Genomic DNA, 144,179 nt, shown 5'->3' with positions numbered 1-144,179 from the left:
GTTCAGGTATGAGTCGCAGTGTGCTGGCACTGAATCAGAGCAAACAGTGGATCTGACATGAGGCCAAGAGAGGGTTCTGACTCACTCGGTCTGAGGCACCTGCTCTGTGGGTGTGTTTGTGTGTGTTCATGTGTTTGCTTGTGGGTTTGTGTGTTGGTGCAAAGAAAAATGACTTGACTCTATTCTGAGAGGATGCCATGGTGATTAGTGTGCTCAACAAATGGTGCATCGCTTCGGGGACATACAAAAACAATTTTTAGCAACAATTTAGTGTGCATTCTAAGACATAAACACATATTCGTGCATTTGATTGTCCTGATTACAAAGATTATTTGAATACATTTTACATGAAAATACACTATTTCGGCCTTTCTACTTCAAAATGTCAAGTTTAATTCAGCGTTACTTGCTGTTTCTTTGTAATTATTTGTGAAATTTGCAATTTCTGAGTGTAAAATCTACACTATTTTTTCAATGCAGGCAAAAAAAAAATACAATAAAAATAAATGTAGGCTATGTTTCTTGTTTAATTTACCCAATTAAAATCTGAACTTATTTATTTATTTAATTCGAGTCTAATTCTTTGGGGACTTCAGTTAGATTGCGTTCTCGATTCAAACCCACGTGATCTCATTCCTAAATGACAACGATTCAAATGCGTCTATGATTAAACCGTTGACAAAATCATAGCGGAACATTCAAATTTGTTTTGGCAGCTGCCGCTGAGCCAGAGGGAGCAGTTATCGTGTATAGGTATGAAACAGCTTCACAAACCGTCTTTTTAACCACACACTATCGTTATTTCTGTGTTACAAATATTAAAATAATCATGGAAGTAAGTTACTGAGATAAAGTCCCCGTTTACACTAGTGCCTTTTAGTTTGAAAACGCGGGGGTTGCGTTTCAGTAAACTGACCATAACGGAGACTTTTGAAAACCATGGCATGGCTGCCTGCGTTCGTTCTGCGTATCCTTGACGACCGTGTAAACAATAACATGGAGACTGAACTGCAATCTTTGCTGGCTTTGTTGTAATTTTTAGCAGCCATAGAGTACCTCAGGGATGACGTGTTTTTGTAGGCCAGCCCGGAAGTTAGCGGCGCACGGGTTCCCTCGATCGAAAGCCTATGCATTTTTCCCATAGACTTTTGGAAAATCGCAAAAAATAAGCTCTGTGTTTAACAAAGGGTTATGACACTTACACGTTTTGTCTATCAAGATAATCTTTACAAGTTAACACAACATTTATACATTTTGAAGCCTAAATAAAGTCGTCAGATATAAAAAGCTAACAGTGGGCTATAAACGGACTACAGCACACCATGGTCGCGGATCAACCTCACCATCACCAAGCTTCCTCAATATTTATTTAGAAAACAACTTTATTTAAAAACATGCTCGCTGATTATGATCTGCGCCGTGTATGAATACTTATTCACTTTTTCATGAGAAATGCTGTCCAAATGTCCTGTTTGTCATGATGACGTCTAAAGTCCCCGCCAAAGGAAGTAGTCTCTTTTAGCAATTTGTTAGCAACCGCCGTTTTTAAGACACAATAAAGGTTTTAAAAAATCACAAGCGGGTTATAACTGGTGTGTTTTATGTCATAGATCAAAACGTGAAAATATTTAGAGGCTTTGTTAACCACAGACCTTATTTCAGGCGATTTAGCAAAAACCCATTCAAAAAACCCATTGACTTCGGGGCGATGGAACCGGAAGTCCTAAAATGCTAACTCGCTTCTGGGTTTTGCCTACAAAAACACGTCATCCCTGAGGTACTCTATTGTGCAGTTAAACTCTGCTTTTTTAAATAGAGTGGTGTAGGCATAGACATAATAAATACATAGATGCCCTATTGGCCGCTTTGGACTGTTGCTGCGATACGTCAACGAGTCCGCCATATTGTGCGGGGCAAGACTCCTCAAACAAATGCAAGTAAACGGGGAGCTGCGGCTTTTCTGGACAAAAAGCGCAATAAAGTTTACATTTCTCAACCGATTCCAATGGTTTATGATCTGCGGAGTACGAAAAAGGTTTTGTCTCCAATTACTCAGGCTTTTTCCCTCGTGCCTTTAGTTTTTTCCTCTTGAATCACAATTTCAATTGAATATGAAGATAATTTGCATCTCAAAACCTTATTAATCGTTTAATTATCTATAGGCATAAGCATTTCACAGATTTAATGTCAGTACACCATAGTTAATGTACTAAATGAATTTATGTCGATTCAAATGGATTGCAACAAGATTAAAAGCATTGGACTTAAAAGATTTCTTATCCTGTGGATCCCTCTAGTGGACAACATTAAAAGCACAGCTTGTACTAATTATTATAAGACAATCCTTAATAGATCCAGTAAAACATTTGAGATACAGCGGTAGAACATTTTTTAGGACAATTACAGTACAATATAAATTGTATGTGGTTTTATTCTATAGTATATTATTATTATTAGCCTATATTATTATTATTATAAATAGCCTAAAAATACAATTGAGTATAAAAACAGTAAAATATAGTAGTAATATAATAACTATGAATAAAACAGCAGATAGTAGATCATAAATTGTAAAATAATACAGTCAATAAAATAAAAATAGCTAATAAAATAGTGAATAGTACAATCATATAATAATATAAGTCATATAATAATATCATAATAATAGGCAGACAGGGTCTCTTAGAAAAGCACAGAACAGTCCGCTGACTGTCTTCAGCCTTCCTTGAGGTTTGTGTTGTCCTGGTTCCACTGGCTAAACTGGGAAAAAAATATTAAAGAGCCACGATTAGATCAATCAAAGCACCTGCTCTTCGGAGATGAGTCGGTTTAGGTCGAATTCTGACAGCCTGAGCTGTCCTGTCAAAGTCCTCTGGCTTCATTGCACGGAAGACTCACTTGCGATTTTGATTAGTTAATGATATAAACTATAATATAATCTCAGACTTCATAAGAATCATGTAAACTTTATATTGTTTCTTATAAAGTCGCAGTTTTTTTATATAACTAGCATTGTCGATTGCTTTTAATAGTCTGACTTTGGTGGTCAACTAGCTGTCAAAACAATGTTATAATGACCAAATACAACCAGAAACAACTGTTCAGACTTGCGTGTGAAAGGTAATTCCCCGATATGTGGTTTGGATTGTGCGATGATTTGTAAAACCTCAAAATAGTCAGGCACCTTTTCTTCAGTCCACTTATGAGTTACAGCTTGTTGCCCCGCACAATATGGCGGCGCCACTGACGTGCGATCCAGCAGCCAATAGGGCGTCTATGTATTTATTATGTCTATGGGTGCAGGTGTGACATCACTTTGTAGGCCAAAATGCAGAAGTGAGTCTGAAATAAGGTCTGTGGTGAATGCAAGCTCAAGACAGTTTAACAATTTATTCTACGACATAAAATATATCAGTATTAACTAGAGGTGCACCGATACTAAATTTCTCTGCCGATACCGATAGCCAATTATTCAGAATGATATCGGCCGATGCCGATACTGATACCGATAGTAACAATTTTTTTCTCCCAAATAATGTTGCAAACTATACAGGGAACCCTCTCATTTGGTACACTACAATATTAGAGGTTACAATTAACAACAGAACTTTTATATTCAGCTGCTGTTTATTTTCAGATATAATAATTACACTCAAATAAAAACTGAAATGTTTGTATAAAACTTTTTTTATTACATAAGGTAGTTTTCATAAACACTTGTTGTCTTCATGGCAAATTTACACAAACATGATTAACAGTAAATAAGCTCCTCTCTAGTGTTTTTTTTTATATATATATAGTTAGCTAAAGAACTTTAAACATTGGAAAACATGCCTGAGGTAAATTTGACATGATGTGACATATTGTTAACAAGCTGTTTTATTGACGTCTTTCCGCGGTTGAAGTACAAATAAAGTGATTACATGAGACGTGATACAATCTGGTAAGTTGTACTAGGTTATATCTTTCAACATACCTCTGATGATCATGCATGTTTTTCGAGACATAACTTGTATTGAAGAGGAAGAAAAGACTCGCGCTGCCGAGCTGCCGCCTGAACTGAGGCATTACAGCGATCTGACACGTCGCATTTAAGAGCGTCAAAACACCATTTATTGTTTGAATTTCATGATAAAATGGACAGAATTTTAAAACTGAAACTTTTATTCTAATCAGAAGTAACAAAGCACAAAGCTTTTTGCGATTATTGGATGGGAGGCGCTACAAAATTGATGTAGCAAAAAATAAAGATAAAAACGCAGACCTGGCAACCCTGGCTTGAAATACGGGTGATTCATAGGGTCAAGAAGAGCGTGCTTTAGCATCACTATTTTTTAACTGTTAATGCCTTAAAATTCAACACAAAAGCTGGTTTGCCAACCGCCAAGGAGAAGGAGAAGAAGAAGAAGAAATTCAACACAAGAGTGATTTTCTTCACACACAGTATATATGAGTTGCAGTCTGAACACGTTTTTTGCACCCTTTTGATTGACAGGATATAATCGGTTTTGATCATCGGCTGTTTTTAAACAAACGGCCGATGGCCGATAGTGATAATAATAGCTTTTATCGGCCGATACCGATTGTTGGCCGATACATCGGTGCATCTTTAGTTTATGACCTACCCGTGATTTTTTTTAAGCTGTTATGTGTCTTGAAAAAGGCGGTTGCTAACAAGTGGCTAAATGGGACTACACAGGCAGTCGGGGACATTAAACGCTGAAAAGGTAAGCTCAGTCTGCTTTTACAGCCTTATTATGCTCATAATTGTACTCTTATAAACTATTCTAACTCAAATGTTCTGGGAAAATGTTTTTAGATAAAAACCGAAAGAGTTGTCGGAAGCTTAGTGATGGTGACGTGACGAGCGACCGTGGTGTAGTTCGTTCATAGCCTACCTTTAGCTATTTACTTCTGGCGACTGCATTTAGGCTTCAAACTTCATAAAAGTTATGTTCATGTGTGAAAATTATCTTGATGGACAAAACGTGTAAGTTTCATAAACCTTTGATCACAGAGGTTGTTTTTTGCGATAATCCAAAAGCCTATGGAAAATCCCATTGGGTTTTTGTCGAGGGAACCAGTGTGATGCTAACTGCCGATTGGCCTACAAAGTGACGTCATACCTGCACCTACATGCGCAAGAGGCAACTGTTTACACTTGTACGCGCATGCCCAGTGTCCATGAACGGTCATGTGACATGCATTTTCGGTCGTGTAGTGTAGACAGAGATTGTTTTATTGAATTTATTGAAAGGATAGCCCCTTGAGATGAGACATCTCATTTTCGAGGGGGTCCCAAAACACATGCCAAACACAATACAAAATACAACACATTTGAAACCAACAACAACAACAGTGACAAAAAAGTCACTTAAACAGACAAGCAGCTCACTCCCCTAATCTTCCACGTACAGTCTACAACTGTAATAAACAAACAGGAGCATGTAACATACATTTTACTGCAAAGATGAAAATCAAAATGTACTTGCACCATGAAAGACAACAACAAAATAAATAAGTAAATAAACGAAGTGAACAAAATAATTGATAAACATTGGTATAGGAGCCTTAATTAAAAACATAAACAAGTTGTTTTCAAATAAGAAAAAAGATTAGCCCTGAAAAGATAAAGAGATGTGATTGATCTAAGAGAAGAAGGGAGATTGTTCCAGTCAGATGGAGCCTTATATTGAAATGACCTGCGGCCAACTTCTAGGGACAAAATAAAATGAATGCTGCGTATGACGCAGGGAATAGGAGGATGTAAATGGAACCAAAAACTGTTTTAAATAGAAGGGACAATTAAAATGAACGCATTTAAAAAGAAACTGGAACCAGTGATATTGCCTTCGAGATTTTGGGTGGAGCCAATCAAGAGTTTCATACAGTGTACAATGATTGGTTCTATAAGGACATCTCAAAACAAACCTACATAAAGAATTATGAACAATATTTAGAGGTTTTAAATTGGTGTCTGAAGTATTTTGGTAAATAATATCCGCATAATCAATAGTGGGAAGAAATTAATGGGAAATTATTTTTTTTCTGACTTGAAATGAAAAGCAATTGATTGAGCAATAAAGAGAACTTAAACAACCATACGATTTTTTAATAATAAAATCAATATGAGGCTTAAAAGACAGTTTGGGGTTGACCCCAAAGACCAAGATATTTGAATAGATCAACTTTAGATAAGGGTTTAGATAAAGGTTTCTGAAACGCCAGTGTAGACGAGGATCGTTTTCATTTTAAAACACTGTTTTAAAATAAAAACGCACTAGTGTAAATGGGGCCAAAAGTTTATATTTTGATGTCTATGGTATATAGTGTAACTTGGCTCTTTAAAAAACGATTGTATTGATTACATTACGCCACTAGGTGGCAACAAGTGAATGTTAAAAATGTATTTGTCGTTGAATTGTTTGAAAACACTGATTCATCCAATAATGAAACAAGAAGTATTTATGAGTGCGTCATTGAATCATTTATTCAAACCGATTTTTTTTTTTGTTTAAATAATTCATTCATATTAAGCATTTTTAAATAGACTGCAGTAATTAATATTTTTTATTAAATTTTTCTCAAATTACATGTTATTTTGTTTAGTTGTCTGTTCAGAATCATGGGAGATTCGTGATCTCTATTTGAAAAAAAAAAAAAAAACGCAATTCTCAATCCAGAATCGTGCAGCTCTACTACATGGTGGTTTTATGCTATTTTATGTCACTTCCAACATGCGGAACCACTGTCCACAACTCAATCAAGTTAAGCCAACTTGTTAACCCATGTCAAACCAAATTGACTTCAGTTCCAAATAGATTTTTACACTTTTGGAAGAAAATGTGAGTAGTGTTCATCCATGAGTGTTGTGGATGGTTGCCAGGGCGTTGCTATGCAGTTGCTAAAATATTCTTATTGATTTTTGCTGCATACTATGCCGTTGCTAGGGTGTTGTGGGTGGTTCCTAGGGTGTCGCTAAGTAGCTAGTAAGATGTTCAGAGTGGCATTTACCACATTGCTATGCAGTTGCTATGGCATGTTCTTGATTACTGTCCCAAATCAAAAGAGCCCACATTCAAGATATAGAGATTCATTGTAATTCTATTGGATTTTTCTTCATACTAACTTTATTATATGCCAGGCCAAAATTGTACATCTGATTGTGTAAAAAGTTTGTCAACCAGCCACACGATTTGAGGTATCATAAATGTCTCTCTTAGGGTAAAAAACGTCTAATACTTAGGGTTAGGGGTTTGTTAATTTCCCTAACCCTAAGTATGAGCAATAGAAGTGATGCTCGCCTTAGCAAACACCACTGATTATAAAAAATTATTTTCAAGGGTTTCTGAGGGAAAATACAGGTGGCAACAAGATTTTCCAGTGACATTTCTGGTCAGCTTAACCAAAGCAAGAAAAGCCTTGGCTCTTTGCACCCGCGGCCTGTAGCAATGAATCCATCTCAGAGATTTTGTGCCGGGTTAACCGGTTGATGTGCAAATAATCTGCTTTTCCAGGAGCCGAAGTGGAAAAAGCACAAACAAACAGAAGACTTCATAAATACATCTGAGTCATTTCCTAACATTTAGCTGGCCTGGACTTCATATACAGACATAGGGCCTCTATTCTGTCTCGTTTTCCAAAAAACTGACCCTCTCCCGCACACACACACACACACACACACAATAAAATCTAATAATGTAATAGAATAATGTGTTCTTTAAAGGAGCGTAAGAATTAGACCCATCATTTCTGGGTTTGTCGGTCACTCTGGAAAAGTCATTTCTGTGTGTTTCTTTCCTCTTTCAGCAACATGTGGATGCGTGGCTTTTTGATGTGTTTTGAGCTACTCCACAGACGCTCCGTTTCCAAGTGTGCTGGACGTCATCGTACGGACGCTTCACAGAAAGGCGTAGTGAACCTTCTCTCAAATTAGCGTGCCGCTGTGGGATAACAAAGGCCTTCCGATCCGCCACAGACCCTGTCCGAACTTCAGCGTCCCTCTGGCACGGGGCCAACAGTCATATTCCAGCTCGGTCGGGTTCCCCTCATCAAAGGTACACGCTGCATAGTTTCCAAACGCCGACCGCCAGAAATCTGGAAATCGGATTCTGATGTTGCATGAATCTGGTCAGAGGAACTACAGATACTTTCGGTGTGGTTTGCACTAAGTGAGACGAATCAAATTACTGTTCCTTGCCAAACTGAATCCCTCCCAACCAGTGCCCAGACTGATGCTCGCAAAGCCATATGTTTGTATTTCCCAACCTTTTTTGATGCTTTAAAAGGAAAATTGGCCGAACGAACTGTTCGAACTGTTGAAGATGCACCTTAGTTATTCACTAAGGTGCATCTTCAATATATCATTGTAAAGTTTCACTGAAACCGAGTTCATACTGCAATTTTTAAGGCAGATTTTCATTTTAGACATGAATGAATTATTAAGGCCCTGTTTACACCTGGTATTAGGATGCGTTTTAGTCAATCGGATCACAAGTAGACGACACATTTCGTGTTTACACCTGGTGTTTTAATTTAACTTCAACCTCTTTTGCCCTGATTTCTTCAAGGGGTGGATAAATGTGTGGGCTTTTTCAGATCTTTCGATCTAATGGATGAAATAAGCTCATACAATTTACATATGAACGTGTTCAGAGACGACGGAAAAGCACATTTTGTTTCTGCTCTGAGAGCCACAAGACCACGCCAGTGAGTTCATGTTAGAAATCAGGAATGGTGAGAGAACATTGTGCTTGATAGGTTTTTTGTCTTTAAACCAAACTTGGGTCTTCAGCCGAAGCCAAAATTTAAATCCCGTCTGGTTAGCATTCTTCCCATAATGCATTATGTCAGAAGACAGAGAGTAGGTGGCATTCGACCACATAAACGTGTAGACTACAAAAGCAATCTGGTCAAATGCATTTTTTGGTCGAAAAAGGACAAGCTCAAAATGTTTTAGACGTGTATTTAGCGTCATCCGCTTGTGATCCAATAGACCAAAACGCATCTTAATATCAGGCGTAAACAGGTCCTAAAAATATTGGAGCATAACTTCAGTATTATGCTAGTAGTGTTCTGTAAAACAACTTCAATGCGAATGGCGATCATCCAGTGACCAGGGTCATATCTTTGAAACAAAACAAATAAAAAAATGTATGCAATGGTTTATAAATATATAATTAGTTTCATTGCATGTTAGATTCTTAAGATATATATCTTATATCGATCTGTAAACAAAGCTGAATTTTCAGCATCAGTGTCTTCAGTGTCACATGATCCTTCGGAAATCATTCTAATAACATCCAAATGTAAAACTTTCAAAATAGTAATGTGTCTAAACTTTTGACCGATAAAGCGGACATGAAATAAATGACTGCATAGTAGGAATGACCCAGCCGAGGTACGTCCATGTGAAAGCGTAGCATAGTATGCCACTGATATAGTTGTTTGGCAAATCCAACGACTGAAATGTTTTATGGCTCTCTGGAGTGACCCTGACCCTGCTATAGTATTCCCCTGATCTCTTGGGTAGTAAGGAGTCAAAGGGTCGGACCTTGTAGGCTGACAGAACAGGAGGGACGTGGAGAAATGCATGTTAAATGTGAAACATGGCAGGGAAGTTGTATTGCCATACAACTCAATTAAAGCTTTATGGACTCTTTAAAGACAAACCATTAAATCTAACACTCCCTGAGAATGTTACCCCGCTCTGGATGGAGGAAGTCAGCTTTTACAGTTGCATGAAATGTAATTTTCATTAAAAGCATTCATTCTGGGTTTTTTTAAAAAGGAAAACAGTTCCTTCTGGGGCTGAATGAATATCTGGTGAATAGAAACCACAAAGGCTGTTGAGTTTTTCCATACCAGCGCTGCGGTTTGGTCTATACAATGACAAACTAACGTAGCAAGAAATAGAACACTTTTGGGTAAACTTCAGATTGGAAGAAAAGTAGCCAAACACACATAGTTAGGCTAAAATCAAAGCTGCTCAGCCCTCAGTGGGCTTTAGGGTCATTGTGATTTATTATTTACAAAACAGATTTCAATGTTTCTGCGTGAATATTTGAGTTTAGATGAGATGTGAATCATGTCTAGAGTACCAGTGCAGTAGTTTCCTAGAATCACACATAATTACATCTTATCTTCTCATGTCTTCCACACTGATCCAAATCCAATGGATGCGATTGGTAAATCTATTTAAAACTAAGATACTTCCTTTGTTGATATACTTTTGAGTGTCCACACTTGACAGAGACAAAAATGCTACTAATACGTCCGTGAACACTTGAAATACAACATGTTTAAGATGCATTTTCTTTTCTGTTTCTTTTGAGATTATGCAGTGCCTTCCCAGAGTTTAGAAACACTCTAATCAGTTTTGAACAATATCAGAATGCTTCTTTTGGCATAAATGCATTAAAGTAACTTGCAATTATAATTAAAGACCAATGCTGCGTCCCAATTCGCATACTATCTGTCCTAAATAGGCTAGTATTCGAAAATAGAATTAGTGCGTCCCAAATCGTAGTTGAAATTAGTATTCCAAAGATACCCGGATGGTCTACTTTTTCCGGTTAGAATCCGAATTGCAAATCCGTGCAGACTCTAAAGGCTAATATTGCCCCCAACTGTTGTGGACGAGGATTTGATTAGAACTACAAACCCAATAAAAAAAACGGGTGTGCGAGACCGATGGTTAAGATACAGGGGTTTGAGTGATTAATAATCAGTTTCTAACCTGACTAATCAAAATGTTATCCACATTATATTTAATCTGCAACTTTTATAACGATGTGTTTGGTCATTAACTTTTAAATGCATCATTATGTAAACATGAAGAGAGTTCTCCACATGAAAGACTGGAGGATTTTAACTGTGACAAGATGATTGACAGAGCAGTTTAAACAGTTACAGGTTGCGGTTGCACGTAACTAAGCGACAGAGCGTCCGTTAAAGATGCAATTATGACAATGTAGTATGTCCCCAAGCTTGCATACTCTTCTGCTACACACTCAAAAGTATGTACTTTTTCTTCACAAAAACAGTACATACTTTTAGGGCATAGTATAAGTAGGTGAATTGGGACACAGCACAACATTCTTTTAGATGACATCATAATGGTGAATTATACACATCGCAGCAGCAGTGATTCCTGATTAGTGGATTAAACTCGGCTCAGGTTTCTTTTTGAAGATTATCAGGTCAACACACCATTATAGCTAGATTGAATGCTGTTTTAAGTTTAGTACACAACAAACCAATTAAAACACAATTTAGAGATGTTTTAGTAGATGCATTTTTTCTGTTTTTAATTCATTATTTTTTCATAGTTTGTGTTGTGCCTTTATCAATGGAAATTCACCCCTACATTATAAGTATTTATGCTGATATTGTCCAAAACCCAACTTTGCCTATGGTATTTTCAAGATTTTGGAGGGCTTGGATTCTGACTTGTCTCTGATTCTTACTCAAACCAGATTGTCACCTTTTGAACTGTTTGCATAATGAAATAATGAAAATGTCCACTCTCTAAAAAATTCTGTGTTAAAAACAACCCAAGTTGGGTTGAAAATGGACAAACCCAGCAATTGGGTTGTTTTAAACCAGCGGTTGGGCTAAATATTTGCCCAACCTGCTGGGTAGTTTTATTTAACTCAACTATTGTTTTAAAATTACTGTATTTCTTGCTTAAAATGAACCCAAAGTATGTTGGAAATTAATACTTATTAATAAATGTTCATTTTTTTAACATATTAAGTTTAATGAATAACAATTAAACAATAAAAGCAATAAATTGCTTAATAATAAATGTTCACCTTTTGATTATTACTGTTGCCTCTAGTAATTATGTGTCTGATTTATAATTTTGCAACCTATTTTGAGTTCATTTTAAGCCAGACATACAGTCATTTTTAAACAATAGTTGGGTTAAATAAAACTGCCCAGCACGTTGGGCAAACATTTAACCCAATCACTGGGTTTGTCCATTTTCAACCCAACTTGGATTGTTTTTAACCCAGCATTTTTTAGGGTGCAGTATTGCATAAAGTAACCAAACTTTTATAGGTCTATGCAACAGCATATTGTTATATCATGACTTTTAAAGAGAACTTCATCCATGGTTTATTTTTTGGTTTCAAATAATGTATTCCCAGATGCACACTGAATGAAGATCATATATTTTTTTCATGATAAATACACATCATTTACAAATAAAGTGGTTATGCAATAAATACATCATAAAAATCTGAGCATTATACTTCATGTGCAATTGCACTCATTTTGAAATGTACATGGGACAGAAAAAAACATCTTCAAAGCCACTGGAAAAAGCAAGCACTCTCATTAAAATATTTATTTTCCCATTTTTTTCAGTCAACATAAATATATTCATATATATTTCTTTTCTTCCTCCAAAATAGCTCTTTGAATGTTCTTTTGTATAAATAAAAGTCTTCATTGGGGAGATGTAGTTCTCATCGGCACCCACAGCCCTCCACCACCATGTCCTGATAGTTTTTAAGAATGACTTTCTCGTACTCGTCCAGGTACAGCAGCGATATGGGGCTGAGCTCTGTCGGGACGCAGCAGGCTCGGGGAATGTTGGAATTGACCTGAGTTCACCAGCGTTTGGACGATGGCGTGATTGGTGGAGTTCAGGTGGTCCGACAGAGGGAAGGGACACTCGCCGTGGCAGTAGAAAGCGTGGTAGCCGGGCGGCGCCACGATCCACTCATTCCAGCCAACATCGCTGAAGTCCACGTAGAGAGCGTGCCGCCTACAGTTTGTGCGCCGGTGCTGCTTTCTGTGCTGCTTCGGCCCTCGCCGTGCCTGCCGCTTCTCTCGGTTCGAATGCAGGACAGCCGAGCCTTGACCGTCGTGGCTGTAGGTCACCAGAAGCGGTCGGGCCTGCGCCCACGAGTCCTCGTCTGTGTGAAGGGAGCGGCTGACCCTCACGTGCCTCCTCCGGTTCCTCTCGGCCTCCTCGGATCCTTCCGGCTCCTCAGGATGGAGCACTTCCACCAAGAGCCCGTGGTTGTGCTGGGATTCACGGGCCCAGCGAGCCACGGCCGAGCCCACGTCAAAGCTTTCCCAGCGCGTGTGAGAGTCCTGCACCAATCGGGTGTCGAGAAGTCTGGTAAGAGGCTCTTTGGAGGGGGCCAGCGCTGGCCTGAACACCTCGTAAATGTTAATTCGGTGGAAGCCACCTGCACCGGCGTCACTGAGAACCTGGTCCCTGAAAACACGCAGCTCCGCGGCCGTGATCAGCTCCTCGACGGGAACAGAGGTAAGGTTGAAGAAAAACTGCTGTGTTGTTTTTCCTTTCAGGCTGGACAGTGCCTCAAAAGACTCTGGAACGACAGAAGAAAGAGTCCATTAAGAATCATGTCAACAAAAGAATACTGTTCGATTCTGTCAGGAGATGTGAACTGTACACTTCTTCAGGCTGAAACCTGACATTTCTGCTTTGACTTTGGATTTTCCACTCAGCATTTTCTTGTCTGGCTTGAGCGAGAGATTATACGGTAGAACCAGGTGTTAAAATGAAAGGCTAGCTGCGAGCGTGGGGCTGTTTGTGTGGCTGTAGAGTGACAACATTCTCTTGTTTCCAAGTCTTTATTGAATAAAGGTTGCAATCAGCAAAGGAACAGCTACTCCTACGACTCAATGCCCTAAAATAAAACGCTCTTAGACCAAAGAGCTCGCTTAATCTCTTTTGAAAAGAAACGTTTTGGAAATTCCATTCCCAATAATCCAACCTATCTGCTTCATAATCACAAAGAGCCTACAGAAGATAAGCACGCTTTATTTGATGTGGGAAAGCCCAGCTCTTTCTTTCCCTCATTCTGTCTGTCTTTCTTCACCTTTTCCTTTTTCTCCCAGTCAATCCGTCTTGAGGGGGAGTGACTGCGAACATGTCGGGGCTTGTCGAAAGCAGTTAGCCACAGTTATGAGCGTATTGACATTCCTAATTTCTGTTTGTATGTTATGCCAAAACAGCAAGTCGTACATTTATGACGGCTACCTTCAAAACTGACTGCGTATCACGGCTAAGAATCTCTCAAAAGAACTGACGTCAAATAAAAGTTATTTCAGCAGCTCCGTATAATTACATAATTTTGCCTCAAAAACTTTTTGAGGGATGTAATAAAGTTCCTGTTAGATCCTCAACCACTGAGTTCACCAAATTTAGACAATGAGAAAAGCCTGAGGCTTAGGAGGTGCTCAATTACTACAGAGTGCACAAGAAAAGTCTCATTTGGAATAAACAGGGAAAACACTTAATGCAAACGCTTAAATTGTTTGTTTCAATGTGAGCACACAAACAGCATCCTTGTTTGCAGTGTGTCAGCTCAACCACTGGATGTCATCCATCCGAATCTGTGCCATTTTACAGGGCCGCCTAAAAAGCCTGTAATGACTCTCGTATGGATCCCTCCCCCTCTCTTTACCACAGTACAGCGAGTTTTTCCTCTGTTGCCATGAAACTTAAGTGAAATGTTTCTAAATTGTGTGCTATAGTTTATGTTGACCTCTAAACAGACTCCAGAAAGAAGCCTTTCATGAACAAGGCCAGTGACATTCACAGGCTCAAATCTTCCAGAGCAAGAGAGGGCATGTTTCTCGATTGTTTAAATCAGATAACACGCCAAAAGAGACTTAATTGACATGCCACCTGATCACACTCGGGTTGATTTCATTATAAAAAAAACAGATTCTGTTTCTAGTGAATTTAAATCTGACCATTCAACAAGGCCACCCACAATCCTCCGACTGGCTCAAGCAGTTAGGCTAGAATTACTCGGGCATGTGATAAAGAGTTGAGCAAAGCTAAACACACACGCACACAATATCTCTATGAAAGGTGGTGCAAAAACAAGCCCCCCCTCCCTGCCCCCCATTGATGGCTCGAAAACATCAATGTCAGAACTTGATGGAGAACAGCAAAACTAACAGCCTCTGCACAAATACCATCCTGGATTTCCTCATAAGGCTTGTTACTGTAATCTGTGGATTCTTGGAAAATAACTAGTGCATGAACTCCACACCTTGTCTGGAAAACTACTCTAAGTGCACTCAAACACCTATCAATTATTTGCAGTAAAGTCACCATTAGGATGCAATTTTTTGCTTCTTTAATAATAGTGAGAGCTGTTTGTGGAATGTCAATAGTTTCCAAATGGTTGCATCACATCATTCCTTAGAATTTTAGAATGTTCTGGGAATAAACAAAGCCTCAAACTGAAAATTTGAATTTTCGCATTTTAATTTCTGTAAAAAAAAAAAAAAAAAAAAGAATTGTTGGTTTAACTTAAAAAAGAAAGTTACCTGGTTGACTTAAAACTTTGAGTTCACTGAAATTAAAAATTTGAGTTAATACAACTGAAGGCGATTGGTATAATCAACAGAAACTCAAAATATTATGTTATCTGAACCACATTAACCATTTAAGTTGATTTGACAGAAGAAAAAATGTTGTGATAACAAATCATGAAACTTATTTTTTACAGTGAAGTAGACTGCACAAAAAAATTAGGCCTCACCTTCGTGATGAAAACTTCGTATTGTGTTTGCTCTGCTGGCTGCCCGTTCCACGTGCTTTCCCATAGTGCTCCTCGGGCGCCGGATGTTCGTGTCATCGTTTTCAGAGTGCATATAATACAAGTCCAGCATATACTGAGGGACCACCGCTGATTTGCTTGGCGTGGGTCTTCGCTTCAGTCCGAACATGTTGAGCAGCCGTAGCTCGAACTCGTTCAGGAAGTTTATATCTGAGCGCTCCGGTGTGTGTCTCCCCGAATCGCTGTATTTCCGTCGGTCGATCTCGGGAATGAGTCCAGCGGCACCTCCCAGCAACACCTGACCGAGCAACAGCACCGTGAGAGCGCGGACCACAGCGACCATGATCAGTCAGTTCCTGTGAAGAGGGAATACAAATTAGTCCTATCAAATTGATAAACGAGTTTATTTTTATTGCATCTTAGGCAAAGAACATTCTTCTTACCATCAACCATTTTCATGGTTAAAATTTTTTTTTTTACAGCATTATGTCATTCCACAAAGAACTTTTAGAAATTGCACTGCAAACAACACACAGATCTCAAGAAACCTGTACAGTAAAAAAATGATTCAATACGAGAAGATGAACCTCAAGTCCTTCAAAGAACCATTAAATAGCTTTATTTTTAAGAGTATACAGTACATTCCTGATAACTACAGCCCCCCTGGAGCAATCTGGTGTTAAGTGGCTTGCTCAATGGCACAATAGCTCATAGATCACCCATAGATGGGTTCAAACCTTCAATCACTCATAGAAGTTTAAGGCTTGTTTGGTTATTATGGAATACCTGTTCCTTTAAGTCCTAAAAACACTTTTGACTACCAGCCCAGAGCTTCAACCACATATGCATGGAAAAGATCCCTGGCCACATTCAACCTGCGGCTGCTTCAAACCACAGACATATCTAGATCTTTTGGAGATGTCTGTGAGGCGATGAACATGCACACACACAAAAAGATTAAGAATAATATGCCTGCCGCAGGCTATAATAAGAGATTGATCTACAGTGAAAGCATGAGACTCCAAAGAGGATGTCAGACAAATGGGATGAAACAGGAAAGAGTGAATCAAAAGAAATCGAAAGAAGGGAGACATGAAGACAGCAGACATGGAGTCTGCAATTAAAGGGAGATAAGAGAGCAGTGTCTGGGTGGGGGTCTGCCTTTAGATCATGAAAGGAAAGTCTTCAAAAGGACTGAATGTCTAGCAAAAGACAAGGCAAAAGCGAGGCAGAGTTGTGAGGCTACAGGTGGTAGATCTTACGCAAAAACAACTCAAGCAACAAAGACGACAAAGAGATCTGATGATAAGGAACCAGAGAAGTGTTTTCTTTTCATTTGCGCATAACTCCTGACCTTGCAGACTACGTGTATGCACTTATATAAGGTGATATACGATGCATTAAGTTATAGAAATGTCAGCATTGGTTTTAAAACACTCGCGCTGTTTGCAAAACCTAATATCAAATAAATAATTTGTAGCGTTACCGAAGGAGGAAGCGCTGTGGCCGGTCTGCGTTCCCGTCGTCTGTTAAGTTCCTCATGAATTCGTGTTTTAATCCACAAGCGATTTTTTTTATCCCACGACAGAGAGTCGCCGCAGCTCAGGTCGCCTCTTCTTGTTCATACTTGTGCAACACTTCAAACTAGACTGTACTAAACTCTAACGAAGAGCGCAAACGCTTAGGTCAAAGAAAGCAGCAATCCCAAAAGTGACAGCCCGAGATCGCAGATTCCTGAATTTGTCATTTTTTGTTTAAAACAAAAAAAAAAAACTGATCAGCAGAAGTTTTTGAAGACAGCTTGGAGACTCATCTCTGCGTGCACCACGCGCCTCGTCTGTGCCATTGATTGGAGCGCTTCGCTCACTGAGCGCGAGGCTTTTTGTTGTCTGGTGATGTCACACAATGACTGTCATCATTCAAGTCCATTGAAACGCGGCGCGTTCTCTCCATTCAAACGTTTGAACATGCCCACATTGTGCGTGTTGATGGATAGAATTTGTCTTCCCACATATTCTGTGTGTTCTACACCGTAAACATGTTAGTAATTTTAACGGGAAAACAATGTAAATATTATACAGTTAAAACGCGTTGCCTAATTACAAAGTTATACTAAATACAGTAAAAAATAATATTAGATTTTGAAATGGGGGTTTTCCAACTTTAAACGCTCCAAATTATGATGAACCTTTATTATAATATAAAAGCATCTGCATTTGTATGTATGAATAGCCGTTTACAATGTGATGTAAACATGCTGTAAAAAAATCGACATTTAAGTTTGTCATTGCAATATTAAACCAAAAGAAATTCTTGGAAAATATTTGTTGTTTCAAGCTGACAGTGTTTGTGAATATTCTTTTAGATGTATAAACCTGACGAGAGACATTTTTATATAATGTTTTAATATGTATTTCTATTTCATATATTCACACTAGTTTTTTCCACTGCAGCTTTACAGAAAATATTGCCTGAGGGAGGTAGTGGCCCTTTATGGCCCCCTGGGAGTCCCCGGTCCCCAGTTTATTTTTAAACCCCAATGTTAAAGGTAAATAGTCTAAAACTATATATTACTTAATATTTTACAGACATTTTGATTAATCAAACTTTATGATGTCAAAACACTCCCACCTTTCCCTAATAAAGTATAAAGGCAACTGTGTTTTCATTTATAAAAATCCATTTATAATGTGTGAATATAGAAAAAATAGTAAACGTGATGTAAAAAATAAATAAATAATTGACATTTATTTTGATATTGCAATATAAAACCATTCTTAAAATATTTATTTTGTTTGTAATTGGCAGTTTTGACAAATACTTTTATTTATGAGATACATAAACCTGAAGAGAAACTTTTCATATATAATTTCTATATCACTACTTTACATATTTCTACACTTTTTCCAAAGCAGCTATATAGGAAAGTGCCTAAAGGCGACAGTGGCCACTCGCTAGAAAAATACAAGATAGCACCCCTCTACGACCCCCTGGGAGTCCCTGTCCCCCAGTATTAACACCCCACCCCTGCGTTATTAGAAAATAGGTGTAATTGTACTGTAAAATTGTGTAAAAGTATAAATCACTTTATATTTTAGATCTATCTGTCTATCTATCTGCCTGTCTGTCTGTATGTGCATAAGCCTACACGAAATAAAACTTCTTAAATCACAAACAGTTCACACCACCAAGGTGGGAATTACAGTTAGGAGCAGACAAGGTTCTGGAGAAGTGTTTCTTCTCTATTTAAATAACAATGAACTGTGTGTATCGATTGGTGAGGGGTTAAAAGGTTTCTATAACGCAACAGTGTGTTTGTTTTGCATAAATAAGGTGTACTTTTTCTCTTTAATCCACAGGTAATATACTTTATTATAAAAAAAAGTTAATGCCTTTTGAAGCATGACATGACATTAACCCTCAGCCATGCCAGGAAGATTCCTTTGGCCATTCATGAAGAAGGTAAATCCCTGGTTATCATTGATCAAGATGTGTTAATGGCTGGATTAAATCTTGTTTTACAACTGGATTATACTCATTAACAAGAGTTTGCAAATGCAGTGCCCTTTGCTCTTTCAGACCAAGGGGGTTTAAAAGTGACCTCGCCTGGCACTCCTCTCCTGAATGGGGAGAGCAGCAGCCATGAAGCAGCCCAAACATTTTTATTTTTAATCTAGATTTTATTTATGCTATGTTTATATACCTTAATTGGCTATAAAATATTGTTTTGTGCTCCATAGAGAAGGACAGGTGACTCTATTGAGGGGCATAAACTTGCCATGGAGGTCAGATGTCACAGCTGAGGAAAGTCAGACTGAAACCATTACTATTAGACAAATCCATGGACGTCTGCTTAGTCAACAGCACGTATGTAGAAGAAATCCGCATATGAAAACCCCTCATTGGTTCCAGGTATTCATTTCAATTATGTGTTGATGGCAAGTTTGTTTTGACAAAAGCAACTGGGCCATTGAGATGGGAGAGACAGCAGTAGATTAAACCCCATTGAGATCAAAAGATATCTTTGTGTGCTTCCAAGACAATAACATCTTATGAGGGATAATCCCTGGATCATCCACTTAGCAATTAAAATACACTGATGCATTCCATTCCTTAGGTGATACTGGTCTCTACCAGTCCCGGCCAGTAAAAGTGAGTTTGGTGCACAAATCAGATGATCACTTAAAAGATTACAGATAGCTTTGGGAGCGCTCGTTTAATAAGGAATATGTAGCCTGTTAAAGTTACAATAAAAATCCTTTACACGCTTTTATTCTCATTTGCCGCTCCCCTAACATTCGCCTTGTTGACAAAACAGTTGGTCATGAACATAGTGCTCTAAGCTCAGCATTGGCCAAAGGTGCTTTAGATTCAGGGATAACACTTCACAATGCATGTTAAGTAGCCTTAATTGCTCAAAACAAGAGGACCGCGGAGAGTGAAAAGAATGTTTATCTTTGCCTTATTGTCTACCGGTGAGGGCGAGCAGATTGTGTCCACAGGGTCTGCTGGAGTTTGTGTGCTTCAATTTTATCCCAATGCCCCATTAAAAAAAAACCTAAATTCATTATCTAATGAATTGATGGCTGATCTAATTATTCTCTGATTGGATGAAATGTTATCTTTTAAATTCCATCTCATTATTTGCTCAAAGTTATCTGTTTAGTTCTCCAAATGGTAGATCGCTGCAGCCTGTGGGTAAAAATTCCGGTCTGATGCTTGCTTTCCTGGGAATGACATCATGGAGGCTCTCATTTAAATGGCAAATGAAGAATTGACCTGTATGAAATATTCGGCTTTCAGGGGCTTTATACTGCTTGCGGAATCTTTGATCCGTATGGAAGAGCAACAACCTCTGACTTTTCTTGCATCAAACTTTCCTATGAACTGAAAATTGTTGCATTTGTCTGGAAAGTCAATTTATTGACCTTTACATTCATGCATTTAGCAGACGGTTTAGCTTAAGCGAAGAAGAACAAATGCAATTTCATCAAAAAACCAACCATTCATTGTTCAGACAATGAATTGTTCAATTCCGTCATATTGATGCTGAAGCAACAATGAAAGCCACCATAAAGCTGTATTTGAGAAAAAAATACGAATGGCTATAATATTAGACTATCTGTATACTAAGAATATATTCTTAATAATCAGTATTTAATAGACGTTTTATTTACTAAATTGATTAAATGTTATATTTAAAGATGATGTGTGTAATTTTTAAGCCACTAAGGGATCGGCAAATAAAATTATGGTTTCCAAACAGGTTTCCCTAACATCCTTTGTCTTCAATTAGTCGGAAAACTGATAGCCCCGCCCCAAGTTCACACCATTGGTTGAGCCTATAAATGCCTTACTTATTTTTGTCTACTTAAAGGGATAGTTCATCCAAAAACTGAAATTTCTGTCATTAATTACTCACCCTCATGTCGTTCCAAACCCGCAAGACCTTTGTTCATATTCAGAACACAAATTAAGATATTTTTAAAGGGTTAGTTCACCCAAAAATTAAAATTATGTCATTAATTACTCACCCTCATGTCGTTCTACACCCGTAAGACCTTCGACTGTTCGGAGCGCCAAAGTCATGTGATTTCAGTAAATGAGGCTTCGTTAAGTCATAAGTGTTTTGCAATTTCAATAATTCACCTGATTTCAGCAGTTTGATATGTGATCCGAACCACTGATTTGAAACAAATGATTCGTAAAGCTTCGAAGCTTCATGAAGCAGTGTTTTGAAATCGCCCATCACTAGATATTGTTGAAAAGTCATTTTGTTTTTTTGGCGCACAAAATGTATTCTTGTCGCTTTATAATATTAAGGTTAACCACTGTAGTCACATGAACTCTTTAGTACCTTTTTGGACATCTCAAAGTGTTAATTATCTTGCTGGCAATAGAGGCCTCACTGAGCCATCAGATTTTATCAAAAATATCTTAATTTGTGTTCTGAAGATGAACGAAGGTCTTACGGGTGTGGAATGACATGAGGGTGAGTAATTAAGCTAGAGGTAGTTTAACTTAAAAATTACACACATCAACTTTTTTTTGCTTGTTTAGCATTACAAATATGCATGTGGAACATCAGCTCTTACGCTTTTTATTTACTGTCTGTTGTTGGTCACCTTAGTTCTGACCCTAAAGAAAGCCCAGACAATTTAAGCTTGGCAACCCCAAACTCAGAACAACAGTCAAAGAATTTTGGTTTCCTAACCATCACAGCTCTTTCAATATACACAAAGCTGCATGCAGAACGAAATATGAGAATTCCACCCACAAATCCTCTTGACTCCATCCCAAACCTCCGTGAGTGTAGAACATGGGGTTTTGTCAGTCATCTGTCTGCATGGATGAATCAAGCAGCATGTTATTGAGCGCTCCGGCTAACCGATGAAGAGCAGCCGTCATTAAGGAGCATCAAAGTGCCAGAGCGTCTCTCCTGTGTCCTCCAACGGAGCTGAGTGGAGCTTCTGTCATCACCTGCATTCCATGGGTCTGTCTGGGAAAAGGCATGGAGATGACTCTGCAGATTGAGACCCTTACATTGTGCTAACAGTTGTTTGGCAGAATGCTACACTACACATTCCACTGGCCATCGGACGCGCTTTAGTTGTGTTCTCTTAAACCCTGTCCTGGACCACCCCCTAGAGTGTTTGCAATGATGGTTAGAATCCCACTAATAGCAAATGTGATAATGTGCTGTTGTTGTTTTCATCTTGTATTGCTTCAAGCTTAAAGGAACACTCCACTTTTTTTGAAAATAGGCTCATTTTCCAACTCCCCTAGAGTTAAACAGTTGAGTTTTACCATTTTCGAATCCATTCAGCCGATCTCCAAGTCTGGCGGTACCACTTTTAGCATAGCTTAGCATAGTTCATTGAATCTGATTTGAAAAATATTGAAACTCTTTGGTCATTTTTTAACGAGATGCTAACGGTCTAATCAGATTCAATGAACTATGCTAAGCTATGCTAAAAGTGGTACCGCCAGACCCGGAGATCGGCTGAATGGATTCGAAAACGGTAAAACTCAATTGTTAGGCTCATTTTCCAACTCCCCTAGAGTTAGAAAATGAGCCTATTTTCATAAAAAGTGGAGTGTTCCTTTAACGTCATATCAAAACTGACTCTGTTTACTTTAGTAATACATTCTCAGTATTTTGATAATGCACATTATTAATGCTTGTCTTCGTAATCCTACGGCATCACCAAGCCCACCACTCATATATTCCACTTTTTTTCACAATTTAATCATTTCTGATAGATAAATCCCAATTTGATATAAATATGCCCCATATATACATTTGAAGTGGATCAAAAAAGTTAATCAAAGTTGCCCTAAGAACTAAGCTGTTCTAAGAAGAAAGTTTTAGGACAACTTTGATGAAAGGTTTTGATCCACTTCAAATGCTGACTACTGATTTTATATATATATATATATATATATATATATATACACACACACATAATATAAATATATATATAAAACCAATGACTGTTTCATAATTTTGTTCTGGATATAATGAGGATGTTGAAATATATCCCACATGCTTTTCAGGTTGAAGCTCTCTGAACTCTTTGAACTATAGATAAATTCTCTGTACTTTGCAGAGTTATATTGATGGGTTTATTGGACAATATAGGGCTATATTTAGTAATGGAAATCCTTCTAAGACAAGACAGCAATAATAGAAATATTAAAATGGATAGTGACTGTCTGTCTAAGGACAAAAGACAGGCTGTAGTAAAGTTCAAGGAAATTATTAAACAGGTGCGGGTTAGACACAAGCTTTCATCACAGTTTTACTCACTTCCAAGAAAATGTATCATGTTTAAATGTTTTATAGAGAAGGCAATTTCATAATATTGGAGTAAAAGTTGTTTTGTAGTTCTCTTCACGCTTGAACAGTGTGAGGCGGTGCTCTTTGAATTAAACCCATTAAAGTAGCTAATGAAATTCTGTCATTATTTCATCTTCACGTAATTCTAAACCTGTATGTTATTTCTTAAAAGTAGACATTTTTTGAAGAATCTTTATGTAGCTCTTTCCATGCGTCACTTCATAGTGTGACCACATCTGTCAAGGCCAAAAAAGCACTATAAAAGTGGTCCATATGACTCACGTGATACATTTTAAGTCTTTTGAAGTCATATGGTAGCTTTGTGTGAGGAATAGACCAAAAGTTAAGCCGTTTTTTTAATTAAAAGCTTCCCCTCTGTCATCGCTTACAAATACTGTGCCTATATGATTCAGGTTGGGCATCAATAAATTTGTTCCTGTGTGTCTTATAACCAAAATGGCGTTTTCAGTGAATAACGACTTCACTTTCAGTCAGAAATTCAGAAGACTTGGTACCCTATAGCGCACACGTTTGATATGCCTAAGTAAAGAGCAAATAATTATTTTTAATTCATTTACAATAAACAATATATTTACATTTTTGGTGACCTATTCCAAGACAGCTTGCTTTGAAAGAGTTCTTCTACAGAAAACTTCAGTAGATCTGAAGAGTTGAGATGAGAGATATAACGCGCTCGGGGTTCAGAGAGAGACTGGTAAATACAGGGATCTGCCCTTTGAATCAAACTGGTCTCGTAAAGACACCACATGTCACTGAATTATACGTTCGCATGATTAGAAGCTTGGGCTGCATAAACATCCCGTGTCAAGATTTACATTTCTCCGCTTAAGCACATGCAGCTGTTTATAGACTCCTCCGCAGACATAAGAAGCTCCGGCTATACATAGAAGCAGAAACTCCTATCCTGAGGGGGCTCATTTGAATTAATGGATGAAGTGGCAAATTAAATGTCAATTACGGAAAACGCAGCTACCGATCAGATATGCTACGACTGAAAGAGCAGCCGCGATAGACATTAGTCAAAGTGACTGTTGACAGGAAACGCGACGGAGTCTGCGCAGTAGAAGACGTGGCTGGTGCGCGGCGCGCGCCGTCAGTTCCGCAAGTTTTTAAGGCCAAGTCTTCTGTTTTTTCCCCTCAAAAATATAATTTTCTGCTTACTGTTAGACGTGACCTCGAAATGGGCAGCATACTTCGTACCTATTCCACATATATCATCTGACAAGTAGAGAAAACAAGACATTAATCTTTCCCCTCGACTTTGACAAAGTCTTCAACAGGCACTTGAGTTCGCCTGACTGACACCACGTCTGCAAAGAGGGAAATTTGGAGGCATCTGATGGTGGGTTGTGTCTCCTGGCCTGCAGGTTTACACTTGAGAGGCAACCTTAAGTGCACATACCAAAGATAGACAAACCTAAACACTGCATTTGGGTACACGTCAAACAAAATGGGGAGAGTTCATGTGAGAGGCTTGTGTTATTTCATGGAAAGATACACAATTTACATGGAACCTTTACAAGTAGGTCCCATACCTCAGATGGACTTCTTAAAGGGATGATTGTCAAGTATTTCTGAGTTTAGAACTTTGTCCAAATCTATTTCTGCCCTTCCGGTCACCCTTGATGGTACAAAAACATGCCAGCGCTTTTGGGCTAGAGGACTTAAACACGAAAATCAAGCGAGTGGCATTCTCTTCTGAGATCTTAAATGGATAGTTCCTCCAAAAATTAAACTGTTCTGTCAGTATGTACTAATCCCATTTGTGATTTTCTTCAGGATGTCCAAGATGCTCTTTTCAGTGAAAGTGAATGGTGACTACAGCTCTTTTCAAGGCAAGTTTTACAGTAAATAACACACATATAGTGTATAAGTCATATTAACAGTTTTGTTTATGTAGCACATTGTACATTTTAAATTAGCTTTACATGAAATAGACAATATTAATCATAATTCCACTTAAACAAACAATTCCATTACCAGCTTCATATTGAAAACTGTGCCTTAATATATTTGTAATTTTGCTTTTATGATGCTTTTTGTTCGTTGTAGAACTTGACAGTCCCTAGTACTAATCCACATTCATTTTGTGGGAGAAAACAGCTCAAACATTTTTCTAAAATTCTTGTTTAGGTTTTTTAAACAAATTTTTACTATTTAAGCTGTCCCTTTAAAACTAGTCTCTACCTATTTTTTTTTTTTACAGCCTATGCTCTATACAGATAGAGCATGGCAAGTATTTGTAGAAAGGTTAAAAAAAGAGAGGGCCCAGTAAGGTGCATACAGCAGACTTTTTTCTTCCGTAAAATCAGCAACAACTTCTTTATTTATCTTTCTAAAACACAGCCGGAGACATGTGCGATATAATGGCAGAACGTTCACCGAATCTCCCATGAATCTGTCACTTTGAGCTCTATGCAGTATGGAGAGGAGTTGGAAGTGCTCAGAAGGGAGGTAAAGAGCAGACACGTCTTGGCATCCACACAGCAACATTAAAAGTGTGTGGTTTCACAATAATAATAATCTTGAGAGCAGCTGTGTAAACATTTAACTGAGCACGCCTCTTGTGGCACGGTACGGGATCCTCATGTTCAACTGTGTATTTTGCTAGATGCGATTGTGCGCTTATCAACACTTATCTAAATGCCTGCGCTTGTCTTTTCTGCATCTTAGCTGATATTGACATAACCCTGGCCCGTGATGTTTTCATAGCGACCAGCTCTTGGAATTTAACACTTTCATTTAATCCACCTTATGAAAGTGTGTGTATACTAATACAATACTAATGCTTTCCCATCACAGGAATAAATTAAATTTATTAAAATAATATAGTATTTTTTATTGTAAAATGACAAGATTATGTCCAGCACGTTATTCTGAATGTTCACAGAAAAACATAAATGAAGACAGAATCTGATTCAAGTAAGCAAGAATCAGTATGCAGCAAGTTTCCAACCCTCTCGGGTCATGTGACTTAATTGCCTGTTTGCTCTATTTATCTCTGTGAAAAACTGCTCTGGGTTCACAAAGTGTAGAGAATAATCAGCTGGATCAAACACTGCCTTAAATTACAGCAGAGAATCAAATAGCGGCTGATGTCTATTCATCCGCATGGGTAAACACTGTGCCTGTAATTCGCCTTTTCTCTTTCCCTAACTCTCTCTCTCTCTCTCTCTCTCTCTCTCTCTCTCTCTCTCTCTCTCTCGTCACACACTCCATTACCATGATGTGCCACTAACATTGTCGTAAACAAACCCCAGATGCTCAAGAATACACCTCTTTGATCCAGGTTCGAAGACCTCCCTGAATCTGCTGGTACCCCTTCCACCTGATGTTCAGAGACCACCTTACAGAGGAAACAGGAAGAGATCATGCTCAGAAAATACTTCAGTAAGTAACCTACTTTGAACTGAATTCTGTGCAGTATATGATGTACACTATTTAAAAATAGTCAGTGAATTAGTAGGCATGCAGCAAACAACTGTAAAACACTTGGAAATAGATAGATATGGCCATTTTGCATTTTTAATAACAAATTTGTAGTCCAAGCAAATAATAAGTTCAAACATAGATGTGAATATATACCAGTAATTAATTATTGCATATGTATATCTCATGGTTGTATGCTATTCTGAATGTAGCCACACATTCACAAAATACAGAGATAAAAAAAACCCTTATTAGAATATTCCAGGTTGTTTACAACTTAATGTCTATGGATAGCATTTGTGGCATGTAATAAGAAAGACATTTTCACTGTTCTTCAGTTGATTAGTCCCACATGTACGCTAATAAACTTATATATAGTTCAGTCATGAATCTCTAGATGGCGCAGGCTGAATGACATCATCTAACATGGATCAAGCTGATTGGACTCTGCTGATTCTGCAGCCAATGAGCTTGCTGCTGTACTTTTAAATAGTTTGTTTCTATGTTTGCAGTCTTGCAGCGCGAAACCCTCCACCTCCCCCTGCTCCACCTGTATAAATCTGCTATGGGTAATTCCATGTACGTTTTATGTGCATCAGCAGCATGTCTTTCATGTTCACAGCAGCATGTCGGTGGATGTATTAGCAGTAGCAAGTCTCTGTACTTGCTCTGCAGCAGCGTAGCAGATCTGTTCCGCAAAGACCAAATACATTAACATTGTCATATCCATCACCATGCCAAACTCTCCTAGAGATGTCATGACTGAACTCTTTGTTAAAGCATGCAAATAAGAATACTTTATCACAAAATAGTTGTATTTTTTTATGAATTATGTTCAAATAAGTGTCCCTTTAAGATGAGTACTTCTCTAGGTGGATGAATGTTTGGATATGCATTACTGATTTAATCCCTGTGCCTGGAGTTTGCTTCATGTAAACACATACTGGTTATTTTCAGAATAAATACTAGTATATGGCTTATTGCATACTTAGTATTGTATACTGTGTGCTATTTTTATTGGTGTAACTTGAGATAAATGATGCATAAAAATGTGACAGGTAACATTGATGAGAATTTGTATTGGATATGCATTGGATGTCCTGCATACTATGAGTATGCTATTCCAAACTACATCACATCCCTTTTATGTTCCTTCCTTACATCCTTGACCGGATACCAAGTGCAAGTACCCAGGTTTATTGTTTTTAGCTGATCATGACATGGGTTGAAAGATTGTTTATATCTTTGCACAGACAAGGTTGGGAACTGATTCTGTTACACTGGTCTCAAGAAAACACATGTTATGGTTATACTTTAAAAACACTGTGATAGTCGCATACTTGAAATGTTTATACACTGTGCTGCCCTCTTGCCTGCTGTTTTACTGTTTTTGTCTGTGGTGATCGTCAGCATGTCTCGAATGCTGCCCATAGACATTAAGTTGTAATAACGCACAATATTCCTTAAAAGCTAAAACCAGAGAAACATTTTATTGCTTAGAGATACATAAAGTTTGGGGTCAGTAAGATTTGAATGTTTTAGAAAGAAGTTTCTTCTGCTCACCAAGGCTGTATTTGTTTGATCAAAAATCCAGTAAAAACAGTAATATTGTGAGATATGATTTTAGTTTAAAATAACTGTTTGCTATTTTAATATATTTTATATTTTTCAGTGTCACATGATCCTTCAGAAATAATTCTAATATGCTGATTTGCTGTTCAAGAAACATATTATCAATGTCTTTACTGACTCTTTTGATCAATTTATTGCATCCTCTTTGAATATAAGTTTTAATTTCTTTAAAAAAAAAATTAAGTTCTCAGTTAAGCTTCAATATTCATAGTATAGCACAGATGATTTGGTTCTGGATGAATTTGCTGGGAAATATTTGAGTTTATCTTGAGTTTGAAACATTGAGTCATCTTCTGAAACTCTAGAGGAGACTTTTTAAGCACAAGTCCTGTCTAGGATAAACAATTGAGATTGAGCTCAGTACATGCATAATTTTAAAAGATAAGAAAAGATTTTTTAATTTTTTAATCTGCGCCTCATTTCTCTGCATTGTGACAACATTATTAATCAAACAAAAATCCCATGAAGCATTACAGACCAAACTCTACCAAACTCAAAATCTGGCTCAAAGTCAGTGTTCCCAACCTTATTTTAATATTCTGTATTGCAGGACTGCCTGCAGATCTGTTAACATGGATGCGAGCCATGCAGCGTTTTTAAAGACAGAAGAGAAACTCAATAAGAGGAGACAGAGGTCCTATTTAAAAGTAAATAAGACATGTAATTAATTCTCAGATCACACAGTTATCTCACATAGAGACCGTAATTCATCTTCGAATCATTTGGCTTTTTCCGTTCCCGTCGCTGAGAATGAGAAAAAGGCCCTCTTGCTTGGTTTGTGTATGGATCATTGAGAAAGACTGGGCCCCCCTTGTCATTATGTCAAATTCTACCTAAGAACGAAACATTCTATTTTCCTAACCTGGTTAAGTAATCATATTACCTCAGGCTCCATAAAGTGGAACAAACAGTAGCATAGAAGTTCAGCTCCTTTTTTACGTGCCTTGAGTGACAGATTGGCTTTCATCAAAGGGGCCAGAATCGAACTTATGGAGTCATTTCGCTTTGCTAAGAATACTAAATTGATCCTCACATGCGGAACATCTGGTGAAAAGCAATTTCCACCCAAGTGTTTTAGTATTTCCTCATAATTAATTTCACATGTACATGACAAGAGCTACTGGCCTCCCAGAACAGGCGCACAAAAGCTAGCTTTGTTTCCCTCCGTCAAAAAGTACGCTGTGGTTCCTCGTTAAAACGTGCTTGTTCTTTTGACGCTCAAATTGATGATGAAAGGTCTGCTCAGGAGAGATGCAAGTCATATCTTCTGCTCCAGAAAGCTTGCTGTGTTGGCCACCGGTATGGGATGCAAAGTTTAGGAACTAAAGATAAGTGAGTGAACTTTGCTTTGAAATGTCTAACACCTTGTGGAAAGACTAAGATGACTAGATTAGTACGCCCATGTACATTAAGTTGTAAATAACTGACAATATTCCTTAAAAGCTACATTTTATTGCTTTTTATTGCTTTATTTTATTGACATTTTATTGCTTCAAAAGTCTGGAGTCGGTTTTTGAAAGTAGTCTCGTATGCTCACCAAGACTGCATTTATTTGATCAAAAATACTGTAAAAACAGTAAAATTATAAAAAATTATTACAATTTAAAATATCTGTTTTTTTTTTTAATTAATTTTAAAATGTAATTTATTCTTGTGATGCAAAGCTGAATTTTCAGCATCATTGCTCCAGTCTTCAGTGTCACATCCTTCAGAAATATGCTTGCTGCTCAAGAAATATTTCTGATTATTAGCACTGCTGAAAACACTCAAGGGAGCAAGGATGGTGAATTGTGCTATTGCAGTGTTTACTCATTCTTTTGTGTTTTTATTTTTCAGAGCATCTTCATTGACCCTCACGATTTTCCAACAATGCTCTTGAGCTGAGAATAGAGGCCTACGACATGAGACATAACAGCACCTGCTCTTACTTGTCTCCAAACAGTGAGGTGTCTCCAGATAAAAGTCAGTCACCATCAGATTAATCACTAAAGCCACCAGGGAAGATGCTGTCCGATCAAACGCGTCTGTTTGTGTAGCGTGTCTGGGACCACCTGCATGTGCGTATGTACTGTAATGCTTTCTTGGCAAAACCATTTGTAAGCATATTGTTTTTTTCCCCCAAGCGGACTTCCCCCTCTTTTGAGGTCGTTGTTTCATGCGCAGTCGTTCTTTCAGATGTCTCATGTTGCCAAAGTGAGATGTGAATGGGTTGAAGTTGCCATACACAAGTGAACAAGAATGGAAAATATGTTCCTGTTCCGATACCGAGCCCAGATAAAAGCAGGTGTTTCAGGTGTTTTGGATAACTGCTGTATTTAAAGCGGTGGAACATCCTGTTTGCCAAGCACACTCTGAAAGGCCAAGCGTTCTTCTGGTGTTCCTCTCAAAAATCAAAGTGTCTCATTCCTCTTTATCTTCATCTTTTTTATCAGACAGCTGTTTTTCTAACTTTTCAACTTCATTCTTAAGGATTAGTTCATCCAAAAATGAACATATTCTGTTCATGCACTTCTTTCGTCTGTGGAACATAAAAAGGACAAGTTTTTAATATGTTGGTCAATTTTCCATGCGATTATAGTGAATGGAGACTGACATTTTTGAAATGTAACAATCCAAAAGCACCATAAAAGAATCGTAAAAGTAATCCGTAAGTGACTTTTGCGCTGTATTCCAAGTCTTCTGCAGCCATACAATGCCTTTGTATGATGAACAGACTAAAACTGTGTCATTACTCACTCATAATCTTGTCCCCATTGGGTCATTAACCACTGTGAATAGACTGAATCAGTGAGGTGAACTTGAGAACTGAATCTGTCTGATTTGTGCATTTTTGTTTCAAGTGCCGTACCGATACTAAATGTGACGTGTAAACACTGCAGATCACTGATTGTTCAGAGAGAATCGTCACTACCAAACCCACTAGATTTAAATAGTCAGTAACAGCCACCGCAGTATCATTTGTGCGTGAAACAGCTTGCTTTAAATGACCGTCGCACGCAACTTGAAAAAAGAAATGGCTGTATCGTGGTCAGTAAACGAGGTGCAGACTCGCTGGTAGCCTAGGAGCGGATCCACGGCAGTAGAGGCGGCGCAACTATACGATCAGCCTATAATCCCACCCACTTGGAAGCGGTACTAAACCGCAGTGGAAAAGCAAACCAAAAGTAAAGCGAGCCGAGCCGAGTCGAGTAGTACCACGCAGTCGAAAAGCGTTTTGGACTGAATTATGAACTCTCCAAGTAGATGTTTTTTCTTCTCTTTTTAAGTGCCTAATTATATGTAAACAATTATGCCAAATGTACTTCGAAATTTAAAGGCACAATATGTAAACTTCGCCGCTAGAGGTCGCTTATTCAAAACAAAGGCGTAGCTTGATGATGCCTTGATTTTGCGGAATCATGGGAGGTGTTGTTTTCACGTCTACAGCCGGTGGAAAAGAATGCGATGGGACTCATAAAAAAATCATATTCATGGATGAGCTAATGTATTAAAGATTTATTAACATTACTTTAGTATGAAGCAGGGTGTGGCTGAAAGCCGTTGGAGCGGAACGAGGCTGCTGGAGCGATTGCTTATGAGAAACGAGCGCGACACACATCTTGAGAGCTTTTATTATGCCATAAATGACCGCTTCCGCTTCTTCCGGTCATGCGTATGTGGGGTAAAACGTGGTACTCGAGGTAAATCAAGAAAACGAGATTTAAACAATAAGACTTACTGTGTTGAGCTATATAACATGATTCATTTTTTTGTTGATGAATGTATCCAAACAGTTGCTCACCTGTCTAATAAAACACTTAATATATTAAAGCGTCTTTGGTGTTTCCATGGTTTGTACAAAATAAAACCGTAAATCAAGGGTAACGCGGGTATGATGTCATTGATTGGCGACGCACGGACATGGTCCGTGTCCTGCTTAAAATTGCTTATTTCTCTGGATTTAAACATTCTTGGAAACATCTGGGATAATGTAAGTACACAAGTCAACAAAATATATAACACTGTTCTAGTGGTTTTTGGACATTTTAATCCAAAAATCGTACATATTGTGCCTTTAAATAATTTTGAAAGAATAATGACTTAATTTTCAGTCTGTTTTTCATAAACTATCATGTGAATATAGCACACAAGTCTTACGGACCATTTTATGGTGCATTTTTTCCATCATTTTGGCACGCTGGTCCTCATTCACTTCTATTGTATTGAAAAAAGTGGCAAGCGATCCTTCAAAAACTGACCTTTCATATTCCACAGAAGAAAAAAGTCACAAATTTGGAACAAATCATGCCAGAATTTTAATTTTCAGGTCAACTATCCCTTTAAGCAGAAAGCATGACATATTCCAATTCCAAACATGCCTGTTTTGAAAAACCATAACAAGAACTTGAGATGTTGCTTCACCATCGTAATCCTCTTTATTTCCTTTCTTACGCAGCCAACTTTTCCCTTTGTTGCCAGACTAATCTAGTGCTAATAGTCTAGTTAGTCTGTTTCACTTCCACATTTTTAATCCCCGAACGGCAAGTCTGCTTCCATTGTTAAGGGCAGCAGAAATTGCATTGATCCCTTAACCCCGCTAACCCTGCCGATGACCCCCGGAAGGGATAGCGTGACTCTTAGGTGATGAGTGGAGCGGTAGGAAGAAAAGGAGCCTTACAGTCATGGGGGAATCTCGTCCCCGAGAGGTCAAAGTCATGAGGGACCACTATTATCCAGATGAACTCTGTTGTTTGTGACTTCAAAAGCATTTAAATACAACAGTAGACTCTCTCAGAGAACCTTTTGTGACCCGGGCCCTTTGTGCCGAGGTCTGGAGGGTGACTGGTTTCACTCAGAGCCGTGACAGGTCTGGTGCTCAGAGACGTTTATGCGTCTAATGTTACCCGAGCAGCTCCGGTATTAGGGCCTGATGACGAGCGAGAAAAACAGCGAGGCCGCTTCATTTACCTCTAACAAAAACACAAATAAGAATGAGCGGAGGGACACAACGGTTAAACAGTCTTCAATCTGGACTCCTGTTATTGGAAAATAATAGCTTTGTGAAAAGGAAGTAATCTAGAGCGCCTTTAATCAATTTCTGCTAGATGAGCGATCTGGGATGAAAGCTCTGGGATGGGGTCGCCAGCTCCAGACATTGTGGGCTGGTTGGTATATAGGAAGGATGGGCTTTAATTTGTCTTTTCAGGGTGTCCAGGCATCTTTAAAGGCTTAATTGTTACCATAGACAGCCTTGATGCCATGTGTTTGCGGAAATGGTTTCAAGGCCTGCTGTGGTAAAATCACTGACCACTGACTAAACGGTGAGCGCTGTATAGGTTAAAAGCCCATTCCAGTGCCATTACACAAATATTTCATCAGGTTCCGGTTTCTGTGTAACATTACCCATGCAAGCTGAATGTGGCAGAGGAATAAAGCATCTGTAAAATTGTGGATCAATGTGATTAATTGCTAACTTAAACTTTAAACATTAGCTTTGCTGCTTGGTGGTGCAGTGAAAATTCATTTTTCTTTCTTCATTCAGTAATGCAACAATAAATCGCACAACAAAAACGCATCTGATGCCTTATACCGCGAGGATGATCATCTAATCGCTCAATCCTCTCTTGTTGCATCCACAACTAACGAAAGTCTAAGAAGTCACTTTGTGCGCGATCCCGCAAGGTCCAGGGTCAGATAAACACACACTGTTTGGCGAGACATCATTTCTTTCTTGTGGTTATGATGTAAACTCCCATTGTGGGATTTGCACTGAGAGGGGAAACTCAGCCTGGGTTTTGTTCAGAACGCAAAAGAGTGGTAATCCCTGCACCTGAGGCCATTTTCAGGGAGGTTCCTGTAAGCCGAGAGCGATCCCAGAACATCTCAGATGAGCTGCTACAATACAGACCTGCCATCTTGAGATCCATTACCAGAGCCGGCTCTGAAAGGAATGTCAAGAATTCCGATGCTCTTTCACTTGAAGAAAAAAGGAAAAGCTGATAAGTCTATTGTTGCTTAAGTTTTATTTGCAACTCCAGTGGCGGGAACTGCATATGTCTGCAGGCGTTTCTGATGACCTCCATAAAGTGACGTGATATTTCAGGTCAAAGCAATGCTTTGTAGTGAATATTTCAACATTTTAAATAAAAAGCAGGTATCTATTATAGCTGTAACTGAGATTGTCTACAAATGTTTCTGACAAACTTCAAAAGTAAAAACCTGATAATTTCTTATGTTTTTGGTGTGTTTTCCACTGCCAGAATCTATAAACATCTACAAACATTTCTGACAAAAACTATGAAGCAATGTGGAAAGTCACCATAATTGAGAAGCAATCATTAGCAAATGCTTTAGTCCAAATTTCAAGTAAGAAGCTGATAATTCTATTATTATGTACTTTTTTTATATATACTCCAGTGGCAACATTTGCATAAGTTTCTGACAAACTGCATAAAGCAATGCCAGAATTTATGATTATTGAGATGCTTTTCAAAAAGTAATTCAACATATATTTTAATGAAAAAGCTGATGATTCCTAATTTCTGCACTTACAGTTGTGGAAACTGCAAATGTCTGCAAACCTCCATGCAGCTCCAAAATGCGATGTGATAATTCAATGGAATTGAGAAAAAAAAAATTACCAAATGAATTGTAATGAGTATTTCAAGTAAAAACCTGTCATGAAATCTGATTTTTTGTTCCCACTGTCAGGACCTCCTAAACTGTACAAATGGCAATGACGAAGACCATGATGCAACACAGTAAGTCACCATAACTGAGAAGCAATCTTAAGCAAATGATTTTTTTTTTTTAAATATATGTGACCCTGGACCACAAAACCAGTCATAAGTAGCACAGGTATATTTCTAGCAATAGCCAACAATACATTGTATGGGTCAAATTTATCGATTTTTCTTTTATGCCAAAAATCATTAGGATATTAAATAAAGATCATGTTCCATGAAGATATTTTGTAAATTTCCTACCTTAAATATATGTATATATGTATCAAAAATGTATTTTTGTGAGTGGATATGCATTGCTAAGGACTTCATTTGGACAAATTTAAAGGCGATATGATTTTCTCAATATTTAGATTTTTTTTCACCCTCAGATTCAAAATTTTCAAATAGTTGTATCTCGGCCAAATATTGTCCTATCCTAACAAACCATACATCATTGATTTCAAATGATGTATAAATCTCAATTTTAAAAAAAATTGACCCTTATGACTGGTTTTGTGGTCCAGGGTCACATATTTCAAGTAAAAAGCTGATAATTCTATTATTATGCACATTTTTTTATATTTCAGATTCAGTAAGTGCAGGTTTTATATAGGTTTCTGAAGAAATGCATAGTGCAAAAGGGTCATTGAGAAGCAATTGTTAGCAATTTGCTTTTCAATGAGTAATTCAACATATATTTGAATGAAAAAGCTGATAATTCCTAATTTAAAAAAAACTGCAACTCCAAAATGCAACAATAATTCAGTGTAATTGATAAAAAATCATTTGTAGTGTTTATTTCAACATATTTGAAGTGAAAAGCTGAGCATTATTAACATTTTATTTGCGATTCCAGTGGCAGTAACTGTGTCTATAAATGTTTCTGACAAACCGCATTCAAATGTAATTGAGAAGCAATCATTAGCAAATGCTTTGTAGTGTATATTTCAGCATAAGGAAGGGGGAAGATAAAATCATTTCCTCTCCGCCTGCCAAAGATAACATCACATCAACGGAATATACCGTATCCATATTTCTTCTTAAAAGAACAGTGGAAGGATACGTGAATAATGAAGTGAAATTGCGCCAAGAGGTGCTAAATCGTTTGTGATCGGTTCAACTAGAGGACACCTGTGAGTTTTGTTCCTCGCGAGCGCACTTCAAAGTTCTCCAGGCGGGCTTTAGGCAGGCTAAATGTGTCTACCTGATGGACGTGCATTCAAGGAACAGATGAAAACAGTAGCTTCTCTGTGTATTTGAGCAGCATGTCATGATGATCCCTAATGCGACAGTAATTGCTCCTTGATGCCTTGCTTGCCAGCACAGAGCAGGACCTTTCTCCCATGAGTCAGAGAGAAAAGACTCAGAAATTGGAATGTCAACGGGATAATCCTCATGTTGCTGCTGATGGATCCTCTTGACCTTTGACTGCCAAATATAAGGTAGAGTGAATATTTTACAAACAGCTTATGTTAACGATGCTCGCCTTAAATGAGAAATGAAACCTTTTAACATGTTTCAGGCGGCGCGTAAACACAAAGGAGGTGTTGCTGGAGGCGTTCGGCTCTTTTGAAGATGACCGCAGATGAGTTCGGCATGCCATCCAACAAAAAAATGGTGGGAGTCTTGCTATAGGGCGGCCTGAAGCATGTGGAGAACACTTGAATATATATATATTATTATACAAGTATTTAATCTCAAAACAGTGTGGGACGTGGATCTTTCAATGGTCTGAATTCCTTCTCCATGTGCGAGAAATCTGCCCTCCGCAACCTGCAGTTCAAAACTCTCAACTGTAACAAATGTCTGTGGATTAGTAGGCTGTAACCATGGCTATAGGAACAGGAAGGAACCGACTCCAAAAGCACTAGAAACGTCTAAACTAACATGGGCACGGCAGAAGTTCAACTGACACTCGATAAAGTGTGCGAAACATTCAAATATTTACTTTTATTCCTAGCTCGGAAACAGATTTACCATAGAAGCTTAAATTACAATCCATAAATCTTATTTCCTGTCACTTCTTGCCTCAAGCATTGCATCTAACTTAAACAGTTTACTGTTGTTTTCGAAATGTCAAAAGTCAAGTATCAGGAAAATATTGACAGTAAGCTATTCACTTTCCAAATTGCAACCGAAAGTTTTACCTCCAAATAAAACAACCAGACACATAATTGCCAAGGCAAGCAAGTGACAGCAAGTTTTGCATGCAAGCAATAAAACTTTCTACAAAATGTGTAGTTTTTAAAGTATGTACTAAGAAATGTGAATAAAAATGGTTTGGATCAGGATATTAAGGCGGCATCTAATGGGTAATCGTTATTAATCAGACAAAAAATTTAAATGTTGTTATATATTTCAAAAATATTAAAATAAATGTTTACTTCAAATGTTTTATAAAATTTTGTTGTTTATGTTTATTAAATGTTATATTTTATTAGTTTTTTGGTAACACTTTACAATAATGTCTCATTTGTTTACATTAGTTAATGCTTTAGATAACATAAACTAACAATGAACAATTTATTTATTTGATAATATTAGTTAAAGGGGTCATATAATGCCACTTTTACAAGATGTAAAATAAGTCTCTGATGTCCCCCGAGTGTGTATGTGAAGTTTTAGCTCAAAATACCCCACAGATCTTTTTTACAGCATGTTGAAATTTGTCACTTTTTGATGGTGAGCAAAAACGGTCCTTTGTGTGTGTCCCTTTAAATGCAAATGAGCTGCTGCTCTCAAGAAGAGGGTGGAGTTTCAAGAGCTCATGTTAGCAGCTACGATTACCTCATGCAGACTCACTGAAAATGTCAGAAACTGTTCAGCCTTTTATGTTCAAACCAGAGTCTGACAATGAGACTCAAGAGACTCAAGAAGAAGTGACAACATGTAGAATGCAACAGGACGTTTCTGAATGGTTAGTTGATGAATTTATGTAGCTGATGTGGAGTTAACTATCTTAAAGTCATTGATTAGCATATTCTGTCATGATAATCTATAAATTGCTCGTGTGGGAACTGTTTTAAAATGCCTACAGAGCCAGAGAATATATGCTGCATGAAGATACAACAGGTATAATGGTTATAACTTATGTTGTCATCTTGCTTTTATGACATGCTATTGCATTACTGACCCTCGTTTGTGAAGCAGTCTCACGTAAATGACAGCATGGTAACAACACTCTACTACAACAACTCTTCCTCTTCTCTAAAGCAGCTCAACATGGCCTCACCCCCTTTTTTTGCGTGTTCTCGGGGACAGGGTTTATGTAAATTTTAGGGTTAGTGATGTCACTAAGCCGGGAAGAAGCTCGTTGTAGTCCCTACCAGCCATTTGTTGTAGTCCTTAAAAAGCGATTTCTGTAAAAGAAAATATCTCCCTTTGCACTGAACTTTGAACATCGTAACTTTGCAGATTGTTTAACTCTAACAGCAACATTACACTGACTAAAGTTAAAAAAGTGAAATCATATTAATAAATGCTTTAGAAGTATTTTTTATTGTTATAATGTAGTTAACTAATGTTAACAAATGAAACCTTTTTAAATATGTTGCAGGCGTACAAGATATTCTACCAAAAAAAAAAAAAAAAAACTATTTACCACATTTCTTGAGTATCTCAGTGCTGAGAGGAGCCCTCCAAAATGATCTATATTTCAGCATGCATGGAGGGCTCTGGAAATCCATGCCAAAAAATGTCAGGGGCTTGTCATCAATTCTTCTGATTTGTCATCAGCCTTATCAGATTTTGCAGTGCATCTCCTTCCTGAGTGTGAATGGAAAAATGGAATTCATTCATTCAGCGTTGGAAACTGTATGGCCGCTTCGCTTCTGTGTGTCTTTGACTCTGGATAAACAAAAATGGATTTTGAAAAATGCCAGATCTCTTCCAGATGGTTTCACACAACACCTCGCTTTGCCATTTGAGCCCTGTGTCTAAGAACGCGACTCAATGTGGCACTCAGTGCGTGGCGTCCCTTGAGACCTGTACAATAACAAATCATTTTTCACAACGATCTTTTGTTTAACACTTACTTGCTACTGAGATATATGTGAACTACAACAAACAATTACAAACCATCTGAACATTAACTCATTTGTCATGATGTTTAAACAAATCTGATGGCTTATTTACTGGGCTACTATGAGTAGTTAACCAAAAAAATGACATTATGTCATTTTTGGTTTGTTTGTTTGTTTGTGTTTGGCGTTCCAAATCCTATCTTTCATCCGTGGAATGTACTGTTTGTTTTTTTCTATAAAATTAGGGTCACCCTTTAGATTAGGCTCCAATTCTCACTATTAAAGGGTTAGTTCACCCAAAAATGAAAATTCTGTCATTAATTACTCAACTACTGTAAGACCTTCGTTCATCTTCAGAACACAAATTAAGATATTTTTGATGAAATCCAATGGCTTAGTGAGGCCTGCACAGCCAGCAATGACATTTCCTCTCAAGATCCATTAATGTACTAAAAACATATTTAAATCAGTTCATGTGAGTACAGTGGTTCAATATTAATATTATAAAGCGACGAGAATATTTTTGGTGCGCCAAAAAAAACAAAATAATGACTTATATAGTGATGGCCGATTTCAAAACACTGCTTCAGGAAGCTTCGGAGCATAATGAATCAGCGTGTCGAATCAACGGTTCGAATCAGCGGTTCGGAGTGCCAAGGTCACGTGATTTCAGCAGTTTGGCGGTTTGACACGTGATCCGAATCATGATTCGACACGCTGATTCATTACGCTCCGAAGCTTCCTGAAGCAGTGTTTTGAAATCGGCCATCACTATAATAAGTCGTTATTTTGTTTTTTTGGCGCACCAAAAATATTCTCGTCACTTTATAATATTAATATTGAACCACTGTACTCACATGAACTGATCTAAATATGTTTTTAGTACATTAATGGATCTTGAGAGAGGAAATGTCATTGCTGGCTATGGACGCCTCACTGAGCCATCGGATTTCAACAAAAATAACTTAATTTGTGTTCCGAAGATTAACGAAGGTCTTACGGGTGTGGAACGGCATTAGGGTGAGTAATAAATGACATTATTTTCATTTTTGGGTGAACTAACCCTTTAACTACAACTTTTGCCTCAATAAACTCTTAATTACTGTTTGTTAATAGCTAGTCAGGTAGTTGTTAAGTTTAGGTATTGGGTAGGATTTAGGAATGTAGAATATGGTCATGCAGAATAAGGCATTAATGTGTGCTTTATAAGCACTAATAAACAGCAAATATCCTAATATGCATGCTAATAAGCAACTAGTTAATAGTGAGAATTGAACCCTAAACTAAAGTGTTTGCAAACTTCAAAAAGACTACAAATGCACCATAAAATGATCCCAAAAGTAGTTTATATGACTTTCATTAACAAATCCATGTTTTGAATCAGATCTTCAGTGAATCAGTTGATGATTGAATGATTTGTTCATGAATGAATCTGGTTCTCCAGCTCAGTTCACTGATTTATTGATCCATTCGCAATGGTTCTCAAGTTAACAAATCACTGGAGGGAAAGATTATCGAATTCAGTCTGTTCCTCTTCCATATTACTTGAGAATATTTGCCATATGCATACATTTATGCATGCGAATTCCCTGCGAATTGAACTCATGGCATTGCTATCTCCATGCTCTACTTTTTGAGCTTCAGGAATGCTTATGTGCAAATGGAATGGACCACTTTTGTGGTGCTTTAAAGTCCTTTAAACTTTAGTCCTCATTCAGTGGGATTGCATTGTGATTGCATCACCATTCTTCAAAACATCTCCTTTTGTGTTCCACAGACTAAAATCTTATGGGTTTGGAACGACATGAGGATGAGTAGATGATGAACAAATTCTCTTTACATAAAACTAAACCTTCACCTTTTTGTATTACACTAGTTCGGTGCCCAGAAATAATCTTTGCAAGTGGCTCTTGTACTTTTTGTCTCTGTATAATGTCTGAAACGTTTGCTGCAGTCACCACAGAGCTCTGCTAAAGCTGCGGTTTGAGTCAGACTGCTCTGGGACAGGAAATGTCTGAGCATCACTGGATGAGGGTTTGAACCTGCTGGTCTAAGCAGTCCAGGAGTATGGACTGTCTTCGCTGCCTTTCCTCACTTTAAGAACAAGTTAAAAAGGCTCTGGATTTATGATTTAGCACAGTAAGAATGTGCACATGTGTAAAAACAGGAATATTTATGTTCGCGTATAGCCGTGAAGTGATGTGTGACTGCTATATAAAGGCTTTGTTCGTTCACAACTGTAGCCATGTCAAGATAACATCACTAGTCTGGTCTTTTTTCAACACCACTTCACTGCTGCACCAAGAGTTTGGTGTAAAACATGCAATTGGCAATGGAAAAAAAAGCACTTTGCTTAAGATGTGAATTATGGGGGAGTAGCAGCACTTTTAAATCCATGGAAGCGGTACCGTTTGAAGTCTTATTTGCAAGTGTTTAAAGCAATGCATGTATCCAGCATGCTCACAAATGCAGTGCAACATGGGATATGGGAAACGTGTGCCACCAGAGCTGCGCTCACGTGCACAGGCGGCATTACACAAATTCCTTCCTAATTGTACATTTGACATCTTTCAAAGCCGAAGAAGTGGCAGTCCAGCAACAAGGAATCTGGGGATAAGGCGATATACGGACCACATCCGTCCCGCTTCTCCCGTGGGCTATTTAAAAGTACAGTAGGCTGTATTTTCCGCTGCAAAGCCAAGCACCCACCCTTCCGTCCTTGCACCATATTGGAAACAGATGCCGCTGGATGCAAGGCCCGACTAATTTAAGTGGACAGGCCAGATGGAGGAGAATGATTGCACACTACCCCCTGTTGGCTTTCATTTCGTAAGGTTTCAGAAACATGGCAGAGGTCTGCAGAGAGGCAGTGAAGAATTGTTTTACTATTGAATGTTTTTGCCCCGTATAGCACTGGAACCAGCGTGGGTAGACCATTTCCTAAATTAGACTGTCACACGTACAGGCTTTTATTGCCTTAAGCATTTAGAGACTAGCTTGCAGATATGAAGGGAAAAGTTTCTGTTTTTCTATTCGAAATAGATCTAATAACCCACCGGCTAGTGTGTATGCTATCACAGTTGTGTCTGCCAAACTTTTACTTTGTAGGAATGTTTAAAAAAAAAAACATTAGTAACTAAAACTTTTAAAAATGTGTAGCATGACAAAATGCTACAAAGTTGTGTACTTTTGTGACTTTTTTTCACATATGAAGCCATATTACAATAATCTGTCATCGAACTGTCCTTTCTCTTGCAGATGTGGTGTTGGCAATTTCTTTTAGCAAAATGATTCATTTCAAAGAATAGGTAAGAAAACATTCACTGATGCAACATTTGATGTCTTTTTTAGCAAAATATTTTGTTAAATGCTGCTGTTTATCATGTTTTTTTTTACTGTTACATAAATTAGCATGTTTTTTTGTTTCATTAGTTGTATTTATATATATATTTATCAGTTCTAGTGTCACCAGCACCTGTCTAAAACACCTTTAAAAGTGACACTAAAAGATTGTTTTGAGACTTTAACTCTTTTCCCCTCCATTAACGGAATTTTCCGGTATCTATATGAGACAATGGCTGTGTCCGAAATCGCATACTCTCTTGAGTAGGTATTATTTTGAATGAGTAGTTATTCATGATCGTTAAAAAGATGTGTGTAGCATGAATGTAATCTTGACGTACTACATTAGCCATGCTGTCATTATCATGTGACCTATCAGCGTCAGTTGCATCGCTTCACTGTCATTCACAAATTCTCTCCCGTGGTCTTATGGGATAGTAAAGTGTCCATAGTAAAGGGTCGCGTGGCCTTATGGGATAGTAAAGTGTCGTATGCACACTTCAGAATCTCGCCGGAAGTCATCTGGGTACTTTCGGACATACTTCTTTTGTCACATACTGTTTTTTGCCTACTATATAGGGAATTATGTGATTTTGGATGCAGCCAACGCTTCCCCGCCATTGACAGAATTTTCCAGCTTTCCATGTTTTCACTGTTATATGGTAGGGGGCGCTATTACGCATCTTCTGAAAGAGTAGAGAATTTCTGGATCAAAACACAGGCAAAAAAAGGAGCAAAAACAAGCGATAAAAGCATTGATTATGCATGTTGTAGTCTTTGGGGGGGGAAAAACGTGATTTTCTCAGCTTTTTGTTCAAAATGTTGCTTTTTTATGAAACTTACCTACATTCAAGTGTTGATAAAAAATGCATGAAGCTAGAATAAAATTTTTTTATTTAATTTAATTAATTTAATTTTTTTGTTGTTTGTTTGTTTAAGAGCAAAGGCTCTGTTCTTTCTTTTGATATATTGCATGTTCAGATATTCATACAACAATATATTCTGGGGGCCATGAAACTTGTGAAAATGATCAAAAACGCTGGCGGTGGCTGGCAACTTTTTAAAAAAACACTGGCAGGGAAAGAGTTAAAAGAATAGTTTCTGTTTAGGAATAATTCTGTCATCATCATTTTTTTATTATTTTTTATCATGTTTTAATTGAACACAAGCATGAAAGAGGTTTGAGAGCTGCAGTAAAGAGAACATGTTTTAGTGAATAATACGTTGTAATAATAATAAGTTGTGTGTGCATCTAGTATATACCATTCAAAAGTTTGGGATCAGTAAGATTTGTTTTTTTTTATTTTAAGAAATGAATACTTTTACTCAGCAAGGATGCATTAAATTGATCAAAAGTGTCAGTAAAGACATTAATAATGTTACAAAAGATTTCGGTTTCAAATGTATTTTTGAACTTTCTATTTATCAAAAAACTTGCAAAAAATGTATGAGTTTCCACATAAATATTAAGCAGCACAACTGTTTTCAACATTGATAATAATAGAAAATGTTTCTTGAGCAGCAAATCAGCATATTAGAATGATTTCTGAAGGATCATGTGACACTGAAGACTGGAGTAATGATGCTGAAAATTCAGCTTTGATCACAGGAATAAAATACATTTTATAATTTGTTAAAAAAAAATAGTTATTTTAAATTGTGATAATATTTCACAATATTACGGCATTTAAAAAAAAAAATGCAGCCTTGGTGAGCAAAAGAGAATTTAAAAATCTTACCAACCAAAATCTTTTGAACGGTAGACAGAATGTAGAAACATAGTGGTATTGGTTACTTTTATGGTGCTTTTTCCCCATTTTTTGAGCTTGACAGCCTCAATCCCCATTTACTTTTATGATATATAAAAAAGAACAGCTTCTGCAAAATATCTTTGTTTATGTTCCACAGATGAAAGAAAGTTTTCCTTTTGGGTAGAACTATTGCTTTATGGGTTTTGTCATCTAAATATCAAACTCATCTAGCTGAAATTCAGTCCAGTGACTGAGCATGTATCATCATTCGCGTGGTTGTACTATGTAATTTGTGCTTGTGTGTGTGAGATAGAGACAGTTAGCTCACTCGGTGAGGTCTGTGGAATAATTGTACGGTGTGCGCACATGCCAACGTCACTACAGCAAACATTTGCTCGTTTAATTCTATCGTAACCTGAGCCGGGCTTTATTTTCACTACAGGCCAGTAATATTTACTTAGCCAAGCCTGATCCGTGCACACAAGTGATCTCAACTATTTCCTAAGCCATGTTGACATGTTTGACTTGAATTAAATCTGTGGCTGTAAATAAGAAATCTAGAGGGGTTCATCGCTAATCGAGAGCAGAGGCACATTGTAAAACTGAAGTTAGACACAAATAATGAGTGTGGGAACGTCGGGACGGCATAAATCAGTTTTAACTAGAAAGGACTGCACTGCTTAGAGTCTGTATCCCGTAATTCTCAGCGTCAGGCCTCCGTGCACTACATTTGCAAAATGCCTTCTTTACGCAGTAAATATGTTTTAGCTTAAAGTAATTAAGACTCATCTAAACTGGTCGCCGTACAGCACTAAATAAGAATTCCGGTCTAGGGCTGTCACGATTCCTCGATTCAATTCGAGTACTCAATTTTTTAAAAATCCTTGATTGCAATTTGCCCTTGTCGAGTAACCAGGAAAATACTGGAAGTAGTGCCTTCCACGGACAGAATCCATGAACCGCATTATTAGACAGTTTCTAAAGCGGCACGTTGTATTAAAACCATTTAAAAATGATAATATAGCATAGTGGTATTGTGAAGTCACAAAGGCTGCGATTCCATTAAATAAATATATATGCACTGAGGGTAATATATGCGTGCAGGTTACGAGTTTCTTCCGTCTCATAGAAGCTTTGAACGAACTCAATCGCTGCATGTGCTGTTTGTTTGGGCTTCCAATCACGTGCATTTGGGAATGCATAACGTCTGACATGCTTTGTGTTTCATACGAAGTCGGCACTCGGTTAACAAACTCCATTTCTGCATATTCTATGAGTTTGGGTTGCTTATAACGTTCATCAGGGAACGCATTGTGCGCCATTTTATCATGTTTGTAACGTAAATCGCTTATAAACCTAAGCAAAAACAGGAGAATACATATGTTTCTAAATATGCTAACTGTTCATCGCGATTTCAAAATAAAAGTTTAAACCCTCGCTCTGAGTTTGCATGTTTTGATGTCCACATGTTCTTGTTCAAGAAATTACAGTGGCTGTAGCATTTCTATCATAAAGAAGTGGCCAAATATTAAAGATTAAGTAAACATTTGGCCAATATTAAAGGGTTAGTTCACCCAAAAATGAAAATTCTGTCATTAATTACTCACCCTCATGTCGTTCCACACCCGTAAGATCTTCGTTCATCTTCGGAACACAAATTAAGATATTTTTGATGAAATTCGAGAGGTGTATGACTCGTCATTAGACAGCAATATAATCACTTTTAAGGTCCAGAAAGGTACTAAAGACATCGTTAAAACAGTCAATGTTACTGCAGTGGTTCCAATTTAATTTTATGAAGTGACGAGAATACTTCTTGTGCGCAAAAACAAAACAAAAATAACAACTTTATTCAACAATATCTTCTCTTCTGTTTTATTCTCATACGCTGTTTATGTATGCTTTCAGGTTCTATGACAGAACGCCGGCTCATTATTGGCTGGCTCCTGCATCAGCATCACACGCATGTTTCATGTCGCTCACGTGAACAGCTTCGGCCAATAATGAGCCGGCATTCTGGCGTAGAACCTGGAAGCGCTGAACATAAACAGCGTATGAGAATGACACAGAAGAGAAGATATTGTTGAATGAAGTCGTTATTTTTGTTTTGTTTTTGCGCACAAAATGTATTTTTGTCGCTTCATAAAATTAAGGTTGAACCACTGCTATCAGTTTTTTAACGATGTCTTTAGTACCTTTCTGGACCTTGAAAGTGGTGGTTAAATTGCTGTCTATGGACATAGCCTCTCGGATTTCATCAAAAATATCTTCATTAGCATTCCGAAGATGAACGAAGGTCTTACGCGTGTGGAACAACATGAGGGTGAGTAATTAATGACAGAATTTTCATTTTAGGGTGAACTAACCCTTTAAGGATTTGATCTGCTGTGTAACAACAACAATCACTAGGCCGTTGGCGCCCTCTGCAGGCATTTGTTATAATACATAACGCATTTTCTATTTTTATTACCCAAAAAAAAAAAAAAAGGATTACACGATTAATCATCAAAATAATCAACCAATTACTCAATTACCGAAATAATCGTTAGTGACAGCCGGTCACAAAACCAACAGTTTCAGTGCACTTTTTATCCTGTCTATTTACTCTCTCTGTCTCCTATGGCTCTTGTGCTCACGCTTCATCCTGCTGTGGAAACTTATTTGGGCCTCAAAACTCAAGTTCATACGGAACAACCTCGCCAAGAGGCCCTCCTGGCTTTCGTAATTATTAAAATAACATTTTCAAAGAATCATCCACTGGGTTTTAGCAGGAAGAGCGTCTTTAAAGGCGAGAAGAGAAAATTAAAAGGCTGATGCGCAGATGGAGTGGCATCCATCACCTCTCTGAACTCTCAGGTTAAGAAGTTGTTTTGTTATCTCCCGCTCGCCCTTTGGGTGTGATTAGGCCTTGTTTTCCCTGTCCGCCTCGTGTACTTGCGCTTAAATGTCAAAACTATGGCAGGAATGCTGGAGCAGAGAGGTCAAATGAGGTCATACAGAGGATGTAAACAACAATGTTTTCTTTTCTTTTTTCTTAATGGACTGATCCACTTAGGGAAAGGGCGCACCGCGAGCGTAGCTTGATCCCACCGGCCTCTGTGTGTGGATTCCGAGCAGGGATTTAGGTTTTAGATCGCAATCGGACCCGACCTGAGTTTTTAACACTGGCTAGGGAAGGATCTAATCGTCTGCACAATAGATTCTCTATTTGACACGCAGATGCCGCTGAGTGCCTGATCAAACTATAATAAACTGAGTAATTGGTTAAGTTCAGAGAAAGGGTCGTCTGTTTGATATATATATATATATATATATATGTGTGTGTGTGTGTGTGTGTATACTGCCCTCTTCTTTATGAGGAAATATTCCTGCTGGTGTTCCTGTAGGAATTTGAACACAAGTGTTAACGTTGTGCTTTTCAAATAGAAAACAAAAAAGATCATAAACGTTGGACATGGTTTGAATTAGCATAAATGTAAGAGGACACTTCTCCCACGGGAGTCTGCTTTAACAGCGCATATTTAGGGTCTTTAGGCTGAGCCTTGACATTTGATATTTTGGTCAAGTCCACATTCCCTGTAAGGTTTACCAAACCATAAAATAATGTCCATAGGGAGACAGAAACTATGTGAGTCTTTAGCCGAAATTGTGGCTAAACTCTGGCAGAACACCAGCTGTACAGCAACACCTAGTGTTGTGCTGGAGAAACGCAGCTTGGAAACATTTTAAGGCATTTCTGTATTGATTGAAATGTCACATGGTTAAGTTTGTTTAGGAATAAAAAAAAAAATGTTTTTATATGTGAATCTTGTTAACAGCCTGTCTGTTTTTCATAAACTAATAGTTTTCTCCCACTTCATGACCACTAAATGTGTCAGTATGTCTCTCTCTCATCAGTGTATTGTATTGCATGATTACCATATTCATATACAATGGTATTTGCATGCGACTCCAAGGTACTTCAAAGAATGCCATGGTACACTATAAAAAACAAACAAATAAAAACATTGCAATTCCATGATACCATTTAGGTAGTAGCTATGCCAAGTCTGACCTCTGCTGGACAAATGAACTGAATGAATAAGACAGATGAACTTCAAATAAGAAAGCAAAGAAAGATTAGGATATAAAAATAAGTTTATAAGGTACTATATATATTTATTATAACATGTATATATCGAAATAATTACTTATTATTTATTTAAATTCAGTTCATTGTTCATGAACTTGGGCATTTTCTCATTTTCTTATTAGGATATAAAAATAAGTTTATAAGGTACTATATATATATTTATTATAACATGTATATATCGAAATAATTACAAATTATTCATTTAAATTCAGTTAATTGTTCATGAACTTGGGCATTTTCTCATTTTCTTATACTTTATCAGCATCCTCATCATCACTGTTATATTATAGCCTACGTTTGTGAAATAATAAATAAAAAATCTCAAATAACTAATTCGGACCAAATAACATGTTTGTACTAAACTTAATGTTTATTATGTAGGCTATACTTAACAACGCTAGCAAAATCCATTTATTGTATATCGCATTAAATAATAACAAAATATTAGCCTCTAATAAATTTTTCAAGCAAACCATTTCACAAAACAGAGGTTTAATGCCTTGTAAATTAATATATTCTGTTCAAAATTAAATTATAAAGTGCGACTAGCTATTGTAACCGTAGCTAACCTTTCTGGCGGTATAATCCGGTTTAAATCTTCAGTTTTGTTGGCTGGAACTGGTGCAGAAACCTCACTGTCACGTACAAGTTAGTCATTATGTGGTCATAGCTTGGGCAACAATTACAACCTAGTTAGTGTTCAGGTATTTGCGTTGGGGCTTGTTTAGTCACTTCCGTTACGGGCCCTTCCTGTACAAACCGGGCGCGAATTATGCTACTATTGTGAAGACAGTGTTGCTGATCTTCATAAGCTAATGTTAATATTCATAAAACAAGCCTTGGCTGTTGAAATCGAACACCGTAACGTCACCGACACGCAATCAACGTAAGCGAGTTAAGCCTTCGCCATTGGAGGGTTTGAGAGATGTGCGGCACAATTTAATTAATATTCATGAGCGTAGCCTTCGTCGTAGTAGGATTCTGGGCGGGGTTTTCTCCAGCTTGCACACCTGGACAGGAGATCTCTTTCACTTTCCTCGGGAACGCATTCAGGTGAGTGAAATAATTTATCTTTTGCTCTTATAGATTAATATATAGATTAACTGTTTTCTCTACGCTATTTTTATTGTCTAAAATTGATTAACATGAGTTTTAAAGATGCTAAGAGTTTGATATGAAGCTAGATATGAGATATCTATTAAATAAATATGTTTTATATCATGTTATTTGTGAAAAAAAGTCGGATCATATGTATTTCAATACATTCTGTACTCTTTCTTTTGGGAAAAGTAAGAAATTTAGGCCTTTTCTGAGGTAAATCTATACAGATAGAGGCCTACATTTAATATCTGTAGTTTGATTGATAGCGTATGATTGAACACTATTTTTTCTGCTTGTTTGTAATAGCATATACTTTCATATATGGTTTTAACTGACATTTGCAGCACCTTAAAGCATATATTTTATATAGGGGTATTCAGTTATGTTATGGTTCTTTGTAGACTAAAAAGTTCTTGATCTTCAGATCAACATATTGTAACAGAAAAAAAAAATCCCTCTTAAGTGCACAGATGCTTTTATTTACAGTCCTCGTTTAATTTTTGCATGATCTTCAAATGCAATCATGAGTTGATGAATTTATCTTTTATAATGAATTAAATGTCCTATTTGTTTTTATCTGAATTCAAGTATCTGTCACTCTAGGGAGGTGTAAAATTTTTTTTTTTATGCCTGCGGACATGTTAACCTGCTCGCTTACCAGGTTTGCCCTGGGGCTGCATAAATAGTTGTCTTGTTAGTTCAGAGAGTGTGTTTTATCTCTAATCTAGCCAAACATCTTACCCTCCCCCACCCTCCTTAGTGATCGTGGGCAGACTTGATTTTTAAATATCAGTATTGAGAACTCAAATGCAACTTGTAAAAACATTTAATGCTTTCCCATCTTGAGTCACAGAGTCAAGATCTGCTGTGTAAACTACATAGCCCAAAGATCCTTTTGTGTGTTTTTGTGTGTAAGACCTGGGCTTTGTTGTTTATTGATGTACAACCCAACAGACATCAGGATGACGGGTCTGTGTGAGTCGTTCTGTTGTTTCTGCCTGTGGTCTTGTCTCAGCTTGTCAGGAATTTTAAGCTGAAGTCTCTCTTGTTCTCTAATCACATCCCTCCTCCACCCTAGTTCTCCGTCTGTCACTCCCTCTGGTGAGCACGCTTTTAGTAGATGTTGTCATTAGAGACATTAAAGGAATAGTTCACCCAAAAAATAAACTTCTGTCATCAAGTGTGTTTTGAATTCAAACTCCAAAAAAGGACAAAACACCATCAAACAATCCATACGTCATGTGCGCTCATATTCCAAATCTTAAAGGAACACTCCACTTTTTTTGAAAATAGCCGCATTTTCCAACTCCCCTAGAGTTAAACAGTTGAGTTTTACCGTTTTCGAATCCATTCAGCCGATCTCCGGGTCTGGCGGTACCACTTTTAGCATAGCTTAGCATAGTTCATTGAATCTGATTAGACCGTTAGCATCTCGCTCAAACATGACCAAAGAGTTTCGATATTTTTCCTATTTAAAACTTGACTCTTCTGTAGTTACATCGTGTACTAAGACCGACGGAAAATGAAAAGTTGCGATTTTCTAGGCCAATATGGCTAGGAACTATACTCTCGTTCCGGCGTAATGATCAAGGAACTTTGCTGCCGTACCATGGGTGCAGCAGGCGCAATGATATTGCGCAGCGTCTCTCACAAATGTCTCCATGGTTGCAAGGCACGCTCCCTGTTCCTAGCCATATCGGCCTAGAAAATTGCAACTTTTCATTTTCCGTCAGTCTTAGTACACAGCGTAACTACAGAAGAGTCAAGTTTTAAATAGGAAAAATATCGAAACTCTTTGGTCATTTTTGAGCAAGATGCTAACGGTCTAATAAGATTCAATGAACTATGCTAAGCTATGCTAAAAGTGGTACCGCCAGACCCGGAGATCGGCTGAATGGATTCGAAAACGGTAAAACTCAACTGTTTAACTCTAGGGGAGTTGGAAAATGAGCCTATTTTCAAAAAAACTGGAGTGTTCCTTTAAGAAGCCATACAACAAAAGTGGTATTTATGATTTAAAAAACATATTGGTAGAAATAGATGGAGTACTGTAATGTAAATACTGAAATAATCAATGATTTTGTGTAGCCTATTTAAACCTATACTTACATCAAAAGCAGAATGTTTACCCCTTGTTTTATTTATTTGTTTTATTCTGTATATCTGTAGTGCAATAAAACATTTCAATAATAAAAATAGTGGTAAAACTTTACAATAAGGTCTCATTTGTAGTTAATGCATTAGCAAACATGAACTGACAACGCATTTTTTTAAAACATTTATTAATCTTTGTTAATGTTACTAATGGTAACACTTTACATTATGGTCCCATTATAGTTAACATTAGTTAATGCATTAACTAACAATGAGCAATACATTTGTTACAGTATTTATTAGTCTTTGTTAACATTAGTTAATAAAAGTACAGCTGTTCATTGTTATGTCATGTTAGCTGAGGTGCATTAAATAATATCAATGTATTAGAAAATGTTGAAATTAACATGAACTAAGATTAATAAATGCTTTAGAAGTTGACTAATGTAGTTAACTAATGTTAACAAATGAGACCTTATTATAAAGTGTTAACAATAAAGTAAAAAAAAACTTTTCAAGCAAAACATAAACAAAACAAAAAAACTCCCTTTGGTTTGTTTTTTAAATCACAAAGCAATTCATATGCTGTTTGGAATGAAGAAAAAACGTATTGCGACACTGAATCAGACTATATAATGTGTCTGTGGTGGTTGGTAACAGTTTGTGTTTATCTGTGATTTGATTTCAGGCAGAATAATGGCCACTGCGGCTGAGTACGGACACAACTCCTGGGAACTCAGCATCCAGGTGGACCAGCGCGAGGGAGATGAGGGCATGAAGTTTAAATTGCGGGTCAAGGGGGATCTCCACGTCGGGGGTCTCATGCTCAAACTTGTGGAGAAGATCAGTGAGTATGAACACGAATTGGCCACGGCACAAAGAATGTTGAATTATGAATGGGAATTGGAATGACAGGAAGAGGAATCTACTAAATTATAATCTAGTCACACGTCAGAGGAATTTGATTTACAGTTTTGTGACAAAAAATGCATTTATATTATTATTATTATTATTTATACCTTGATATGTATAATACATTTTTCCTCAATTGGTGAAGACATTTCAGTACTTTCAAAACAATTTGACACACTCAATACAGATTTAAATTTTCTATGAAGATAAATACTGGCAATAAAAAGTATATATATATATATATATATATATATATATATATATATATACACACACATATCTTAATAAAGTAAATATTGACATCAATCTGATCAATTTGAATCTAGCAATTATATAATATATTGATTAAATTAAAGAATTCTGGGATATTAAGTGTATTTCCATCATAGTCAATAAATTTATGAAATAATATGAAATAATATATAAATGAAATACAATTACAGGTTACATTTTAAACATTGATTATTCATATTATTTAATGCTTCTGGAAATAATTCATATGTTGTGTGTATGATAACATACAGTCAAACCAAAATTTATTCAGACACCTTGAACATTTCATTCATTAATACAGTTTATTCACTATAGTTTAAAAAAATGGTAATAAGATATGACAAGATCTCAGAGTTAAACTGTGTCAGAAAAAATTTATCTTAATTATGTCAGATAACACTTAAGCAAAACACGGTCAGGTCAAAGTGTCTAAAAATTGTATCAGTTTCACTGTATGAAGAATTTTTGGGTATAATATGTCACAGTTTACTTTATTTTGCTATCCTCACTTACATAAATGAACTATAGTGTCCTGCACCCACTAGTAAAAATATATCAAAAATGTCTGAATAATTTTTGGTTTGACTGTATTTTATGGGTAATTCATACTAAAAATGAATATATTAATAATACTACACTTACAGCATTAATTTCTTTAAATTTCATTCCATTTTAAGTGCAGTTTTGTTGCAGCCTCTGTTTTATACTTTAATACAAATTCAGGATTTTCATTTGGATTTAAAAGGGGTTCTTAGTGCAATTCTGAAAAGCTTAAAGTCCTCCTGAAATCAAAATGTTTTTTAGCTTTTAATATGAATATGTTAGCCTTAATGTTATGAATAAGCTGGTGTGTTCTAAAACAATGACAAAATTAGCATTTAGGAGATAGAAGCATTCAAAACTTACAGTGTCTCACTTCCTCTAAAATGAATCACGGATTTTCATGACATCACATCGCACTTCGTTTTCTCGTCAAATCTTCGGTCCAATCAAATGCTCTCTAGAATCTGAAGTCCCGCCTCCTCCTACACTCTTACAGACGCTGAAGCCTCGTCATTTCCTCACACATTTACTAGTTTCTACATGCTGAATGGCACATAGTGCACTATATAGAGAATAGGGAACGATTCAGACAGTGTAAATATGCTTTCCTTTGACGTGAATGAAGTCCGTTTTCGCGTGTCACATGAACCGCCGCAACGCGAGCAGTCTGCTCCAGTCCAGAGACACGAGAGCACAGAGCGGATCATATGCGCGAGTCAGCACAGACCACAAAAGGTATCGGACCCATTTGAATTCTGCACAGAATGCTGTATATAAGCGATATACTGAGGAGAAACGGTTAGAGATATTATGAGGAGAATATTATGAGGAGAAACGGTTAGAGATTAGAAGGAAACAGAGGTTTTACAGAGTCTAACGGCTCTGGCGAGCTTTAACATAAACAAAACGCTATTGGCTATTTAAAAAAAGGGGCGGGGTTGTTCGAAATATCGCCCTGTCTTCCTGTTTCATTTTAAATTACGTCAACACATTGAATAATGCTGCGCGTTCCAACGCTCTTCAGTGGGCCTTTAAAGCTTTTTAAGAACACATCCAAAGCTCTTCAAAGTATGAATTGTGTTTTGTAAGGTTCTAATGGGTTAAACAAAGCAGTCAGAGTTTATGGGAAACCCCTGTTAAAAAAAGAACAAAGGCTCACATCCCACACAAAAAACTAAGTATTCTGGATCCCGTTCAAGTCCTAAACACTGGTTGAAATGCACAGGTACGCCCATGTTTGCCTTGCATATCTTTGTATAGCCTCGTGCTTAGAGCTATTGTTCTTTGGCTCAGGTGTTGTTTGCCGACGCAGGGTCTGAAGTTCACTGTGTGACTGTGTCAGCCAGAGAGACGTTAACAAAACACCCTGTTTTCCTCTACAGACTCATCAGACGACCCAGTTGCTAATTACTATACTTTGCCATGTAGGTCTTTTATTGGACATGGTCATTCATGAATCCAATCCAGTTTATAGTCAACTTAATGGGTGTATTACAGTGTAGGCACCCCAGAATTTCTTTAGGAGGTAATCACGAGGGTGAGTCAGATGATGATCACTGTGGAGGATGAAGGAAATGTGAGTAAAAGAAGAATCATCAAGGTTTATATGAATTTGTGGTGTCATCAAACATTGCCTCATGTTTGTATTACTCAGTGGCAACTGGTCTGGTTTATTTCATGGCTGTAGTTTAAACCAGTCCACATAAATCATTTCCTGTTCTAGCTCTTTAATAATAATAAGTCCTATTCTACTATGCAAAGTAAAATTACAAATAAAAGTGCAAATAACGGTATTATTTTAGTACTTGATGTCAACAATTTTTAATAGTTTTAGTTAGCAATAACATTACTCACAGTAAAACTCAACTATAAAAACTGACCTGTTTAAACTAAAAGCTGAACTGAAATTGGTGTTTTAGAGCTTTACATCAACTTTTCCGCATAATACCCAATAATTACTCAAATAAATCCAATTTTTTTATTAAAATAAATACATGTAATAGAACAGATGTTTTTATAGATACTGTGATAAAGCAATAAGATATGTTTATTTCATGATTTGAGCATTTAGAAACAAAATGTGAAATGACTTGCCTTAAAGGGATAGTTCTCCCAATAATGAAAATTCAGTCATTTACTCACCCTCAACTTGTTCCACACCTGTATGATTTTTTTTTTTCTTCTGCTGAACACAGAAGAAGATATTTTGAAGAATATGGGTAACCAAACAGTTGTGGGGCACTATTGACTTTCATAGTATGAAGAGAAGAAAAAAATACTATGGAAGTCAATAGTGACCCACAACTGTTTGGTTACAAACATTCTTCAAAATATCTTCCTTTGTGTTCAGCAGAACAAAGAAATTCATACAGGTTTGGAACAACTTGAGGGTGAGTAAGTGATGACAGAATTTTCATTTTTGGGTGAACTATCTTTGGGTCCATGTCTCAAAAGGTTTATCACAGTTTCATTATGGAATTGTTTGTGGGATTTTTACTTTTGGAGTACTTCTTTTGTGCTCTTTATATGTGTGTGGAGATAAATGCCATCAGAGCATTGTCTCAGACTCATGTTCTCACAGTATGATGTTCTCTGTGTGTCAGAGGCTCCTCAGGACTGGTCCGATCATGCCATCTGGTGGGAGCAGAAGAGCTGCTGGCTGCTGAAGACTCACTGGACTCTGGATAAGTATGGAGTCCAGGCGAACGCTGACCTGCGCTACACTCCACAACACAAACCCCTCTGTATCCAGCTGCCCAACATGAAGACCATCAGGCTCCCTGTTAGCTTCTCTGGTGTGGTCTTCAGAGCCGTGGTTGAAATCTGCAAAGCACTCAGTAAGAGTTGTATTATATTAATATAATATTGCATTGCAATCCTATTGCATATTAAATACAATGCTTACATGATACATATTACAGATTTGTGTTATTTTGTGTCATTTAGATACCACATCATCTCCTACAGACACACATTAAAAACAAACATTTATGATTAACACTTTTGATTGAATCTAATACTAAAACTGGGATTTTTAAAACCAAATTTACACTGCAAAGGTGGCACAGAAGCGCTTCTGAAGTGGCAATTAGTGGACTGTTTAATGCTGCTCAGAGGTGGCATAAATGCATTACACAATAATTTTAACTGCATATTGTTATACTAGAGGCTGAGGTGGGTCAGAGCAGGCATAATTTAGTCTGGCTTTTATGCTGCATTGTGTCTTTACACAGAATTTTGAGCAGGCACAGAGCAGCCTTAACTCAGCTATGTAAAGATGCTGCTATACAACTAAATGTAAAACTTAAAAATACACACTTAATACAATTAAAACTAGAAAAATGTTTAGAATATTTTATGAATATATTTTTTATGTATTTGTATTTTTTCCAGTTAATTAGTTTTTACATGTATAAAAGAAATGCAGTGTAATTTGTTTTTCTTTCTGAACATTAGTTGACACTAAACTATGTATGTTTTCTGTCTCTGTTCACAGACATTAGAAGATCTGAAGAACTTTCTCTTCTGAAACCACTAGATGATCCAAAGAAGAAAAAGAAAAAAGAAAAGGCCACAGAATCAGCCATTGATGATATATTAAACATGGACATCGCCAGCGGAATGGCAGGAGGTATTTATTTGCTGCAAATGGCCATGAGGATACTGCTTTTTTGTGATTTTTAAAAAAAAAAAATTTTTATTTATTACAATGAAAAAAGCATCAAAAAAAAAACACTTAATCATAACCAATAACATACAAAACAATAAAAAATACAATTGTATAAATATACATTCTAAGACTGTTAAACATACATTATTTTTTCTTCCAAAAATAAATAAATAAATGGCAACTAAATGAAAAAAAAATAACTAGGTAAATAAAATACATTTTACATTTCAGACTAAATAATACACAACAATAATGTAAGCATTATGCATTTAGGCTTCCAGATAAAAATCTTATTATAAAAAAATGCATTTATGTTTTTTTAAGTTTTAAACATTTTAATAAGCCTTTTTTTTTATTAGAACATACTGTAGATTGCTTTTGGATAATTAGCAACAGTTGAGTTTTAAATAAATAATAATTTACATGGTTACATTTCTACTTTCTGCAGGAGCCCTTGGTCTGTACAGTAAAACTATGACTCCAACCTATGACCCGGAGAGCGGCTCTCCTGCATCGTCCACCAGTCTGTGGTTCGGAGACAGTCCCCTGACGGCCAGCCAGCCCAACCTTCCACCAGAGGAACTGGCCAAACTGTACAAGCCTCTTACTATGGAGGATAAAGCAGCCATTAATGCTGGGTAAGAGAAAGACACAGACAGGCACATTTACATTACCATTCAAAAGAAGTCTTGTATGTTCACAAAGGCTGCATTTATTTGATCAAAATACAGTAAAAACAGTAATATTGTGAAATGTTATTACAATTTAAAGGAACTGTTTTCTATTTTAGAATGTAATTTATTCCTGTGATGCACAGCTGAATTTTCAGCATCATTACTTTAGTCTTCAGTGTCACATGATCCTTCAGAAATCATTCTAATATGCTGATTTGCTGCTCAAGAAACATTTCTTATTATTTTCAATGTTGAAAAAAGTGGTGCTGCTTAATATTTTGTGGAAACTGATACATTTTTCAGGAATCTTTGATGAACAGAAAGTTCAAAAGAACAGCATTTATTTGAAATAGAAATCTTTTGTAGCATTATAAATGTCGTTACTTTTGATTAATTTAATGCATCCTTGCTAAATTTGAAGTATCAATTTCTTTCAGCTTTCAAACGATAGTGTTTGACCCTTGACCTCATGTCTTCAAGAATAGAGACATGTCCTTCAATGTCTTTATTAATAGATCTTCATACTTAAAATTTATAACACAGGTAGTTTTGTTTCTAAAATCTGATTGGACATCCATTCAAAAGCATTCAGCGCCGTTACAATAGCCACACACCTGTGTTACATTGTTTACTACTATATTACTATTTTTATACATTATTTTTACAAATTTATTGAACATTTATTTTAGCATATTGTTGTTTATACTGTTTTATACAAGCTATATTTCACCTCATTCCCAAAAGCATCCATTTACTATGGTAAAATCACAGTAACAGAAGCCTTGAATATCTAATTGTTATAAAGTTGGCATGAAACGGAAGTTGTGATAGTCTTTTCTTCCCTCTTGTGATGCTTATCTGAGTGAAACGGCTTCTCGAGCAAAAATGTACGGCGGGACTTGATTTTGTCCATCAGGAATTGATTGGATGGTTGTGGTTTGTTATTGGTGGATCTTATGTGAGTGACAGGTTGCCCCACCCAACAATGTCGCTGCAAGAGTGAGGGGAAGTTTTTTTGATGAAAGATTACGAGGCTCATGGATAAATCATTTATAATAAATACTGTAGTATTCCATGAAAAATAAGTCTTGTCATGCTAATATATTGCTGTATTTATTGACCAGTTGCATTGCATTCAATGAATTTTAACTGAGAAGTTGCTCTGCAGGTGGCTGGATTCCTCTCGCTCACTGATGGAACAAGGAATTCAGGAAAACGACAGACTCCTGCTGCGATTCAAGTACCACTGCTTCTTTGACCTCAACCCAAAGGTGAGAGACCAACTATTACTTTGAAATTATACCACATTAAATTAAAGAGGACCTACTATGATTTTTTTACATTTTCAACTTTCTTTAGTGTGTAATGTTGCTGTTTGAGCATGAAAAAGTTCTGCAAAGTTACAAAGCCCAAAGTCACTCCAAAGGGAGTTATTCTCTGAGTTATATCAGAGCGCACTGTTTCTGAACATGTTTCCATCCAAAGTTGTGAATTTAACTTGTGCGCAAATTTGGAGTATCGCATAAAACATTTGCAAACAAAGCACTGTTTCCATCCAGTGAGTCGAAGAGAACAAAATCGTCACTTCTTGATAAACTGGCACTAAATATCACTAAGAAAAATGGAAGTTGCTGCAGTAGAAGCCAATGTATATAATAATTTTTGTATATAATAAATTACTTGCGCCTCAGAACGCGCAGACAAAACCCAATAAATGCTGTCATGCTATCTTGCATTCAGATGCCTGGTATTTGTGAATTGCAATCGTGTGAGGTGCTTCTGGGAGGGAATTATACCGAACCACTTTAACGACAGACTTTGCTCAGAATGACCAAAACAGCATTTCAGATTCTGTGCAACGAGATCGGTCCGCTGGTTGGTCCAGTTATGCCGTGTCATCTCAAAGAAAAACCTATTCTAGTAGACTCCACAAACAAAAGCAAGACTTTGTGAAAGGCATAATACAGCCTTTTTAAAATGTGACTCAAATGTTTATGGATGACAACATTAGATGGGCCGATATGTCTAAACTAGCAATGGTCTTTTTCTTCTCGTAGTATGATGCTGTGAGAATCACACAGTTGTATGAACAGGCCCGATGGGCCATACTGCTGGAGGAGATCGACTGCACTGAAGAAGAGATGATCATGTTTGCATCCCTGCAGGTATGGGACACCTGTTCTCAGAACCTTGGCTAACATTCTGGCAAGGTTCTCTTGCAAAGTTGTAAGCAAACATTCTTCCAGTAACGTTAATAGAACATTCATTCAAAGTTATTCCGTCTTTAAAAATGTTCTTAAAATCTTAGAACAAAAATTGTATTATACATCATTCATTTAACACTTATTTTCTGAAATGTTTTAGTTGGATGTCTGTCTAGCATTTTTTAAAAGATACTACTTATTTCAGAATATTCAGAGAACATTCAAAAGTAACATAATCTTTGAAAAATGATAAAATGGAATGTTACCTTAATGTTTGCACAACTGAATGTGTCAAAATGTTTTTTTAAAAAAAGCAGATATAACGTTTCCATAACTAAATGAGAATGTTAGCAAAATGTTTTTAGAACATTAGGTCTTTTCTGTTCATTATTTTACTTCAGATTTATTTTCCGAGTTCCAGAGATAGGTTTAGTTTTTGTTAACTACAATAAACTGATTGGATCATCTGACAAGTATGCACTAACATATATAGTAGTATCCAGTGTCGTGACATCTCAAATGGTTTTGAGTTACGGTCAATTTTTTAGTGCCATGTCGTCTTTTTTTTTTTTAACCTGAAGCTATGAGATAACTTACTTTGAGGACAAAAGATGTTACATTCCACAACACAAGATAGCGTTCAGTTACACAGTAAGGTAAAGTATAGGTGAACATGGCACTAACAAAATCTGTATCTGCAGATAATCAGACATACACTGAGGTTTTGTGCTGGTATGTATATCATATATTATATATCTATGTATATAATCAGTGTGAGATGGGAAATCTGGCTAACTGTGCCACTGTGTGCTCAGGCAGTAATTTGGGAGGGAAAGTCTGTTTTGAATGCAGGATGATGGGATACATGCCTGAACAAAGAAAAAAAAAGATATATATCAGATGACAGGATAATGCATTGCACAGATATTTTCCCACATTTTTAGCACATTACTTGTTGCTAAAATTATTAATTCAAAGTCCTGTCTCATGCAGTGTTTTTGTGAGGTTAGCATGTAGTAAATTTTATAATCTACTTCATTAGTTATTCACTGTGAACTATTCATTAAAACTATTTTTTTAACCATATTCAAAGGTGAAATGTATAATTTGTCAGTGTCTTCTGAGTCTTGAACTGTGTTATTGACTATCCAAAATGAATTATGCTATTTTTTTATTTTATTTTTTGCAATGCATCTAAAACACTTGAATCTTTTCTAGTATCACATTTGTAAACTGACCTTGTCAACGGAGCCGCTGACCAATTCAGATGAACCAGAGATTGATGAAGTCGAGGCTGCGCTCTCAAACTTAGAATCCACCCTGGAAGGACGGAACGCTGATAAAATCCTGGTATCTGTGATTTTTATGACATTTTGATTAGATTTTCTTTATAAGGATGTTGGCTTTACAACAATACTTATATTAAATGAATATCCACCCTGCTTGTTTTTCTGCATCAGCTGTTTGACAGATGATTGTGCTTTAATTTCAAGAGTTAATTTAGAGACTGATATCAGGCTGATCTGAAATCAATCGGGCTGATATTTAAGCTAGTTTATTATATAGTTTGGGGTCAGATTAAAACTTTTATTCAGCAAGAATGCATTAAATTTATCAAAAAGTGACATTAAAGACATTTATGGTACAAAAGGTTTTGATATTAAATAAAAGCTGGTTTTTTTTTTTTGTACTTTCTATTCATCAAAGAATCCTAAAAAATTTTTATCATGGTTTCCACAAAAATATGAAGCAGCACAACTGTTTTCAACATGTTTCTTGATCAGCAAATCAGCATATGATTTCTGAAGGATCATATGACAATGAAGACTGGAGTAATGATGCTGAAAATTCAGCTTTGATCAAAGAAATAAATTACATTTTAAAATATATTCAAAGAGAAAACAGTTCTTTTAAATTGTAATAATATTTCATAATATAACTGTTTTTGATCAAATAAATGCAGCCTTCTTTAAAGACTTCTTTCAAAAAAATTACAAATTTTTGAATGGCAGTGTATGAATATTAACTTTTATTTTCTTGCTTTTCTTTCCAGGAAGATATCACTGATATTCCAAAGCTGGAAGATACACTTAAACTGTTTAGGTGAGTTTAAGTTTATTAAAATTGTTTGAGGAAAAATAAATCAACTTACTATTTTAGTATAAAAGTGTAAGTTATTACAGATTTTTTGAAAAAAAAAAAAAAATTGAGTAAAAAAATGCTTGTGTAAAATAAGACAATATCCGGTCTGCAATAAGACAAACTATCAGTGCATATTTACTTATCTGTTCATTTCTTTGCTCTACAGGCCCAAACGATTGACGTTAAAGCCATATAAGGAGTACTGGTTTGTTTTTAGGGACACCACCATATCTTATTTCAAAAACAAAGAGTCTGCCAATAAAGAGCCCATTGAGCAACTCCATCTACGAGGTGAGCGGCCAATCAGAGAGAAGATCATTCATTTTAATAAAGCCAATACATCAGCGGGATAATGCATATCATTAATTGTACAGGATGTGAGGTCATTCCTGATGTCAACGTCACTGAGAGGAAGTTCGGCCTTAAGCTGTTATTGCCAGCAGCTGACGGAATGAACGAGGTTTATATTCGCTTTGACAATGTGAGTTTTATATTTGTATTTTATATGCAGATTGAGGTATGCATGTGTCCTTTTGATTTTTATGAGGTAAACATAAGAAAAACGGTTACATTGTTAGTAATATTTCATGATGAACATTTACTGAACTGAAGAAAATTAGGTTACTTGATTATCATTGTTCCTCCTCAAATGTGAGTTACATATTCTCACTATAAAAGCCTGATGTATCAAATATGATACAAAACATAAAACATAGGCAAACATTTTTATTTAATATTTTGTCTAAATATTCAATAAACTGCTCTATATCTGGAGTCAGTCTGGCTGATATTAAAGCTAGTATATACATTACTGTTCAACAGTTTGGGGTCAGTAAAATTTTTTAAAGAAAATTTTATTCAGCAAGGATGCATTAAATTGATCATGTGACAGTAAAGACATTTATGGTACAAAAGGTTTTAATATCAAATAAATGCTGTTGTCGTTTTTTTTACTTTCTATTGATCAAAGAATCCTTAAAAAAAATGATTACGCCTTCCACAAAAATATTAAGCAACAGTTTTCAACACTGAGAATAATCAGAAATGTTTCTTGAGCATCAAATCAGCATATTAGAATGATTTCTGAAGGATCATGTGACACTGAAGACTGGAGTAATGATGCTGAAAATTCAGATTTGATCACAGGAATAAATTACATTTTAAACTATATTCAAATAGAAAACAGTCCTTTTACATTGTAATAATATTTCATAATTTATATTCATATAAAGGTTCAATAAATTACTTAAAAATAGATTTTTCTGACTGTTATTTCATATGTCAGGCTTTACAGGGTTAAATTACAATCAGAAGATTCATGAGTGTTTAATTTTGAGGGGTTTGCATTTATTCGTTTCTTCTGCCAAAAACAAATGAAAACAGGAGACGCAGTACGCCAAGTGGAAAGCTGCCTGTATTTTGGCCTCTAAAGGAAAGACGATGGCCTACAGCTCGTACCGCACCGAGGTGAAGAACATCCAGTCTTTCCTGCAGATGAAGAGTCTAGCGCCCCCTCCTGGCCAGGCAGCACCTGACGTAGAGTCCATGGAGATGAATGCCGAGTGCTTCGTTTCTCCCCGATATGCAAAGAAATACAAGACCAAACAGGTAAAATTACAATCTCAACACACAGAATGAACAGGATATGGATTGTTTTCATTATGCCATGACATCATTGACTATCTGAGATCTGTTAAAATAATAACAAAATGTATTCTTCTTATTTTAGCTGACCACACGAATCTTGGAGGCCCTTCACAATATTTCCCACCTTTCCCTCATGGAGGCTAAAATGCGTTTTATCCAAGCTTGGCAGTCCCTGCCCGAATTTGGCATCAAGTACTATATCGTGAGGTAATTTTTGCTGAATAACAGATTGATTTGTGCCATGCAATTTTAGAGGTGTACTAAGCCTGAATATGCTTTTGAGCCCTTCAACCATGAAATAAGATTAAAATCATTTCACTTTGTCTTTTTCATGCCACAGATTCAGAGGTAGCAAGAAAGATGAGCTCCTGGGAATTTCCTCCAACAAGCTGATCCGCATCGACATGTCGACTGGTTTGCCGGTGACCACCTGGAGGTTCTCCAACATGAAACAATGGAACGTCAACTGGGAGATTAAACAGGTAAATAAAATGCTTCAAACAACCTTTGTTACCTGTGTGGCTGGTGCAAAGGTGACTTTTGAGTGTGTTTATTTGTGTTGCAGGTAGCCATTGAGTTTGACCAGAGCATGTCTATTGCGTTCTCCTGCCAGAGCTGCGACTGCAAAGTGGTTCACGAGTATATCGGAGGATACATTTTCCTTTCAACGCGCTCAAAAGACCAGAATGAAACATTAGATGAAGAACTCTTCCACAAACTCACAGGAGGACAAGACTGACCTTAAATCAACACGTCAGGACTCTGACATGGCCCTTAGTGTTGCAGAAAAGCAATTTGTATAGTTTTTTAAATCTGCAAATATAAAAGTTGTTTTATATTTGTATTAAGACACACACAAGCCTTGTGCTCAAAACAGAAAAGAAATCAGATTATTCAATCCATATTTTGGATCTGATACAATACATTTGCTGACTCTTGACATCTCTATGAGTTGTTTTTGCATCTGAACAATATACAAAATTTACAGTGCACATTTCCATACAAGAATTTGTGTGATAGATATGGGATACAGTAAGGTTACGGTGGGGTTTGAATTTGAATTGTAGGTTTCTTTGAAGTTGTGTACTAACGAAGTGCTTTCTACATTTTTTGAATGTTTGAATGTTAAATGAGTTTACATTAAATGCATCACCAAAATATCCAGGTGCTTTTGGCTTGTTTTCTGGAAAATAAATAAATAAATTTGCAATTTAATTGTTACTTTTAAATTTAAGTTAACATTTTGTTAAATGTAATTTTGTTTTCTTTATGTTGACTGGAAAATCTTAAAATAGTCTAAATAAATCTTCAATTCCATTATGGGGTCGAATTTTGACTTTTGTCTGAATTTCATAATCAAGTACTGATCATTTATTATGGTTGAAACGGAATATATTTAACAGCTGTTATATTATTTTTGTAAAAACTATACAGTCAAACGTTTTTATAAATTAGATATAAAACTGGCCTTTAATTTTGAATAATAGAAACAAATGTGATCCAACTGTATGTTATACATACTATACATATACAGTAATTGCAATACATGCACTATTATGTTGGAAACCACAATAGCCCATAAAATAAATGAGATTTTTATCCTTACATGAAAAAATACTATAGTATTTATTAAAGTAAACTATAGTAAATAGTATAGTACAACACTTTGTTTATGAATGCTCTACTATAGTGAACTGATGAACTGTAATAAATAATGTAGTATGCTTTAGTTTTTACTACAGTAAACTGTAGTGTTTTGTAGTATAATATATCCTGAATTTAGTAGAAAACGTAGTACAGTATTGGGTAAAGTGATTTGTTTGTATTACTATAGTTGTTATATTACCACAACAACTATAGACTTACCACAACAAATTAATTCAAGTACTTTACATTAGTATGGTTCAAAAACACTATAGTATTTACATAAATTACTATAGTATTTTTTCAATCGCAGTACCATGGTAACGTTACAGAGATAATTCCATGATATAGTTATTGTACCATGGTAGTTTTTATATATAAGTATAAGTATAAACCTAATGTGAGGTTTGTTCACTTAAAATGAGAATAAATACACTTCTATTTTTAAGTGACTAAAATCGCTTTGATCTGTGACTTGCTAGTCTTCCTGACTGTGGTTCTCGGAATCAGCACTCGATTAACTGGCCTCTCCGAACAGGAAGTGACAGAATACACGTGTGGAAAGGAGCATAGCTTGTGGGAAATTACTGTTTTGTTTGCAGACATAGAAATTGCCACTTGTGCGTCGGGTTTGTTAAAGTGTAAACTAGTTTTTAAACATCCTCCAGCCGATCTTTATCCACGCTGATTACAGTAAATGGCGGAGTGTGTAAATGACAGTGATGCTGAGAGCCCGATAAATTACGGAGATTATGTAGTGCTGAAGAGAGGAGATGTCTTCAAATCAGTGCAGGTCGAAAATAAAAAGTGAGTTGAACAACTTATTAAATGTGATCTTTCTTATAAGTTTAGTCTCGCATTCAATGGTTTAAGTTTTTTTGTTTTTTTTTTGTATACAGTGGAATCTAAAATCTCAAATCACATTGAAAATCGGTGAAATTCACCGGGATTTATGTGCAAGTTTAAATTTTGAAACCTTTAAATCATAGAAACATTAATATATGCAAATAATTAGTCATGTATTGCATTCTGCACTATTTCTGTCATTAATCTGAAAAAGGTAGACATGACATACTACATTTCACTCCTGTTAAAGTCACCATGAAATCAAAATGGACAATTCTTGTTGTTGTTTTTTTTAATGGAGTATTGTAGTATTTATTATAAATGATTTACACATCATTATTTTTTTTAATTTATGTGCCTTCATAACCTAAACAAAATAACTTCCCCTCGTCTTTACTGATGCGAGGCCGGGACAACCTGTCACTCACATGAGATCGACCAATAGTAAACCACAACCGTCCAATCAATTCCCCATGGACAAAATCAAGTCCCGCCCTACATTTTTTCTTGTTCGAGAAGCCATTTCACAACGTGGAAGAAAAGACTATCGCAACTTCCGTTTCACGTGGACTTTAAGTGCTTGTCCTCACCTCACTTGCTTTGATTTGATATTCTGTGTATTGTGTGTTTTAGGAAAGTAATCTTTGAGAAGCAGTGGTTCTTCTTGGACAATGCAGTTGGGCAGTTGTATGGGACCATGTTTGAAATCGAAGCCGGCGGTTCACTCAAACCCAAGGCAGTAAAACGTGCAGGAGACTCTTTAGGTAATGATATTACGGATTTGTGTTATTTGTTTATTTTCTCGCAGACGAGATAAGATTGTTTCACCTTTTTTCTGCTGTCATAGATTCTAAGGAAGCAGGCCAGGATAACAGACATATAGTGGATGATGGCAGATCTCAAAAACTGACCAGAGATGATATTGAAACACTGAAAGAGCAAGGGTTAAAGGGGCAGGTATGTACCCGACTAAAGCGCTACGTTCACACTGTCAGTTCTTGGGATTGACAACCGCATTTACTTACAGGTGTAAGTCTCGAAATGTCCCGTTCAAATAGTAACTTACAGTAGCGTCTCGAAAACTGCAATTTCTCTTAACAGTAATCATAGAGACAGTGACCAAAGTAATATCAAAGATGGCGACGTCCATAAAACTGAAAAGTCTTATCACTTTTGACATGACAAAAGCCACGAGTTCCGTCAAATCATCATTAACCAACAGCAGCTTTTATATCTGGGTGGAGAGCGGAGCATTTAAATGTGCCGTATTAAAGGGATAGTTCACCAAAAAAAAGGAAATTATCCTATGATTTACTCACCCTCAATCCATGCTAAGTGTATATGACTTTCTTCTTTCAGCCAAACAAAATCGGAGTTATATTAAAAAATATCTTGGCTCTTCCAAGCTTCATAATGGGAGTGAATGGTACAATTTTTTTTGAAGCCCAAAAAAATGCATCCATCCATCATAAAAGTAATCCATACGGCTCCAGGGGGTTAATAAAGGCCTTCTGAAGCAAAGCCGTGCATTTTTGTAAGAAAAATATCCATATTTATAACTTTATAAACTATAATAACTGGCTTCCAGTAACGGCCGTACACAAATCTGGTTCCGGTCAAAGAGTGACCTCTAATCTGACGCATGACGTATCGACTAACACGGAAGCGCAGAGGATAGAGCAAAACAAAACACCGTTCACGAATTAGTCTAAAGCCAGAATTTTTAAAGAGAAATGTCAGAGGAGCTTGAGTTTGTTGCCCAGCCCTATTTGTTTGAACAATGAGTGGCATCTACTCATACCTGAGCTTTACGCTACACCTTCATCCTACGTCATATATGGGGTCAGAGGTCACCCTTCCACCGGAACTCAACTCTCTCGTGAACGTGCGGACGACCATTACCAGAAGATAGTGATTACCTTTTATAAAGTTATAATTATGGATATTTTTCTTACAAAAACACATCGCTTCGCTTCAGAAGGCCTTTATTAACCCCCTGAAGCCATATGGATTACTTTTATGATGGATGGATGCACTCTTTGGGCTTCAAAAACAATGGCACATTCACTTCCATTATAAAGCTTGGAAGAGCCAGGATATTTTTTAATATAACTCAGATTGTGTTCAGCTGAAAGAAGATATACACCTAGGATGGCTTGAGGGGGAGTAAATTATGGGATAGTTCACCCAAAAATGAAAACTATCTCTTTAAGGACTCAAATACAGGACTGACAACCGTATTCTGTTGCTGTGTGAATGTGGCCAAGTTTTTGGTTACAAAGACATTTTTTTCTCACATGTCCTTTCATGTGCTTTTAAGGAGATTGTTCAGCAGCTCATAGACAACAGTACAACATTCAAGGACAAAACTGAATTTGCTCAAGCGAAATACATCAAGAAGAAAAAGAAAAAGTGAGTTCAAGCAGTTGATAAACATTTTTATTTCATATTTTATCAATCATTGAGAAAATGAAACTGTTAACAAGTACTTTGCCTTTTTGCATACAGGTATGAGAGTGACATAACAGTCCTGAAACCCTCCACTCGACTCCTTGCCATGATGTACCACGGCAGAGAACCAGGAAAAATATGGTATGTGATCTAGGAAAACTAGTTCACTCAAAAATGAAAACTCTTCATTTACTCACCCTCATGTCATTTTCAAACACACAAGTTACCCTACTTGCACACTTTATTATTTTAAGTAGTCTTTTGTTTAGGTATACTTTATATATACACTAATACAGGTATTGTCAACTGAACCCATTTGACCTAAACACCTTTATTTGAAGATTTTATGTTAATATTTTACTTATTTAATAACACATCCACATGGTCACAGTTCTTCAGTGTTGTTTTATTATTATTTACATACTATTATGTATTAATAGTATGTATTAATATTTTGAATGTTTTTATTTTTTATTTTGTTTTTGTTTAATTTTAGTAATTTTATTATGTGCTTTTGTCATTTTAATTAGTTTTTTTTTAGTGCTGTCAAATCGATTAATCGCAACTAACAAGTTTATATATGTGTGTGTGTATATATATAAATGATAAATATGTATATGTGTGTGTGTGTGTATGTATATATATATATATATATATATATAATGTGTATATATAATATATATATATAAGGCAAGGCAACTTTTCTGTTTCTATTTTTTATATTTGTTTTATTTTATTTCCATTTTATTTCAATTAATTGAAACAATTTGTAATAGTTTCAGTTAATGGTAACAATGCAGCGGTTCTCTGATGTTGGTTAATAGTCATGTGACATGCAAGTAAACAGAAAAAATATGTAATCTGTTTTTACTAAGTGTTTTATTTTGATTGTTTGTTTTACATTTTTATGATTTAATTAATTATTAGCTTGAACCCCAGTTTCAGAAACCCTGTACTAGTACATGTCAGAATTTTAATCTTTTACAAGCATTTATAGTGTATTGTAGCTAATATTTTTTTGCACTCTTTTAGTCACCTGCGGTACGACACATTGGCTCAGATATTGACTCTGGGTAACATCCACGCTGGCAGTAAAATCATTGTTTTTGAGACCTGTGCTGGTCTTGTGTTGGGCTCAGTGATGGAGAGAATGGGAGGTAATCACACTTTACTTTTCACTGTTTTATCTTCATACAATATTAATTACAAACGGTATATTGAAAAATCTATATCAGTTGACCACTATTACACCATGCTGATGATCTGAATGTTTCCTTTCTCAGGTTTCGGCTCAGTGATTCAGATGTATCCCGGAGGAGGGCCAACGAGAGCTGGCATGGAGAGCTTCGGCTTTCCGTCACACTTCCACGAGACGCTGCATGAGTTCCCTTTATGCAAAGTTAACGCTCTGCTGGCAGGAACCCTGGATTTGTCAGAGAAGGACACAGATTCGCAGGCTAATGGCAGCAGGATCGCTGAATCTGACTCCTCTCAGGAAACCTCAGGTGTGTCTGAGGAGAAGAACTCAGAACCTCAGAGTATGGAGGTCAGCGTCGACCCGCAAGAAGAAATGAAGAGAGCAGAGAGAGAAAAACTGCGAGAACAGAGGGTAAGAGTTTCATTTCTATGACTTTTGCATTCATGTATCATGTCTTGTTTGGGTGTTTCTGCAACTACTGTTATGTACCAGGGCTTAATTAAAAAAAAAAAAAAGGTTAAATAAAACTATAACTTAAATCTGTCTCTTTATATTAAAAAAGATAATTTAAACAAAAAAAAAAAAAAAAAAACTAAATAAACACCACTGTTTTAAAAATGTACTGTATTTGGTCTATGACCAAAACTTACCATTTTAAAATGTGAATATAATTTAAATAATTATACATATTAATTATTACTTAGAAATAACCACAAACTATTTAAAATGTGCTGTATTTGGTCCATTTTTGAATAATTTAAAATAATAGATTTAAGTGTATGTGTGTATAAAACTTAACCAAAAAGCTAATCAATGTTTTGCCCTCAGTAAATTGTGTTTTCAAAAGTCTAGTTGGTTACCAAGGAGACAAAAGTTTAAATGAAGAGCAGCTTGAGGTGAAATCTGTGAAATGAGATGTGTGAAGAAAAAAAAAAAAGTTGAGCACATTTATCTAGTCAGGGTGGTAAAAGTGTCTTAAGAGTTTTTCTAAAATTTCACACTTAATTTAATTCATCTTTATAGGCTCAAGAGAAAAAGTTGAAGATGGAGGAGAAGAGGAAGAAGTTGGCCTCAGCTGCTGCTCTGTTGGAGGGAAGAAATGCAGATGGGTATGTTTTTGTATAGTTAAAGGTTAAAAAAATAATTGCACCTTTTGTTATATACCTAAAATATTATTTTTAACTCTATTGTCCAGCCCTAAATACATTTAAAACCAATAAACATTGTATATCTCCTGGTAGTTCTTAACATGAATAAGTGCACATTTTGTGTATGATTTAAAATGGGAAAACATGTAGCTGATTGAATGTTTTTTTTAGGTTGGTGATTGCTAGTCGGTTCCACCCCTGTCCCGTGTTAATGGGTCTGCTGAAGTTCGTAGCACCATCACGACCGTTCGTAGTGTACTGCCAGTACAGAGAGGTAAAGTGATTGATTTGACAAATGTGTTAAAGAAGCAGGCTCACCCAAAAATGTCAAGCTCTCCAAAGGCCTAAAAAAATATTATCATGGAATACCATCGCTTTAAAAAGATTTGCATGTTCACTTTGAGTCAAGTGTTTTCATAACTGCTTTCAGCAATATTTACTGTCTGATCTCTTTTGGACAGCCTCTGATTGAGTGCTACACAAAGCTCAGGGAACAGGGAGGAGCAATCAGTCTCAGATTAACAGATTCCTGGCTCAGGCATTACCAGGTAATTCTTCACTTCATCCCATACAGAGAATAGTCAGAAATATGTGATTTATAATATTAGTTTTACTGCAGTTTTTACACAGTTGGTTTTGCTCTAATGCCAGGCTTTGATTTATTAATATTTTTATTTACACTACCATTCAAAAGTTTGGGTTCATTTATTATTTATTTATTTTTTAGAAATAAATTAATACTTGTATTCATCAAGGATGAATTAAATTGATCACAAATGACTGATACAAAAAAAAATATATATATATATATATATATATATTTCAAATAAATGTTGTTCTTTTGAACTTTATCTTAGTCCTGAATACAAAGTATGGTTTCCACAAAACAGTATTAAGTTGCACAGATGTTTTTAACAAATGTTATTAGAATGATTTCTGAAGGATCATGTGACACTGAAGACCAGAGTAATTATGCTTAAAATTCAGCTTTGCATCACAGAAATAAATTACATTTTAAAGTATATATTTAAAATTAAAATATCTTTACTGTATTTTTGACTTGAAAAAGACTTCAGAATTTCAAAAACATATATAAAAAAATCTTACAAACCCCAAATTTTTGAATGGTATTGTACATCTATCAAGTTCCTTATACATTTTATGTATTTATTGAATTCTCTGTGTTATCCCAAAATTGACATTTCAATGGTTATGTATACCATGGTTTATAAACCTTTTTGTTGCATTTCCAGCAAAAACTGCTATACAATTACTATTATATAAGACTCATGCTGTGAAATAAGATTTTAGTCATACCACCCACCCTTAGAAGGGCTTTGATGACTTATTTACTTCTGTATCATTGTTCCAGGTGTTGCCCAACCGGACTCATCCAGTGCTGCTCATGAGTGGAGGTGGAGGGTATCTGCTGTCCGGAACCACGGTCGCTACAGACGCTGCCAAAGCTCGAAATCAGCACAAATCAGAGGAGCCTGCCGCCAAGAGGCTGAAACTGGATGAGATTAGTTCATCATGTGACAGCTCTGCCAAGGCAATTAGTGTAGTTTAACTTATTTATGTGAGAAGAAACCAAATCAGTGTTGACTCACACATTTAGGCAGCGCTTTATTCTCTGTATGGTTGCACGACTTTATTATTCAAAGTCTGTTATCTTTTGTTTGTTTGGTTTTTTTTTTGCCAAGATTTGCATTTAAGAGCTACGGAATGTTCCTATCATTGTTATTTATTTTTTTAGCAACATGTGGGGGAAGTAAAAGATGCATTTTTTTTTTCTTCTCCATCCTCTACACTTGGCAAATAACCAAATTTTGCCTACAAAACAAAGCTTAGTCAATCATTGCTGAAGTAAACTGTATATTTATCGGTTTTTAATAATGTTCAAAAGGCTTCCAGCATCAAAACACAAATAACTGCATCCATCAGCTTTGGTCCCATAGTTACACGTTTTATTAAATGCAAACAATGCAGGGGTTCTGTTGAAGGCCATAAAGAACAACAGCAATTTTTAAACACACACCGCGTCTTTCACGTAGCATGCTCTTAAATGCAGTCAATAGTACATGGGCATTTTGTTTTTGTTATTTTAGATTATGTAATAAAGAGAAATAATTCACATGACATTATCGAGCTAGTTTTGCTTTTTATAGACTTTGCCTTGTTTCTCAGACTCTCACATTAAACGTACACTGACTTACACCAATAACAAAAGTCTAATGCAGTTGTAATGCGGGTACAACATATAATAATGCATTCATCTAAAACAGCCCAAGTGAGCACACATAAAGCTGATGGAAAGTCAAATCAGGCAGCAAAGGAAGATGATGTCTCAGCTGGTCCTTGGAATGGATAAGTTGTCTCTTTCATCTGTTGATCCACAGAGGCCAGTTTCTCAAGTTCACTTAACTGATGAAAGAAAAGAACAGGAATTAAATGCAGTGCTTATTTTGTTTCATAACTCTTAAGTGTTACTTAAAAACCATTGCCTTAATCAGTCCCCAAGGTTTTTTGTGTTTGCAATCATTTTGTGTTTGCAGTCTGCCAGAAAGTTTGTCTTTCATTCATAAAGAAACATTCATTGCTCTAGTCCAGGGGTGTCCAAACTCAACACACCTGCATGGAAGTTTCTAGTATGCCCAATAAGACCTTGATTTGCTGGTTCAGGCGTTTAATTGGGTTTGGCGCTAAATTCTGCAGGACAGTGGCCCTCCAGGAGCAGGATTGGACACCCCTGGTCTAGTCAATGAATTATCCTATTTCCACAGTCCAAGTAGGAAAGTTAAAGGAAAGTGCCTTTAGTTATACAATATCCCTGTCATAATGAGGAATGATGCTCTTAGCATGCTCTGTCTCTGAGCATAAGGAGTCTAGCTATCGACACCCTCAAGTAAAAGTAATGTTACTGCATAGTTTGCGGACATATCAGATAACTCAAATGTCCTTGTAATAGGAGAACATTTGACACAAGTAGTCACCGGAGATACATTCTTGCTAGGAGGTAATTACCATTTTTTGGTGCAGTTGGCGTTGCATGTAATAAAAACTGAGAAAAGGTTTAGAGTCTACCCACGTCCTCTCTTAGTCACTCAACTTGCCCATGTCGAAGTCTTGCAAGCAGAGATACACAAACTACTTCAAGCAGAAAATCTGGCCTTGTTTTTCAAGAGCTCCATGAAGGAACTCTTGATTGCATTAATGTCTTTGCTTAAAGTGCATCCCTGTCTAGTCATAAATGTCTCAGGTCAGTCCATGTTTTTTATTCCCGTTTTTTACTATGAATGTAGGCTTTAGGGCTCAATAGGGCCTATTGTTAAACTGGGGTGGTGTAACCTAGTGCATTGGTTCCCAAACCAATACCCAAATGTTCCCTACCAATACATGTTTTGGATGTCTCTTTTATCTGACACACCCATTCCAGGACTTGGTGTCTCTACAAGCAAATTGAATCAAAGTAGGAATGTGTACATGGTCCGAAAAAGAAAATATCACTTGTCACTGGGGCAGCAACTTTAAAGGGTCAACTTTGTACTTTTATCTACTCCTAAAAGGTGCATCCATAAAATGGTTCCATGATGGGAATCCCTAAAAGTTCTATATATGAAGCACCTTACAGAACCCTTTAAGGTTCTATATAGAACGTTTTGTTCTAAGAGTGTACTGTGAACCTTTTCTGGGGTAAATAAGGTACGAAGATGTCCCTTTGAGGGTACTGTCCCACTAACATGCTGTTGTACCCATAAAGGTACAATTTATGCACTTTTTTCCTAAGAGCGTATACTGTTAAGGGGCCTTTAGAAAGTGTTGGGAACCACTGGCCTAGCGGTTAAAGGTCATGGGGTTTCAAACCCAACAACTGGTAATCCATAAACTATCAACCTTGAGCAAGACATGTAACCTCTGGTAACTCTCGGGGTGCAATCCTGGTAATAAATGCAATGTCTCTTGGATGAAACTGCCATACTATACCTCCTCTGGTGTGAAAAGCTTCTGTTTGGACACACCATTTTCCTCCGCAGGTGATTCCTCCTGCAGGCCCCTTTTGTACCGGAGGGTCTCTGCAAGCTCTTCTAGTTTGCGGTTGGGGTGCTGGTCAGTACTTTCACCCAGCTTGTGGCTTCTTTTGTACCAGGCTGGATGGTAGTATCCTCTGTAAATCCATGGGGAGCGTTTTTCATAGACATCACCTTTGTTAAGTAGACGTTCCTCTAACTCATTCTTCTTCTTTGTTAGGTACCTCAACGCAGCCTCCCTGTCCTGCTTCTCCTCTGCCGAACTCTGGTGTCCTTTCTTCAGCTCATTTTCATCAAGCTCATGGTCCTCATACCGCTTTTCCAGGGGTGTTTCCTCATAATCCTCTTCAGAGTCCCGTTTGTGGTGCTTCTTATGGTGGTATCTATGAGTAGGTTTCCAGTATCGTTTTGCAATATCTTCGTCTACCTCCTCAGATTCCTCAGACCTTTTTTCCTGAGAGTTCATGTCCTCAGATTGTTCGTTCAGCAAATCCTCATTTTGTTTGTGGTGCCTGTCATCCCCATGGCTCCTTTTGTGGGTGTAGCTTGGGAAGTCTTCTTGACTTCTGTCATAGTCTGGTTCTTCCAAACCCTCATTCTCACTGCGTTTGTGGTGTTTTTTCTTATGGTGGTATCTATGCGATGGCTTCCAGATCCGCTTTTCTCTCTCCTCACTCTCCTCATCCTCTTCTTCTCCATCCCCATAGTTTCTTTTGTGGGTATAGCTTGGGAAGTCTTCTTGACTTCTGTCATAGTCTGGTTCTTCGAGACCCTCATTCTCACTGCGTTTGTGGTGTTTTTTCTTATGGTGGTATCTATGCGATGGCTTCCAGATCCGCTTTTCTCTCTCCTCACTCTCCTCGTCCTCTTCTTCTCCATCCCCGTAGTTTCTTTTGTGGGTGTAACTTGGGAAGTCTTCTTGGCTTCTATCATAGTCTGGTTCTTCGCGTTTCTCTCTGCTGGCCAGAAGATGACTCTTTTTATACTTGTATAGAGGGAATTCCTCCTGGCTGCGCTCCTCATCGGGGTTATCACGCTTGTAAAGGACGGAAAAATGTCTTTTCTGAGGAAATTCCTCTTGGCTTCTCTCATCATCATAATCTTCTCTTTTATTCTTGTTGCCTCTTTTATAGAAACTTGGGAAATCTTCCTGGCTTCGTTCGTCATTTAGTTCCTCGCGTTTTTCTTTTATTCTTCTCTTCATGAAACTAGGGAACTCTTCCTGGCTCCGTTCATTATCCAGTTCCTCGCGTTTTTCTTTGATTCTTCTTTTCATAAAACTTGGGAATTCTTCCTGACTTCGTTCATCATCCATTTCCTCACGCCTGTCTTTGATTCTTCTTTTCATGAAATTTGGGAACTCTTCCTGGCTCCGTTCGTCATCCAGCTCTTCACGTTTGTCAGCTTTGAGAAGATCCTCAATGAGTTCCTCCTCCTTGATTTTAGACTCTTCTCTTGGTTTTTTCATCTCCCCTTGAGCCAGTTGTAAAACATCTTTCTCATTTTTCTCAACTGTGGAATGACCTGATCCTGAATTCAAGGAGAGATAAAAATGGGCACAAAACACACATGCAAATGACTCTCAGCTCATTTTCGCTCCACTGCTTATGCATTGCACAAATACATCCAATTATTAGTCCACAGTCTTAGAATGAAACCACTGACCCATAACTGTCTCCTCCACCAGACATGATGTACCGAGATTAGAAATTGACAATAATGTAGTCTGACTGTTTTCACATATATATGTCCGATTTATATTTTTAACTAATGTATAAGATCACTCTGCAAACAGTGTTATGCTAGAATAATCTTTCATAAGAAGTCACCTTTGAGTTCATCCACTAATAAATCAATGTTATTTTACCACAAGAACGCATTGAAGCAACACAATACAAGTAACAACATACCTGGTGTAAGGATGTTTTTGCATTCTGGATGCACTGGATTATCATCAGTCTTATAGAGCACCTTTGAAAGGATCTGAACTAAACACTGGGTAAGCTGAAATGAAAGTGTGTACATGATTAAAACAAGTAGAAAAATGAATGCATTGGTTTTTTTTTTTGTTTGTTTTTTTTTTCTCAAACAGACGCTACAGCATACCTGATCCTCTCTTCGGCTGTCCTGCTCAACTGGTATGGACTCTCCATCTGGGATAGTAGAAGCCTTGTATTATATTTTGTGCAAATCGTAATGCAAAATGTTTTTAAGCTCAATCATATAGATATCACCAATTATCCATACGTTTTACATGTGCAAAACCCGAAAATTACCATCGTGATGTACTATTTGTTCTGCAGCAAAACTGTCGTGGCGCTGACCGTGGTGCTGAAATGATTTATGGAATGATTCCTTGTGAATGAGAAATTTCACTTACCCGCAGCGAGGAAAACAACCAAGCAGACCAAAGCCGCAAACTTCATGATGCGCACAGATGTTTTCTGCTGTTAATCTTATCCCGAAAGGTTGTTGTCTTCTTTTGCAGACTCGAGCGGCAGAGAGAAGCTCCGTTCCGCGTGCTGCAGCTCGGAGTGCGCGCTGCGTCTGTTTTGAGCGCGCGGTGGGACACAGGGTCTGAGCTCGTGAGTTCGTAGTTGCTTACGTCACGCTTAATGTGAAACCTTAATGAGACCCCCACCACCCCCACTTAAATGACATTTTCTAATCTTCCACTCCAGCACATGTATAGTACAGGAGTCGACTGTCATATTGGTGCATTTAAAGATATATACTAATTTATATTCATTATTTCTGTGTCATTTATCACTTTACAGTCCAGGAGTTTTTAAGTTATATTAAGCAGGAGATCGGGGCAAGTTGTCACACGGGCTTTCAGGTTTTGAGTCAAAAGTCCAACTATAAGCAAATGCTTGTTTTGTCTAGCAGGGTTTTGTGTTAAATTCATAAACATTCAGACAAGAGATATAATGTACTTTGTTATATAAACTATATATATATATATATATATATATATATATATATGAAGTACATTATTGTATAAACATATATACATAAGTAATAAGTACATTATATCTAATTTATTGTGTGTGTGTGTGTGTGAGAGAGAGAGAGAGAGAGAGACCTTCCAGTCACATATGAAACCTTTTAGTCCAATATATAGCTACAATAAACAGTTTAATGCCAACTCAACAAGTCCCTGCAAGATCCTGCAATGCAATATTATTAATTGAATTTATATCTGAATAATGCTTATCGTACAAAACAAAATAAATAATAATCTCCTTTCACTTAAAGTCTGACAGAATGTTGTTCAACTCTCAGACACCCACTTAATTCATGGGTCGTATGTGTCATGAGGGAATTGTGAAACTGCAAACTAATGTTTGGTACAGGTGCTCTGAGTTTCAGCAGAAGGATTGCACCTGGGATGCTGTAGTTGCTGTGGTAACAGGACCATCATAGGGCGGTTGGAGTTTATCATAGCTGCAGAATGTTAAAAGAGTGGCTTTGATTTATCATCCACTCAAGCAGAACAAGGAACGGGCCACATTTTATCCTGTCAAAACCAGGCAGAGGAAGCAATGGCTTGAGAAGGATCAGTAATGTGGCTTTAAATTTTCATGTGAGACAACAGGTAGATTTGTAACACTCAAAAATACACATTTCAGTCCTCTATCTTCTCCTAAAATAATAGTTTCGGTAATGATTGACATTGGTTTAAAAAATTCAAAACCATTTTTAAATACATGTCTCATTGCTTTTAGAGTCATGATGTTTTATACCTATAATAACTTAAATCAAAGTTGCATATGTTTTGATGTTTTAGGCCTGATTTAGTAGTAACAAAACATCTGCTTTATTATCAGTTTAACTATCTTTTTGTGTGTTCACACAAGCATGCATCACTATTAAAGTCTGTCTTTTATTTTGTTTCTAGTGTTTGAGGAAGTTTTGTATTGAATAACATTAGTTTGGACAAAATATATTATGAAGTTTAGTCATATACTTTTGCATTTATCAGGTACAGTACATCTGCAATTATAAGGTGTGGGTGTTACAAATGGCCTTTGTGAATGTCTAGTTGAATTGAATCTGAATTAATTAAGTTTAACACTTAATTGACACAGAAAGTGACTGCTATTACATTAAAGATGTTTTAAAGGATTAGTTCAAATGAAAATGACCCTAAGCTTTAATCACCGTCAAGCAATCCTAGGTGTATATGACTTTCTTCTTTATGATCGATGAACATCTTCGGAGATATTTTAATAAATATCCTGATGCATCTGAGATTTATAATGGCAGTGAACAGGGTTCATGAGTATGAGCTGAAGAAAGTGCTTCCATCCACATCTATCCATCATAAATTTGTACTCCACACAGCACTGGGGGGTTAATAAAGGCCTTCTGAAGCGAAGTGATGCGTTTGTGTAAAAAAAAAAAAAAATCCATATTTAACAAGTTATGAAATACAATATTTAGCTTCCGCCTTCCGTATTCAATGTACGAAGGAAGTGTAAAACTCCAGCAGTTCAAAAAGCTTACACTAAGTCCTACCCCTTCCCTATTTAACTTACGGAAAAAGCGTAACTGACGCGACGCCAGTTTACACTTTCTTCATATCTTGAATTACTTCAAAACTTGTTTTTTTTTTTTTTACATAAACGCATCGCTTCGCTTCAGAAGGCCTTTATTAACCCTTTATTAAAATATCTCCGATTGTGTTTATCAAAAAGAAGATAGTCATATACATCTGGGATGGCTTGAGGGTGAGTAAAGCTTGGGCTAATCTTCATTTGAAAGTGAACTAATCCTTTAAGCAAAATATTTTCTAATTAAATAAGCAACACAAAAGTGTGTTTTTGGGAGTACTACAAAACGTCCTGTTTGGCAATTGCATTTGACATATTATGGTATATTTGACTGAGCTATGATACTGTCAGACTGGCTCTTAAGCATTGATAGATGCCGTTTAATTAAAGACAGCATAACGAGTCTCATGAATAAGTAAATGATAATTGCATAGCCCTGTCTGAATATTCCCACCATATACTAATGGATTCCAACATGCAACTGTTGTTTTATGCTCTAAACTGCAACACGAACTAAGTAATATCCCAGTAATATAATATTATTTATCATGTTTATTGTCATCTCTCCCCCTCCCCTGGGAAATACAGACCTCTGGCACGCTTAGAAAAAAATTCCACATCCCTATCCATCATGCTTGTATTCAGCTGTGAAGCTCGAATGCAATGAATTATACAGACATCTTGCCTCTAAAGCAGAAATCCCGGTTCATAATTTATTCAGTCAAAAGTGAAGCTTTTGGAGTCATCGCTACGCATATGTAGACACGATAAACAGGGAGAGTAACTAAGATGCAGGGTGCAAAGTATCTTGTTGTACATACTAGATGATTTACTGATTGCTCGTATGGGTTGTTTGGCTTTAATCAGAGGCATTTGCATACAGAAACAAAAGCCGGTGGCCAGTAGCGGTACACGAGAAGACTCCACACTCTGAGGGGGTTAGTGGCTTTGATCTTCTTTTTTTGAATCCACGGCATCATAAAACGAGCTATATTTCTGAATTTGTATTCAATATTGCTGGTGGTCCGAGGGTGGGCGGTTGTATTGTGAATATATCGTGTGATACCTTCCCCACGAAGCTCCAAAGCGCTTTGTCAGCATACACAGCATATTGATGTCACAGTCAATGAAACAATATGAAACTCCTGGCTCAGAAATAGATACTTGTTAATAGATACGTGTTAAATGATAGGTTGCACACCTGCTCACAAATGCTAAAAAAAACACTCAATGAGAGATACTTAATGAAAGATTATATAGCAAACTGCGTTAAAGGTACACTATTTAAATTGTTTTGTTCAAAACTACACTTCACTGTGGTATAAGCCTATTATAAGCCTATATTTTAGACCTGTCAGGATGGTTTTCGCGGGAAATTGCGTACATATGTCACTGGCCTTTGTGTGGTTCGTCATTCCCGTAAATAGAGAAAAGTTGCAAAGGTTGACAAGTACGACTTCGGTCAAAGAATATACACTAACAAGAAGCGACACTCAATTGAACGTTCCATTGCAGCCCTGCGTTTCCGCCATTTTGTGGTGAAAGCGACTCGGCAGTCCACTAGTTTCTATGGCAATATCAGCTGCTTTGTTAAAAAAAAAAAAAAAACGTAGGCCTACATTAAAGCTAAAATCCAACCTGAATGATGACAACACAGAATAAAATACTATCGCTAGTGATCATCAAATCCTTTTAACAGTTTATTTTACAGACTTTGTGTAAGCCTTCCACCTTTTTTTCACAAAACCTTTTTGCTCGCTAGAAACCCAGTCAGTTTGGGTTAAAATTCTTTAAAAGATCTAGTATTAGCATTAGGCTTATAAACAAATTAATACAAACATATGAAATTAAATTAAGGACATGCATCAGAAAAAATGGGAATGTTGGACAATAAATATATGAAATTTGCTATTAATAAATGTGTAAAGTTGCATAAAATGGAGATACTCAATAAAGTAGGATAACTACGTTACCTCAGATGTTTGAATGGTTGGATTCCACAACTGGTAAAATAAAACATAAGACAATACAACATTTACTGTAGGCGCCATAAAATTTACTGATGATTTCATTTGAAAAATGTTCTTTTGCGCTTCTGATTTGGCAGTGAAATTCGCCGATTTTGGGTGCGTAAGATGTGAAGGATTATGGTCCAGTTAGCATTTTCACCCCATAATGGCGGCCGCGCTACCGGAGCGCCACTTAGTGACTGTTGCACAAAAAGTATCAGAGTGTCGCATCTTGGGTTCTTTACTCTTTGCCTAGGTGCCAAGTCGGTACTGAAATTTTAAAAATGTGACGCTTTGAGAGCTGTTGCATTCGTAAAAACACCTCTGATTGGCCATTGTGTTCACGCGCTCATCGGATATGTCTGTGATTTGCTACAATGATCAACGCACTGAGCGTTTGAAAGCACATGGAAGTGTTTGAATTTGAAAGCGTTTTGAAAGCAGGCATCGTACCGAAGTCGGAATATTTGACAACACTATCTCAAACCTCTGGGGAATTAATCAGCATTGGCAAAGCGGCTTGGCTTTTCTCAGATGGCAAGAACTGAGCCATATGAAATGTTGTAAAAGTGATGTGGAGATGTCATTTTTTATTATTCAACTGGTGAGTAAGATATTTTATTGAACAGATAAATTGCCACATGTAGCTCTCTTAACAGTTGTGAAGGGTCATATTCCGCACAGTCATACAGAGTGGAAGCACAGCCACAACAATGTTCTTCCATAAAATGCATGCATATTTGTGTTTTTTTTAGCCGCTAGAGGGCCAAAAGTTATATATTGTACCTTTAAATATGACAAGCAGCTCAGGATACTTGCCGTAACAGCCCTGAACATATGGAAAATAATAATATTAAATTTAAGAACAACTAAAACCACTTATCCAAGGATGTTTGCGATATCAAACAGTGTATTGGTAACAACAACATTTGATTTCCATACTGTACTGTACATGACATTAACATTAACTAAGATGAATAGATGCTGTAGTAGTATTGTTCATTCTTAGTTCATGATAACTAAATTTGTTAACTAATGAAACCTTATTGTAAAGTGTTACCAGTGTATTTCATATTGGAACATGGCACAAAACTGGAAAATGCACCTTCAGGCTTCGTATATATTAAACAGATAGATCATATTCTTGTTGTGAGCATTCAATCTACATCATAGGAAGATGTTAGCTAGCGGAAACAGTGACCACAGTAAAAACAGATATTTTGAGCAATTTGGGGGAATTTAGGTCTTTTGAAAGGGTGTATATTTCAAAAAAGACAAACGGACGGCCTATTATAGTACAAGCACTCCTGCAGGTGTGCAGTGAAAGCGCTGCTCTTTTATGCATTCACTGATGAGAAACTACATCCTGCTCTTTGTGTTGACCTACATCATCTCTCTTGTCCCATAAAACACAAATACAGCATCCTTTTTAAAATAGATCAGAACCTCATCATAAGTATCCCCTGCCAGATCCATAAATATAAACCCTGATATATTTTGTTGAGCGCATCTAAGACGCAAACAGCACTTGATCACTACACTGATACTTGTGTTGATATTTCTGTCGGTAAGATTTTAGATGTTCTAATGCTCACTCAGACTGCATTTATTTGATCAAAAATACAGTAAAAACTGTAATATTGTTCTATTTGAATATATTTTAAAATGTAATTTATTCCTGTGATGCAAAGCTGATTTTTCAGCATCATTAATTTGTTTTGACATCATATGATTTGCTGTTCAAGAAACATTTCTTATTATTATCAATGTTGAAAACAGTCGTGCTGCTTAATATTTTTCTGGACACTGTGATACATTTTTTCTTTGATGAATAGAAAGTTCATAAGAAGAGCATCTATTTGAAATAGAAGTCTTTACTGTCACTTTTTATCAATTTAATGCATAGTAAAAGTATTAATTTATTTAAAACAAAAAAGGTTCTGATCATGCAGGATTGTATGTTTATTGATGTACCACAGAATCTGAGGTAAGAAAGCGAGCAGACAAGTGCTGAGAAAGACTCCAAACATCTGCTCTTTTCCAGCTTTGAGTCCTGTTCTCATTATGAAATCCTCTGAGAGGAATATGTGTGAGACCTGAAGCATCCAGACAGACAATAATGTTGACTACAATAGAGAAACTAAAGTAGACAGCAGAAGTGCTCAGGAGAGGAGTTATTCTCTGTTTACCCACTGAAATGGCTTTATAACTCATCCGAGACGAAGGCAGCAGTTCAGTTTCAGGCCAATACAGCAAACATATTTTGGTGCAGTACTTGAGCATCCAGAGAGAAACACTCAAGCTGACTGTAATGGGGCATGGAGGGTTTATTGAATATAAAAATTTGACACCTTGGGAACAAACAGGTCCATGTACTGGGAACATCATGATATGGACAGTTTTGTTTTGTTTTTTTCATTCTTGCAAGAAACTAGTTCACTGCACAGAAAAAGATGCAGTTATGGATTCAGTCATATCCAAAATGGTAAATAAATGCTGCAAATATACATCTCATATTGGTTTGATTATAATGTCAGTATATCCAGAACTCTTTCAAAAGTCTTGATAGGTCAATATCTTGTAGTTTCAATATTTTTCATATACAGCAGTGATGACTAAGTGACAATCGATCATTATAAATTGAATCCATGACAATTTTTTCCAGGTATTATTATGCACAGCAGACTTACAGCATGTTATCACACACTGACAAACCCAATTTATCACCATAAAAAGTACAATAAACTACTTTAATAAAATACTAAAATATCTTTCCTCAACTGTTCCTTTCAGTTGATGTTCTCGCAGTGATCCATTTGCAGGTTGTTTATTTTGTATTAAAGGAAAATGAATTAATAATATTAATAACCTTTTCCTTTCAGTCGATTTCATTATTTTAATGTGTTAGTCAATGCTAAAGTGTATAACTGACATATACATATGTATATAAAAATATTTTTATTGGGAAAATAGTGAAAAAAAAATTATTTTCATATTTTGTGCATGTGAACTACTGCATTAGGTCTCACTGGAAATCTGCTCAAGGATCTAAACATACTTTATCATTAGAAAAAATTGAAATAACCTGTTAAACATGAAAAATAATCATTTAAAGGGGCTATATGTAAGATTTTTACTTTAATGAAGCATAAAAATACCCCAATATGTTTGCAGATATTTAGGAAACATGCTAAGTTCACCTACTTGTTTCTCAGAAAAACAATGCTACAGCCAGATATTCTACTTTGAAATGTGCGTTCCGTGTCGGAATGTCTTTGTTTTGGTCTGTGCGAAACCGCGTGCTGCCAGTTTATCCAATAGTATTTCGACATCACAGGTTGCTATTTGGCGGAAAACACCGCGTATTGCAGCCATGGAAACCAGCAAACAAACTGGGTCAGAGAATCACAGATTCTACCTGACCTAAAAAGCCTCTGCATCCATCAAAAAATCTCTATGAACGACAGCATATTAAAACACAGATAAATCAACTCATCAGCTTACAATGTGTAAGTCTTCTCAGCTTTTATTGTCAATTGCACCCGCGTCTTTGAACGAGGGGGCGGGGCAAACAATATTTTGAATTTGGACTGCAGTACCTATTTCGACCACTGGGTGTCATTCCTACATAGAGCCCCTTTAAGATATTTCTCCTTATAATAAAGGTTCCACAATGGGCTGTTCACAGTGATGCCATGGATAGAAGAACCATTTTTGGTTCCCCAAAGAACCTTTCAGTGAACAGTTCTAAAAAATTTTATTCATGTGAGGAACATTTTAAAAATCTAAAGAACCTTTTCCCACTATAAATAACCTTTTGTGCATTGTAAAGGTTCCATGGATGTTAAAGGTCCTTCATCAATGCCAATAAAGAACCTGTGTTTTTAAGAGTGCAGAACCTTTTTCGCATAAAGGGTCCTTTAAAAATGAGTTAAGAAGATATATAGAACCATTTTTCTAAGATTGATATTCTGCAGAACCATGTGTGAATGGATAACTAAACTGTCTCTGTATTTTACAGACAGACTGACGGACAGACAGGTCACAGACAGTTGTGATGATCTCAGCCTCCAGTCTTTCAGATAATCCAGTGAGAGAGTGATGAAATGAGAGATGCTGATAAGCACCGACTGCCTTAAAAGACAATACCAGCCAATTTAGTGACTTAATCCAATCTTTCCAAAAGTTTCCACATCAAAGATAGCCTGCTGATCTCCTTTAATTCATCAATTACCCTCCGAGGTCACACTTGTCAGCTGATCACACCCCGATGCCCTATCTGAAATCGATCAGACCTCTGCAGTCAGTCCTGATCCAGATGAGAACTCACAGTGGCAGAGGTGTTTAACTGAGATCTGACATTTGAACACTGCACCAGACGGATCCCTCGTGCCTCGGGGCTATGACATGATCTCCCATTTGGATAATATGATCTGAGGAGGTATAAAGATCGGTCTGGTGTTGCAGTGTGACCTGCGGCATTCAATGAGGTGTGAAACTGAATGAAGAGAGAAGTAAACGTTAGACTGCACCGCTCAATCCTGGAATAATGGGCAAAGATCTTTCAAAGATGAATGTCAATGAGGTTGACCAAATGCAATCTTTGCATATCAACTCTGGCAGAAAAAAAAGCAGAAAAAAAGAGAAAAGGACAAGAATTCAGACCGACAACCACAATGTGAAGGACAGTTTTCATCAGGTAAGCATCATACCTTTGCAAGTTTATAAAAAGTCAAGTCACCTTTATTTATATAGCTCCTATACCATACAGATTGTTTCAAAGCAGCTTTACATAAAACATGTAGACATAAAACATTCCAGGTGTTTCTTCATATATAGGAAGTAATTGATAATTATCATAAAATAGCTGAACAACAACAGGGTAACCATAACTCCAAGCCAAAATAAATAAATATCTGGACATGAAATAGCCTATTGATTTCATCCGTCATTTTTACCCAATATTTTATAGGCCTAATTGTAATTATATTTATAATTACCGTAAAGCTTCCCCTAAGAAAACGTAGTCCATTACACTGTACGAAACAATAAGCCTATCAACAAATGCTTTTGTATAAAACAAGAGGGAGCATGAGTCTAACGTGTAGTGTCCGTATCTGTCCGCTGAATGCCACGACTGACCAATCAGAATCAAGTATTCCACAGAGAGACACATAGAAAAGTTAGGTATATTGCGATTTATTAGCCGCTATAGGGACATAACGAGAAGAATATCAAAGTGCAGTAGGCTAAACTGTAAAACTGTTTGCGCTACAAACCAATGTGTTTATAATTGAGACAATACATTAAAATAATATGGTAAGATATACCAGTTTGCAATATCAAGCAGCATAACGAGCATATGTCAAATCAGCAACAAAATCTGACATTAAAAAAGCTTATTTTTCAGGCCAGACCAGCCAATGCGCATGTGAAACGGAGCTTCTAATGGCAGCTGCAGTGACGCAATGACTTTACCAATCAGTGATTGGCTCTTTTACTTAGAAGGCGGGACGTATTCCGCCATATTGTGTGTTGCAGTTTCTCCCATTAACAAGTATTAGGAATGAACAGTCTTTCTATATCTATAGTCTTTGGATGCACTCACAGACCTGATGGATGGATGAATTCACATAACACATGATAAATTAGCATTATAGCCTGCCATAAAAGGACCGAAGCACTCTGGTGCCCAGGGAAGAAAAAAGAAGAGATAAAGAAGAAAAGGTGGATAAAGACTAAGTTAACGTGATGTAATGATTGAACAGCTTATCTAATTGCATAGTAATAATTGTAACTGTTGCTAATTTGAAATAGCTAGCTAGAGTTAAAGTCAGTTATGTTTTATCATAGGCCCTGTTTACACCTGGTATTAAGATGTGTTTTGGTTGAACGGATCACAAGTGACCGCCTACTCTCTGCCTTCTGACTTAATGCATACACATTACAGGATGCACGTTAGCCAGATGGGATTTAAACTTTGTTGACTGAAGACCCAAGTTTAGTTTAAAGAGGAAAAATGTACCAAGCACAATGTTCTCTCACCATTCCTGATTTATAATACACACTCATGGCATTTGGTGTGGTCTTGCGGCTGTCAGAGCAGAAACAAAAGCTGCTGCTCTCTGTATGTTTTTCCATCATCTCTGTGTGTCTTCATATGTAAATAGCTCAAGCTTATTTTGTCCATTAGATTGAAAGATCTGAAAAAGCCCATAGATTTACCCACCCATAGACCCTCCCCTTGAAGAAATCAGGACAGAAGTGGTCGAAAGTGGACGAAAGAGACAGATTAAAACACTAGGAGTAAACGGGTATGTCTTATCTACTTGTGATCCAAAGAACCAAAATCTTAATACCAGGTGTAAACAGGGCCTTAAAGAAGATTATTCTGTATCATTAAAAATGTGCCATAGTTTAGTGAAAGGTTGCTGCATCTGCTGGAAAACCATAGGCGTAATTTGCGGGTGATACGAGTGGGACATGTCCCCACCACTTTTTGCCAGGGTCGATATTGTCCCCACCACTTTTTGAAACATCTCGTGGCACGGATGTAAACTAATACAAAAGAAACATCTCTAGATGCTTAGCAATTCATTCGTTTGTGTTAAATAATAGGTGAACTGTCGCTGGGATGTGTTGTTTTTGAAATCATGTTGAGTGCTCGTTGCCGCTGTTATCAGTGGCGCAACAGTGTGCTCTTGGCGCTCGTGCACATTGCGCAGTCTTCACTGGGACGAGCGCTTCAATCTATCGCTAACGCTGTTGCGGCCGGAGACTCTATTCTTTCCAGTGAAATCACAAAACAAAATACACATAAACGTGTCCCTGCTCTTGATATACAATCACTGATGAACATCTTTGGTTTTAATGAGAAAAAAATAAATTCTACGAGGGCGGATTAGAACCCAGAACCTCTGGCATGCTGAACAAAAATTCTACCCCTCATCTATCAGGACAATCTAACAATAGTTGCAGATCCACGTATTTATTGACTAATGTAAATGTTCTCAGGACTAACAACGGATGTAAAGACGAAACTATTATATTAAACATGAGGTCTATGTCAATAAATTTTGTGCATTTATTATTGTAATGATACAATTACAATACCCTCCACCACCACCACCACACACATTCCTGTCCCACCCACTTTTTAAAACAAAGTTACGCCACTGTGGAAAACAAACACTTTTAAAACTAGTTTTGAAAATTAAACAGTATGCTAGCTAGAGAAGTGCTCAATGGATACAGTTTTGTGCATGGATGCTTGGTGTAATTACTCTTGCTCTTTGTGTTTAGGTTATCATGTGACTTAGGTGCTATGTATAGTTTCACCATTATCAGCTTTTTTTTGTAATATAATGTAACACAATTGTCACATATACTCCTTTTCTCTCTTCAGATGCAATATAGTTAAAATCTGTAATATAGTTGTTTTGTGCAAAAATCTTATTTGTATTGTATTTATAAATTATAATTTGTTTTATGTGTGTGGAGGGGGGGTTCTTAAAAAAAAATAGAAGCTATGGAGTTTCTGTGTGAGTGAATGAATGTTCAGTGGTGGAATTGGCTGCGATACAAGGGGCACCATGTAAAATCTTGCCTAGGGCAGCAAACTGGTGCTACTCTGTTATATTTTGCTCCCATTGAAACAGTTGGTAGCACAATTCGACAGTGAAAAATGCTACCTATCAGATTGTGCTTCCAGCATGATATTAAATGTGGTTTAAGACTTTATTAACATCTACACCTACCCCAACCCTAAACCTACCCTTACAATAATGCAAATACAGTAATTTTGTGTTATTTATTATGACAAAAATGATGTGATATTGCGCAGTAAGCCCTTGTAGGACAATCTGATGGGTAGGATGAAATGTCTGGACACCGGCCCTGTAATATAGCATAAAACATAGTCTGTTGGCTTGCATGAGGACAACAACATTATATTTCTGAAAGTCTGTTTACCCTTTCAAAGAATTTACAATAAATGCTAATTATTATTATTAATATAAAGTTAGAGTTCAAAAAGTGCTTTATAATAGAAGTGACCTAAGAAAAAGAAATAGGCCTTTCAACTTAGTCTCTCGAAACAGCAAAATTAAGATTGAAAAGAGCCCTCTAGCTGGTTCTTTTTATTCAATTACATGAATACCAGTCTAATTCTAATTCAGTGAACAATTTACATCAGTTAGTCTTAAAAATACCAAATGGGAGCATTCAAAGTTAATCACACCACTTGTTCATGTAAATGAATGTGAACTGTATTTAATCAGATCTCTCATTTTTGCCTGTCATTATTTATCTAACGGTTATTCTTTATGTCTCAACTATGACAAAAAGTGCATGGGGCGAACAAAGTGAACATGCTTTTGTTTCATCTGCATATGTGCAGGACCTGCAGTCGTGTTTGTTTGAAGCCTCCTCTCTTTGCCCCACTCAAAATAATTGAAATGTGAAGGTCACATATAAAGGCTTGTCATTAATGTCTAGCGTCTAATATGCAAATGAAGCAACCCGCATGCAGCCCTGAAGTGCAAATGGCCTCTGAGTGATGTCAGATCCATTATAATGGCATCTGATCTACATTAAAACCCTTATGCTGTTGTTCACACTGGCAGCGCCTCTGTCTTTGATTGACGATGACATTATTCATGGCAGCCCATCTGCTGGATCTATACAAATTAAGAGTTTGATTAAGGGTTCTAAAGTAATTAACTTTACTTTTTTCTCTCTTTTTTTTTTGCATTCAACTGAGAGGGCAAAAACAAAACAACAACAACAACAAAACTCTTTGACCCAGTGGAGATGTGCAGTTTTGGTGATGTTTAATTTGAGTTCTTTGGAAAGTAGTGCACTTTGAGAAGTGCTTTAATAGACCTTAAAAAGGGTAGTGCCATATTTAATTTTTAAAAGGAATGAAAACGAGGCTATGAGGGATAGAAATACAGTGCGTTTAATTAATTGTTGTTCTGTTGTTTAACAACGTGCCGATTTTCAGCTGACGAAACATCTTTCCGAAAAACTTTCAGTAGAACAAACTCCATAAAACAGTTTTGAAAGTTGTGAGTTGTGAAAATTACGTGATCTAGGACCTTTTTACAGTGTGTGACATTGTAAAGACTGTAGTCTATCCCTTACAGATTCGTTTTCATCTACGTTAAATTCAATATGGCGTCTAAGCTGAACTGAGGTCTATCAACGCTATCTTACGACTAATTTGTACGTATTTTATGAGGTGGCTAATTCGTAAGAATTTGTATGATTTGTCTAAACCCCAGTGACGGGTAGGTTCAGGGGCAGGGTTAGGGGTAGGTTAGGGGTAGCCTAGTAAGAATTCATACGAATTTGGCAACTCGTAAAATACGTACGATTTAGCAAAAAACGTACAAATCCATTCGAGAGAAGTCACCTCGTAAAATACGTAAGAATTGCCGTGAAATCGGGTTGGGTCAATAGCAAGATCCTTTCATCGGTTCATCTCTGGAGAGATGTCACAACATCCACAAGACTTTTAACTGTGTCAGCTTCTACATTTTGCAGAATTGAAAATCTAAATTTGATTATTCATAAAATGAGAATCTTTTCTATATTCAAAAGAGCAAATCAGCTTTATAGAATGACTCAAAATGGTTTTCGTTCCTGTTTTGTACAACTCGCTCATGTCCAACAACATACAAAGCTTGTTTCTGCCACTGAATTAAAAATGAATAGCCTAATGTAATTGCAAATTTTTTAATCTCACAATTCTTACTTTTTTCTGGCAATTTCTCATAATTGCAAGATATAAACTCGCAATTGCTATTTATAACGTCAGAATCGCGAGATATAAACTTGCAATAGCGAGGAAAAAAGCAATTGTGAAAAATAAAGTCTGAATTGCGATATAAACGCGTAAATGTCTGACTTTATTTCTCGCAATCACGAGTTTGTATTACACAATTTTGAGAAAAAAGTCAGAATTGTGAGATAAAAAGTTGTAATTATTTTTAAAATTTTTCTCGCAATTCTTAGCCTACTTTTTTTTTTGTCTCTTGCGTGATATAAACTGGCAATTCCGTACTATAAAGTCTGAGTTTATATTTCATAAACTTATATCTAGAGTTTACTAGAGTTTTTTATAAGATTTTGAAAAGTCAGAATTGTGAGATTGTAAAAAGTCGCAATTATCTTTTAGGGTATTTTTTTTTTTAATTCCGTGATGGAAACAAGCTTCCTTATCCATAACATACAGTGAACAACAAACTAGTAGTCTGCTAACAGGACTTCCTCATATGTGGAAGATCAAACACTTCTTCATGAGTTTTCAGCCTTTCTTTGTGGGATAGCTTCAAACGAAGGCTGATTTGACTTTAGCCTTGAACTAATCATCACAGTATCTGTTCAAACTGCTATAAAACTCAACTGAACACTGAATAAATTAGAGATACTTCTGTTTCAAAGCAACTAACCATGACTCTTCATCATGGCACTCGTCTTCTCTAAGAAAACTGTGTAAACTGCAGTGTATGTAGTACATGTGTTCATGCAATACACCCAATAATGATACTAGGTTGAGCTGTTCCTTCCACTTTGGAAGCACAATCTGAAATCTTTCACATGTCTCTGATTTTAAGTTTTTCATTATACAAAATCCACAACCACCATTTTAGAAATCTATATTTATTACAGAAATAAAGATTGTTTATGCAGACCAGGCCTACATTACCATTCAAAAGTTTGAGTTCAGAAAGATTTGTTTTTTTAAAAAGAAGTCTCTTATGCTCAGCAAGGCTGCATTTATTTGATACAAAATACAGTAAAAATGGTAATATTCTAAAATATTATTACAATTTAAAATAATTGTTTTCTATTTGAATATATTTTATAATGTAATTTATTCCTGTGATGTGAAAGCAGAATTTTCAGCATCATTACTCCAGTCGTCAATGTCTTTGTCACGAATGTGGCTCCCTCGGCCCTTCCTCCGGACCACCGGAGGGAGCCATCACCGGAATACTGATCAGTTCTCATTCGGACTACGTTTCCCATGGGCCCTCATTCCTGGGACTGATTGCACACACACCTGCACCGCATCACACTCACACTATTTAAGACACACACACACACTCACACATCGCGAAGTCTTGATTTGCCTTGGTGATCATTTCTGAGCGTTTTTCTGTGGACTATTTACCTGTTATCGATTGGACTGTTTATTCCCTGCGACCCTTTGCTGCCGACCCTGATCTTTGCCTGTTTCCTGGACTGTGAATGTTTTGCTGCCTGCCCTGATCCTTGCCTGTACCCTGATTCTGTTTGTCTGCCGCCTGCCTCGACCATTGCCTGTTACTGTTTTTGCCTCTGCCTTTGCCCTGTCTACTCTGTAAGGACTTTTAATAAACTAGCTGCAAATGGATCCACATTCTGTCGACCCATCATTACAGAAGACTTCGCCACACAGTGATCCAGCAGCCCTCATGCAGATTTCATCTGAATTAACTGCCCAGGCCAACCAGCTGGCGGTGCATCAACATCAACTCAACCGCTTAACTTCCCTTACTGAAGAGCTGGTGAAGACGCTTCAAGACCTCCGATTCAGTCCTGCCGAAACCGCCACGCCGCCGCCCGCTGCTCCCGCCAATCCAGGCTTCGCGGCCTCTCCTGCAGTCAATCCTCGCCTAGCGCTCCCAGAAAAGTTCGACGGCACTCCAGCCAGATGTAAGGGGTTCCTTCTCCAATGTTCCCTGTTCATCAACCAGCAACCGTCCCTGTACCCCACCGAATCCAGTCGGATATCGTTTGTGTGTTCCTTGCTCACCGGCAAAGCACTGGATTGGGCCACCGCGGTGTGGAGGGATGACAACCCCGTGTTTTCCACTTTTCAAGATTTCTTGCGAAACTTTAAAGAAGTCTTTGAACATCCCGAAGGAGGCAGAAGCGCTGGCGATCAGTTACTTTCTCTCAGCCAAGGTAAACAAACAGCAGCCGAGTACGCGCTGATATTTCGTACTCTGGCCGCTCAAACGAACTGGGTTGAGGACACTCTAAAGCTGTTGTTCCGAAGGGGCCTAACACTGGAACTGCAGGCCGAACTCGCATGCCGGGATGAGGGAAGTTCGCTCAACGCTTTCATTGAACTTGCCATTCACATTGACAACCTGCTACGAACCCGACACCCCGTCCGGCAATCCTCCTCAGCCAGTCCCGCTCTGGAACCCATGCAACTTGGCTATACCCCACTACTTCCCGAAGAGAGAGAAAGGAGACGACAACGACACCTGTGTCTCTACTGCGGCCAGGCTGGCCATGTCAAGATCAATTGCCCCGTACGACCTCAGTCTTCCAATTCCAAAGCGGTGAGTTCTCCTCATCACTCTAACTACTCTTCCAACTGCTTCAAAATCCCAATTCAAATTACCGTTCATGGCAAAAATCTATCCACTCACGCCCTACTGGATTCTGGAGCCGCTGGGAATTTCATGTCAGATTCATTCATCAAAGATCATAACATCCCTCTAACAGACTGTAATTCCCTGCTAACAGTGGAGGCGCTAGATGGGAAGCCCATCGGTGGAGGCAGAGTAGTCCATATCACCGCCGAGCTCACTTTGCAAGTAGGAGCTCTTCACCATGAACAAATCCGCTTCTATGTTATTCACTCACCCAACAACTCAGTGATCCTTGGTCTACCGTGGCTCAGAACCCATAACCCTCACGTTTCCTGGAAAGATGGCCAGATTGTGCAATGGGATGCTAACTGCCATAAAGGTTGCTTGAAACAAATCACCCCTCTGCCAGTTCAAACTGCTTCACTCCACGATTCTGACACCGGAAAACTTAACATACCCGAAGTATACGCTGATCTGGCTGTGGCATTCAGTAAAAACAAATCCACTGAGCTACCTCCTCATCGTCCCGGTGACTGTGCCATCGACCTGCTGCCTGGTACCACGCCTCCCAAGGGCAGGATCTTCCCCCTGTCACAACCTGAGTCGGCAGCAATGAAAACCTACATTGAGGAGGAACTAGCCAAAGGGTTTATCCGCCCGTCCACATCACCAGCAGCATCAGGGTTCTTCTTCGTGAAGAAAAAAGACGGCGGGTTAAGGCCCTGTATTGATTACCGTGGATTAAATGACATCACCGTCAAGTTCCGGTACCCCTTGCCTTTGGTTCCTCCAGCCCTTGAACAACTCAGACAAGCCGCATACTTCACCAAGCTGGACCTCCGTTGTGCGTACAACTTAATCCGCATCAGAGAGGGGGACGAATGGAAGACAGCCTTTTCCACAGCCACTGGTCACTACGAGACCCTCGTCATGCCGTTCGGGCTGTCCAACAGTCCCTCTGTTTTCCAGTCCTTCATTAACGACGTCTTCCGTGACATGCTCAATCGCTGGGTCATAGTCTACATAGATGACATCCTCATCTATTCCAACTCTTTTGAGGAACATGTTCAGCACGTACGGGCAGTACTTCAAAGACTGATACAACACAGACTATATGCAAAAGCTGAGAAATGCGAATTTCACCAAACCTCCACAACCTTTCTGGGTTACGTTATCAGCCGTGAGGGCGTGGCCATGGATGACAGTAAGGTGAGGGCGGTACTGGATTGGCCACAACCTCGCACACTGAAGGAATTACAACGGTTCTTGGGGTTTGCCAACTTCTACAGGCGATTCATACGGAACTTCAGCGGCGTTGCAGCCCCGTTAACGTCCATGACCAAGCGGCAGTCCTCACGTCTCACCTGGTCCTCTGAAGCAGTACAGGCTTTCCAGGAGCTAAAGGAGCGTTTCACTTCAGCACCCATTCTCCGTCACCCAGACCCTGAGCTCCCTTTCATTGTAGAAGTGGACGCCTCCAGCACGGGCATAGGGGCCGTCCTTTCTCAGCGCCAAGGTAACCCAGAGAAGATGTACCCGTGTGCCTTTTATTCTAGAAAAATGTCGGCGGCTGAACGTAATTACGATGTGGGCAATCGGGAATTACTGGCTATGAAGGCAGCACTGGAGGAGTGGCGTCACTGGCTGGAGGGAGCAAAACATCCGTTCACCATTCTCACAGACCATAAAAACCTGGAATACCTGCGTTCCGCCAAGCGTCTAAATCCACGGCAAGCTAGATGGGCCTTGTTCTTCACACGCTTCCAGTTCTCGGTAACTTATAGACCAGGCTCTAAGAACACCAAGGCAGACGCGCTGTCACGGCAGCATGAGGAGGTGGAACGGACAGAGAACGCAGAGAATATAATCCCTGACACTTTACTGCTTGCTCCAGTTCAATGGGACATTATCACAGAGATCACACATGCTAACGAACAGACCGCTCCTCCTCCAACATGCCCACCTGATCGCACCTACGTCCCAGCACAGCTCCGAAATAGGCTACTTCATCATGTGCACGACTTCCCAAGCTCAGGTCACCCAGGTGTCACAGCCACCTTCCACCTGCTACAAAACCGGTTCTGGTGGGACTCTATGCTATCCGACACCTCCCGCTTCATCTCTAACTGCTCACTCTGTCAGACCACCAAAGCATCACATCAAGCGCCAGCCGGTTTGTTGCAACCGCTACCCATTCCCCAACGTCCCTGGTCTCATATCGCCATTGACTTCGTCACTGATCTCCCAGAATCCCAGGGCCACACCACCATTCTCACCGTCATCGACCGTTTCTCAAAAGCCTGCAGACTCATACCACTGGCCAAGCTCCCCACAGCATTCGAAACGGCCGAGCTTCTCTGCAATTATGTGTTTCGATTCTATGGACTACCCGAGGACATTGTGTCAGACAGAGGCCCACAGTTCACATCTCGAGTCTGGTCCTCCTTTTTCAAAAACCTCAATATCAATGTCAGCCTCACTTCAGGGTACCATCCAGAATCCAATGGCCAAACAGAGCGCATGAACCAGGAATTAACACGTTTTCTACGCACCTACTGCCAATGCAACCAGACGGACTGGAGTCGTTATCTGCTCTGGGCGGAGTATGCCCAAAACTCCCTACAAAAACCTGCCACTGGTGTCACGCCCTTTCAATGCGTCTTGGGCTTCCAGCCTCCATTATTTCCTTGGTCTGGGGAACCATCCAATCTACCATCTGTCACTGAATGGATGCAAAGTACTTGGTCGACTGGGAGGGGTACGGCCCGGAGGAGCGATCCTGGGTCAATGCGGATGATATCCTGGACCCCTCACTCACAGAGGAATTTCATCGGACGCACCCGGAGAGACCGGCCCCTCGACCACGTGGTAGACCCCGGCGTCTGCTTCCTCGCGTCTGGAGCCGCTCACAGGGGGGGGGCTCTGTCACGAATGTGGCTCCCTCGGCCCTTCCTCCGGACCACCGGAGGGAGCCATCACCGGAATACTGATCAGTTCTCATTCGGACTACGTTTCCCATGGGCCCTCATTCCTGGGACTGATTGCACACACACCTGCACCGCATCACACTCACACTATTTAAGACACACACACACACTCACACATCGCGAAGTCTTGATTTGCCTTGGTGATCATTTCTGAGCGTTTTTCTGTGGACTATTTACCTGTTATCGATTGGACTGTTTATTCCCTGCGACCCTTTGCTGCCGACCCTGATCTTTGCCTGTTTCCTGGACTGTGAATGTTTTGCTGCCTGCCCTGATCCTTGCCTGTACCCTGATTCTGTTTGTCTGCCGCCTGCCTCGACCATTGCCTGTTACTGTTTTTGCCTCTGCCTTTGCCCTGTCTACTCTGTAAGGACTTTTAATAAACTAGCTGCAAATGGATCCACATTCTGTCGACCCATCATTACAGTCTTCATGACCCCCTTTGAATTATTTTTCTTAAAAAAAAATGTATATATACCTACCATATTTACCTACTTGCAATTGAATTTCCCATAATTACTCAAATAAGAAACAGATCTTGCACTGCAGTAAATATGAAAAAAAAAAACCATTACATTTTGAAAAAGAATAAATACATAAACTAATAAAACATGTATGGAAACAAAAATAATCATAATATTATAGTTCAGATTTAAAGAGAGGGAAACATTTAATAATATATTTAGATGTATTTCTTTATGACTATTTGCATAGAGGCCAAAAATATATACGTCTTAAGTTCTTAATGAAGTTTTGTAAACGTTTCTTTGTTTTGTATGAAAAGGCTTATTTAGATAAACCCTTAGTCACATTCTTCAGGGGTTTCCTGAAGTGTTGGAATGTTGGAAGGGCAAAACTCTGCATTCTATTACACAAACCCACAACCAAATCAGCCAATGAGAAGTTGTCCAGTGTTCTCGCTTGCTCTCCTTTTTTGAAAATACAAGCAGGAAAAACTAATTGCATTCTGAAAAGCTTCATTATAATTATTTTTTTCTATGGGTTAGGGGGGTGGAATTGACACTGTACTAATTCCCCATCTAAAAGCTGTTCTAGGCACACACCTCATTCATTATCTCTCTATTATCTTATTCACAGGAAAGAGCAAATGGTGGGAGGGTGAAAATGGGGTAAATAGAGAAAAAGAGACTGACTCATTAAATATTTATAATCCTGCAGTCTCATCCATTCAGTTGTGCTAAGCACTGCCAAATAGCCAGCATTCACCATTCTGGGAGCAATAGCCTTCATTTCAAAAGACCAATTGTATTTTACCCCTCAATGGCTCACACAGACAACAGGAAGAGCTACTGGAGGCAGCAAACATCCATCATAAAGAAATCAAGGACTAAGCAAAACTAATTTATGACTGAAGATATGGTTTATCTTTGCATTGCATGAATCCGGGTCATGCTGTTCTGAACTTTCTTACTCTCTCTATCTATTTTCCCCTAAACTTTTTTCTTAAACACGTGTGTGCCTGACTGACCTCTGTTATGCAACACAGAGTTGTGTTCTGTCCTGTCCAGACACCTCATTATGCAACCGGTTCAACTGAAAGATGGGTCACGAGAAAAATCAATGTCTCTGTTATTCTCATTTTACAGCAAAGGTTCATCTGTCCTTTATAACCTTTTCAATTTAGCATGCATATTCTATTACATTTTAATTAAAAACATTACTTGGCTTGTTTCCTCCAGTAGGCCTATGTTAACTTAATCTGCTCACCAGCCATAAAATTAATTGATTAGTCTCAATATGGAAAAACTTTCATGTTAAGAAGACATCTGACTTCTGTTCAGACAGACAGACGTATCAAAGTTTCCAAGTTTAATGATTATGTAATTGGATGGCAGTGAACTGATTTTTGCAGAGTGCAAAGAAAGAAAATGATAAAGTAGACATTAAACATTTTTAATAAGGTATAAATAAATATACTAGATAATGCACAAAATGTAGGCTACAGAAAGTATATTCTCAATATAAAAAATACTATAGCATATATATATATATATATATATATATATATATATATATAGGCTATATATATAAATATATATAAATTCATTTATTAATTTACTGTATTACACTTATTGTATTTGACTGCATCGTAAGCACATCTTGTGTCGACGAACTCCACCCAACATGAGCGTCAGTGAGGAAGACCCGCCCATCAAACGCCAATCACTTCTTCCACCAATCATATGCGCTCAAAAAACGCAAAGAGGCGGAGCCAAGCTGTTCAAGTCCTCTCTCATTTTTATTTCCTGTAACAAAGTCATCTTCTCAACGCTATTTTAACCTGTAAATCGTATGTTTTGTTTCAACAAGTACACATACTCGAATAATTGAGAGACGTAATAGTTTTAACCCTGATACCTCGATTAATTTGTTTTAGAAAATGGTGTACAGTTAACGGTGTCGCATTACCGGGCTTTCAGATCCGCGTGCATGTAAACATGGGCACGTCAGCGCGCGATTAACGTTTCCCGGTACCTCCGTACAAAAGGATGGATGTTTATCTTTAAACTCAGGTAATTGTCAGTTTATCATGTTTTTTAATTACTGTATCGGCCGGACTCGACACTGAATGTACGCTATACATTTATATACAGTGAATGTGTCTCAAAACCTCCCTGGGCTCCCTATCTAGGTAGCATTTTAGGCATCCATAGTCGCGTTCAACAATGTTGTCTAGGTAGGCAGCTTACTATGTTTGAGCAACATTCTCGGATACCGGGTGTTGTTGTCACTGACAGTAACCGGCTGTAGCCGGTTCAGACCGTGTTGATTTTGCTTCCTCCAACTCAAGCGGTTGAGTTTTAATCATATTGTAGTTGAACCGGTTGCTCAGCTCTTAAAGACCGTTTTTACATTAAAGAAAAAGACACAATATTAGTTTTCACTCTCTAATATTGCCACCAGGGGCAGTTATATATATTTCTGTTTATGTTTAAGGCGCGTTTTAATCTTTAATATAATTGTATAAATATAATAATAAAATGGAATCTTAAAGAACTAAGGTATTGGAACACGGAGCAAATCCAGATCAGCTGATGCTCTTAACGTGGCTTTGATTTGTTTACATTGGAAAACAGATGTGTTTCTTTTCCTGTGTTTTAGGTCTCTTCATTCACATCTCCATCTGCCCGTGTGTCAGTAATGGACAGCACTAGTGTGACTCTGACAGTGAGAGGGACCACATCACCGGGTAAGAGAAATAATTCAATAAAAGAGAATAACACATTGTACAACTTTTAATAAAAAGTAATTCACAATATTTATATTGTCAATCAGAAGTTCAAATGTGAAATAAAATAACATAGTCTTTTCTTTTGGCCACTTACAAAATGTGATTAAGTTAAAGGTGCACTGTAATCTCAAAATATTTTATTAATAAAAACAATCAGGGTGGTCTAATTAAAATTCTGTAAGTTTAACTTTGGGATCTTTGGAGTTTGTTCAGTTGCTAAACATGAGTCTAGTCATAATACCCTTTATATAGCAAATGCTATAATGTTTTGTTTTGTTTGAGATAATTTAGATTAAAGGCAAACATAAGTTACGACATGATACTTTAATCAGATCCGAGTTTGAACTTAATGACACGAGTACTCCCACATAGGAAAGCATGCAATCCCTAGTCCATTGTACTTAGACTTTTAAATCTCTTTAGATTTTGAAGGCATTCAGTTCGCATAATTTATTTTAAATGTGATTTAAATCATTATATCATGTAATAATGTGTCAATGGTAATAATGAAATATATTATATTTTACATTACATTTATATTTATTCATTTTCATTTATCCAGAGAGACTTGCAAATGAGGAATACAACTAGCTGCCCAGTGTTATTATAAAGCATTTATAAAGCATTACCAATTAAAATGTAATAAATTGTGAGAATAATAAAGTAATGTTTAGTTAAGAAGTTATGAAGTTATTATTAACCACATGTATTTGTATTTATTGTTAACTGTGCAAGTGTTGACATGATACTGTAATAGACTGTAATATTTCTGCACCATATCGCCTGGAGACATTCCTTCGCTTACCACAAAGGAGAGAAAAAATTAACTATTTTGTCTCTCTTCTGTATCAGGTGAGGTAATAGCAGTGGTTGGCAGTTGTGAAACCCTGGGCAGCTGGTGCCATCAAAAAGCCGTGACTTTACAGCCAGCGGAGGAGGATGGGTACATGTGCAGTGCCATCTTAAGTTTCCCTATTCAGCACAATCACAGTTACCCTTGACACACATATTTATCTTGTGTTTTGCTGGTCTCACCACAGCACCCTGTGGAGAACTACCATTCAGCTTCCTAAAGGGAGTGAAACTAGATATCGCTATTTCAAGGGATTCATTTTGGAATCTAAGGTGAGATTTTCGTTTCCTAGTAAACAAACATGATATAAGACATAAATTAATCTTTAAAGGTCCAATGGTGAACTGATTTCCTAACACTTTTAAAGAGTAGTCTCAGCTTTATTTATTTATAGATGTTGTTGTTTATTAGAGATGCACCGATATATCAGCCAATAAGCAATATCGGCTGATAAAAGCAAATTTTCATGCTATCACGCTGTTAAAAAATAGCTGATAGTCAGGGCCGATATATTCTGTCAATCAAAAGAGGGCAGGAAAATGCTCTGCATTTGGGCTTTGTGTAAAGAAAATGCTAAGAAACCAGTTTGATGTTCAATATTAATAGTAATTATATGAATTAATAACATTAGAAAGTTAAGAAATATTAATTTAATGTTCAAAATTTAGTTAATGTGTGTTAATATTTATTATATTATAACTGATACCAGTTACTCTGAAACAAGTTGATGAAATGGAGAGAATATTCCATTCATAATATTCCATTTTTTATGTGCATTTCTTTCCAAATATAATAATTAAAAATATAATGTTTAATCATTAATTATAATTTTAAAAGAAGGTTTAAAAGGCAGAACCCTCAACCTATCGGTATCAGCAGATATCACTGAATAATCGGCTATCGGTGGAGAAATTTAGTATCGGTGCATCTCTGTTGTCTATAACATTTTTTTTTTTTTTTTTTATCTTTCTTAAAGACTCATCATAATCTATGCGGTATGTACTGATATTGTTTGTGATATTCATGATTATATCCAACTGTTTTATTATACGTGTATGACTGCAGATTGCATATGGATTGCATTCGCATATGGGATGTGTTTATGTCTAGGGCTGTCACTAATGATTATTTTGGTAATCGAGTAATCGGTGATTATTTTGATGATTAATCGAGTAATTGGATATTTTTTGTGGGAATAAAAATAGATCTAGAACCCACGTCATATATTTATTTAATTGAATCGCAGCCTTTGTGAATTCACAATAACACAATGCCACAGTATGGTTGTTAAATGGTTTTAATACATCGTGCAGCCTTAGAAAACGGTCTAATTATACGGTTCATGGATTCTCGTACTTGGAATGCGCCACTTCTGGTATTTTGCCGGTTACTCGACAAGGGCAAATTGCAATCGAGAATTTTTTAAAATCGAGTACTCGAATTTAATTGAGGAATCGTGACAGCCCTATTTATGTCTTTTACAAACAGTCCTCAAGGGCTTTCTTTTATTCATCTTTAATTCTTAGGGTACTTAAGTATTTAAATGTAATTTTTTTACATAGCCATTTCCAGGTCTTTCTTATCACAGCTGTTAATCTCTTTTATCTGAACTTGACTCTGTGCTGGGAAGTTTCCGGTTTTTTTTTCCCCTGAAGAAATTTTCTGGAACAGTGACTGCAGGTTTCCTGCAAGCCCCTCCTAACATGCTGTGTCCCTCATACATAATATTTACACATCAACTGCTATCTCACAGCCAGAAATATTCTTTTAAAATTTAGAAGCAGAATTATTTTCAGCAAGAATTAAAAATTTAGAACCATTTTCTCATAGTTAAGCGTATCAGCGAACTATTAGAGGAAAAATAATCCCATTACATAACATTTTAAGCTAAATGGTAAGTACAGGGATTTTCAAAGCTTTTTTTGCATGTAAATAACCTGGAGATCTTTAGTTGAACACTGTGAAAAATGACAATGTGTTTTTTGTGACTAATTGGTCCACTTTTCAGATGTCAACCAATTGGCTGGCTGGCAGAAAGTGGTGAATATGCCTCATATTCTTTTTTCGGGAGTGAAACTTTGGTTTGAATGGCCAAAGTGGGCTTTGTTTTTCCAAAATCTGTCCATAATCTTAACCCCCATTTGGAATTACAGAATGCTGGTGGGCCATGTCAAGTCATAGTCAATAGATGGGAGACCCATCAGCTGCCACGCTCATTGAGTCCCTCAGGTATCTGATCCCAGAATAGTGCACATGTGTCTAATGAAACCGTAGACTCCGTCCTTTATGCTTACTACATACAGATCAGTTTGTCCCCAAACGTACATTATAAATACATTCTGACGTCAGCTTTTTAAAGACAACATGAAACATTCACAACACATTTCACATATTTTCAAGTCAATGAATCTAGTGGGAAGTAATGTGATTTTATATCTCAGAACATTTCTGCAACATAAAGTGGCCATTATTTTTGTTGGTTAATATTATTTTTCCCTGCCCACATTATTTTCTTTTAGACAATGCATAAATGAATCGTGCACAATAAAACCAGCGACATTTATTTAGAAAGCAAATAACCCTAATACCCTGGTCTTGTTGTGCAGGAATCATTGATGCATGTTCTAAAGAAGATAATGCATTTTTTATTTCATGTTGTCTTTAATGTTGATTTCAGTTTTATTTGTCATGGACAGATGTAAGGTCAGTAAAAGCCACTTAAGGGAACCTTATGGATCAGTTATTAGAAACCAAAACATCTAGTGGGCTATTACCCATCTTACACAAACAGCTGTTTCTGCTGGTGCATTCCTGTGTTTACAAGCAATGCTTTTTTTTTTGCTTTTGTTGCCCTCCCCTAATTTAGCCACTTTACATTTTTAAACTCTGAAAAAACGCTTTCAAACAATCGCATTCATTATTTTGAGTTGATTTTTACACTAAAAATCCGTTTTTGAAACACACATGCATTCAACACTTCTTTATTTGCGTGCAACGACACACATTTAATACATGCATTTAACAAACTATTCAAAACAATACGTTTTAAGGGCATTATACTATTTTTATGTTTGTTTTTAGTTTTTGCTAGGCAGGATTCATAATTTTAATCATGTAACTGTTTGCTCCAGATGTCAGCATTTCTTTGTGCTTGTGTTGCCACAAAAACAATTTGCTTGCATGGTAACACTTATGTTAAATTATGCATTTAGGTTGTTATTATTATTATTATTTAACATTTGTTAAGATACATTTAACCAAATAATAATCCTTTCATTACTATCTCTACTGTTCCTCTTAAACTCTAACATGCCCAATTTTGCTTGTATAGAATATACTGGCTACAAATGTGTAGATCTCCATCCTGTACAGAGCAAACTGAAGACTTATTTTATCTTTACATTTAGATTGTTTAAGAAATAAACCAGAAAATAAATGTCTCATGTCAGCACTGTTTGCTCTGTACTGGTGACTCTATCTTTTGTAGCATGAGTGGTTGACCTTCCATATTAATTTTTGTTTGTTTCTTGCAGAACCAGAGCATGTGATTGACGATGGACATTTTGGAGTCCATAGTAAGTTTGAAAATTGAAATTACATAAACACATGTTTGAAGGCACCCTCACCTCAAATTCAGAACATTCTTTCATATCATTTTATTTTAACAGGCAAATAAAATTTGTTTGATCTGCAGATGGTGTTGAGTGTGTGGACTCTGGGTGGTTGACGGGCCAGACAGAAATTCGTCTCAGGCTTCATTACTCCGTGAAACCTCCAGTATCTATTACTAAGAAAAAATTTAAGAAGTCACGCTTCAGGTAACAGCCTTCACAGAAAACAGAACACACATTTAACTCTTCACCCTCATTTAGACTGTCAGTCCAAATTCTATTTTTGTGCATATCCAATTGGAATCCTATCATATTTAGCAAGTGTGAATGGCAAAAAATTACATGTGGTTTGAAATCCTTTTCAAATCTCATTTCTGGAAATCCGTTTCAGTCTGAACCGATTTCAATTAGGTTTAGGTTTTTTGCTTATATGTCACTTTTTCACTTTTCACGCCATTTAAATCGTAAACTCGTCAGATGTTGTTGCAGAAAACAAGGTTTGTGTTGTGTTGTTGTCAGCCTCCATTTCTGTCTCTGCTTCATTAGTAGTCCAGTGCTGCTGCTGCCACATATTGTCATTGTCAACAATGCAAACCCGTCCATGTTGTTTTTGGCATACCAACGCAACATCATTGCCATGGAAAGAAAATGCAGATATTTTGGAAAAAACAAAAGAGAGCCATGGGACACACAAATCAGATCTGAACAGTTGCGATACACAGTGTGGACAGTCAATCATTTAGATCAGATTCCAATTGGATACACAAATAATCAGATTTAGACAGTGTGAACAAAGTCTTAAAAAGCTTATCTCGAGGTCAGTCAGACAAATTTATTTATAAAGGTCTTATTTATGTACTATGTTGCAAGCAGATAGCTTATTTTTACAATTCAAACAGTGTACTTTCTTTTAGAACAAGTACTAAACATTTATTCGTCTTTTTGACTTCACATTATACCTTAATGTATATTTTGATGCCTTATTTCACTTTTTGAGAACATGTTAAAATATAATTTACCTAATTAATGGCTGTTTTAGATTGAAGTTGATGCTGGAAGGAATTGAAGAAGAAGACGACGAAGAAGAAGAAAGCCCTTCATCATGGCATAAGATGACCACTACGCTGGAGATCAGTATGATCAGTGATGGCGGATATAAGTCTCGTCATTCCCAGCCAGAATGTGGATACGCTCTGGAACCCTCCAAGTGGACAGAATACATTATTCACACCATGGACCCTGACAACCTAGAGCTCACCTTTGAGTTCTTTGAGGTTCGTGAACGATGGCCTTTGGTGTTGCTTCATATAAAGATGACCACAACTGTATCACAAAGTATTTATTAAATGATTTACATGAATTTTGCATGGATCCTCTTGGTGACTCAGGACTATTCTGTCATCTCTTTGTGGTTTAGGAGGACTTGAGTGAACCTGTGGTTCAGGGTGATGCTCATCCAGGCCACGTAGGCACCGCATGCCTCTTGTCATCCTCTTTTGTGGAGAACGGAAAAGATTTGGGTGTAGTCACCCTGCCCATCATGAGTCGAAACGCCAGACAGACTATTGGAAAAGTCAGAGGTATAATCTGTACCACAATGCACTGGTGTTATTTTGTCTGGTCTCATTTGTTTTACACCATAAAACTAATGTACATTCCTGTTGCCCATGATGGGACCTGTTCTTTTGCTGCTTGTACACAACATTTGCCTCTGTAAACATGTCACAGACTATGTAAATATGGTCATGTTGGCAAGATCTGCCCAGTTTGAATTGTTGCTTAGTAGCTAGATAATGAGTTTATATGCCTTTCATTTATTGATGTGCTGAAGTTTAACCATTAAGTGTTGACTTCACTGAAATTAATACATTAAGTAAATGCTTTTATTCTTGATGCAATTTCAGTGGATTACCTGGTGACGCGTCCTATCCAAGGCCTTCAATGTGACATGAGTCAGTCTTTCACCAAATACTGGAAGAAAAGGAGCCCTTTGGTTGTTGGACACAGAGGAGCAGGGAGCACACATGCTGCCAGGTGAGTAGCGAAAGTGTGGTTGATCTGCTGCAAGGGCTTGTCCGCTTGGATTTAGTGTTTGTCCTTATGGGTAGGTCCACACAAGGCATCAAGAAAGCACAATAAGCACACATAACTTTGCTGCATGAACAAAGTATCAAAAAGTACATGTTTAACAGAAAGAAATAAGTTGCTCTTTTATTACAGGCATCACAAGATCAGGGAAAACACAATTGCCTCATTTCTGAGTGCAGCCAACCATGTGAGTGTAAATAAAGAATGCAGCTCTACCAAAATGCATGAAGTTTTGTTATATGATATAAAAGACTAAATCATATCTGTTTTGTTTTCATCACAGGGAGCCGCTTATGTAGAGTTTGATGTTCATTTGTCTAAAGATTTAGTTCCAATCGTGTATCACGACCTCACCTGCTGTATTTCAACTAAAAAGGTAACAGTTCCATTTGGCTTACATTAGTGCAGTGAGAAGTTACTATCATTTGAACGACTCGCATTGTGTCCTTCAGTATAGCTTTTGTTTTGACTCCGACTGAAGACTTCCTACTTAAACCATTTTAATTCAGACTTGGAACAGTCTAAAATTGCAAAACATAATAAAAAAGAAAGATCTATTTTCACCCTTTTACATTTTTGTGTCCTTTTATAGAAAAATGACAAGAATTCAATGGTATTGTTCGAAGTTCCCGTCAAGGATCTTACGTTTGACCAACTTCAGCTTTTAAAAGTAAGACTTATTTCAGATTCTTTTACCTTATTTGAACAATGAAATGCAATTATCTCCATGCTGATATTGATGAGTATAAATGTGTTTGTCTTTCTTAGCTGGACCATACAACTGCCATGGAAGTTCATGACCATAAAGGTACAATTGTCAAACAATAATTCATGTCACAAAACTGCAAAATGATCAGTTATCATATATAATGATGACTGATCATTATATAACATTCAGGTTCCAGAAGTAAAAATCAAAATCACCATAGTGAAACACTTTTAGCAATAACATATAAATCTTTCAAGACAGATCTATCATGAACTCTAAGACTGTTAAACAGTGTTTTACCCCTATTTCACTTAACATTAGTTCTTATAGCATGTGGTAGTGCATAAAAGACAGTATAAATGTTTTCTGATAATGAAGAAAAAACCCTGGCTATTAAATCATTTGCAATACTTAGGATAGTTCATTAATAAGCATACAGTCTTGTACTTTAAGAAAAAAAAAAAAAACTTTATTTGCTGTAAATTTTATTTTGTATTAATTTTAGTGCTTATAGTTTTAAAAAATACTTGCCGAACACAGGCCTCCGTTGAGCTGTGTTGAGCTAAATAAACAGTTAACTGTTGAATAGATAAAGATTCTTACTTTTGTGGTGTTTGTCTTGCAGACTTGCAGGATGAAGAGGAATATATAGATGAGCACCAGCCTTTCCCTTCCCTTTCACAGGTGTGACAGCATTTTATTTTCTTATATATATATATATATATATATATATAATATTAGGGGTGTAACAGTACACAAACATGACGGTTCGGTACGTACCTCAGTTTTGAAGTCACGGTTCGGTACGGGTTCGGTACAGCAGGGTGAGAAAACAAAACAATTTTTTTACTGAACCAACTGTATCTCTGTCTTTAAATGTATTCAATTATAATTAAAATTTTCTTGAGGAGAAAAAAATCTGTCTCTGCTAATGCTGTAAACTATTAGGAAGCCCTTACTTGCACATTACAATAATAAAGGTTACAATTAACAACAGAGCCCAAATTATTAAATTCAGTTGCTATTTATTTTTAGACATAATCATCAACACTCAAATAATAATAAAAATGGATGTATTGTAAGCATGTAAATTACACATAAGGCAGTTTTTGCATTAACTTCTGTTTCTCCAATTCGTTGTTGAAAAATAATCATTTACACAGTGGCTGTCATAACTTGTTTTCATGATGGATTTATTTAGGCCTTATATTAACAGGTTAAGTTAAATATAATTAAAATATAGGCTAATATAGACCTTATGCGCCAAGGAAACAAGTCCGCCGCCATCTTTATAATATTGTCTTTGAACTTCCGTTTTTGCGGTAGCTCTGTATATTTCTATGGCATCACTATCAAAGAATATTTAGCTGGTGAAGTGGATTTACTTGTTGTAGAGTTAATGAAAGTTATCATGAGCATTGTAATGTTTAAAGCAGATGTCTTAACAAATGTCAGTAGAACGGGAAGATTTTAAAACGAGCAGTTCATTCATCAATACGTAAGATCGCTGTGGAAATACAAACCGGAAGACAAAAGACTACAAGCGCAGCGCTGAAAAGGGGCGGGACTCTATAGTGCATATATATAGCGAAACAGTTCATTTCTCTAGCGAACTAACAAGCTGTTGACACTGAATGGCTTTTCTGAGGTAAATGTAATACTACGTAACATATTGTTTACGAACTGTTTTACTGACATCTTTCCGCGGTTGAAACAAGTTGTACTGTATCTTTCAGCATACCTTCATGTTCATTTATGTTCATTCTGTAGTAGTGAAGAGGAAGGGATGATCGCGTTCACTCGCGCTTTGCGCTACCATTTGAAGTGCCACATCAAAAAGTGTCAAAACGGCATTTATTGTTTGAATTTCTTGATAAAATGGACAGAATTTGAAAGCTGGCACTTTGTTTCTTATCGAAAGATAAACACAGAGCTTATTGCGATTATTGGTGGTTAACGTTGGTTAAAAAATAGGCTAAAAAGCATTACTGTGCGCGCCCCCTTCTGGATTGGAGTGTGGATCTCCTGTATTCATCGGTATACTGGATGAACCGAACCGTGACGTCCGTACCGTGACGGTTCGGGACAAATACATGTACCGTTACACCCCTAATATATATGTATATTTACATATATATATATATATAGTTTTTTTTTTTTTTAATCAACCAAAAGATTTTAGAACATTGTGATAAATGTTTGTCACCCATCCATACTGCTTGGTTAACTTCTTTTCTCATTTGACATCATGTTGCAGATATTCCAGGCTGTTCCAGATCATGTGGGATTCAACATTGAGCTGAAGTGGATCTGTCAGTTTAAGGTTTGTGTTGCTCCAAGCGATATGTGTCACTACGTTCCTCTGACTCTGGTCTTCTCGTTGTCCCTCGGCATCGCCTCTCTTCAATGGGGGGCAGATCATTCAGTACTATCGCACCCAAACTCTGGAATTCTCTCCCCCGCTCACTCTGTTGTGTTAATAATATCTCTGAATTTAAATCATTACTCAAAACTCACCTGTTTTCTGAATGTTATACCTCTGATTTGATGAATTGATTGCTCTGCATTATTACTAATATTTCTCTGAATGTTATGTTATGTCTCTTAAGTCCTGTTTTGTATTTCTGTATTTGACTCTATTCTTCTGTATGCTTCCCTGTCCATTATTGTTTTCATCATTGTCTACTTGTATTATCTCTTCCTTGATAATTGTAAAGCGTCCTTGAGCCCTGGAAAGGCGCTATATAAATAAAACGTATTATTATTATTATTATTATTATTATTATGTGTGATGTTTGATCTCTGTGTTAATGGAAAAAAAACACCCTCATTGTATCTGTTCCTCCAAACAGGATGGCTCCTGGGATGCAAAGCTCTCTACCTACTTCAACATGAATCAGTTCTTGGACATCATCCTCACATGCGTGCTGCAGAATGCCGGCAAGAGGAGGATAGTCTTCTCATGCTTTGATCCTGATGTTTGCACAATGTAAGAGACCTAGTTCACGTGCATATTCTAATGATGATGTTTAGGATAATGTATATTTTTACGGTAACACTTTATAATAAGGTCTCATTTGTTAACATTAGTTAATGCATTAACTAATATGAACAGTGAAAATCTTCAGTCAATCTTGATTGCATGTTGTGTTTAAGTTGTAATAAATGGTTTTCTCTTCATCAGGGTGAGGCAAAAGCAGAACAAATACCCTATCCTGTTTCTGACCCAAGGAGTGACAGACCTCTACCCTGAACTCATGGACATCCGCTGTCAGAGCACTAAGATCGCAATGAGCTTTGCTCAGAGTGAGAACATACTGGTGAGAGAACGCACACAGCCTGATGGTGTAATAGCACAGCTTTTGATACTTCAGAACATAGTTTTGAAATAGCATGGAGAGATGCCCAGTTTTGGCAGCATAATAAAACTGTGTGTAATCACAAACTTTCTAAAACTATGAAGTAAAAGAGATCTAATCATGTTTTGTCTAAACTGCAAGAGGAATATGGCTGTTTTGTTCTCTTTAAATTGGTGCCACGTCAAATTTCGTCACAAAGACTAAACAACTTGCTTTTGTATGCACTCACAGGGAATCAGCGCCCACACTGATGAGCTCTTGAGGAACATGGAGTTCATCAGAGAGGCTCAGTCCAAGGGACTAGTGGTCTTCTGCTGGGGCGACTATAACAACGACCATGAGAACAGGATGAAGCTGAGGGACCAGGGCATTGATGGACTCATATATGACAGGTGGGCTATGATTTGTCTTTGGTTCCTTCCATGCTAATTCAACAGCAGTATTTAGTAGGGCTGAGCATGTTGATGAACTATGTTTACTTGCACTTTTCCCTCTCTGGTCCAAATATGTGGCATATCATATTGTTACTCATTCACATATGAAATCAGATAGTCAGATGTGATTTACATGTAAACGCCATAAAGGTACAGTAGCAATAGCAGTCTGTTTAATTCTGCAGGTGGAAAATTGTTATCATAAACATAAACTAACATTTACAACACCGTCCTAATCAGACGTGCTGCTACAAGTGATAAAGGGTGTCTTTTCCATGTTATTTAGAGTTTTTGTCCTAACTAGCTGTGACGGCAATACGTAACGAGTGATAGGGGATTTTATTTTAGAAACGGTTTCTAGACAATGTAGAGACATTGTTGAAAGAGTAATCATCAACTAGATGCATAATGCATTAGCCTACAAGAGGTCATGTTGTCACAGTAAATTTGACTGCCATGTTGACTCTTTCAACACCTTTAATGCCCATATCAGTCTGTATGTGAATTTCTGTGGAAATGACGCAGAGGTTTATGGCTGTTCCCTGATAGTATGGGCATATCAGCACATGTCTAAGTGAGGCTGTTTCATTTTGGGTAAAGTTTAAACTAATAAACTAATCAATCATGTTCTGAATTTATGCAGTGCACCACAAAAATAAGTTTTTAATCAGATCTCTACAACTGTTGTGTAAATATCATGGTGTTTGTATGTGTATACACACACTTAAAAATGTAGTTTTAAATTTTATCCTTTAAAAACAGCTCGGTTTTACAGGACATACTTCCATCAAACACTGACAGATGTTGACGTTTTACATAACATGCTGCGTTTGCCGTTTTTTGCAGTTTCTGACAGTTCAGCTGATATTTGTTCTGTATTTTTGTTCCTTCTCCACTGCATTAAAACCCTTAAAGAGCTGTTCAGAGAAACTGTGTTCCTGTTAAATGAATTTTAAAGGAATAGTTCAACTAAAAATGAAAATTCTGTCATCATGTACTTGTCTCTGTTCATTCCAAACCGGTATGATTATTTTCAGTGCAATTTCGAATAGATTTTTAAATCAATATTTTTCATATTTTTTATATATATATATATATATATATATATATATATATATATATATATATACTGTATATAATACACACACACACACACACACACACAGCTTTGTTTTGCTATCAAAGTGAGGACATTCCATAGGCATAATGGCTTTTATACTGTACATTCTATCCCCCTACCCCTAAACCTACCCATCACAGAAAACATTCTGCATTTTTACATTTTTAATAAAGCATTGTTTAGTATGTTTTTAAAGCCATTTTAAATATAAGGACTCATGAAATGTCCTCATATTTCATGTTTACATTGTAATACCAGTGTAATACCCATGTCATTATACAAATTTGTGTTCTCATAAATCACAAACACACACACACACACACACACACAATAACAGCCCACTACTACCAAACAGTCATAAGATTACCATTTTAACCCAAATATTTATATGCAGTATTGACTCTTTCACATCTTTCCTTTCCCCTTTTGAATATTTCTTACATCATTTTATGGTAATTTGCCTCTTTTTGCAGAATACATGAATGCTTGGTGCCAAAACCCAATGCTTCAACTTCCTCTGATACCAGTAATGTCGTCTTTTTCCCAGTTGTTAGTTTTTTTTTGCCATTTGCCTGCTGCCTGACAGATCATGCTCGCCCACTAGCAACAAGAGAACCGTGTTTTACAGCAATGATGTGAGGCAGTTAAACTGTAGATTTATGATTTTTGAGTGGCTTTTATTGAAATTATTGGCCACTGGGTTAAGGTTCAGCTGCCTGTTACATCATTCTGAGCATTAGAGACTTCCTCTTTATATGAGTGACCTATTTTTCCTCCCAGAACCCATATTACTCAAATTACAGTGCAGATGTGCATTTTTTTTTTTTCCACTGTGGATTTTTTTAATACTAGCTATGTTAACAGTGCATGAATCCCCTGCGTGGACCTCAATGACTTAATCATTGAAGAATGAATGTATGGATGGCTTTTGCTCTCAAACAAGTTTGCCTAAGTATCTTGATAAGAAAAAGCTGCATTTATCTACATATGAATGATTTCACTCTGAACGCATTTTCCGTGCCAGTTCTTAAACTAAACTATATTCGAATATGTTGTCTGTTAGATATTCTATATAATTATTAGTATTATATATTAGAGCTGGGTGCTCAAAAAACACGTTTTGTCGTGTCATTTGTAATGGTGAATGTAAAACATAAACATAAGTCTTCCAAGAGACAATGGAAATGGGCCTACCAGTATGCATAATGTTCTTAAACGCACATACATCATCTGACATCATGATGGTAGAAACATCATGGTAGAAATAAATATACGCATATATTTGTGTCACTTAAGTACAGAAGTTGTTTCATGAAAATCACCTAAATATCATGTTGTCAAAATTTCTTATGTTGGTGATGGAACATTTAATGAATATCTTGTTTTTGTGAATCTAAATAATATCCCAGAAGCCTCTTTTGACTATGCAAATGGAACGTGTTTCATACATGCAGGATAGGTTAGATTTTTAGGCTGACTGTTGTTATTTTTATTTATCCTGAAAGAGAATGTGGCATTTTAATAGTAGCATTTATTGACCTTCGTGAGAGCAGACAACATATTTAAAGTCAACATGAAAAAAAATAAATAAATTATATATATATATATATATATATAATATTATTTAATGTATATCCCTCAATCTCAGGGTATGTTTACACGACAAGTACTAAAAATGGAAACATTTTCACTTTTGCATTTTTAAAAAGTTTCTCGTACAGACCGCAACAACGTCAAAATTATCCTCGTTCGCACGGATCTGCAAAAACGACAAAAATTTGCTGTATTTTGCATGCCAGGCCAGTAGTTGGCGATGTCACTTTGTAAAGAAACACTAAGCACACTACATCACCATTTGCACAAAAATGGACATTTTTGTTGTTTACATGGAGATGATAACGGTATCATTTTCAAAAATGTGCACTTTTTTTAAGTTTGCGTTTTCAGGCCCCCAAAACGCAGTTGTCGTATAAATGAACAGCCAAAACATAAAAAGTTTTCATTTTTTGGTTGACAACGATGTCATGTAAACAACCCCTTAATGTGAACGTTTCACCAGTGCATTTTATGCCAAAGAAGACATTAAAATGGGTCTTCTTAACCTTTAATCAAATTAAATACGTGTTTATTTTAAACAAATTTAATTTTCAGTTGATGCTGCTATCAGCTGGCTAATTATGTATTTAGTATTATTATTTTTTTTATTTATTTATTATTATTTTTTTTTTAAACTTGCATTTGGCCTGAATCAATTCTGATTTGAAATAAAAGTATTTTTTTTGTTTTATCAAGTTGACTTGAATTTGATATGGATGAAAATGTGTCTACAATCACAGTCTGTTTAATGTCTCATTGTCCTAGGTCATAATGTTTTCTGAAGTTTTTGTTTTTGTCCACAGAATTTTTTGAAAGACATATTTGTAATATTTAACTTCACAGACTGTACTTGTAATGCTTACATCTTCGTTTCATTCATGTCTAATTAAATATTCTGTCTACTCTTTGATGATTGTGGCAAACATGTGGACATGCTTATCATAAAACAACAGAAATTAATCAGCTACTCACATTTTTGTTCTTGTTCAAAACCTTTGTATGATCCCCTCCCCTTCACTTCAAACTTTTTGTTAATGAAACTTCCTTTTAGCCTTTTCCTTGTTCGATGACACTCCTTTTTTTTTGCCTGATTCCCTCCCTCAGATTGACCTAGAGATGAAATAATGATTTGTTCTTTCTTTTTTATTCACAGAATCTGTGATGACAAGCTTGAGCAGTCAAACATTTTCAATGTAGAGGAACAGGTTTCTCTCAAGGATGTCATCCAAACATGCGCCTGTTCCACCTACAGCATTCCGTGCTCCTCCATTCCTTGTGCAGGAAAATCCCAGGAGACCAATGGGGAGTCGGACTCTGGCCTCAGTTCCTCTTAAGAGCCACACACCCAGTTTACCTTCACTCTATGCCTGTAATCTTCCCACAACGCACCAAAACTAATGCACATATTCACTCCGTCAATAAGCCAAACTTTCTTTGAGTCTGAGATGCTTTAGAGTATAATCATGTCAAAAGAATGATATTAAGGACAACGCTAGCTTCCACAAAGGCAGTATGTTTGCTGTATTTAGCCAATTTTCTGTATATTTGGGTGCAAAAAATGTGTATTTTGCCTAAATGCAAATATTTGTTTTATAATTCTTAATATTCTGTTGTATAAGAGGATCTTCAGCCTCAGATTTAGTATTTATTGATTTCTTTATCTGCAGAATGAGTTTAGAACATTTTTGTAATATAGTATTAGAATTTCATGAACAACAAAAATGCCTAATTCAAAATTCAAATTCATTTAAAGCTAGAAATAGCAATTTTATTTAATAGCTATTATTTTGACATTATTTACTAGCTAAAAGTAAGGCCTGTCTTATAAAAACAGACTTTGAGGGAATTTGTCTTTAAAATTACACTCATGAACATGCATATTATTATTGTTATCACTACTATATCCATCCACAGATTTACACTGATGGTTTCAGTGGAACAAAATTTAAACTTTTTATTCAGCTGTGCAATTCACTGTAAATGGGTGTATATTTGAATGAATGTGCCTCTGTAAACCTGTCTGATGTATGTGCTGCGGAGTGTCAGTGTGGTCTTGTCTCCCAGCATGCATTCATACTGCTTCCTCACTACAGGGCAGTGAAATCATGCATGTTTGCTGTTCAGTGCCACACTGGACTCCAGCAACTTGCTGTATGAATCCACACTCACTGGGGTGGGTGTCACTATACCAACATAGAACAGAACAACGCTCCGAGAGCCAGAATAAACATTTAATACAAATGTAATCCGTGTCTTTTGTTCACTATGATCCCAATATCACCAATATTGTAATACGTTAGTTGTACATTATTGCATTATGGGTAGAAAGTAGTTCGCTACATATGAATGAAATTGTACACTACAACTAAAGGCTATAAAATGGCTGATACTTCTTATAGTGCACTATACAGGGAAAATGGACTTTGCATTATTAAATTATGTGACTTTCTATTTCAAGACTTAAAAAAGAAACGTGATGCGAATATTTAATAAAGACAAATCATAATTTAGTATGCAAATATTGCTGTGCAGTGGTGTTTTTTGGTTAAATAATATAAATAAAACAGTGATTAATTTCCGGTTAATTATATTATAATTAATAATAATCTTTATAATAAAAAATAATCATATTAATTAAATAAATATAAAATAAACGAAACTGTGTATGGAATTTGTATGTTAAAGTAAGGTGACCCGATTTCTGAAATAAAAACTGCGGACATTTCCTAGTTCAGTGGACAAAATATGATTTGAAATCTCATTTGTTATTATCTATGAATTAAAAAAAATTGGTAAACATAACAATACTTAATAATATTTTGTTCTACAATGTAAATTGCACACATAGGCCTAGGCTACATTTTTAAAAAAATAAAAATAGATTTCGAAGGAGGAACCCGTGGAGAAGGGCAAGTTGGTGTTTTATCAGGTTTCTGGGGACAGGACATAGCTTGTTTGAGAACAAGGAATGTTTTGGTCAGCGGTATCTTCATGAGAACTTTCCATAGACATAATGGTTTTTATATTGTACAAACTGTTATTCTGTCCCCCTACACTAGCTCTATCCATCACAGAAAACTTTATGCATTTTTACATTTTCAAATAATCATCATTTAGTATGTTTATTAATCCATTTCCCTCGTGGGGACCGCTGTGGTTGACTGCTGTGGGGAAATTTGGTCCTCGCAATGTAGGTTAAATGAGTACACACACACACACAGTAATCAATCACTAACATACACCAATCAGGCATAACATTATGACCACCTTCCTAATATTGTGTTGGTCCCCCTTTTGCTGCCAAAACAGCCCTGACCTGTCAAGGCATGGACTCCACTAGACCCCTGAAGGTGTGCTGTGGTATCTGGCACCAAGATGTTAGCAGCAGATCCTTTAAGTCCTGTAAGTTGCGAGGTAGGGCCTCCATGGATCTGACTTGTTTGTTCAGCACATCCCACAGATGCTCAACTGGATTGAGATCTGGGGAATTTGGAGGCCAAGTCAACACCTCAAACTCGTTGTTGTGCTCCTCAAACCATTCCTAAACCATTTTTGCTTTGTGGCAGGACGCATTATCCTGCTGAAAGAGGCCACAGCCACCAGGGAATACCGTTTCCATGAAAGGGTGTACATGGTCTGCAACAATGCTTAGGTAGGTGGTACGTGTCAAAGTAACATCCACATGGATGGCAGGATATATTCCCAGCAGAACATTGCCCAAAGCATCACACTGCCTCTGTCGGCTTGCCTTCTTCCCATAGTGCATCCTGGTGCCATGTGTTCCCCAGGTAAGTGATGCACACGCACCCGGCCTTCCACGTGATGCAAAAGAAAACGTGATTCGTCAGACCAGGCCACCTTCTTCCATTGCTCCGTGGTCCAGATCTGATGTTCACGTGCCCACTGTTGGCTCTTTCGGCGGTGGACAGGGGTCAGCATGGGCACCCTGACTGGTCTGCGGCTATACAGCCCCATACGCAACAAACTACGATGCACTGTGTATTCTGACAACTTTCTATCAGAACCAGCATTAACTTCTTGAGCTACAGTAGCTCGTCTGTTGGATCGGACCTCACGGGCCAGCCTTCGCTCCCCACGTGCATCAATGAGCCTTGGCCGCCCATGACCCTGTCGCCGGTTCACCACTGCTCCTTCCTTGGAGCACTTTTGATAGATACTGACCACTGCAGACCGGGAACACCCCACAAGAGCTGCAGTTTTGGAGATGCTCTGACCCAGTCGTCTAGCCATTAGAATTTGGCCTTTGTCAAACTTGCTCAAATCTTTACGCTTGCCCATTCTTCCTGCTTCTAACACATCAACTTTGAGGACAAAATGTTCACTTGCTGCCTAATATATCCCACCCACTAACAGGTGCCGTGATGAAGAGATGATCAGTGTTATTCACTTCACCTGTCAGTGGTCATAATGTTATGCTTGATCTGTGTTTTACATCTCAAATCATAGCAGACCAGCACAGAAAGGTTTTCAGCAAGAATGAACAATTTTTCTCAAATCATCTTTTATACAGGATGATTATAAGTGTTAGAGTAATCTGACTTCATGTAAGGGCACTAGATGTGGCATTTAAATGTTTCATGTTGAAATACTCTTTTATCTGGCATGGCCTTTCATGAGTAATGTCACTCTGCAGCTGTGGCCGTGTTCATTAATATTTAACATGTAAGCACTTTCTATTTGTTCTCCCACCTTATACATATAAGCAGCAAAGGAAAATCACCAACAAAGCTGCTCCTATTTACTGGCTGTGTCTCAAACAATAGCGAGTGAGTGACCGTCCTACCGTCACTTATAATGCCCAGAAATGCTGTCTAGCTCCCTAGGTTTTGAAACAGTAACCTGTCATTGTTTTCCACACATTGCTGAAAAAAAGAGAGCAAAGCAAGGGAAACTAACCGCCCTTTCCTGACATCATTTTATATAAACAGGAAAGGTCTGGTGCTTTTGTTGTACTTTGTGGATGAGTTGTACTTTGAGCTTTAATAGTCTATACGCTACTATAAAATTCTGCCTGTTTCCTTAATATATGTACACTATGTCAGGTACTGTTAAAAGCTTGTATTTTTACATTTGTGTGGCCAATGACCCATGCAAACTAACACTGAGCTATTTTCAATATTTCAGCCCTTGACTCCCTGTAGTGAACTAGTCTGGTGATCTACAATGCCATCTAGTGCTCAGTATTATTTTTTGTCATAATATTCTGCAGCGGCAGTGCAGAAGCTTGTTGCTGATTAATCCTCAATAAAGAATGTTCTCTATATATGCGAATTGTATTTGAGCTGTGCGTACCCATAAGGCTACAAGCTATACCAAAATTCAGCCTACAATGCTTATCCATTCCTCACGTACACTAACTACACTAAACCACAAATCTAATTAAAGTGAAAACAATTAATTCAAATATTGTTTAGTTAAAATTGTTATTATAACTCAACGTTTATAAAAGTGAGGGTACAGTGATTTCGATATAAGATAGTTGCTGTATTACGTAACGCGCATTTATGTTTGTGTATGGGAGTTGTAGTTTATTTGTGTTCGATTCTCTTTAAAGGAAGTTCTTTTCATTGCGGTCTCAGAACTCAAAACCCCATAATTCCTCGATGGAGCGTCCAGTACGCCCACGCTTAATAAACGCAATGACAGTAATCCCTGCTGCCATAGTGACAGAGCGCGAGTGAAGCTAGCAGATAAGCAAAAATAGGTTTTAGTGTTTATCTGTTAATTTAACAACAGAAGTAATGGACAATTCCGGGAAAGAAAAGGAGGCAATTCAGCTTATGGCTGACGCCGATAAGAAAGTGAAGTCTTCCGGCTCTTTTTTAGGAGGAATGTTTGGGTAAGATTAAACAGATGCTTCCTTCCCTATTTATCCTACCATTCCGCTAGTCCGTTAAAATAAGTATATCGTCAATATGATTATGTTTCCAAGCTTTGGCTTTAGGTTTACTAGTTAACGCTGAGTTTTATTGCAGTAAAACTAAAAATATATATGAATTTCATTGTACAACGGACCCAAGCTGTTACAGGCCGCTTTGCGCATCAATCGGTAGAAAAAGGCTTGTTAATTATAAAGGGTAGTTGAATTTCTTTGCAATGATCATAATGACTTAATAATAAATCAAACAGTAACAATATATTTGATGTGATTGCATGACTGGACCTGTAAGTGAAGTGTTTTGTGTTTGGCGCATTAGTGGCGCAGTGGCTGCAGTATTTACATTAATTTGCTTGTTTTTATGTCACTATAAAAATACTAAGAAACGCAGTATCATGGTACTACCACAGTGCCCAAAATATTATTAGTTAATGCAATCGAGTAGGAACGTCATGACACTTTTACATACTGAATAAAAGTATACAGTAAATGAAGAAAAAATAATAAAAGTGGCATGACATTTTATATATATATATATATATATATATATATATATATATATATATATATATATATGAATTATACATTATGTAATATTTAATTTAATAATGGCTTACAGTTAAAGTTATTGTAAAACAAGATATGTGTTGCTAGTTCAATTTCCATAGATGTATTAAATATTTATTAAAGGGTTAGTTCACCCAAAAATGAAAATAATGTAATTAATTACTCACCCTCATGTCGTTCCACACCCTTAAGGCCTTCATTCATCTTCGGAACACAAATTAAGATATTTTTGATTAAATCCGGTGGCTCAGTGAGGTCTGCATTCACAGCAATGACATTTCCTCTCTCAAGATCCATAAAGGTACTAAAAACATATTTAAATCAGTTCATGCGAGTTCAGTATTTCTACCTTAATATTATAAAGCGACGAGAATATTTTTGTGCGCCAAAAAAAGAAAATAACGACTTTTCAACAATATCTAGTGATGGGCCGATTTCAAAACACTGCTTCGAAGCTTTGCGAATCAAATTAGTGACATTATTTTCATTTTTGGGGTGAACTAACCCTTTAAGTGTACTTATTTTTTTAAATAAATCAAGTTAGATTTGTAACTTATTTTAAAAGTAAACATTTATTAAAAGAGCGGCTGATTAAAGTAGTTTTAAGAGAGCTCAGTGTTGACAGCAACATAAAAGTGAGATGTTTTACTGACATCCAAAACATATAAGCGCACATTCAGTGTTATTTATAGTAAACAAGCCTTGACCTAGTATGTTGGAGATGGATTTAATTTGAATTGGTTTGATTAATATGATATGAGGCACTTCAAAAACTGACCCAATTGAATATTTCCACCAGGACACAAGTTATCTAGGACTTTCTGTTTATTACCAGCAATACTTTTCTGACTTAACCCAATAATATACGTATATATACAATCAAATTTTGCTTGTAAATTCTGACTAATATTTATAAGGCATCTAACATCTGGCTTATAGATTTATTAGGCAAACATTATAATTTTAAGATATTAAAATGGACAAAAAGACAACTGAATTTTCTCACATCTTTCAGGGGAAATCACAAAGTGGAAGAGGCTTGTGAGATGTACGCCAGAGCGGCCAACATGTTCAAAATGGCCAAAAACTGGAATGGTATGTGCTTTATAGTGGTGCAGGAATTACATACTTCATTTTTAACAATCATTATTGTATTATATAATGCTTTAAAGGTCATTGTTATGTAACACGCATTCAAATGGTTTGAATGGCCACTGACCACTTGTCATTTCTGAATGATTATCTCATTAATGCAAGTTATTATAGTGTTATCTTGAATATTAAAATGGCTTTGTTTGTAATTTACAGGATGTATTGATGTTTATTATATATTCATATTGCACTGATGAGGTTTGTGTGTTTGTATCCAGCTGCAGGCAATGCTTTCTGTCAGGCGGCCAGACTTCACATGCAGCTTCAGAATAAGCACGATTCGGCCACTAGCTACGTCGATGCGGGAAACGCCTTCAAGAAGGCAGATCCACATGGTGAGGACACAGATGATAACTCCCAGTTCCATGACAATCACAGAGCTCATTTATTCTGAATTAGCAGATGTTGAGGCATCTCAAGATGAATATACTGTATGAGGCCTGACTTTTGAGATGCATCACATTATCCTAAATTTGTTCTTAAACCAAATCTCTAAGAATCAGTTCATCCTATCACTTTATTGCTTACTGGATTCTTTAAAGGTACACTATGTAACTTTTTTGTTCAAAATGGACAACATTTAAATAATGAGTCAATACATCATCAATCCTTCTTCCAAAACCTGTTTTTGTCTTACCCGGATTTACTGTGTTAGCCTATTACAATTGTTTATATTTTAGACCTAGGGTGAAATTGCGTACATGCGTCATTCACCAGTGCGTGTCTTGTCCTATCCGTAAATAGAGAGAAGTTGCTCTGGCTACTTTGACGCATGTATGATGTGGGAGTGGTGTAGGTTACTTGTCACAACGACTGAGAAAGGTTGACATGGAGCACCTAAACCTCTGGGGGGAAAAAAGAGGAGAGTGTGTTGGCAAAAAAAAAAAAAAAAAAACGCAACAGAGCTTGTAATAAAACAAGAATCAACATTGGCTTGGCTTTTCTGAGATGTCGAGAACTGAGAGATTTTAAATGTTGTAAGGAATTGAGTTAGGTATTTAATTGAACAGATAAATTGCACTATGTAGCTCTCTAACAGTTCATTGTACAGCATTATCTATTGTGAAGGCTCATTTTATTATGGTTGTTGCAGAGCTGTGCTGGAAATTATTTTTAAGGAAGTACCGTGTCTATTAATGGGTTAAGTTACAGTAACTTCTTCAGCTAGTCGGCTTGAGATCCTTTCCGTATAATTTGGTTATATCTCTTAAGCCTAGCAGTGAATGTTTTATGAGCAGTATGATAACCATATTCAGCAGAGTTGAAGCAAAACCAAAACAATGTTCTTCTGCAAAATGCATGCAGTTTTGTTTTTTAACCACTAGAGGGCCAAAAGTTACATAGTGTACCTTTAACTAAATGAATCTCATTTTATAACAGTTGTTTCTGTTTGAACTGAACAGTGTTGTTTTTAAGTATTATATGCTGTATTATATATTGTAGTATGTATTAATACTTTGAATTAGTTTTCCAGTTTTCATTTTCATTTTGGTTTTAGTAATTTTGTTATGTGCTTTTGTCATTTTTATTATTTATTTTTAATATTTCTATTTAATTCAGTTTGTTAATTTTTTTCATCTAATATTTATTTCAGTTAATGAAACTATTTTTAATAGTTTTAGTTAACAATAACAACACTGGAAATGAAGTTTGAAGAACATCAGAACAATGAAACTCAGACAATGAACACTGTCCTCTGACTCTGACTTAAAGGGATAGTTCACCCAAAAATGAAAATTCTGTCATTATTTCCTCAACCTCAAGTTGTGCTAAACCTGCATGAAGTTCATTCTTGTGCTGAACATAAAGGAAGATATTTTGAAGAGTACTATGGAAGTCAATGGGGACCAGAAACTATTTGGTTACCCACATTCTTCAAAACATCTTCTTTTGTGTTCAGCAAAAGAAAGAAAGTAATACAGGTTTGGAACTTGAGGGTGAGTAAATGAAACATTAGTGGATTTTGCATAAACAGTTTATTAGAAATGTTAATTGTTCTTTAGACACAATAATTCAGCAGTGTAGCCATGTATCTAATAAGAGAATTTTTATATGTTAGTATGGGTTGTCATTTGGTTAAAATGTTAATCAAGTTAATTACACTTGGCTATTTATCCTATACATTTTATATATATATATATATATATAATCAGATTAAAGAGTAAATCACTGAATAGACAAAAAAATGCCCTTAGAAGTCAATAAATTGTTTTATTTCCATATCATTGATCATAAGTCTGACTGTCTAACTCTTCCTCCTTCTCTTTAATGCTTGCGATTAGAGGCTATCAAGTGCTTAAACGCAGCCATTGATATTTACACAGACATGGTAAGATGTTTTTATAGCAGACAAATTCATAGTTCATATAATGTTCAGTCAGGCTGTTCCATTTCTGTTCTTTGTTTCATCTGGGAGCATTTTAAGCTGCAATTCACTTTTTAACTGTCCAGCAATCCACCAACTATTACAGGAGAAACTCCCACAGAGCATTTGAACAGAATAATGAGACAGTAAAGCATTCCTCTTCCTTCCAAAATCTAGGAGAAATATCATGAAGTCACTAGATGAGGCTTATAATCTGTATAATCCACAAAGCATGTAGATGTGCAGATATATTAGAAGAGCTTGATGGATACTGAATGAAATATTCAGTTGATATTCATTTTATAATGTCTTTTTTGTTCTGTCCTCAGGGAAGATTCACCATCGCAGCCAAGCATCATATCACAATCGCTGAGGTGTACGAGTCAGAGCTGGTGGACATTGAGAAGGTACAAAAATGTCGTTTGGTGTAACCTGAAGGTGCATCTTATTTATATGGCATATACTGAGAATGTAGAATGGTGTAGGACAGATTTCTTCTGTAGGACACTGAATTCTTAAAACTACAAAATTGATTCTGTTTCTGGTTGATCAAAGGCGATTGCACATTATGAACAAGCGGCTGACTATTACAAAGGAGAGGAATCAAACAGGTAAGCCAAGGACTTGTGTTTTCACCAGGTTTTATGATTTAATTAAGGCATTTTGAATGTTAGTTTAAGCTTTGATATGGTCCATTTGCTTAATTTACAGCTCTGCAAACAAGTGTCTGCTGAAGGTGGCTTCATACAGCGCTCAGTTAGAACAGTACCCGAAAGCAATAGAGATTTACGAGCAGGTATGCCATCTGTTGATCTCCTGCAGATTCTTCCAGCATTACTCACTCACCAGCAGTTGCTAAATCACTCAGGAATTCCTGTCTGTGTGTGTGAACAGGTTGGAACCAACACCATGGACAATCCCCTTCTGAAATACAGCGCCAAAGAGTACTTCTTCAAAGCTTCTTTGTGTCACTTCATCGTGGATGAGCTAAACGCAAAGGTCAGTTCTCAATCGAGGATGCGCTGATTGATACGGAGAACTGATACAGATGATATGTATGATTTCTTTTCTGTTGTAGATCGCTATTGAAAAGTATGAAGAGATGTTTCCAGCCTTCTCGGATTCAAGAGAATGCAAACTTATGAAGGTTTGTGATTATAGAGTTTGTGATGTATATAAAAACACATTTTTAATCAGGGTTGATTAGACTAGTGAGTAAAGCAGAAAAAAATGAAGTCTGGTTGTAATGAAGGACTCCATATCTGACAGGATGGATCAGAAATGAACTTTTCCATTAAATTGCAGTATTTGCATTGGAAGTGATATCCTGGGACATTTCTTACCTTTGTAAAGGCAATTTTTGTAATTATCTTATTAAATGTCTTGTTTTTTAATAATTTTATGAAAAGTAGGGTTTTTCATAAACACTTTTTTTGTTATTCTTGTTCTCTTAACATCCTGATACCAATCAATAATAGAAGTGGTCTAAATATTAAACCATTTGCATGTATCTTCTGTTGAAGTCTCAGGACCAAAAATGTTGAATGCAATGATACGATATCCTACCTGCCTGTCAAAATATTTCCATACCTCCGAGCACCTGCTTGCACAGACATCACATGTCATCAGCGCGTTCAGTAAGGCTATGCAGAGTCACTGAGCACCGCAAACAAACAGCAGCCACCTTTTACAGTTCCTCCTGAAACATAGCAATGAGCTTGTGCTGCGTTCACGCCATAGCTATCGTAATTAAAAGATGGAAACCTGTGACGTTCTACTCGGAGCGGTTCACGTCCTCAGACTTGGATTTGTTATGTAATGTTACAACCAAAATTGACTTTGCACCGTCTGAACAAGCCAGAAATTATTTTGCCAAATAATTATGTCAGATAAATAAATATTTCCCTCATATTTTGATGGTTTAATCGAAATTGTAGGGTCATTAAAAACAAATATCCCCTCTGGACATCACTTTTGGCCTCTACTGTATAAAAATTGTGAAATTAAAAAACAGGAACTCATTACAGGTTAAGGCTGCACTATTATTATTGTGGATTATTGCCCTTGATATTGTAATAATGATGTCTATTAACAGAATACATTACAAACGTTTTGTATGTGGGAAAACGGCATATTCTACACAGGCAGTGCAACCTGAGAAGCATTTATTGTATTAGAAAATCAAGATTTGACATTGGTTATCTTAGCAGCATTCAAAAAGGAAACTCTTAAATTATATAGAGAAAGCGAGCAAAGAACGTTTCCCATCACTGAAGTGGTCAATGAGCTGTAAACATCATGTTTTGCACCACTTTCAAATATTAATTTTTATTGTTGTGTAATTATAAGAGTTTTTGTCCTTACAGAAACTTTTAGAGGCCCATGAGGAGCAAAACGCAGAGGCTTTCACAGAAGCGGTAAGACTTTTACTGTCAGCATCTTTTAAAAGAAAATCCATGATATCATCTTTCCATTTTATTCTTAAAAAATAAATGTAATCGATTTTTTTTTTTTTTCTTTAACCAATGGCACGAGTCTGGGACGGGACTGTCTACTTGGTCCTCATTTTTGCAATTCCTCTTGGTGACACTAATGGCACAGAAATTTCATATTGTGTCAGTGTCAATTTTTAATTACCTTTTATTTTTATATTCTTAGTTTTCATGTTCATTTTTGTTTAATCTTTAGTATTTTTGTTATGTGATTTTTGTCATTAGTTTTTTTTTTTTTTTTTTAAAGGACCAATTTATTATATTAGTTTTAGTTTTTACTCCTTTCGAGTTAATAATTTTAGGCAACATTTCAAATTTTTTCAACTAATATTTATATTTTACTAATACTTTATTTCAATGAATAGAAATGTTTAAGTTATAGTTAATGCTAATAGTTCATTTTTCCACAGTTCCTCCATATGATAAGAGTTTTTCCTTTCCATCTTTTAGGTGAAGGAGTTTGACTCCATCTCACGCTTGGACCAGTGGCACACCACCATGCTTCTGCGGATCAAGAAGACCATTCAGGGCGACGAGGGCGACCTAAAATGATCTGGACCACCCACTGCATGGCACCATCTTCCCCCACTTCCATTTCACATCAGTTTTGTGCAATGGCCTAGTCCAGGTTTCCCAAAACAGTATGTCAAAATGTATTGCAGCAGCATTTCTAGAGAATATACTTATAAGCCTGTACTGTTAACATTGATATCCAGTTATATAATATAGCACATATCAAAATTTGGCACTGCAGTTCAAAGATCTGCTCTGGTTTCCCTGGTGCGTTACGAGGGTATTTCTGGAAACACGGAGATTTGAGGATACAATGGGAATTTGAGATAGTCCTCGGGTTCTTTTGCAACAGTCACTGAATTGCAATGTGCTAGAGCTGCATGAATTGTACAGATTATTAATTATTGAGTCAGTGCAGCAGGATTGTGTATTTTGATTAGTATTATTTAGACATGGACCTTTATGTTGTTTTATTTGTGCAGTTTTTGTAGTCTGCTTACACTAGTTGGCATGCAGGCCTCAAAATGCAGCCCATGTTTAATTTTAATCGGTGTTCAAGTAACACCAGACATTCATGCAGCACTGAGAATTTCAGTTTCCCATAATCCACCATTTTGAATTGGAATTTAAATTCTTACAAAAATGTCTTTATCGTGTCATACCTGATGGAAATTTCTATTTTTATCCACTCTTTGAAATTTTACTTTTGGATTGTTTTCTTAAATGTATATTTATTTATTTAATTTAATTATTATCTGAAATATTATAATTAGTCTAATAATATTATAATTAGCCAGAAATATTATTAATATATTATTACTCTAGTAATATATTTTTTACACCGTCTAAGTTAAATCACCATCTCCATCAGCACAGAAATTGATGCGTTTATAAAATCCTTGTATAACCTTTATTAACATGCTCTATGTGTGTGTCGTGTTGTGAATACAAAGCTCATGTTACTCTCCACTCCTGTGGTCTTTAGCAGCGCATGTCATTCTGTGTTTCACGTGTCGTGACGTCTGTATTTTACCATATTCTAGAGTTTTTAAGAAGCCATGAAGACGTACCAAACAATGTACTTTCCCACAGAGCAACTGATGTCTTTGCTGAATGTCTGTGAGAATGTGCAGAAATAAAAACCAGTACTGAAATGGCTATATGATTCAGTTCTATCGGTTTCCGCCTAAATACTCAGTGCTACATTGTGGCAAGTAACTCCTATGCTGCTTGTGCTGTGGACACTGATGATCAAATCACATGGCTAGTTAAGGAAAGAAAATATATATAATTATTCACTTTAAATTTATTTATACTCTACCATTCAAAAGTTTGGGGTAAGATTTATTAATGTTTTTGAATGACAGCTCTTCTGCTCATCAAGACTGTATTTATTTGATCAAAAATACAGTAAAAACAGCAATATTGTGAAATATTACGAAAATGTCAAAGAACGGTTTTCCGTGTGAATATATTTTAACATTTAATTTATTCCTGTGATCAGGATCAGGTCATCATGGGCCAACTTTTGCCTGCAGGCCCTGGTTGGGGCATCTCTGATCTAAAAGACAAAAAGGAAGCTGAATTCAATAGACACTTTATTGAATGAGTTTAAGGAGTGTTGTCATGGTTGCAAATCATTATACACATGATTGTAGTTTACTAAAAATGAAGCATTGCATCATTTGAAAAGTGTACTTGTAGTGTTGAGAATAATAAATATCAATGAAAAGCATTATAAAGCCAATATTTGGTTTTACAAGAAACACAAAAAAACAATTTAATGACAAGACGTTCCCTAGAAATGAAAGGGGAAATCGTATATAATGTCAGAAACAAACCAGAGAAGAATTTAACATTGTGATTTAAGAACTGTACAAGTTACACACAATATAGATGATTTTCTCCAATCACGGCACCAAATCAAGATAGTAAATGAACATTTTGATATCCTTCATAAAGTATTTACAACTGATTGATTCTGACGAGTTTTTGCAACTGAAGTTTGTCTACTCAGCACCCTCTCCTACTGAGATTTCTATGCCGTTTGAAGCTTCTGCAGTCTGTATGATTTTGTCGACTTCCTGTTGGGTGTCTGCACAGTCCGTCTCCCCTACCATAACAGACTGGACCGCTACACACTCTTCAACTGCAGCCGAAGCCAGAACGTTCTCAGTTTCATCGGCTCCTGATGCTGCAGCAGTCGTTGCTGGAGCCAATATGGCATCTGAAACGTGACCGGTGACTGTGATGGGCACAGAACCGGATATCGATGGCGAAACGCTGATGGAATGTGCGACCGAAATAGGGATGGAGAAGGGTACGGTCACGGGCATCCCAACCGCAGAAGCATCTAGAGATATCACGCTGGTGCCATCCGTAGTGACTAGCGGCTGCAGTTGTGTGCCCGCGGGCACTTCGGTCTGGATGACCGTGAGGCCGCCCAGAGCGGTGTGGCTGACCAGCGCGATGGTTCCAGGTCCGGCCCAGTCTCCAGAAATGGTCACGGGCTCTCCGGACACGGCCACCACTTCTTGGGGCTTCCCTGTATCGCTCTGATGAGCCTGTGCGTCAGGAACAGCAGCCACTGCCTTGTCCTTTTTCTGAGAAGAGCCTTTAGGTTTCTTGACTCTGTCTTCAACATTTCCCTCCAAAACAACCAGGAAGTTCTTCCATGGAGTTTGTTTGTCATGAGTCTGAAATATGGAAAAAGTCCCAATTCAATGCACACCTCTAAATCCCTACTGTCTTAAAGGGATAGTTCACCCAAAAATGGAAAATTTTCCCATAATTTACTCACTCTCAAGCCATCCAAGGTGTATATGACTGTCTTCTTTCAGTCAAACACAATCAGAGTAATGTTAAAATATCCTGGCTCTTCCAAGCTTTATAATGGGAGTGAATAGTAACCAATATGAAGCCACTGATTCTTGTTTAAAAGTTATAATATGGATATTTTTCTTATAAAAACGCATCACTTCACTTCAGTAGGTCTTTATTAACCCCCTTGTGCCGTATGGATTACTTTTATGATGGATGGATGCATTTGTTAGGCTTCAAATTATCGGTCACTATTTACTCCTATTATAAAGCTTGGAAGAGCCAGGATATTCCGATTCTGTTTGACTGAAATAAGAAAGTCATATACACGTAGGATGGCTTTAAGATGAGTAAATTATGGGAACATTTTAATTTTTGAGTGACCTAACCCTTTAAAAATACTTTTTCAGATTTTAAATGTAAGTTTTATTTCTTTAAAAAGTTAGGAAACATCAGTAACAGGTTTAGTTGGCATACTGGAACCTATAAAAATACTTACAGTCCTTCTGGACTTTTTGCACCATTTATAGTTAAATAAATCGTGATTTAATGTTGTAATGCAATGAACTGAAAGCCCTTGGGTGTGAATAGATTTTTTATAGGCACTATAAACCCACTTATAAAACCAAGCTGTGTGAAGTAGCAGGTTCTTTACCATAGTGTGTCGGCGTACGGTGGATTTGTCTGTGAACGTTCTTCCACACATGCTGCACATGTACGGCTTCTCTCCTGTGTGGATTCTCTGATGTCTCTGCAGGGCGTTGAGTTGAGTGAACTGCTTGTCACAGTCCTTACAATGATACGGCCTTTCACCTGTGAAGAAAGCAGTGTCAAAACAGATAGTTTGGTTTTTTTAATGATCGTCCCTATTGTAAAATATACACAAACCTGTGACCGTACATCAGCAGTGCATTGCTTGATCATCACCAGCCTATGGTTATGCTAATGAACTATATTCGCAGTTTATTGTAATTACAATTAATGCAATTATTTATTGCACATTGGTGTCTTTCATCAAACTGCTTTTCCCACTATTTTATATTATCAATATGCTTTAGTATGTCACATTAGTGACCATTTTTGCACTACTTGAGTGAAATGAACAGCAATATTCAATTACTTGTGAAGGATACCTGTGTGTATTTTCATATGCTGGTGGAGGGAGTTCCTCTGAGCAAACGTTCTTCCGCAGGTTTCACATTTATAGGGTCTGAATCCAGAATGGATTCTATTGTGATGTTTCAGGTATTCTTTGGATGCAAAGCTCTTCCCACAGTTCTCACACATGAACGGCTTTTCACCTAGAGAAGAGGAAGTCATTATCTTTTGCCATCATATTATTTCTCTTTCAGTAACAAGAATCAGTTCACTAACCTGTGTGGCATCTTCTGTGGTAAGACAGCATGTGGTTCTGGGTAAATCTGGCATCACAGAGGTCACAGGCGAAAGGTTTTTCTCCGGTGTGGATCCTGGAAAAATAAATATAAGATAGAATGCATAATTTATGCGAAACCCAAGATGTTCATTAAGGATGCATAACATATATGTGACTATTTCAGTATTTGCAATTTAAACCACCATGTTTAAAGGGTTAGTTCACCCAAAAATGAAAATTTGTCATTAATTACTCACCCTCATGTCGTTCCAAACCCGTAAGACATCCGCTAATCTTCTGAACAAAAATGAAAATCTTTTTAATGAAATCTGAGAGTTTTCTGTCCCTCCACTGACAGCTGCGCAACTACCATTTAAGCCCCAGAAAAGGTAGTAAAGACATCATTAAAGTAATCCATGTGACTCCAGTGGTTTAACCTCAATTTTATGAAGTGACGTGAGTGCTTTGTTTGCTCAAAAGAAAACATAATTTACCAATTTATTTACAAAATATTGTAAATAAATATTGTAAATATATTAATTTCCAATGTGTTTATGAGAACACCATGATGCATACAGTTGCAAGAAAAAGTATGTGAACCACTTGCAGAATCTGTGAAAATGTGAATAATTTTAACAAAATAAGAGAAATCATACAAAATGCCTGTTATTATTTAATTAGTACTGTCCTGAGTAAGATATTTTACATAAAAGATGTTTACATATAATCAACAAGACAAAAAAAATAGCTGAATTTATTGAAATGACCCGATTCAAAAGTTTGTGAACCACTGATTCTTAATACTGTGTGTGGTTAATCTATGACTATGGTCTGGATGATCTATGACTGTTTTTTTGTTGTGTGATGGTTGGTGATGGTGATGGAGTCCCTTGTTTGTCCTGAACAGTTAAACTGAGCTCTGTTCTTCAGAAAAATCCTCCAGGTCCTGCAGATTCTTCAGTTTTCAAGGATTTTTTGCATATTTTAACCCTTTACAACAGTGACTGAATGATTTTGAGATCCGTCTTTTCACATGGAGGACAAGTGAGGGACTCAAACACAACTATTAAAAAAAGGTTCAAACATTCACTGATGCTCCAGAAGGAAACACGACGCATTAAGAGTCGGGGGGTGAAAACTTTTGAACAGGATGAAGATGTACAAATTTTTCTTATTTCGTTTAAATATCAATTTTTTTCATTTAGTCCTGCCCTTCGGAAGCAACAGAAGATACATGTTTCCCATAAGACAAATTAAGTACAATTTACCTTGATCTTCAAATGCTCTTAATGCATCGTGTTTCCTTCTGAAGCATCAGTGAATGTTTGAACCTTTTTTTAGTTGTGTTTGAGTCCCTCAATTGTCATCAGTGTGAAAAGAAGGATCTTAAAATCATTCAGTCACTGCTGGAAAGGGTTCAAATATGCAAAAAATCCTTGAAAACTGAAGAATCTGCAGGAGCTGGAGGATTTTTCTGAAGAACAGAGCTCAGTTTAACTGCTCAGAACAAACAAGGGACTCATGAACAACCATAAAAAAAACAAAAAAACAGTCGTAGATCATCCAGGTAACCACACACAGTATTAAGAATCAATGGTTCACAAACTTTTGAATGGGGTAATTTTAATAAATTCAGCTATTTTTTTGTCTTATGGATTATATGTAAACATCTTTTATGTAAAATATCTTACTCGGGACAGTACTAAATGAAAAATAACATGCATTTTGTATGATCTCTCTTATTTTGTTAAAATTTTTCACATTTTCACAAATTCTGCAAGTGATTCACATACTTTTTCTTGCAACTGTACATGTTGTGTTGACATGAGAGAGGACGTTGTTACGTGAACGTGCGTTGGAGATTAATATTTTGTAAATAAAGTGGTAAATTATGTTTTGTTTTGTTGTTTTTTTTAACAAAGCACTTGCGTTGTTTCATAACAATTGCATGGATTACTTTAATGATGTCTTTACTACCTTTCTGGACCTAGAACGTGGTAGTTGCGTAATCTGTCAATGGAGGGACAGAAATCTCTGATTTCATCAAAAATATCTTCATTTGAGGGTGAGCAATTAATGACTTCTACTTTTTCTGAGGAAAATGTAAGCGATGCCTGTGCAAATTTTGCTGTCATGATGGTAGTGTGTTGTGGCTTGTTGCCAGGGTGTTGCTATACAGCTGCTAAGGTTTTCGGGACAGGTTGCTAATATGTGTGGCTAATAATGAGTGGTTGCTTACTGACAAAAGCCAATTTGACGTAGCATTCATGTATTTAACACCCTAATATTAAGGGTAGGAGATTTGGGGTTTGTTCAAATCACATGTAATAGCTAAACTAATGTATCCCAGATGTTGCCACTACCTTTGATGTGTCTTGAGGGCTGAACTTTGGGAGAATCTAGATCCACACTCATCGCATTTGAAGGGTTTGTCCCCCGAATGCGTCCTCTCATGCAGAGTCAGGGCCGTTTTGGAGCTCAGAGATTTGCCGCAGATGTGGCAGTAGTGCCTGTCCGTGCCGCCCTCGTGCACCTGCCGTCTGTGGCGGGTCACGTCCTTCTTGCGCTTGAAGGTTTTGTTGCAGATATCGCAGGGGAAGAGCCTCTCGTCGTTGTGCACGTGCCTCTGGTGGATTTTCAGATTGCAGCGGTTGGCAAACGTCTGCTGGCAGATGTCGCAGCGGAACGTGGTGTCCATTTGAACCCCGTGGCTGACCTTCAAGTGTTTCAGGTAGCTCTTCTCGTAATAGAAAGAGCGGCTGCATTTTTCACACCTGTACTTTGCAGTTCCTTTCTTGATTTCCTTCTCTGCTTCATCTGCCTCATCACCTTCGTCCATTTCCTCATTAGGCAGGTAGTCTGATTCCTGAGGGTCTTCCTCAGGCCCCTCATCGTGAGGTGACTCGGACCCAGTGTCATCACAAGTGTCTTTTTCACACAAAGTATCCTGTGATGGTTCTGCCTCTGGATCATGTGAAGTCTGTTCTTCTTCTGCTGCCGTGTCGGATTTGTCAAACGTTTCTGTTTGTATCTTTGACTTTTTCAGAGGGAAGTCCACAGAGACTCTACGACCAGCTAACCTACTGCTTCTCCTGCCGTGCACGTCCGGTTCCGTCTCCTTCACATTTTCGGGCACTTTCACTGTCTTTTTTCTCTTTATTGCTCTTTTCACACATTCTTGTTTTGTCTTGACTTGTGTACTTGAAGTATTTGAATCCACATCATCTTTCTGTAGAGACTCAGCTGAAACGGTGCTGGGAATTTCTGCCTCACATGCATCCACCAAGTCTTGGCACTTCAGGAGATTAGCCATTTGTAATACGGTACTGATGTAACTTTTCTCCACCTCCATTTTCCCAGAATACACATATTCCAAGAATTTTGCAAATGCATTTGGTGAAATTTCACACAGGAAAATCTTTTTCACTTGGTCACTAGCTAACAGATGGGATTTGAAGTAACCACTGGATGCGGCAAGGACCACCTGATGGGCTTCAAACTCTTCCAGCTCTCCTTGAAAATCCACCTGCACCGTGATGTCGCACAGGTTTCCCATGGTCCTCAGCTTCCACATGGCATTGAGCAGATTCTTGTGGTGACAGCTGGATTGCAGTTGAACAAATCCATCACTCATCTTCACTGGTTTCTGCAGCTGCCACGACATAAATAAGGTAAGTCATTTTACAGACACATTTATCATTTTATATATATATATGCATTTACTGTGACAAATTCATAGTTTTTTTTTTTTTTTTTAAACAGGCAGTTAATATTATAATAAACAACAACGAAGACTTTTAAACACCTTTTAAACCACCCTAAATCACTTTGAGTTGTTTTTTAATGAATAAAATGAATATGACCACTGTATTTCTGTACTAAATACTTTTTGTGCTACATTAATGTTAAGCCAGTTATAGTACATGCTAAAATATAGCTTTGTAGATCATGGTAACGGCCCAAAATATATATAAACCAATATCTCTCGCAGTCTCATTTAAATGTATTTTATTTACATAATTATTTATATGTGTTCATTTATCTGCTTTGGAGCAAAAACCGTCAAGAGAAAATAAAATGGGACGCTAAAGCAGTTAGCATCATTAGCTTTGTCTTCAGATATTAGAAACTGTGCTAATGTAACTTAAGAGAGAAATACAGGTGAATAGATCAGATGTTTAATATCCATCTGTGACATGCCGTGAAAGGAGGGTTTGCATTGCAGACTGGAGATTTCTTACCGTAAGGCCAGTAAAACGACAGCCCTGTACAAATCAAATCCACAGGCACAATAAGAGTATTTCCGGTAGAACGCGCACTCAGCGCACACTAGAGCAGAGGGCATCATGGGAAATTGAGTTTTCTTTTATAGAATATCTTAATTCGTTTTTTTTTTTTTATTACATTCTGTCTGTTAAATCCTTCCCATATACTACTACTACTACTACTACTAATAATAATACCATACTTTATCTAAGTACACGTTAAACACTACAAATACATAAGATTTTAATTTTTAATGGATTTAAAGCTTTTTTATTAACTTTTATTTGTTTGTGTTTTTGTTGTAAACTGTATTTGTGTTTTGTATGGATAGATAAGATTCATCTGATCTTGATTATTTTATTTATTACTGAGGACCTTCTTATACTTCATGCATAAATTTATATATACATATACATCAAATGAAAATTTGTCTTATAATTTTATAATGTCAAACTATTTATAATTTCAGATTAGGTTTTCCTTCATAACTTGCCCTTCAGTTTTTTTTTTTTGTTTTTTTTTTTTGGGTCAGAGTTCTAAAGACATGTCTGTGGTGGAAAATATTGCTCATGCTGTAAACACAACCACCCACCCACTCTGTGCCTGTGGCTTGTGACCTTTGCAAAACAAGATATTGCTCTTAAAATACTAAAGGGCAACTGAGTTCATGGGTAAACTGTTACCACCCTATTACTATTTTTGCCTGTGAATGCATACAAGGAGGTCAGCAATCTGCTACAGTCTGCATGCATTTTGGGGGGAATAAAGACCAGTCAGCAGTTATTTTCCCCTATGTTTCTCAGACCGTACAAGTACAGGTCTATAGGGAATTGTGCGGCCTAATCTGAAACACCAGCTTCAAGACTCATGTTCACAGATGGGCAGAGATAAAAATATAGATGAAGCCTAACAAGCTTAGTTTTAGGTTTTATTACAGAGCTACTGGCAGTAAATCTCTGTAATAAATGAATTAGCTCAGAATTGAATCACACAAAATTGCATCACACATGTAGCCACGTTTTAAACACATTTTCTGATGTTATTTAAAGCCTGTAGCTATTTAATTTTTTTTTAAAAATGGAATAGCAATAACATTTATGTGTAAACTATGCACAATGCATATCCCACAATGCAATGAACTTGAATATATAGAATACTATAGAAAATCTAAAGAACCTTTTTCCAGTAAAAAAGAACCTTTTAATGTTCCATGGATGTTCATGTTCTTCATGAAATCATCAATGCTAATAAAGAACCTTTATTTTTAAAGGGTTAGTTCACCCAAAAATTAAAATTCTGTCATTAATTACTCACCCTCATGTCGTTCTACACCCGTAAGATATTCGTTCATCTTCGGAACACAAATTAAGATATTTTTGATAAAATCCGATGGCTCAGTGAGGCCTCTATTGCCAGCAATGTCACTGAACCTCTCAAGATCCAGAAAGGTACTCAAAACATATTTAAAACAGTTTAAGTGACTACAGTGGTTCTACCTTAATATTATAAAGTGAGAATACTTTTTGTGCACCAAAAAAACCCCAAAATAACGACTTTTCAAAAATATCTAGTGATGGCCGATTTCAAAACACTGCTTCATGAAGCTTTACAAATCTTTTGTTTCGAATCAGTTGTTCAGAGTGCCAAAGTCAAGTGATTTCAGCAGTTTGATACGCGATCCGAATCACTGATTTGAAACAAAAGATTCGTAAAGCTTCGAAGCAGTGTTTTGAAATCGGCCATCACTAGATATTGTTGAAAAGTCGTTATTTTAGGGGTTTTTTTTGGCGCACAAAAAGTATTCTAATCGCTTCATAACATTACGGTTGAACCACTTTACTTACATGAACTGTTTTAAATACGTTTTGAGTACCTTTCTGGATCTTGAGAGGTTCGGTTACATTGCTGGCAATAGAGGCCTCACTGAGCCATCAGATTTCATCAGAAATATCTTAATTTGTGTTCCGAAGATGAACGAAGGTCTTACGGGTGTAGACCGACATGAAGGTGAGTAATAATTACATTATTTTCATTTTTGGGTGAACTAACCCTTTAAGAGTGGTTTGAGTCATACTAGCTCATGTCCACCAGATGGCGCTGTTGCACACAGATTAGTTGAAAGCGGATAATGGAAAACTGGACCTGAGTTTGGTATGGTATGCATGTCCGGGCTTTGCATTTGATCCTCTGCATTAATTTGATCTGTACAAAACCCACCCGCTAGACACTGAAAACTAAACACAGACATGGAAATACAGTGCAGTAATGTGGGACCCCTCTTAAGTTGTTAGGACATGTCAAGTTTAAACTGACTAAAAGTGACAGAGGCATTTCTAAAGCGTCCACTGCCAAGATGTTTTCCCCTCAACGGCGGTCCCGTTTCACGCACAACGTGAGGTTTCATAAAATGCTCCGACTTTGGTATTAATGATCTGTTGAAAGAAATCTGGACTCTTTATGTATTCATTCTAGTCGTGTTCTATCACGCTAATCAGATGCAAGTTTAGACATTTTCTGTGTGTTAGTCCTCCAGGATTCACCAGGGGGTTTGCATGGTCTGCCAAGCGCTCTTTATTGACATAGGAAATCCATATGCCTTGCATTTCCCTTAATGAGTTCTGCAAGTGCGCGGCTCCTTCCGGTGACTCATGCTGCACTTGTGTGGACCGGAGACTGTGGTTTTCCATTTACCTCTGGAGCTCCGCCACGGCGTCTGCGCTGCTGTAACCCGGCACGCTTTCAAAACCAGACAGCTACAGAAAGCCCTCCTTCTCCCCCGGCTCAAAACAATGGAGCCACATCTGCCTCGGTGCATTATGGTAGGCCTACTCTTGGTCTGGAAATCTTGTCAGAGTGTCAGAGAGCAGGAAACCATGAAAAGGAATGCTAAGGTCACACTTTCACGCTGAACTTAACGCCAATAAACCCAGAATACTCTTAAAAAGTAAGACAGCAGGAAGAAGTGGTGTAGTGAAAACTGTTTTTAAATGGTAACTTGCCTGACAAACACAATACTGGCATTTAGTTGTCTTTCACCTTGCGGCCTGTTAATATACATGTTAAAGGGTTAATTCACCCAAAAATAAAAAATTCTGTCATTAATTACTCACCCTCATCGTCGTTACACATCCGTAAGACCTTCGTTCATCTTCGGAACACAAATTAAGTTTTACGAATCTTTTGTTTCAAATCAGTGCTTTGGAGTGTATCAAACTGCCAAAGTCACGTGATTTCGGTAAACGAGGCTTCGATACATCGTAAGTGTTTCGAAATTTCAGTGGTTCACCACTGGGCGGTGTGATTTTGGCAGTTTGAACCACTGATTCGAAACAAAAGATTCGTAAAGCTTCGAAGCTTCATGAAGCAGTGTTTTGAAATCGCCCATCACTAGATATTGTTGAATAAAGTCATTATTTTGTTTTTTTGCATTAAGGTTGAACCACTGTAGTCACATGAGCTGTTTTAAATATGTCTTTAGTAGCTTTCTGGGCATCTGAAAGTGTTCATTATCTTGCTGGCAATGGAGGCCTCACTGAGCCATCGGATTTTATCAAAAATATCTTAATTTGTGTTCCGAAGATGAACAAATATCTTATGGGTGTGGAACGACATGGGGGTGAGTAAGGCCTATAGGCCTATAAGTGAGACCGGGACTAGTCACTTGTCACGACTATATCTCAGTAACTATAGGGTTTTGAGTCCTACACAAAAAATTATATATGTAGACATGTGTATATATATATATATAACTATTGTATTTTCCATACATGCCAACTATGTTGAATTTTTTTTTCTATTATTATTTTTTCAGGGCAAGTTGTCAATACATACATATAAATCCTTTAAATCCTATACGTATCATCCATATGGATGGCAGGACCACTGTTGGCGCTTTTGGCGGTGGACAGGGGTCAGCATGGGCACCCTGACTGGTCTGCAGCTATGTAGCCCCATACACAACAAACTGTGATGCACTGTGTATTCTGACACCTTTCTATCAGAACCAGCATTAACTTCTTGAGCAGTTTGAGCTACAGTAGCTCGTCTGTTGAATCAGACCACACGGGCCAGCCTTCGCTCCCCACATGCATCAATGAGCCTTGGCCGCCCATGACCCTGTTGCCGGTTCACCACTGCTCCTTCCTTGGAGCACTTTTGATAGATACTGACCACTGCAGACCGGGAACACCCCACAAAAGCTGCAGTTTTGGAGATGCTCTGACTCAGTCGTCTAGCCATCACAATTTGGCCCTTGTCAAACTCGCTCAAATCCTTACGCTTGCCCATTTTTCCTGCTTCTAACACATCAACTTTGAGGTGCCGTGATGAAGAGATAATCAGTGTTATTCACGTCACCTGTCAGTGGTTATAATTTTATATCTGATCGATATATAATAAGAATGGAAATGGTCAGGACTTAAATGGTTGTTTCTTAACAGACATTGGCTTTCAGAAAAAAAAAAATGCTGGAGTAAACAACTGACAATTGACATCTAGCCTCAAGGAGCAAATATTTGTTATTATTCTGTTGATATAAAAGGAAATGATTAAAATATTACAGATGCTATAATGAAATGCAAAAAATGGCAGCAGATATTTCCAAATTTTATAGTGGACAGAAGGAACCCAAACAAACCCAAACTCTGAAAATATCTTCTGTATTTATATTGGAGGTTTTAGCAGATGCCACCAAAGTGACCAAAACAACCAGTTAGTGTTTATATGCTCTGGTTATGAGCTGCAGTCACAGCTTTCCTCCTGTATTGCTGGAATCGGGAAATGTTGTCCTTGACTGACCCGGCATTGCTCTGAATTCTATCCCTTTTGCTGGAAATCAACAGCATGTTGGAACGGAGTGACTTTTTAATACAAAATAACCACGTGAATCTCTGCCTGGTTTTAGATTCAACCACATTGTTAATAGTCTTCCAGTCAAACATACTTCCAGGCCAATGTTCCTCTGTGGTTGCCATTTCTTCCATCTTAATTCAAAATAAATGTTATCATGGACAATACTTGCTTGAAACTCAATATGCGCCTACAAGATGACCAGCAATTTTTCAGCAGATGCAATGTGAGCGTGTAATGATGTATGGTATGAGAGGACAGGGTTTAAACTCTTTAACTTCCCGAGTATGTTTCTGTCCATTTCAATTTACAAGACCATCATCAAGCTTTTAATGTCAATACACTTGAACAAAGAAGGAGGTTTGGAAGGTTTAAACTGTTTTTGGAGCTGTACACAGAAAAAAGGTTCAATGAGATTCTATAGAGCTCTAGGGTTCATGACTCAATTTTAAAGAACCCTTTATGCCAAAAAGGTGCTATATAAGGAGAAATGTCTTTAATGATTGCATAATACTTGCATGTTTTTTGTTCACGAGCTGTTTAATGCATACAATTTAATTAATTAAAATGAATTATTTAAACTAAATCCATAAAATGATCCCATGATGGAACCACTAAAAGGTTCTATATATGAAGTGCTTGACAAAACCCTTGAAGGTTCTATATAGAACCTTTTCTTCTAAGGGTGTACTTCTGCAAAACGATTGGAAAAGGCTGTGTTGCAGTGCTGACAGAGACGTCAATGCAGATTTTTGTTGTTTCCCACATGAGCACCTCAGTTCAACATGTCTGGAGCTCTTATGATAATCAGTATGTCATGGCTTCAGTGCTTATATGCTCTTTTGTTCCTTTTTTAAGAGCCTTAAATTAAATTGAGCATCACAAATATTCCAAACTGGGTCACAGTGATGTGTCTGAACTATGAAATCATTTAAAGGGGTCATGACATGAATTTTTTTGTTTCATTCATTTTAATATGTTCCGTAATGCTCACTTATAATGATACGTTTTTTTGCACACACACATACACAAAAACAAATATATGTGAAAAAAAAGAGATTATTTTCAACCCTCATTCTGACCCTCTCTCTGAAATGATCCATTTTTAAGCGATGGCTCCTTTAAGGCTTGTCAGTAAACAGGCACTATTATTATTGGCTAATGTCATTGCATAGGAAATGGCCACTTGCTATTGCACAAGATTAAGTGTTTTTAAAACATTATCCATTTAAAACCGTCATTTACAGACAGAGCATTATGAAATCGTTTACTTACAGTTTGCGATGTAGCTGCTGTCAGATCCAATACAACTGACTGCTTCATCTGTCAACGAAAGTTTCTTTGTGAACTCTCATTACACTGTGCCTCGAATAATCTGCAGTCAAATGCTCCGAACAAACATAATCCTCCAACGCGATCCATGACGCCATTAAGAATAAACCATCCGCTTGTTCCTAAAACTTGTTCCTTCTGAAGTCTCTACAGAAATGATGATGATTTATAACTATTCGTTGATTTCTTGCTCTGGAGGCAGACATATGCAAATGTATTTGCCCGTGTGACATTTTTTGGAGCTTGATTAAATAAATGCTTTCTTTAAAACGAGGAGGACATTTTAAGCTATAAAACTTGCAGGGTGTTTTAATGGTACAAATGGTTTATGTGTGAAAAGATTAAGGCGAATTTTATTTCTCATGTCATGACCCCTTTAAATAACATTCATTTTTATGCAATGAATAAATTACACACTTGAGAATCTTGCTTTGTTCAGTCAGATTTGGCTTTTATCTTGCATTTTTTTTAATACCATATAGCCCTCATTTAGCCCTCAATGTATCCAAGGCTCTATCGTTTTTTTTTTAGCCTGGGAATACTGTCCATACAGTCACGGCTCTTATTGAAGTATTTCAGATGAATGTGTACCATTGAACACTTGTTTCATTGACAAAGATATCCAGCTTTGAGAGATAGTGGAGTGATTTACGGCTGTGAGCACAGCTCATGACTCACTGTCTGTTTCCTGAGTTTCTCCTTCATCCGTCCTTGTGTTTCATCCAGTGTGTAACACTATACGGCTCTTAACGCACTCTCAACCTGGACTCAAGGACAACCGCAGGCTAAGAATAGAGCATTTGTGTGATGATTGGTCATCGATTTCACTCTATTATGAGTGAAATTAGAAAGACATTTTTGGCCCAGAGTAATTCTGTAGTCTGTGTGTGTATGAAATGAATGCAGTGAATGTCACGAATCACGACACATTCCATCTATTATCAGTTTATGTTCTTATATTGTGTTATATAAGTGTTTCTTCAGCTGCCTTGTGGACTTTTAAAAAATACGAAGGTGCATTACTGAATAATTCTGTCATTTTTATTTTTCCCCCAATGTCATTTTTACCACATCTCTAATGATGTATTATGTCTTCTGGGTTGGAAATTATATTTTAAACTTTTCTGAAACAAAAGAACTATTTTGTCTTGCTGATATATTCCATGATAAGTGATATTTTCCTTGATTTGTCTTTGCTCTCTTCACATCAGGTCTCATATTTCACTGTTATATCCTTGGTAACCCAGTACACAAAATTTTGAATACTTTATTAGTGGCAAAATTTACTGTATATAAATAATATCAATTTCACATAAAAAAAAATATTTAAATGTATTATTTAATTTATGAAATATTAATACTTTATTACTTGATTAATTTATTTTTTCTTAATATTTTAATAATTTTAATTATATGATTTATTTTCATATTTTAAGATTGAAAGTATGGGTGAGGTATGGAGGCAAAATACAAAAAAGCATTTGAAATTAGCAAAAATAATTGCTAAACATTTTAAAGACAGGTTTAATATGACCTTCATATACAAAATAAATGATTATTATTGTAAAATTAAAATCAACCCCTAGTACACAAAATTTTCTTTACTTTTAACTTTCTTTACTATTTTGTGTATAGGCACCCAGCTAACAAAAATACGTTCCAAGAATATTTTGCTAACATTCGCATTATTTTCTGAAAGCGTTATTTCTCTGAACATTCAAAACGCCCAATTTTTTAAATGTTTTAAAAACGTTTCTTCTTGGTTACGCGAACATTCTATTTTATCATTCTTCAAACGTTATGGGAACGTTACTTTTGAATGTTCTGACTGAAACTTTAAATGTATAATAAAGTAATAAGCCCCAAAACGCTGTGGTTTACAGTGAATTTATAACAGCTAAGGGACGTTGTTAGGCACGACATGGTCCTTATTGCTTTTATAAAACGGTTACCATACAATACAAATATTAAAGCCAAAAAATATGTATCAATGCAACTTTCATGAAGTAAAATCACTAATAGTCTTCCTTCCGCTGGAAAAAAATAGTCCCTGACCGTGAACAGCAACAGAAGTTACATTTATTACGCCATTAGATGGCGGCAAAGATTGTCTTTATGAGCGAGTCACTCAGTCGCAAAGACTTTTATATTGAAACTTGTTGTGAACACGGAACAAGACGCAAATGACAAATGCTTTGACTAGCGCTGTCAGTGTCAGCAGGGCACGGGAAAACCCATTAAATGTTAAAAGGACAAGGTCGCAGCAGACATTCAAATGGATTTTTTATTATGAACATAGGACTGACCTGAAGGAAAATGCTAAATCTGAATGCAGGTAATAAACTCGGTCACTCGATATCTCTCTCACAATACTCTTCTACATAATGCAGTAAGCTTCAATAAACAAAATCAGTTCAGTTATGTTTACGTTGCTAAGAGTGGTTGCTAAGACAGACGCAACAACATACATGGGCTTAATCTAGTCGCACCAGTGAAACTAGAGTAGAACTATGGATGACCACAGATAGGAAAATAACCTTTGCCATAACATGAGTCATACTGCAGTCGTGAATGGAACGAGTGTTATATC

General features: G+C 37.0%; 7 protein-coding genes and 1 long non-coding RNA gene across 12 annotated transcripts; 5 read left to right on the top strand and 3 right to left on the bottom strand.

Annotated features, from left to right (window-relative positions):
• Window positions 1-12,163: 12,163 nt before the first annotated feature.
• bmp2b (bone morphogenetic protein 2b) lies at window positions 12,164-17,433 on the bottom strand. The gene is given in 4 exon segments (XM_051876301.1): window positions 12,164-12,614; window positions 12,616-13,352; window positions 15,546-15,919; window positions 17,050-17,433. Coding segments are annotated over 3 exon segments (1,236 nt in total). The 5' UTR covers window positions 15,907-15,919; window positions 17,050-17,433; the 3' UTR covers window positions 12,164-12,476.
• Window positions 17,434-26,679: 9,246 nt separating this feature from the next.
• LOC127502987 (uncharacterized) lies at window positions 26,680-39,487 on the top strand. The gene is made up of 4 exons (XR_007926978.1): window positions 26,680-26,814; window positions 30,322-35,225; window positions 36,511-36,631; window positions 36,712-39,487. It is a non-coding gene; the product is annotated as an uncharacterized LOC127502987 (long non-coding RNA).
• A 9,795-nt stretch (window positions 39,488-49,282) lies between these two features.
• On the top strand, window positions 49,283-65,016 carry fermt1 (FERM domain containing kindlin 1). The gene is made up of 15 exons (XM_051876199.1): window positions 49,283-49,489; window positions 52,320-52,478; window positions 55,963-56,196; window positions 56,856-56,990; window positions 57,478-57,667; window positions 58,872-58,974; window positions 59,761-59,868; window positions 61,126-61,257; window positions 61,961-62,010; window positions 62,216-62,340; window positions 62,424-62,530; window positions 63,433-63,657; window positions 63,779-63,903; window positions 64,037-64,178; window positions 64,262-65,016. The coding sequence occupies exons 2-15, from the start codon at window positions 52,328-52,330 to the stop codon at window positions 64,433-64,435; spliced, it is 2,001 nt and encodes a 666-aa protein (XP_051732159.1). The 5' UTR covers window positions 49,283-49,489; window positions 52,320-52,327; the 3' UTR covers window positions 64,436-65,016.
• An 806-nt stretch (window positions 65,017-65,822) lies between these two features.
• On the top strand, window positions 65,823-73,122 carry trmt6 (tRNA methyltransferase 6 non-catalytic subunit). The gene is made up of 11 exons (XM_051875492.1): window positions 65,823-66,147; window positions 66,820-66,950; window positions 67,034-67,143; window positions 68,507-68,598; window positions 68,695-68,778; window positions 69,670-69,794; window positions 69,921-70,246; window positions 70,859-70,944; window positions 71,155-71,257; window positions 71,445-71,531; window positions 72,356-73,122. Exons 1-11 carry the CDS (start codon window positions 66,038-66,040, stop codon window positions 72,551-72,553), a joined length of 1,452 nt encoding a protein of 483 aa, XP_051731452.1. The 5' UTR covers window positions 65,823-66,037; the 3' UTR covers window positions 72,554-73,122.
• Window positions 72,929-77,573, bottom strand: chgb (chromogranin B). The gene is made up of 5 exons (XM_051875491.1): window positions 77,392-77,573; window positions 77,118-77,164; window positions 76,922-77,015; window positions 74,968-76,541; window positions 72,929-73,407 (listed from the first exon to the last, which is right to left on the bottom strand). Exons 1-5 carry the CDS (start codon window positions 77,435-77,437, stop codon window positions 73,306-73,308), a joined length of 1,863 nt encoding a protein of 620 aa, XP_051731451.1. The 5' UTR covers window positions 77,438-77,573; the 3' UTR covers window positions 72,929-73,305.
• Window positions 77,574-99,156: 21,583 nt separating this feature from the next.
• Window positions 99,157-116,206, top strand: gpcpd1 (glycerophosphocholine phosphodiesterase 1). Of its 4 annotated transcripts, none has more exons than XM_051874757.1 (23): window positions 99,166-99,248; window positions 99,336-99,471; window positions 100,061-100,148; window positions 101,043-101,133; window positions 101,231-101,315; window positions 102,020-102,038; window positions 103,052-103,083; window positions 103,197-103,272; window positions 104,577-104,618; window positions 104,738-104,861; window positions 105,694-105,928; window positions 106,072-106,234; window positions 106,559-106,688; window positions 106,875-106,929; window positions 107,026-107,118; window positions 107,335-107,412; window positions 107,511-107,550; window positions 108,077-108,135; window positions 109,709-109,774; window positions 110,304-110,440; window positions 110,636-110,771; window positions 111,042-111,202; window positions 115,114-116,206. In XM_051874757.1, exons 3-23 carry the CDS (start codon window positions 100,100-100,102, stop codon window positions 115,292-115,294), a joined length of 2,052 nt encoding a protein of 683 aa, XP_051730717.1. In that variant the 5' UTR covers window positions 99,166-99,248; window positions 99,336-99,471; window positions 100,061-100,099; the 3' UTR covers window positions 115,295-116,206. The 4 variants fall into 4 exon arrangements, with proteins under 4 accessions (XP_051730720.1, XP_051730717.1, XP_051730716.1 ...); XM_051874756.1 differs by having other exon boundaries at window positions 99,223-99,241; XM_051874759.1 differs by lacking the exons at window positions 99,166-99,248; window positions 99,336-99,471 and adding an exon at window positions 99,732-99,960.
• Window positions 116,207-119,609: 3,403 nt separating this feature from the next.
• napbb (N-ethylmaleimide-sensitive factor attachment protein, beta b) lies at window positions 119,610-128,106 on the top strand. Of its 2 annotated transcripts, XM_051875303.1 has the most exons (11): window positions 119,610-119,820; window positions 121,442-121,521; window positions 121,797-121,913; window positions 123,861-123,907; window positions 124,273-124,350; window positions 124,499-124,554; window positions 124,655-124,739; window positions 124,838-124,942; window positions 125,022-125,090; window positions 126,310-126,360; window positions 126,886-128,106. In XM_051875303.1, exons 1-11 carry the CDS (start codon window positions 119,723-119,725, stop codon window positions 126,985-126,987), a joined length of 888 nt encoding a protein of 295 aa, XP_051731263.1. In that variant the 5' UTR covers window positions 119,610-119,722; the 3' UTR covers window positions 126,988-128,106. The 2 variants fall into 2 exon arrangements, with proteins under 2 accessions (XP_051731263.1, XP_051731264.1); XM_051875304.1 differs by lacking the exon at window positions 123,861-123,907 and having other exon boundaries at window positions 119,636-119,820.
• Window positions 128,107-128,529: 423 nt separating this feature from the next.
• gzf1 (GDNF-inducible zinc finger protein 1) lies at window positions 128,530-135,488 on the bottom strand. The gene is made up of 6 exons (XM_051875302.1): window positions 135,385-135,488; window positions 133,507-134,795; window positions 131,143-131,237; window positions 130,902-131,069; window positions 130,424-130,581; window positions 128,530-129,644 (listed from the first exon to the last, which is right to left on the bottom strand). The coding sequence occupies exons 2-6, from the start codon at window positions 134,775-134,777 to the stop codon at window positions 128,958-128,960; spliced, it is 2,379 nt and encodes a 792-aa protein (XP_051731262.1). The 5' UTR covers window positions 134,778-134,795; window positions 135,385-135,488; the 3' UTR covers window positions 128,530-128,957.
• Between the last annotated feature and the right edge of the window lie 8,691 nt (window positions 135,489-144,179).

Source organism: Ctenopharyngodon idella, chromosome 20 (assembly GCF_019924925.1).
Source record: "Ctenopharyngodon idella isolate HZGC_01 chromosome 20, HZGC01, whole genome shotgun sequence".
Taxonomy (NCBI): Eukaryota; Metazoa; Chordata; class Actinopteri; order Cypriniformes; family Xenocyprididae; genus Ctenopharyngodon; species Ctenopharyngodon idella.
The sequence above is the reverse complement of the archived record's forward strand: the minus strand, read 5'-3'. Positions and strand labels throughout refer to the sequence as shown.

Coding starts and splice junctions, on each gene's coding strand:
- gzf1 (XM_051875302.1), bottom strand. CDS start 134,777: ATGAGTGATGGATTTGTTCAACTGCAATCCAGCTGTCACCACAAGAAT. Junction 131,070..131,142: donor CCACAGAAGATGCCACACAG/GTTAGTGAACTG, acceptor CCTCTTCTCTAG/GTGAAAAGCCGTTCATGTGT. Junction 130,582..130,901: donor GCATATGAAAATACACACAG/GTATCCTTCACA, acceptor CTTTCTTCACAG/GTGAAAGGCCGTATCATTGT.
- trmt6 (XM_051875492.1), top strand. CDS start 66,038: ATGGCGGAGTGTGTAAATGACAGTGATGCTGAGAGCCCGATAAATTAC. Junction 67,144..68,506: donor AGCAAGGGTTAAAGGGGCAG/GTATGTACCCGA, acceptor TGTGCTTTTAAG/GAGATTGTTCAGCAGCTCAT. Junction 68,779..69,669: donor AGAGAACCAGGAAAAATATG/GTATGTGATCTA, acceptor GCACTCTTTTAG/TCACCTGCGGTACGACACAT.
- gpcpd1 (XM_051874757.1), top strand. CDS start 100,100: ATGGACAGCACTAGTGTGACTCTGACAGTGAGAGGGACCACATCACCG. Junction 101,134..101,230: donor CAGCCAGCGGAGGAGGATGG/GTACATGTGCAG, acceptor GTCTCACCACAG/CACCCTGTGGAGAACTACCA. Junction 106,689..106,874: donor GGGAGCACACATGCTGCCAG/GTGAGTAGCGAA, acceptor CTTTTATTACAG/GCATCACAAGATCAGGGAAA.
- chgb (XM_051875491.1), bottom strand. CDS start 77,437: ATGAAGTTTGCGGCTTTGGTCTGCTTGGTTGTTTTCCTCGCTGCGG. Junction 77,165..77,391: donor GGTTGTTTTCCTCGCTGCGG/GTAAGTGAAATT, acceptor CTACTATCCCAG/ATGGAGAGTCCATACCAGTT. Junction 73,408..74,967: donor AGCTTTTCACACCAGAGGAG/GTATAGTATGGC, acceptor TTCTTTCATCAG/TTAAGTGAACTTGAGAAACT.
- napbb (XM_051875303.1), top strand. CDS start 119,723: ATGGACAATTCCGGGAAAGAAAAGGAGGCAATTCAGCTTATGGCTGAC. Junction 121,522..121,796: donor AATGGCCAAAAACTGGAATG/GTATGTGCTTTA, acceptor GTTTGTATCCAG/CTGCAGGCAATGCTTTCTGT. Junction 123,908..124,272: donor TTGATATTTACACAGACATG/GTAAGATGTTTT, acceptor TTCTGTCCTCAG/GGAAGATTCACCATCGCAGC.
- fermt1 (XM_051876199.1), top strand. CDS start 52,328: ATGGCCACTGCGGCTGAGTACGGACACAACTCCTGGGAACTCAGCATC. Junction 59,869..61,125: donor TCATGTTTGCATCCCTGCAG/GTATGGGACACC, acceptor AATCTTTTCTAG/TATCACATTTGTAAACTGAC. Junction 63,658..63,778: donor AGAAATACAAGACCAAACAG/GTAAAATTACAA, acceptor TTCTTATTTTAG/CTGACCACACGAATCTTGGA.